At 45.1% G+C, this 144179-nt stretch overlaps 1 protein-coding gene across 1 annotated transcript; it reads right to left on the reverse strand.

Moving 5' to 3' along the window:
* Window positions 1-23176: 23176 nt before the first annotated feature.
* ST8SIA2 (ST8 alpha-N-acetyl-neuraminide alpha-2,8-sialyltransferase 2) lies at window positions 23177-107276 on the reverse strand. The gene is made up of 6 exons (XM_038746949.1): window positions 107152-107276; window positions 70299-70361; window positions 55806-55934; window positions 50869-51126; window positions 41572-41865; window positions 23177-23682 (listed from the first exon to the last, which is right to left on the reverse strand). Exons 1-6 carry the CDS (start codon window positions 107247-107249, stop codon window positions 23397-23399), a joined length of 1128 nt encoding a protein of 375 aa, XP_038602877.1. The 5' UTR covers window positions 107250-107276; the 3' UTR covers window positions 23177-23396.
* Between the last annotated feature and the right edge of the window lie 36903 nt (window positions 107277-144179).

Consider the following 144179-nt stretch of genomic DNA (forward strand, 5'->3'; position numbering starts at 1 on the left):
CCTATATGGGACCTGTTTATCTTGTATCTATTCCAGCACTTAGTACAGTGCTTGACAAACAGTAAGCGATTAACAAATAGCACAGTTATTATTACAAAGAGTGATGAAACAATGAAACACTATAACAACATAAATGACAAGGTCAAATACCCAAAATCAATCAATCAATCAATCGTATTTATTGAGTGCTTACTGTGTGCAGAGCACTGTACTAAGTGCTTGGGAAGTACCAAGTTGGCAACATATAGAGATGGTCCCTATGCAGCAACGGGCTCAGGGGCCCTATTATGGATAGCTGTGCCAGCAGGTGGGGGAACTGGAAAGCAGTTTTGAAGGTCCACAGCAGAAATTCCAGACCCCCTACTTCCTAGCCCACATCTTCCCAGTCTGCTAAGGGAAACTGAGCCCCTGCATTCTCTTAGAGCAACAATTTCCTTCACGGACCTGGGTTCTAATCCCAGCTCCACCACTTGTCTGATATGTCATATATCCCATCTGATATATCCCACCTCTGCCAATTGTCAGCTGTGTGGCTTTGGGCAAGTCACTTAATTTCTCTGTGCCTCAGTTCCCTCATCTATAAAATGGGGATTAAGACTATGAGCCCCACGTGGGACAACCTGATCACCTTATATCCTCCCCAGCGTTTACAACAGTGCTTTGCACATAGTAAGCGCTTAACAAATGCCATCATCATTATTATTATTATATGTGATCTTGGGCATATCACAACTTCTCTGTGCCTCAGTTTCTGTGAAGTGGGGATTAAGACTGCGAGCCCCATGTGGGAAATGGACTGCATCTGACCTGATTATCGTGCATGAATACCAGCACTTAGTACAGTGCTGGGCAAATAGTAAGCACTTGGCCAAGTGGATAGAGCAATGGTTTGGGAGTCAGAAGGACCTAGGTTCTAATTCTTGTTTCACCACTCATCTGCTGTGTAACCTTGGGCAAGTCTTTTCACTTCTCTGGGCCTCAGTTACCTCATCTATAAAATGAGGATTAAGACTTTGAGCCCTATGTGGGACAGGGACTGTGTCTAACCCGATTATTTTGTATCTACCCCTTAGAGCTTACTGCAGTGCCTCGTTTATAGTAAGCACTTAACAAATACTGCTATTATTATTAGTAGTAGCAGTATTATTACTAATACTACTACTAATAAAAAACACATTTTTTAAAAAAAAAAGCCCTGATTCACCTAATATCATCAGTGAACCTCTCTAAATTAATCCTCTACTGAAGGACTCTTGGCTTGTCCACTCTAAGAGGGGATGGGTGTTTGGAAAGGGACTGACCTCCTCAGAAAGCCTAAAGATTCAAAAGAGGGAAGTCATTCCACAAACCCAACTCTACTCTGTAAATCAAGAGTCACGTGGCCTAGTGAATAGTTCAAAGACCTGGGTGTCAGAGGACTAGGGTTCCAATCCCATCTCCATCTCTTACCTTCAGAGTGACTTTAGGCAAGTCTCTGAAGTTTTCTGTGCCTCAGTTTCCTCATCTATAAAATGAGGGGTAATACCTGTTCTTCCACTTTTCTAGACTGTGTATCTTGTGAACAGGGACTGTGTCCAACCTGATTGTATTTTATCTATCTCAGTGCTTAATTCAGTCCTTGGTACACAGTAAACACTTAACAAATAGCAAAATTATTATTATTATTAGGGACAGGCCAACATAAGCAATTCGGAGCAGCTGGCCCAGAGAGAGTATCTGGGGAACGTATGGGAAGAGGGTGGTAATGTCTAAAATTACTGCCTAGTAGGATGTGATATTTGATGCCTTGCCTTCAATTAGTAAACGACACCCTTGGGCCTGCTCAGATATTTGAACCTGGTTGGTCAGAATGATACAAGCTGTAATGGAACATAAAACCTACATGGTGAAGGAGATCTATTACTGGCATTAGGAAGATCTACATTTTAATGCCGTTTATGTTCTGTGGATAGCAAGCCTTTTCAACCTTACTACTGTGACCCCGAGTCAAACCCTCATCAGCTTTCAAGTGAATTACCATAATAGTTTTCTTAATCATTTCTTCAAACCTTCCCCCTCTTCAATCTAATCCCAGCTCTGCCACTGGCCTGCTGTGTGACCTTGGGCAAGTAATTTATTCTCTCCATGTCTTTCCTCATAGGTATAATGGAAATTAAATACCCGTTCTCCCTCCTACATATTCTGTGAGCTCCTTTTGGAACAGGAACTGGGTTCAACTTGATTATGCCATATCTACCCCAGTGCTTAATACAGTGCTTAGCACAGAGTAAGTGCTTAAGGGATACCACAATTATTCTTGTTATTCATAGTATCTCACCACTGACACTATCTTTTTAATATATTCTTTGAAACACATCACTCCTCTTCTCAACAACTCCAATCTGCCAAACCAAATCTCTCCCACTTTCAAAGCCTTCATAAAAGCCACTTGAATCAACCAAAACCTAAACATAAAACCTACATGGTGAAGGAGATCTATTACTGGCATTAGGAAGATCTACATTTTAATGCCGTTTATGTTCTGTGGATAGCAAGCCTTTTCAACCTTACTACTGTGACCCCGAGTCAAACCCTCATCAGCTTTCAAGTGAATTACCATAATAGTTTTCTTAATCATTTCTTCAAACCTTCCCCCTCTTCAATCTAATCCCAGCTCTGCCACTGGCCTGCTGTGTGACCTTGGGCAAGTAATTTATTCTCTCCATGTCTTTCCTCATAGGTATAATGGAAATTAAATACCCGTTCTCCCTCCTACATATTCTGTGAGCTCCTTTTGGAACAGGAACTGGGTTCAACTTGATTATGCCATATCTACCCCAGTGCTTAATACAGTGCTTAGCACAGAGTAAGTGCTTAAGGGATACCACAATTATTCTTGTTATTCATAGTATCTCACCACTGACACTATCTTTTTAATATATTCTTTGAAACACATCACTCCTCTTCTCAACAACTCCAATCTGCCAAACCAAATCTCTCCCACTTTCAAAGCCTTCATAAAAGCCACTTGAATCAACCAATCATTCAGTGATATTCATTAAGCACTTACTGTGTTCAGAGAACTATACTAAGTGCTTAAAAGTGTACAGTATATGTACAGTATAATAGCGTAGGTAGACACAATCCTTCCCTACAAGGACCTTACAGTCCAGAGGGGCAAACAGACATTAAAATAAATTACAGATTTGTACATAGGTGCTACGGGGCTGGGTGAGGGTGAATATCAACATGCGTAAGGGGAACATACCCAAGTAGATAGGTGATGCAGAAGGGAGGGTGAATAGAAGGAGTTAGGGCTTAGTCAAAAAAGGACTCTTGGAAATAGGATTTTGAAGATGGTGAGAGTGGTAGTCTGCCAGATATGTAGGGGGAGGGAATTCCAGGCCAGAGGGAGGATGTGGGCAAGGGGTCAGCAGCTAGACAGATGAGATGGAGGTAGAGTGAGTAGGTTTGTGTTAGAGGAGTGAATTGTCTGGATTACACTGTGGTAGGAGGTCTGTGAGATAAGGTAGGAGGGAAGGAGAGAGAGAGAGCTGATAGTGCTTCAAAGCCAATGGTAAGAAGTTTCTATTGGATGGATGGATGGGCAACTATTTGAGGTTTCTGAGGAGTAGGGAGAAATGAACTGAACAGTTTTTTAGAAAAATGATCCAGGCCATAGAGTAAAGTAAGCACTGGAGTTGGGAGAGATAGGAAGCAGGGAGGTCAGTGAGAAATCTGATGCAGTAATCGAGGCGGGATATAGATGTTTGAATCAACAAGAAAGCAGTTTGTGTGGAGAGGAAGGAGTGGATTCTAGAGATGTGGTAAAGATACAAATGGATGGAATTTGGTTATAGTCTAACGAATAAGCCAGTTGAATTAAAGATAAGATTTGAGGATAACACTAAGGCTTGCGAGGCAGGGAGGATGATGATATTTCCTACAGTTATGGAAAAGTCTGGGGGAGGACAGGATTTGGGTAGGAAGATGAGTAGTATAAGGATATGTACATCTATGCATAAGTTTACATAAGTGCTCCTCTAAGAGGCAACCCATGATATGTCCTTCCAACAGCTACTTTAGTATTCTTGAGAATATGTCTGCTTATTTGGTAATGCATTTCATTTCTTAAGATTTTAATCATTTATATCCTTACTCTTTTAACTGCTGTTTGGCCATTACAGTGCCTGGCACCATAGGAAGTGCTTAACAAATACCATCATCATCATCCTAATCTGCTTGTCTTCCCCATAAGATTGTAAGATCCCCACTATCTAGTCCTGCATCTCCTCTTGCCTCTAGAACACATCCATGTGGATGACCTGCCAACAAGCCCAAATTAGCTTCTTATCTTCCGTCTTAAACCCATTCTTCTTCTCAACTGGCCATGTCCATTGATGATACATACCATTATCCTCTCTGTCACTGAAGCCTACAACCTTGATGTCATCCTTGATTCCTCCCTGTCATTCTGCTCTCATTAATCAGTCGATCAGTAGGTTTTTTTTTTTTTGAGCACCTGTGTGGAGGGCACTGTACTAAGCACTTGTACTAAGCACTGTACAGTACAACAGAGTTGGTAGACATGTTCTCTGCCCACCATGAAATTACAGTCTAGAGAATAGCCAATCTGCTGCAAAACCTCCAAATTTTTTCCCAAAGCATTTCATGTATCAGCTCCTTTCTCCCACCCATACAATCACTACCCTGGTTCAAGACCTCATTATATTGTGATTGGATTATTGTATCGACCTCGTTACTGCCTTCCTTGCCTCCAGCCTTTCCACTCTTCAGTCCATATTCCACATTGCTTCCAGGATCATCTTTCTGAACCAGTATTCCGTACACTTCTACCCTCTCCTCTCCTCAACATTCTCCATTGGTTACCCATCTCCCTCCGAACCAAGCGAAGATTCCTCACCACTGGACTCTCCACCAGCTCTTTTCATCTTATTGGTTACAGTCACACTTGGCTCACACTCTTTACTCCTCCCCAGCCCATTTCCTGACTGTACCCTCCTCACTTCCCACCCCTTGCTAATGTTGCCTTTAGGGCTCAGAACTCCCTTCATCTCATATCCACCAAGCAGTCAATAGTTTTGCTTAACTTCTATTGTATGCAGAGTATTTTATCACCAAGTTCTTAGAAACTTTCCAGTTTATTAGTAATAATAATAATTATGGTATTTGTGAAATGCTTACTATGTGCCAAGCACTGTTCTAAACACTGGGATAGATGCAAGGTTATCAGATTCATTCATTCATTCATTCATTCATTCAATCATATTTAATGAGCGTTTACTGTGTGCAGAGCACTGTACTAAGAGCTTGGGAAGTACAAGATTGTCCCATGTGGAGCTCACAGTCTTAATCCCCGTTTAACAGGTGAGGAACCAAGGCACAGAGAAGTTAAGTGACGTGCCCAAAGTCACATAGCCGACAAGTGGCAGTCGGAATTAGAACCCATGACCTCTGACTCCCAAGCCCATGCTCTTTCCACTAAAGCCACGCTACTTCTCGTGGGATAATTAGTATCCCAGTTCTCATCAACACTTCACCTGCCTCTTGTACTTCTATACTTAGTTTTTTTAATGTCAGGACTTGTGTATATATGCATGTTTGATATGTCTATATCTGCCTCCTCATATGAAATGCAAGGTCCTTGCGGGCAGGGAATGTGTCTTGTGCTTATGTAGTCTCTTCTGGTCATTTATTTATTTTATTCATTCAGTGGTATTTATTGAGCACTTACTGTGTGCTGAGCATGGTACTAAGCACTTGGGAGAGTACATTATAACAATAAACAGACACTCCCTCCCTGCAACAGTTTACAGTTTATAGGGGAGACAGACATTAATCCAAGCACTTAGTACAGTGCACTGATGCTCAGTAAATATTACTGCTTCTACTTGAATTACTAAATACCACCCCCCCACACACACATGCAAATACACGGCTTTATTCAAAAGTCAGACCTATGTGTTCTAATGTAAAAGGCCGTAACACAATCTTGATCCTTTGATTTCCATTTGTTTTTCCCAACCCCTCCCTTTCCCCTCAGTATCAGCCTCAAGACAAGGAGTCTCTTGTAATATTCCTGTTTGGTGACCTTAGTTGGGCCCAGACGTTTTGGATCACCGGCTCTATTGTCCCTCTGCAAACACAAGGATCTGCTGATCATGTCAACTCTGGCAGTGGGAACTTTTGGGACAGCACAAGAGTTCAGTTAATGCCATGCACTGTGCTGGCCTTGGAAAGGGACAGACAGTTGGCCCTGGAGGTTGGGTATTGTGATGCAAGTCAATTAAACAAGAGCAGGCCCTGAATGAAAGAGAATCCCTTGGATTTCTCTACCAGACTAGTTCTTTTTACTAGACAGAACAGTACCAGTCGGCCCCTGGGAATGTTTTCATTTTCCCTGCCATTCTCCCTTTTTCTAAGCTCGTTGTGGGCAGGGAAGGTGTCTGTTTATTGCAATACTGTACTCTCCTAAGTGCTTAGTACAGTGCTCTGCACACAGTAAGCTCTCAATAAATACCACTGAATGAATGCCTTTACCTTTTGCTCCTACATAGAAACCTTGGTTGACCACCACCTTGAGTGATAGTGACTGAATTAGGAAACAGTGCAGCCTAGTGGAAAGAGATACAGCCTGGGGGTCAGAGGATCTGGGCTCTAATCCCAACTCCTCCACTTGAATGCTGTGTGACTTTGAGCAAGTCACTGAACTTCTCTGAGCTTCAGTTACCTCATCTGTAAAATGGGTATTTATCCTCCTCCCTCCAACTTAGACTGTGAGCTCCATGAGGGCTTCTTCTAGACTGTGAGCCCACTGTTGGGTAGGGACCGTCTCTATATGTTGCCAACTTGTACTTCCCAAGCACTTAATACAGTGCTCTGCACACAGTAAGCGCTCAATAAATATGATTGAATGAATGAATGGGGGATAGGGACGGTGTCCAGTCTGATTATCTTGTAACAACTCCAGCACTTAATACATTGCCTGGTACATGGTAAGTGGTAACAAGTACCACTAAAAAAAAGAACTTTTTGCTGTGGACACACACACACACATACAAACACACACACACACACACACACACTAATAGTAATTGTGGTGCTTGTTAAGCACATACTATGTGACAAGCACTGCACTTAAACACTGGGGTAGCTACAAGTCCATGACAGAACTCACAGGCTGTATCAAGTACTGAATCCCCATTTGAGAGTTCTGCGATTTGCCCAAGGCCACACAACAAGCAGGTGGCAAAGTCAGGATCAGAACCCAAGTCCTCTGACTCCCAGGCTGCTGGTCTTTCCACTAGGTCATGCTACTTCTCACATAGCCCTTTGTCCTATTTCCTTTGGCTATGTGACGACACCAGCTCAAATTGGTTGAGTCAAAAAGAAACCAGGGGTGGGGGGGAACAGAAGCAGCAGACAGAGACTGAAACTCACCTTCCTCCCTCTTCATATCTTACAATTAATAATGTTAGTATTTGTTAAGCGCTTACTATGTGCCAAGCACTATTCTAAGTGCTAGGGTCGATACAAGGTAATCAGGTTGTCCCATGTGGGGCTCACAGTCTTCATCCCCATTTTACAGATGACATAACCAAGGCACAGAGAAGTGAAGTGACTTGCCCAAGGTCACACAGCTGGCAAGTGGCAGAGTCTGGATTAGAACCCAAGACCTCTGACTCCCAAGTCAGTGCTGTTGCCACTAAGCCACACTGCTCCACCTCCAAAATCTTATTGAAGGCACATCTCCAAGACACCTTCCCTGAAGGAATCTCATTTCCTCTTCTCCTACTCCCTTCTACATTGCTCTGATTCACTCTCTTTATTTACCCCTCCCTCAGCCCCACAGCACTTATACATTCACCTGTAATTTATTTATGTATATTAATGTCTGTCTCCCCCTTTAGACTGAGCTCGTTGTGGACAAAGAATGTGTCTACCAAGTCTGTTATATTGTACTCTCCCAATTGCTTAGTACAATGTTCTGCACATGGTAAGCGCTCAATAAATATTACTAATAAATTGATTGATTCACTTTGCTCTCTCCATTAACTACTTACCTGCATCAGAAATTCACCAGGCCTAAATCATTCATTGATTCACTGCTAAACAGTTTGGCCTAGTTATCTGTGTCTCTAAAATGGATGACCTGTGAGAATCAGTACATGATAGGCGGTAGAAATACTCTTAAGCCATGCGACCATCCCTGTAGAACACAAGTGACAGTCATAGGTAGCTTGGTTCTCCCAGCAAATCAATCAATCATATTTATTGAGTACTTACTACATGCAGAGCAATGTACTAAGCTCTTGGGAGAGTACAATATAACAGAGTTGGTAGGCATGTTCCCTGCCTACAAGGAGGGTGAGACAATCAATCAATCAATCAATCAATCGTATTTATTGAGCGCTTACTATGTGCAGAGCACTGTACTAAGCGCTTGGGAAGTACAAATTGGCATCACATAGAGACAGTCCCTACCCAACAGTGGGCTCACAGTCTAAAAGGGGGAGACAGAGAACAGAACCAAACATACCAACAAAATAAAATAAGTAGGATAGAAATGTACAAGTAAAATAAATAAATAAATAAATAAATAGAGTAATAAATATGTACAACCATATATACATATATACAGGTGCTGTGGGGAAGGGAAGGAGGTAAGACGGGGGGACATTACAGATATGTACATATGTGCTGTGGGGCTGAGGGCAGGGTAAATAAAGGGTACAAACTCAAGTGCAAGGGTGACAAAGAAGAAGAGGGAGTAGGGGAAATGAGGGCTCAGTTGGGAAAGGCCTCTTGGAGGAGATGTGTTCCTAATCCATGCATGCCTTCTAGAATTAGGTTAGAAAGCACACATCCTCTACCGGAGTCAGGCCTGTCTCTACACCCCAGTACAAGGGTGAGTTTGGAAAAATGAAAGGAGGCCATGAGGGGGAAGAGACATGGCAGGAAGGTGGTGAGTTGCTTTTAAAGACATTTCACTTTGTAAATTCCCACTTTGGAGGCTGGGAAATTCTGGGTTTTAGCCAGAACACCCAGGTGATTTGTGGGGGACAATGAATGTCAATAATGTGAGTAGTAGTGACTCTTGCCTTCTTCCAGATTACATTCTAAGGTAGACATCAAGAGTGTGATGGAAGAAATTGCTATGTTCATGAGAGTGAATGATAGAAAGTTTGCTTGGGAAGAGTGAAGACAATTCGTTGAGAAATAATCCAAAGCAACTGATGAATGAGTAGACTTGATGAGCATATTAACCATATGCCACCCTGCCTGTCAACTTTAAGCGCTACATGGGACAGGGACTGTGTCCAATCCGATTTGCTTGTATCCTCTCCAACACTTAGTACAGTGCCTGGTACATAGTAAGAGCTTAATAAACACCACAATTGCTGTTATTACTATTATTATTATTAAGGTCCCAATACAGGTACAAATAAGGGTTGGGGGGGGGGGGGGGGGGGGGTTGGGCCAAGTGGTCACTGGAAGGCACAAGCCCTTCCATGATTCTGTGATTCAAATGAGTATTTACATTAGGCACAAACTTTAGTCAGACAGTCGATGGAATTTATTCATTCATTCATTCATTCAATCGTATTTATTGAGTGCTTACTGTGTGCAGACCACTAAGCACTTGGGAGAGTACAATATAGCAATATAGCAGGCATATTCCTTACCAAGAATGAGCTTACAGTTTAGAGGGGGAGATCAACATTAATATCTTGATAATTAATGAATGAATATCCTAGCTTTAGGATTCCTACTAGAGAATTGCTCTTTTAGGGGAGCTAAGATTTCAGGGGTTCATTGTTCTTGTGGAACAATGACATCCTGCTCGGGTCATATCCAAAGCACAGAAAGTCATGGGTTTCTGGGCAATGGGAAGCTAACAGCTGGCTTCCTGGAATTGCATTTCTGATCCACAGTAGGTGCCCAGGTCATCATTATTGTTCCATTAGCTGTCTGCCCCTAGTGACCAGGTACAAAACAATTCTCCAGTTCCAGAAGGACCATGGCCACTTTAGCCTAGCACAAGCGCTTTTCCCACTACCAAGCCAACATATGCCCTTGGCAATATCTCAACACCTGTCCTCTTCTCTTTTGCTTAGTGTTCCCAGACTCCAACTGAGCCCCTATACGTAGTTTTCAAATATCAGCTCCTTTGGGCCTTGTTAAAATACTTCATCAATGCCCATCTTTCTCTGCAGGGGTGACCTTTAACTTATCTTTGCCGTCGCTACCTGATTTGGATAACCTCGGAGGAAAGGTTGCCATGGCAATCATATCCCGCTGAACCAATCATATCCCACTGAACCAAATTCTGTTCCTGTATCTTATTAAATGCTCCATCTAAAGGAAATAATAAAGTGGGATTGGAGGGCAAGGGTCACCCACATGTAGCCACAAGAATCCACATTCCTCAAGCTGTATGGCAAAGTGCCTCCCCCACTGCTAATCTCTACTGTTCTTCAGCTTCCTTCAGCAGACCCTTCTCTGCCCTGGCCCACCTCCTCTCTTGGTTGCCCTGGAAAATACTGAAACTATAAAAAAAGAAAAAAAGAGCAAAAATTACAGAATAAAACTCAATAAAATGTCAATCTGCCTTCTTGGAAGGCTTACTTTTACAGCTCAAATCTTACCTACATGAACAAATGTCAAACATGGACGTTAAATGAATATCTCTAGGAAGCTTTAATTGAATAGTTATTCAATGTTGGGATTTTTATGGGTTTTTTTTCCTGGAGACTAAGCATTTCTCATTAAATTTGAAGAGGTCATCCTTTAAGCTACCAACTTAGTATGCCTCACTCCTCTGAGGTCTCCTGAACTCCCAACTACTTGTTAGAGACTTCCACAGCTGTGTTTGGTATTCAGTTCATGGTAAGAGGGATGGGGGACAGTGGCTCACAGCTTTAGCACTGGGAAAACAGCCTCTTGGGCCCAAGGAAAATTTAAATATCATGAAGGCTAAGACTGATATTAGAAGTAATGAGGATACAGATTGACCCTTGACCCCCCAAAAAAAACCAGGTCAAGGAAAAAAGACACCTGAGGCGTTGAAGAAAACTTGACCGCCAAGTTTGTTCAATAGGTCAAGGGGTGGGGACTTTTTGGATACTGCCAAAATCACAGAAACAGGACACAAAGGGGTGAATGGATTGAGAGTGGAGGGCCATTCTTTGGTTGGATTTCCTGTTCCTGTTGCACTGCTTTTATGTTCGTCACAACTAAAACAAGTAACACCCCTAGGTCAGAGGCCAAAGGTCCAAGTCAAAGTGGGTTGAACGAGGCCTCTCAGGGACTGGAATCTAAGGGGAGGGGCTCAGAACCGTTCTGCCTTTTGGGGATTTCTCTGGATTGTTGAGGAGGCAGGGAATAAAACCTCTAAGATGCTTGGAAATTTCTTGTGCTAATCTATCCCCTATGGTTGCCCCAGTGTGCCCTCCAAGATTCACCTGGGGTTCGGGGTGAAGGCAAGGGGAATATTGAAGTCCTCTGGGTCTGACTCACGTTCACCCAAGCTTCCAGGGTGGCAGCAAAAAACAACAAATGATATCCAGGTCTCCTCAGGAGATATTGAAACTTCATCTCTCCCTCCTGTTGCTGTTGTAGGAAAACGTTGCCTCGAGTTGGACTTGATAAATGCTTTCTTAACTTTTTTAAAAATAGTACAGAAGTGACAAAGAATTTCTTGTACTATGTCATTCCTCTTTTCTCAAGAAAATTGTTTCTTTTTCCAATATTCCACATCTCCTCATCCCCAACCCATGCAATCCTTACTCACCAAAGTATATCTTTCTCTGTCCAAGACCACTGCCAAACTTCAGAGTCACTCTTTGTCACTTTGGAAGCAACTTCCTTCTCTCTTCCTCTCTTCAGGTGCTCCAAGAGGGCTGGGAAATCATCGTTTAGACTATAAGCTCTTTGTGGGCAGGGAATGTGTCTGTTATATCATTGTGTTGTACTCTCCCAGTCACTTAGTACAGTGCTCTGCACACAGTAAGTACATAATAAATGCGATTGATTGATTGATTGATCTCTGGGCCACACCTCTAAGAGAAAGAAAAGGTGCCCTTGTATTTTAAAACTCTTAAAAGCAACTCTTCCCTATTCACCAAGGAAACTGAAGGGAAGGAAAGGTTCTGAGTCAAAACAGGACACTGGGGTTTGGAGGTGTGGGAACTATTCATAATAATAATAATAATGGCATTTATTAAGCACTTACTATGTGCAAAGCACTGTTCTAAGTGCTGGGGGGATACAAGGTGATCAGGTTGTACCACGTGGTGCTCACAGTCTTAATCCCCATTTTACAGATGAGGTAACTGAGGCCCCGAGAAGTGAAGTGACTTGCCCAAAGTCACACAGCTGACAAGTGGCGGAGCTGGGATTTGAACCCATGACCTCTGACTCCAAAGCCCGGGCTTTTTCCATTGAGCCATGCTCCTTCTTCATGTGAATGCTCAGATCCTTCCAATTTATTTTTGTCGTTGTTTGGCCCAGCCACTGCTCTTCTGACTCCTTGTTGGCAGTAAAACCATCCCATCTCCCCTCTTCAAAGAATCAGAAGCCTTGATAAGCCTGTCAGCACATTTTCTCCATCTCCTCATTCCCTGCCATCGAAGACATACCGTTCTCCAGTGCTTTGCACATAGTAAGTGCTTAACAAATGCCATTATTATTATTATTATTATCATTATTATTATTATTATTATTAACATGACTATCGTAAGTCTGGGTAGGGACAGTTAATGAAACTGTGATCCTGGTGTGCCAGTACATGGTCCAGAAGCAAACTGCATCTTAGTGGACCTCCTACCAAGGGTGCAGATGGAGAAAGAGAAAAATTTTGGAAGTTTCCATGGGAAATAACGATCCCAAAACAGCTTCTATTCAAGTACTCTGCCCTTTAATTCCTTTCTTAAAGAAGGACAGTTGATGGTTTAAAAAAAAGTGTAGATTTTCAAACAACATTCTAATACACCTTTAATCACAATCTTGAGAATGGTAAACCATAGAGCAAACAGATGCGACCATTTCTGTAACTTGTTTCAAATTAAGCTATAAACAAATCAAAGGCACACTCACATGCACACAAACACACATAGAGACACGCTACCAAAGGCCACACACAGACAGAAATGTTATAAGAAATCTGGTTTCTTGAAAGGATTCAGGCTTCAGCAACCTTGACCTCTACCTTTCCTTGTTCTTCCTAAATGAAAGCAAGTGACTTATTGTACATAATTATGAAAATGACATCTGCCAGTAATAATTAAAATGGTTTTCAGTGCCATCCCGGCCTTAACACAAGCTAAGCCAAGGGCTGGCCAAGAAATCTTTCTCCATTGCTACTCTCCTGCTAGGATCACTACCAGACCAAAAGGTGACTAAGAATCTATGCTTAAGGAATCATGAAAAATAGATCTAAGACAGATTGGAGCAGGTCCAGATGAAATGTGAACCCTCCAGCAAATGATGAGAGACTAATTAGTCTTCATTTGTTACAGGACCTTAATTACGTTCTGTAAATTACTCTCCTGTTCTGACCTGCAAAGGGAGATGGTAAGGAAACCAGGACATATTTTCTGAACATTTATCTGAATCCTCAGGGTTTTGACATTTCTGGTCAGGAACTTTCTTCAGATCAGTTCTGGTTTGGATGTGACTAATGTCATCCAGGTTCTGGCCTGGTTCCAGTCATCCATCTTAGACCAGCTTGAATAGGGGAGGAGATTGAAGTCTTGTTTTGTTTGGGTCAACAAAGATTTTGTCTGACTATTCAGGCTTCTTTCTTGGAAGAAAAATCACTTCCCGTCCAGGGGCTCCGTTGATGGGAGGGCTTTGAGGTTTCTCCTTGCTTCCCAGGAACGAAAAGCCTGCTCTGGTCTGCCCCAGAAACTGCCTGCAAAAGCTTCAAAGCTTCACAGGGGCAATGGACCGTGTAGCTTATTATCTGTGACAATGACGCCATCAGTTTTCTCCCCCTGGAGTCAGCCCTGGAAAAGCAGGACCAGTGGCAAATTTGGCCACCCAATTCACAGTGCAGACCCTTGCTGCTGGCATGTCATCCATGAGGGTTGGCACACTTGAAAGTCACTGCCCTCTCTAAAGAATGGTGGCAAAAAGGCAGAGGCTGAGCACTCCAAAATGGCGGCTCAAAATGGGGCCCAGTGTGACTCTGCACACTCCAGTGTCCCTAAGAGTGCCTGCAGGCCACCTTCCAACATCTCATGGCTAGAGCTTGTCCTTAAGTAGTGGCCTCCCCTCCTTCCCTCCAACAGTGGCTACGACCCTACCTGCAACCCAAGACCTGTGACCCAGACATCTGTGTAGCCCTCCTGTCCCCTCCTTCCCCAGGCTCAGTTTGTCTCTCTGGTACTCCGGGTCATTGGCTATTTCTCCGTCTTCCTAAAACACTGGTTGCCTCTTAATTTCTATGAGATCCTGGCTGCCTCTCTCTTCAATACTCAGATTTCCCAACTTCTAGGAGCATTGACACTCAAGATAAAATGTTGACATCTATGCGCTCCCTTGGGAAAAGTGGCTTTCCTCCTCTTAAGTCTAGTGATACAGGTAGGGGACACAAGAGGCCTGAGTTCTAATCCTGCTTCTGTTACCTGCCGGTTATATGACCTTGGGCAAGTGACTTACTTCTTTGTTCCTCAGTTCTCTCATCTGTTAAAATGGGGATTCAATACCTGATCGTCCCCATGCTTAGACTATGAACCTCATTTGGGACAGGGCGTGACCTAATTATATCTAGCTCAGCACTTAGTAAAGTACATAGTAAATTCTTAACAGATACCATTATTATTCCTTATCATTTTATTATTCCAAAATCAATAGAAGGGTAGCCATTTCTGGCTCTACTAAGATCAAGTTCAGTGCTGGTCTGCTGCCTAAGGCAAAAGTCCTGGTGATTATTCTGTCAGGGGAATTGGGGGCTACCTCTTACGACTTCCTTCCGCTCTCCCCTTCGCTCCCCACCATTCACATCTCTCACTCCCAAACTATTCCATCCTGAATTTATTTTATTTATTTACTTATAGTGATAATAATAATGATGATGGTATTTGTTAAGCGCTTACTATGTGTCAAGCACTCTTCTAAGTGCTGGGGAAGATACAAGCTAATCAGGTTGGACGCAGTCTGTGTCCCACATGGGGCTTATAGCATTAATCCTCATTTTACAGATGAGGTAACTAAGGCCCAGAGAAGTTAAGTGATTTGCCCAAGGTCACACAGCCCACAAATGGTGGAGCCGGGATTAGAACCCAGGTCCTTCTGAGTCCTAGGCCTGTGCTCTTTCCACTAGGCCAAGTTGATGACTGCCTCTCCCTTCTGACTGTAAGCTCACTGTAGGCAGGGAGTATGTCTACTAATTTTTGAACTGTACTCTCCCAAATGCTTAGTTCAGTGCTCTGTAAGCAGTAAGTGTTTATTAAATGTCATTAATTGATTGATTGAGCTTGAGGAGTTTCATCTGGAATCTGGTAATAATTATGATAATAATAATGATACTTGTCAAGCACTTATTGTGTGCCAAGCACTGTACTAAAAACTGGGGTAGGAACAAGTTAATCAGGTTGAACACAGTCCCTGTGCCACATGGGGCACACATTCCTAATCCCCATTTTACAGATGAAGTAACTGAGGCCCAGAGAAGTTAAATGACTAGGCCAAGGTCACAAAGCAGACATGTGACAGAGTAGGGATTAGAACCCAGGCCCTTCTGATTCCCAGGCCCGTTCTCTATCCACTAAGCCACAGTCTCAGAGGGTAAATAGCTCACTATCAAAGTTTAAGGGCACTTTTTATTTTCTACTAACAATAATAATAGTAATAATGAGAAGAAGAGCAACTGTGGTATTTGTTCAGCACTTATTATGTGCCAAACACTTTACTAAGCACTGGGGTAGATCCAAGATAATCAACTCAGACCCAGTCCTTGGTCCAATATGCGCTCAAATAGTGTAACAAAATTTGGCTGGCAAGAGGCTCAGCTAGAAAAAAGACAGAGACTGTCGAATAAGCACTCCAGATGCCCTCTCCCCTCCCCTAATTCGTTATTGTACACCACGCTGACACCTATAAAATTATGCTGGATATAAATGAGTTGTCATTAGGTGCAATTCATTTCAGTGGTTTCAGACAATATTTAAATCATTGGCTTTCTTTTTAGGCTGGAGGCAGACCAATGTTGGCTGCTTCTACTTGCGTTAAGAACTATCCACGGACCGGCCAGCCCCATCTAGCAGATGGCGTTCCATATGCTTCCGCGCTGGCCCCATATGGAATGCAGCTCAGCAATCCAAGAATAGTACAGGCTATTTCCCCACTTCCCCCAGCCACCTCCAACCCAAAGGCTCTTCCCAAAGCAGGAGGAGTTAAGCAAATCTGTCTGGAAAACACAGCAGGACGTCGAATGTCGAGAATCGCAACACATGATCTGTGTTTTCCCAAGTCTGACTCAGAGTTTAAGGCGGAAGTGGATCCCACGCACTTCCCCTATCCTGGGCATCTGCCCTGAAACTCTCTGGGGTGTTCTACTTTTATTTTGTTTAACTGTGACACGCTCAGCCTTTCCCTACCACTAGAACGTGGGTCAGCTTTCACCAGAGGTCAGGAAGTCTCAAGAAGGAAAAATGAGTTTGGCATTCCTGAACTGGGAATTTCACTTGGGTGAATGGGTTAATTTTGGAATGTTGCAGGGTGAAACCAGGTCTATGAGCAGGAGTGAGATTAGCACGAGGGATCAAGGCGGCTCATTCCCTGAGCTCGTTTAAGGTGTCCATCTCAGAAAGATCATCCAATGCAGTTCCAATGGGCTCCGATTTATAGATTAGGGGGCTTGGAGAATGTATGCTGGGATCTTAGCTAGCTATGGTAGAGTCCCTACCCCCAGCTTTACAGGGTCATTATTCCTGGAAGTGGGTGGAGAAAGGAGTCCTGTAAAATCCCGGCCCCTAGGTCCCACCTCTGGGCTGGAATAAACAAGTATGTGGAGTTCAGGAGAGAAGCAAATTGGCAGAGCAATGAAGGCAGATCAGGAGATCAGAAGCAGGGTGGTCCAGTGATAAGACCATGGGCCTGGGAATCAGAGGACCTGGGTTTTAACCCCAGCTCTGCTCATTGCCCAGAGTGTGCCTTGGGTGAGTCATTTCAGCTGGCTTACTGGGGTCTCTCTGGGCAGACAGTAATAAAGACCAAAGGAGCACTGATGAAGAGCAGTGATGGGGGAGGAGATAATGAAGAAGAGGAACAGAGAGGCAGATAGTCTGGGATTGGACAGCAGCCGCTGTCACCATCATTAGGGATGCTATTAAGGACGTGCTTGAAGTAAGACACACGTCTGAGTCCCCATCTGACTGGAATAAATAAACTTCCCATTCAGTTTGGAAGGGGAGCCTTAATTAGGCATGAAGAGATTCATCAAACAGCAGCATCCTGGAGCAGGTTGATGCCAGTGCCATCTGGCTGGATGGCTTCCTGCACCATTAGTAGCAGCAGTAGCAAAGATTTATTAAGATCTGCAGGGAAGCAATGTGGCCTAGAGGAAAGAGTCCAGGCCTGAGAGTAGAGGACCTGGGTTCTAATCCCAGCTTCACCACTCATCTGGTGACCTTGGGTAAGTCACTTAACTTCCCTAATAATAACTGTGGTATTTGTTGAGCACTTCCTATATGACAAACACTGTACTAAGAGCTGACAACCTGACACCTTGACACCTGTCCACATGTTTTGTTTTATTGTCTGTCTCCCCCTTCTAGACTGTGAGCCCATTGTTGAGTAGGGACCGTCTCTATATGTTGCCAACTTGTACTTCCCAAGCACTTAGTACAGTGTTCTGCACACAGTAAATGCTCAATAAATACAACTGAATGAATGGGGTGGATACAAGACAATCAGGTCCCACATGGGGCTAACAGTTCTAAGTAGCAGGGAGAAGAGGTATTGAATCCCCATTCTGTAGATGAGGAAACTGAGGCACAGAGAAGTTAAGTGACTTGTCCAAGGTCACATAGCAGACATGTGGCCAAGTGGGGATTAGAAACCAGGTTCTCTGACTCCCAGGCCTGGGCTCATTCCCCTAGGCTATGCTGCTTCTCAATTGCCTCATATGTAAAATGGGGTAATAAAACAATGAGCCTTATGTGGGGCATGGACTGTGTCCAACCTGAGTAGCTTGTATCTACCCGAGTGCTTAGTACAGTGCCTGGCACATAGTAAGTGTTTAACAAATACCATTAAAAAAAAAAGACCTGGAACTCCATCTCACTCTTTCTGATAAAATCCAAATGTCTTCTGTCTCCACCCAGTTTGTGGAATTTTTCTCTGAAGTCGAGAAGCATATTTCCAGTGGTTTGCGCTCATGCACAGCGTTCTTCTGGACTCTGGTCTACGGATGCAAGTCATCCAGATAATTCAGTCTAAAAATAATACACGTTGGGCTGGATTCTGTATTTCACATTAAATAAAAATCAAGAGAATGGAGACTCAAGTGGACTTTTGAGTCATGTAGATGATGTGCTGGTGTCATTCAGAATAGCCACTAGATCGTAAGTTCCTCCAGGACAGGGATCTTGTCTATCAGCTCTATTGTAGTCTCCCAAGTGCTTAGTACAGGGCTCTGCACAGAGCAAGCACTCAATAAATATGATTGAATGAAAAGCACTCACTAAATGCCAATCAAACAATCATTTAGTATAGCATAGAGCACTATACTAAGTGCTTGGGAGAATACAACAGAATTAGCAGACATGTTCCATGTCCATGGATTGACCCAGTCTCAGAGGGCCAGTGAAGTGGATAATTATTCACAGTATGTCAGGGCCCAGTTTGTGAATCAAGGAAGGACAAATTCCTTAGAACAATCTTCACTGTAAAGCTAATGCATGCACAGATGCGCTTTTTTTTCCCCTTCCACTCTAAGTTTGGCATGTGGCCCAAAAGCTTGGCTCATATTTCCAAGCCTTTACTGGAAAAGGTGGCAGGAAAGGCAGCATTCCAATGGGTGGCCAGGCCTTGAAAGCAGCAACCAGTTTCTCACGTCCACATGCCCCTGTAGAAAGAAGCCTCCATCCCAGATTGAAGTCTTAAAAATTAGATTGAAGTCTTAAAAATTGTTCAAGGTTGAAAGAAGATACACCCTCAACTGGGAAGATTAACAATATTTCTATATCAGAAGTTCTCCCGGGAGGGAATGCTGACCAATGGTTAGAACTTGGCACTGACTACTTAATGGTTTTGGACATACTGTCTTAGAGACTCTGTATGTCCATTAAACTGCTAAACTGGGGTCAGTGCTACCTCTGTTCCCTAGGGGGGAGGTACAGAGAAGTGAAGTGGCTTCCCTGAAATCTCAGAGCAGACAAGTGGTGGAGCTGGCACTAGAACCCAGGTCCTTCTGACTCCCAGGCTTGAGCGCTATCCACTAGGCCATGTTGCTTCCCAGGAGGGGGATTTTAAGTATCTCCAGTCACACCTTGACCAGATTAGCAAGGTAAATTCACTAACTGGGAGGGGTTGGTAGTGAGCTATAGGAAGCAGTTGAGTAAAGAAACACACCTCCTAACTCCTGATGCTACTGACCTCAAGAGCCAGGTGAGCAATAAGGCTGAACAATTTAAGCTGAATGAGTGAATTCCAGTGGGTCTCTTTACATGATCCTTTCCCCCTCCTCCAGATACAACCAATGGAAGGGAAGAGGATCGGAAAGTAGCAGGGTATATCTGGGGAAGGTTCACCATGAACTCTTGGTAATAGGTTGGAACTCTATCACATGGATTTGGCGAGTCACCTGTACCCAGAGTTGAGGTAGGATCTGTCGGACCCTGTGTGGTTCCAAGTGACTGAGTGGACCTCTTCCCTGGAGCAAGGAAAAGTGAGTATCAGGGAGGAAACTCAATTGCTGGGTGATTTGGAAGTTAGCTCCTGGAGACAAGCAGTATCAACTTCCAGAGTCCACCAGCTGCTAAAAGTTGGGGACCGTTCCAACTGCTCGAGTGTATTCCTCCTGAGTGGGAAGTGTTCATGGGGTGGGAGCTAGGTGCTTCTCCTTGTGGAATTAACTACATAAGTATATGCCTCCCGAAAGGAAAGTTCAATTCCCCATGTGGGATAAATCTTGCATGGCCCCTTGTGGGACAGGGACTGTGACCTGATTATCTTGTATCCATCCCAACACTTAGTACAGTGTTTGATGTACAGTAAGCACTAAACCAGTACCACTTAAGAAGATGAAATTGTCCAACAACCCCTGAAGCCATTTGGTAGAACTGATGCTGTATATCTAATCCCAGCTCCATCACAAGTCTGCTGTGTGGCCTTGGGCAAATCACTTAACTTCTCTGGGCCTCATAAAATGGGGATTAAGAGTATGAGCCTCATGTGGGGCAGGGATTGTGTCCAACAAGACTGACTAGTATCTACCTCAGTGCTTAGAACAGTGCTTGGCACATAGTGCTTAACAAGTACTATCATTATTATTATTATCATTATTATTATTATTGTTATTATTATCTGGCAGCCTTGACCAAATCAGGTATTGAGGGTGGAGGGGGCATTATTACTGGGCTTGGTTGGGATGGCAGAAGGGACTCATTAATAGAAAACTCCAGCTGCAATAGTTATAACTAGTAGTTATCTTAAATAGTTATCTTAGTTATCTTAAACTGCTTCCCCCGGATAGAGCCCAGTATGCATTGGTTCTGCAGACCCTGGCCATTCTATCCCCAGTCTGATGGCCTGACTGGTCACTAGGATGGCCATTGATGGTGCCTTTCACAGACTCCAGATAAGAAAATGCATGTGACAATGCACAAGTGACCCTGGGCATGCGGTTTAAGGGGACAATGTCACAGGTGCCATTTCATGGAAGCAAACCCAAATTTGGCTGATTAAGGAGCATTTCTCTGAGAAGGGGTGATGGGATCTCTGAACACCCCCCCCCCCCCCCCCGCCCAACTTCAGAACCATCATGTTGCCCCCAGTTCCCTATGAACCCTCCTGCCATGTTGAAGACATGGAATTTAGCCACTGGAGGGACAGCAGAGGGTGGCTCTGTGTTAACATGATCAAAAACAGACAGAAAAAACTTCTGCTTCTGTTTTGGTCTCGGACAGGGTTAGGCCAGCTGGAAATCAACATAAAGCCTCACAAAGTGAGAGGAAGAGAGTCTTAAAATTGCTGGGTTGGGCATCTGCCTGCTTCAGATACTCCTAAAACCTGAGGTCAGAAACTGACCTTATGGTCTGATGTTTTGTTGTTTTTGAAACCAGTGTAGCCTAGTAGAAAGAGCACAGGCATGAGAGTCAAGAGACCTGACTCCTGTTGTGTGACCTTGGACAAGTCACTTACCTCCTCTGTATTTCAGAGAGTTCATTTGCAAAATAGGAAATAAATACATCTGTTCTTTCTCCTCCTTAGACTATGAGCCCCATGAGGGACAGGGTCTCTGAGTCCAGCCTGATTATCACGCATCAACAGCAGCACTTAATATAGTGCCTGGCACATGGTAAATGCTCCACAAATACCACAATCATAATTATCATGGAAAGTTAAAAATGAAATACTTTTAAAGACAAATGTAGGTTTAAAATGGCAATCATTCCCTTCCCCAAGGATCAACCTTGGCACCAGGCCTCTGCTTTAAGGGGCAGTACCACTCAGCTAGTCATTAATTCAGAAGCAATGTCCTGTCCTGAACCGCCACTGATTAATTAAGACCAGTTTCCTCTGTTTAGAATCAAATCACAGTTCTTTCCTCCACTCCCTTTTCCTTCAAGATAATAACACTCAGCCCCTCAACTAATTTTTAAGTGGATGTGATTAATCAAGGGAGGCCAGCCAAGAGATGTCAAAACCAAGGCCCACAATCCAGTCTACGACTCCACACATGACCTCTGTTTCCCCTTTTCATAGTCACTGGCTCACAGCTCAGATTTCCCTGTGATGCTGTGTCCAGTAATTTGAGTCTTAAATTTGGCTTTATGCTTAAAATTAAAAAAACAACAACAACAAAAAACCCAAAGCAAAATAGAGTATACAGACTCTAATGGGAATAAAAGTCATTTCACCAAATCTCCAAATAATTACAGCTGCCAAGGGGGAGCAATGTCCCTGCTGAGTTAGAAACCCAGATCCCAGTGCCTTGCACTGTTCAGCAGGACAATCAGAAGTGGAAAAGGATGAGAAAGCTCTGACCACCTAATGCACAGCACGAGGAACAGACAAAGAAAGGCCAGTGCTGAGATGTGAGACGAGATATTTCAAATTCTTTCAGCTTTAGGACTATGGGGCTGATGGAGAAATCTGACGGGGATGACCTTGTGACATTTTCAAGAGACAACAGCTATCCTGGTGGTGTCCTTCATGACGTTGGGAGTTTTCAACCCCTTCCCCTCCTTCCAGAACAGGAAGGCCAATTGGCAGAAAATGAGAGGAAACTGAAAAGGAAGCCACGATGGTATGAGATCAGATGGAGTAGGAATTCCTTTCTTCGACTCTCTGTGCCAACCACTAGATCCTGCCTCTCTTCCCAAAGGAATGGATAGACATGGTCAAGGACAAATATCCCACCGTTTGGCATTCTTCTTCCCTAGCTGGGCATGCCCCGACGATCCCAGCCCCTCAGCAAGAGCCCAAACTCCAGGAATCACATTAATCAGAAGATCTCTGGTTTGGACCTGGGCCCTGGGTTCAGGACCACATGCCTTCTCAGTCCCAGCCACAAAAGGCCTGGGTGGTGGCCTGAAAACCAGTGCTATTCCTCCTCATCCTAGGGGGTCCTTCTGATGTTGGAAATGATCAGCTGGCTTCGGATGGGCAGCCGCTAGCTTGCCTCGGGAGAGATCCCATTGGAGAGGAAGAATGAGGTCCTCAGGTAGAGCCCGTCCTTCATTGCTCGGATCCTTGTCCGCCCCAGCTCCGTTGAGCCCAACAACCCACTCTGCCCAGAATGCCAGCCACTTTTACTCTGGGACGGGGCTGCCAGCCTCACGAAAGTTCTCAGATCCCCTCCTTCCATTGGCCCAGGGCAGCTCTGACACTCAGCTTAGCGTGTCGGCCCCGAGACCACCTCGGAGATGATCATAATGCTTTCCAGGTCAAGGAGCTGATTTCTTCTTGAGCTTCGTGCGTCCCTCCCCACCCAAGCCCCCAGCCCAGGGGAGCGTGTCCACCTTCCCTTGTGGATGAACGCCACACAGTTATAATACTCAGGTCAATATATATGTGGGTATATATATTCTGGTCACTGTTTTTACACTTGAACAAAGAAAACCACTAGCTCCTGCTCATCCTATTGTCTTTGGCGTCCGCCCCCTTCTGCCCGTGGTGTAACCTGCAGGAGTGTGAGCCACGGAGAACGCCCAGCCCGCCTTTTACGTGGCCCCATCGCACTCCCCGACGGTCAGTTTCAAAGCTCCCTGCTGATGCAAGGTCTTCAGGGCTTTGAATTCTAGAGGCATTGTGTGGGGGCTGGCTTGCGATGTGTAGCCGTACTTGAGGCTGTCATAGTAGTGGTACTTGACGAGCTTCTGGTTCTGGTCTCGGGGAAAGGGCCAGAAGCCATAGAGGTAGATCCTGTTGCAGAAGCGTGTGGCCAGGGTGTACATCAGTAGACCTGTGGTGGGTCTCTTGATGTGCACTCTATTTGTCAGCCAGTACCTGCAGAGGGAGAATGAAAACAAAAGTTCAGTGAGCACATGACCGATGTTACAGGCCCACAGGGGACTTGGCTTCGTGGAACCAGCTTCCACGCCAGGAATGTGAGCTTGAGGCTGTGGAGGACGTCATACTTCTGGGACACAGACTCTAGGAGATCAAGAGTTCATGAAAATTCCAGTGTGTGTTGGCACAATCCTGAATCTGGAAGTCCTCCATCCATTAATCAATCAATCCATGGTATTTATTGAGTGTTTACTGTGTGCAGAACACTGTACCAAGCATTTGGGCGAGTATACTACATTAGAGTTGGCAGACATAGTCCCTGTCCTCAAGAAGCTTATTCTCAACTGTGAGTAATGACGTGGGTGGGAGACAGATTCTTCAGGGTTGTGGGGAGCCCATTTAGGGAATCTCTCCTCAATCAATCATTCAATGGTATTTGAGTCCTTACTGTGTTCAGAGCACTGTACTAAGTCTTGGGAGAGTACCATACAACAGAGTTAGCAGACACGCTCCCTGCCTATGTGAGCTTACAGTCTAGACATTAATATAAATAATGTATAATGTATAGATATGTACATAAGTGCTCTGGGGTTGAGGGTGGAGCAAATACCAAATGCCCAGAAGTCACAGATCCAAATGCATAGGTGATGCAGAAGGATCCTCCTCTCCTCTTCCTCTTCCTTTTCTCTCATCCAGCTCCTCCCTGCCCCTCCTCCTCCAGAGACTCCTAAAGAACTGTAGACGGAACATCCTCACTTTCCATGAAGAATGCCCCAGTGATTCCCTGTCTCCAGAATTCTGAATGCTCCAATGGCAGCTACATTGGGTTGGCCATTCCCAAGGCAAGCAACATGCTCCAGTTTACTATATGGTGCCTCACTCCCTTCTCACTCCCTGCATCCCAGAGATTGGCCAGCTTCTGAGTGGCTGAGGACTTTGTGCCTGCCACAGTGACCCACCAGCACCTTCAAGATCTGGAATTCCCAGGAAAATTCCAGGAAATCACCAACTAAAGCAGGACAAGTTGGGGTGCACAAGAGGGAGATTCAGAGGAATCAAAGGAAGGAGTGAATCTGGCTGCATTGTAAAGTCACTGCCACGGGGGTGGGTGAAGTAGGGTGTGGAGGAGGAGGGAGACCTGGGCCTGTACCTGGAGAGTTATGGAAGCATAGTGTGTACTTGGGGAAAAGAACACTTGTCCAGGAAGGAGGCTCTTTTGACACCCAGGTCCTTTGCCTCACCCCTCCACCTGGAGTCTGGCATGGGGTGAACTGGGGTCTGCAATACAGATGGACTGAGGCCAGGATTAAAAGAAGCAGGGTCCAGGAGTGGGATAATTGGGATCTGAGCTTCTGTGCCCTAGAGTCCAGGGTAAAATGGGATCCTGGTTTTGGAAAGGCAAAGGTTCTTGGTCTGGAATTAAGTGAGAGCCTGGATTCTGATAGTCTCTGCCACATCAAAAACACACATCCACACACATGCATATGGTTTGCTTTGTAGTATCACTCTCCCGATGTGACTTCTGGACTGAGGTTGGAACTGAGGCAGCCAGACCCACTGTCATTCAAACCATTCAAAAGAAAGGGAAGCAGCATGATCTAATGGAAAGAACATGAGCCTGAGAGTCAGAGGACCTGGATTGTAATCCCACCTCTATCACCCGCTGTGTGACCTTGGGCAAGTCTCTGTGCCACAGTTCCCTCATCTGCAAAATGGTAATTAAATATCTGTTCCCCTTCCAACTTAGATTGTGAGCCTATATGGGACAGAATTATCTTGTATCTGCCCCAGCTCTTAGCACGTAAAGAGGACTTAATAAATGACACAATTATTATTATTGTTCAGAGTCTTCAGTTGTACTGCATATTACAAGAGAGAACCTGCATATTACTCTTTTCGACAGCCATAGCTTTAAAGACAATGCTACCCTTTAGGATAGTGGTACCCATTAAAATGGTAATTCCCTCTAGAACAACAGTTTTTGGGGAAATGCTGATGTCTTCCAACACAGAGAGGGAGAGAGAGAGTGTATACGTGTGTGTGTGTGTGTGTGTGTGTGTGTGTGTGTGCATACCTCTGTGCTCAAGTTGGTGGATGAGGTTATTTCTCTGCTTTCCTTTTTTCCTGACTCCTTTAGCCAAGAACAGACAGTGTGCAGTGGGATGGATTCTGCTCCAAATGGAAAAGACCTCCAGGAAGGGCAGACTCCCTCCATTTGATCTTGTCTTTGTTTTCCAGCTGCTATCTCAGCCTGCAGAGATGGTCATCCCCAATGAGGCTCCAGCTGGGGTGCAGCTGGCTTCCCATCCGATGTGGTTTTCACCTGGGCCTGGCAGGGTTATGACAACAGGAAGGCCATGGAATCCACTATTTCAACCACATCAGCTGAACTGCCTTTCTGGTTCCACCCCAAAATGGGAGGAAAATTCTGTTATTTGCTGTTTGATTTTGCACTGATTGCAAAGGCAATATACACATGGAAATGCTTATTGGTCATCAGCCCCTGAATGTCAGGGAAGCAGGGGTTCAAACCTAAAATACCAGGCAGTTCAGTGGTACCTTTATAACAATAAGAGGGGACTCCATTTAAGGATCTGGAAGTATTTCTGTATGTATCAGGAGCCAGGGCAGTTGGATTCTTTTACCCAACAGGCCAAAGCTACTGTAATCTGCTGCCCCCTTCCCTGAAACAATTCAGTCAGTTTCATTCAGGATAAGCTAGTACCAGAGAAATTTTGGCTAAGACACTAAACATTCTGGGTGGCAGGATAAATTCCCTCCATACTCAAATCATAATAATAGCAGTATTTGGTAAGTGCTTGGGTATATACAATTCATTCAGATCAGTCACAGTCCCTGTCCCCACATGGGGCTCACAGTCTAAGGGGGAAGGAGAACAGGTTTTTAATCCCCATTTTACAAATGAGGAAACAGGCACAGAGAAGTGACTTGCCCAAGGTCACATGGCAAGCAAGTGGCAGAGCTGGGATTAGATCCCAAGTCCTTTGACTCCCAGGTCCAAGCCCTTTCCACCAGGCCACACTAATTTCACCCACCTCAGTATAAAGCACCTGTCCACCAAACACTCACAATACTCACACTCCCAAGAACACATATCTAACTAATTAATTAATTATTGTATTTGTTAAGCACTTATAATGTACCAAGTACTGCTCTAAGCACTGAGGTAGATATGTCAATCAGGTTGGAAACATGGGGCTCACAGTCTTAATCCCCATTTTACAGATGAGGTAATGATAATAATGGCATTTATTAAGCACTTACTATGTGCAAAGCACTGTTCTAAGCGCTGGGAACTGAGGCACAGAGAAATGAAGTGAGTTGCCGAAGGTCACACAGTAAACAAGTGGAGGAGTCAGGATTAGAACCCAGGTCCCTCTGACTCCCACAATTCTTTCTGTACAGATCTATGCACAAATGCACCCACATTAAATTACCCAGGTACACTTACACACACACATGCACATATAGGCACAGACTCACACCTGCATACATGCACACACATAGGATGAACTACTGTGAATGCAGTGAGAGTGATTCTCCCAAGGCCCATGAGGACCAATTTCATTTTTCAGGGAGCTTGCCTGCTCCAGGTTGTTTTGGTCTGGGAAAGACAGGGTGTCTTGGGGGCTGCTGCAACTGTAGAGTACCTCCAAAAGCATCCCTGGCTTACATGGTTGGGTACTGGAGCATGCTCAGTGGCAATTTAGGGAACTCCCAATGTACACACTCTTGTTCTCTGGGACACTGGGAAGCAGCCAAGGTAGGTTAGGGCAGAGCAGTGCTCTGCACACAGTAAGCACTTAATAAATATGAATGAATGAATGTTGAAGCACCCTAATCCCATCTTTCCCATATTTTCCCACTCGACTTCTCCCTGAGAGGCCTGGCCCTTGTCTACCCTAGCTTCCATCTTAAAGGGGTGAATCTGTGAGGATCCCATTCTCATTTCTGGTAAAGTTGTATGTTTTCAACACCTACTGAGTGTAGAGCACTATGATAAGCACTTAATATGGTCGATGGGGTGAAGGAGAGGGGATAGAAGCAGCATGGCTCAATGGAAAGAGCACAGGCTTGGGAGTCAGAGGTCACAAGTTCTAATCCTGTCTCCGCCACTTGTTGGCTGTGTGACTTTGGGCAAGTTGCTTAACTTCTCTGTGCCTCAGTTACCTCATCTGTAAAATGAGGATTAAGATTGTGAACCCCACGTGGGACAGCCTGATCACCTTATATTCCCCCAGTGCTTAGAACAGTGCTTTGCACATAGTAAGCACTTAACAAATACCACCATTATTATTATTATTATGAGCTAGTCTTAGGTAACAGGGGAAGTAAGGGAGGTTTGTGAGTCAAAGTTTAGATGGCACAGAAATAATAATTATAATATTAATGATGATGATGGTGTTTGTTAAGTGCTTACTATGTGCCAAACTGTTCTAAGTGCTGGAGTAGATACAAGGCAGTCATGTTGTCCCACGTGGGGCTCATAGTCTTAATCCTCATTTTAGGGATAAGGTAACTGAGGCACAGAGAAATTAGTGACTTGCCCAAAGTCACACATCTGACAGGTGGAGGAGCTGGAATTAGAACTCATGACCTCTGACTCCCAAGCCTGTGCTCCTTCCACTAAGCCACGCTGTTGGAGAGGTACAATAATAATAATAATTATGGTATTTGTTAAGCACTTACTATGTGCCAAGCACTGTTCTAAGTGCTGGGGTAGATACAAGGTAATCGGGCTGTCCTTTGTGGGGCTCACAGTCTTAATCCCCATTTTACAGATGAGGGAACTGAGGCTCAGAGAAGTTAAGTGACTTGCCCAAAGTCACACAGCTGATAAGTGGTAGAACAAGGATTAGAACCCATGACCTCTGACTCCCAAGCCCGCGGTCTTTCCACTAAGCCATCCTGCTTCTCTAGGGAGGATATAATCAGGACATGGTGTAGTGGATAGAGCACGAGCCTGGGAGTCAAAAGGTCATGGATTCTAATCCTGGCTCTGCCATTTGTCTGCTGTGTGACCTTGAACAAGTCACTTCACTTCTCTGTGCCTCAGTTTCCTCATCTATAAAATGAGGATTAAGACTTTGAGCCCCATGTGGGACATGGACTGTGTCCAACCTGATTAGCTTGTAACTACTACAGTGCTTAGAACAGTGCCTGGCACATAGTAAGTGCTTAACATATACCATTAAAAGAATAGGAAGAGTCAATAAAAGAAATTGAGAAGAATCAGCCCCAGGCCCCATCTCCAAATTTTTGTACCATTTTGAACCATTTCTCAAATTCTTTCACTCTTTCTCCTCGTCCAGTAATCAACTTGGACACACACTCAATCTCATCACCTCTAGTTACTGTACAATTTCTACCCTCAATAACTCTGTAATCCCTCTATCTGACCACAAACTTCTCCCTGCAAATCTGTCCTGTTCCCCCCAACAGAACCCTTCGATCTTTTGATCCCACCCTTCTTCCTTCCCTGACCACTAGTTTCAAATATTTGCTCTCCAAGCACTCAAGAGAGTACAATACAGCAGAGTTGGTAGTTGCCTAAGTACCAAGTCGCCTCTAGACCAAATGACAGATCCAGTCAGAGGGCAAGGCCCCTCCTATCTCATCACTTCCTTCACAAGTAAACAAGAACTCCTGAGCGATGTCTGACAAGGACACAGGGTACAGTTTAATGAGCAGCTTGTAATAGAAGCTGGATGAGTTATGCAGAACAAATCACTCTCTATTTCCTCTTTATCTCTTTGGTTGCTGTGGCCAATTTTGAGAATGTGTCCGTGGCTGGTGCAGATACAGTTTCTCTCCTTGGGATAACAGCTGGAGACTGAAACAAAAAACTAATTAATTTTTCCTCCCTATATGATGTTGGCTGGGTGTAACCAGGCTGTTGTGTTGATGATGCACCTTTAATGTCCCAGGCTCCAAATTTTAATTAGAAGTAAGGTAATCTCAAAGAAGGCAGTAACTATTTTTCAAATTGGCTCCACCCATCACCATTACCATTAAACACAGGGTTTTACAAACATAGACAGCAATAACCGAAGTAAACAGAGTTTCAGAAACGTGTTTCCTCCCTTCTGTCTGGGAACACTGCTTGCTGTGTACAAAGCAGTGGGTAATCCTCTTTGGCAGTAATGTCAGTTTCTGGAGTGCTTCTCTTCAAGAAGGCTAGACTGATCCCCACTAGACTGATCCCCACGTCACAAGTAAGGGGCAAGTGTCGGGAAACTGAGACACAAAGAAGTGCTATCCTAGTCTAGGATCAAGCAGCCGACCAATTACAAAACTGGAAATAGGAAGCTGATAATACTTTATGTCAATCCTGAGTTGTATTCATTGGTTCATCGCAGGGTCAGACTACTTAGGTAAAATCAGGGTGTTTGACCTTCCAAAGTAGTCTTTGGAAGGCCAAATGACTTAGATTAGCACATTTTGGACACATATTCAGGAGGACCAATTCTCTGGAGAAGACATTAATGCTAGGAAAAGTCCAGGGAAAGCGTGAAATAGGCAGACCAGCAGCTAGATGGATAGAAACTGTAACAGCGGTAACAGAAGAACCATTAGTGAGTTTACAGATTATGGCAGAAGACAGGAACTTCTGGAGAAAATATACCCATAGAGTCACTATGAGTCAGAAACGACTCGGCAACACTTGACAATAATAGTGACGAGAGCATGGGTCTGGGAGTCAGATGGATCTGGGTTCTAATCCTGTTCCTCCACCTGTCTGCCGTGTGATCTTGGACAAATCACTTTACTTCCCTGTGCCTCAGTTCTCTCATCTGTAAAATGGAGATTAAGACTGAGAATTCTATGTGGGACAGGGACTGTGTCCAATCCAATTATCTTGTATCTAACCCAGTGCCTGGCACATAGTAAGCACTTAACAAATATTATTATTATTATTATTATTATTATTATTATTATTATTATTATTATTACTTGTGGTCCAAGTAGGCCACTATTGCTTGGCCTGGTGGCTGGGCCCCTGCAGCCCTGCCCTGGCCTGGTTCATCTGGACTCTGGCCCACTAACAAGCCTGGCTCTGCGTTCCTCTGCTGGAGTCTGGCTGACCCCTACTGGCTCCTCTCCATGGCCTGGCTCCTACTTCTCCTGCTGCTCCATGCCCTGGGCCCAGGCATGCAGCCACTTCTCCACTGCAGACTCAGCTGCCACTGAGGGCCACGTTGAGTAGCAGGGAAAGCAGCGGGGCCTAGTGGAAAGTTGGGAGATCTGGGTTATAATCCCACCTCTGCCACTTGCCTGCACTGTGACCTTGGGCAAGTCACTTAACTTCTCTGTGCCTCATTTCCTCACTTGTAAAATAGGGATTCAATACCACTAGACTGTGAGCTCCACGTGGGACAGGGAATGTGTCCACCTTGATTATCAGGTATCAGTGAACTCAGAGTTTTGTCTAAAGTAAGTACTTTACCATAATTATTAGTGTTATTCAACTGTGCTTTTTACTTCCCTGGTGAGTACTACCTTTTGATGTGATGGGCTTATTTACCCAATCCCACTCCTCAGGTTCTAGAGAGCTGATTTTGCTCTCTGACAAAGTTTCCTATGGATGAAAAAGTGGATTCGGATGGATCTAAAGGGTGTGAGGTGAGATCAAGAGGGTAGCAGCGTGGAAGGGGGTGAGAAAAATGAAGGAAGGGGGTGGCAAGGAATGACGATGAGAGGTGGGGAGAGTTGAAGGATGGAGTGAGGAAGTATGATAGAAGGAGAGTGGGATGTTGGGAGAAAGAACAGGAGGCTGAGGAGAAGAAGAGAGTGGCAAGTGGTGGAAAGAACTGGGAATCAGCCTGGACCCCTTGAAGCTGTGCCTCCCCAAGTAGGACCCGCCCCTCTGCATGTTTTCCAGGCCTCTTCCAAGGAGGGAATCGATCCCGGAATCCTGCTGGGCCTTGGCTTGGTGATATCAGGCCACTGAAGGCTGAGTTCCTCTCTCCTCCCAACCCAGCGAGGAGAACCTACAGGATGTGTGGATGTACTAGTGAAAAGAGCAAAGGTCTCGGGGTCAGAGGACCTAGTTTCGAATTCTAACTCTGCCACTTGCCTGCTGGGTGACTTCAGGGAAGTCAGTCAATCAAACAATCAATCAGTGGTATTTACTGAGCACTTTATTGAACGCATGGCACTGAATTAAGCATTTGGGAGAGTAAATACAAATAGAGTTGGTAGACTTGATCCCCACCCCGTGGAGTTTAGAATCTAGAAGTGGGGCTGGGGCAGATTTTAAAATAAATTATGGAGCGGGGAAGCCACAGAGTACAAGGATATAATAATGATGATGGCATTTGTTAAGCGCTTACTATGTGTGAAGCGATATGTACGTTGTGATGTGAGGGATGGGGTATCAAAGTGCTTAGGCAAGTCTCACTCTCCTCATTTGTTATATGGGGATAAAACAACTGTTCTCCCTCCCTCTCAAACTATAAATGCCATGGCGTAGTGGATAGAGCACGAGCCTGGGAGTCAGAAGGTCATGGGTTCTAATCCCAACTCTGCCACTCGTCTGCTGTGTGACCTTGGGTAAATTACTTCACTTTTCTGTGCCTCAGTTCCCTCATCTGTAAAATGGGGATTGAGAATGTGATCCCCACGTGGGACAGGGACTGTGTTCAACCTAACTGTCCTTTATCTACCCCAGTTCTCAATACAGTACTTGGCACAGGAAGTGCTTTACAAATACCGTAATGATAATAATAATAGTGATGATGATAATTGTATTATTGTTATAATTATTAAGAGGCTGCTCCAGGCTCACTCACTCTCCAGCAAGCCCAACCGTCAGCAGCAGCAAAAGTTACAAAGTTAAAAAGTTTAAAACAGAACTGAGACGAGAGCCCAGTGAAGAACGCCTTTCTCCTGAGAGGGGAGCTCGGGTAGGTGTGTCAACAGGACCTACGAGATATTAATAGCTGAGAAAGACAAATCAGGACTTTATATATTTAAGGTTGCTGTCGTTAATAATATACTAACTTATGGCTTTTATTTATGACAGTAAAGTCACAGTTTGGGAAATGCCCATTCTCCTATCTGGCCACCCCATTATCTGCTCGATTGTTCTTAGTTCCCCCAAGGTGTGTGCGCTGTTTGTTGTTGTTGTCTTATGCTGCGAGTTGTGTCTGACCCATAGTGACAGCATAGACACATCTATCCCAGAAAACCCCACTTCCAACTGCAATCAGCCTGGTAATGTATCCGTAGAGTTTTCTTGGTAAAAATATTGAAGTGGTTTACCATTGCCTCCTTCCGGTGCGCTGTTTAGGGATGGATAAAAATTGCTTCTTCAAACACCTTGCCCCCTCCCACCTCATTCCGTTACACTCCTATTACTCCCCAGCCCACACAATTTACTCCTCTATTGCCATCCTACTCACTATACCTCGATCTCATCTATCTCGCCACTGACCTCTCAACCACATCCTGCCTCTGGCCTGGAACGCCCTCCCCTTTCATATCTGACAGACAATCACTCTTCCCTGCTTCAAAGGCTTATCGAAGGCACTTCTCCTCCAAGAGGCCTTTTCTAACTAAGCCCTCATTTCCTTTTCTCCCACTCCCTTCTGATTTACTTCCTTTACTGACTCCCACCCTCAGCCCCTCAGCACTTACGTAACTATCCATAATTTTAAAATTTATATTGATGTCTGTCTCCCCCTTTAGACTGTAAGCTCATTGTGGGCAGGAAATGTATTGTTGTGTTGAACTCTTCCAAATGCTTAGTACGGTGTTCTGCACACAGTAAGTTCTCAGTAAATATGACAAATTAATTGCTTCCTGCAGAGCGGCTCCAGAGTTTCATCATGTAAATAGATGTTGCAGGAGTCTTCTCCTGGCAGCCTGGGAGAATACCCCCATCTCATTTCCGAACATGATAACGAGTGTGTATATGTATATACACACATATATACACACACACACACATATATATATATACACATTATATATATCATAAAACATTCTCTTCGTGATGATGATGATTAAGACTGCTAAAAATCCATTTCGCAGCATTGGGATAATTCCACCCTCCTTTCTGAACAGAGTTTCTCAGAGACTAGGGAAAGCAAGTGGCTATAAGTTAATGAACTCTAGGGTCTCAGGATAGGGTAAGGAGCTGTTTTCTGAATTCAATCCATCAGTGGTATTTATTGGGTGCTTACTGAGTTCAGAGCACTGTAAGAAGCATGAGAGAAGGTACAGTACAATCGAGTTCATAGTTATGATCCTTGGCCTCGAGGATTTTATAATCCAATGGGGGAAGTAGATGTTAAATTACAGAAGAGGGAAGCAGCAGAGTATAAGGGGATGCACCATAAGGCCTGTGGGGCTGGGGGTTGGGTGAGTTTTAGGCTAGGGGTTGGGTGAGTTTTAAAGTGCTTAAGGGGCCCAAGTAGGCAACACAGAAAGGAGGGTGAATAGGGTGGGGAGATAAGGGGATAGTCGAGGAGATCTTCTTGGAGGAGAAATGATTTTAGTAGGATTTTGAAGATGGCAAGGGTGATGGTCTGTTGGGAGTCCCAGGCAGGAGGGAGGGTGTAAGCAAAGAGCGGAAGGCGAGAGAGAGGAGATCGAGGTACAGTGTTGTAGGTTGGTGTTGAGGAGCAAAGTGTATGGACTGTGGGTTGTAGGGGGAGAGGGGCAAGGGTAGTGAGAATCCATTCTGGTTTTACCACCCCTAATTTTCAGAACCGCCATACTGGGTTAAATCCTACTCTCTGAAGGGGCATTGAGAGAAAACAGAGGAGCACCATATGTGCAGTCCACTGTATGTGATAATAATAATTATTATGGTATTTGTTAAGTGTTTACTATGCGCCAGGCACTGATCTAAGTGCTGGGGCAGCTAGAAGATAATAGGGTTGGTCACAGTCCCTGTCCCACATGGGGCTCACAGTCTTAACCCTCGTTTTACAGAGGAGGGAACTGAGGCACAGAGAAGTGAAGTGACTTGCCCAAAGTCACACAGCAGACAAGTGGCAGAGCCGGGATTAGAACCAATGACCTTCTGACTCCCACCACCATACTCTATCCACTAGGCCATGCTGCTTCTCATAATCTCCAGTGGCTACCAGTCAACCTATGCATCAGGCAAAAACTCCTCACTCTCGGCTTCAAGGCTCTCCATCACCTCGCCCCCTCCTGCCTCACCTCCCTTCTTTCCTTCTACAGCCCAGCCCACACCCTCCGCTCCTCTGCCGCTAACCTCCTCACTGTGCCTCGTTCTCTCTTGTCCCGCCATCGACACCCAGCCCACGTCCTCCCCTTAGCCTGGAATGCCCTCCCTCCGCACATCCGCCAAGCTAGCTCTCTTCCTCCCTTCAAAGCCATACTGAGAGCTCACCTCCTCCAGGAGGCCTTCCCAGACTGAGCCCCCTCCTTCCTCTCCCCCTCCCCATCTCCCCTGCCCTACCTCCTTCCCCTCCCCTCAGCATCTGTATATATGTTTGTACAGATGTATTACTTTATTTATTTTACTTGTACATATTTACTATTCTATTTATTTTATTTTGTTAATATGTTTTGTTTTGTTGTCTGTCTCCCCCTTCTAGACTGTGAGCCCATTGTTGGGTAGGGACCGTCTCTATATGTTGTGAACTTGTACTTCCCAAGCGCTTCGTACAGTGCTCTGCACACAGTAAGCGCTCAATAAATATGATTGAATGAATGAACACATTGTAAGCTCGTCCTCTAGACAGTAAGCTCATTGTGGACAGGGAAAGGGTCTGCTGATTGTACTCTCCCAAGTGCTTAGAACAGTGCTCTGCACCCAGTAAGCACTCAATAAATATGAGTGACTGACTGATCACAGGGCTAGGGGCTTGAGTCACTGTTGAGAGATCCTCTAGACTGTAAGCTCGTTGTGGGCAGGGAATGTGTCTATCAACTCTGTTACAGTATACTCTCCCAAGTGTGTAGTACAGTGCTCTGCACACAGTAAGCTCTTAATAAATATGATTGATTGATTGAGCAAGACACCCCAGAGGGGAATTAAAAGGGGCCACCTCCCGCTGAGCCTGGAAGGTTATAGGTTCAAAACAAGCAAGAAGAAAAACTTTCACATAGTGAGCGTCAAGCACGTGTAGGGTATTTGTGCCCAGTGGAAACTGGGCAGGTAGAAAATATCACTAGCTTCAAGAAGGGCTTGATCAAATGATTATGGTACTTATTAAGCTCTTACTATGTGTAAAGCCCTCTACTAAGTGATGGGGTAGATAATAGATAATGAGATTGGACACAGTCCCTGTCCCACACAGGGCTCACAGTCTCTGTAGGAAGGAGACGTATCTAATTCTTATTTTAAAGATGAGGGAACTGAGGCTTAGAAGAGTTAAGTGACTTGCCCAAGGTCACCCAGTAGATAAGCATCTGCATTGCTTCCAATTGGTTGACTGATTTGATTAACTTGCTCAAGGTCACTCAGCAGGTAAGTGGTGGAACTAAGATGAGAACACACATCTCCTGATTTCAAGTCCCTCACTTTTTCCACTAGCAAGGGAATTCAGGTCCCTGGGACTGCTGGCAGAGGGGGTCCCAGCACAGGATCCCGTCCTCTCCCTGTGCTCATTCTCCTGTTTGGCAGCTGATTGGAATCCTTTGCCCTTAACAGGACAGCAGGTCCCTGACTCCTAGCCAGCTGTTCCTGCATCAGGCTGATAAGACGCTGAGGCACATCAAGGACACCTTTGATTAATGCTTATTCAGTGTCCTGGATGAGGCATGTGGATGCGTGAGGGGAGGGGGGTCTTACAAAGCATCAGTTCAACTTCCGGGGCTATTCACTGGCCACTGGGAGCCGTTCAGTGGCCACTGGTTTGCATTGTTCCTAGTCTGCTAGTGGAGGATGATGCTGCAGAGAGACATGGGATTGAGACATGTGATGCCAGAGTTGAGCTTTCCTGGCCAAAGGAGGATTTTTCTAATAATAATAATAATAAAAATAACGATGGCATTTGTTAAGCACTTACTACATGCCAAGCACTGTTCTATGCACTGGGGTAGATATAAGATAATCAGGTGTCCCACGTGGAGCTCAGAGTCTTAATCCCCATTTTACAGATGAGGTAACCAAGGAACAGAGAGATTGTGTCTTGCCCAAGGTCACACAGCAGACAAGTGGCAGAGCCAGGATTAGAACCCACATCCCCTGACTCCCAAGCCCATGCTCTTACCACTAAGCCCTTCTGTGGCTGGAATGGAGTGATGTCAACTCAGACCCAGCTGCTTCTGGCACTGCCACCCTTCCCATCCTCTCACTCCAATCTGGCCTATCTCTGAAGCTTCCACCCCCTTTCCTTCTGATTTCCCCTCCCTGCTTCCAGACATGGTGGATGTTTGGAGCCCTTGTGAGAGAGGTCAGAGACATAGCTCTCCTCAGCACTGAGTGATGCCATCTCCACCCACCCTCCCATCCTCATCCTCCAAGAGGGATTACTGTATCAGCCTCTTTGCTGACCTCCCAGCCTCCTGTCTCTCCCCACGCCAATCCATACTTCACTCTGCTGCCCACATCATTTTTCTGCAAAAAAGTTCATTCATTCATTCATTCATTCATTCAATCGTATTTATTGAGCACCTACTGTGTTCAGAGCACTGTACTAAGCGCTTGGGAAGTACAAGTTGGCAACATATAGAGACGGTCCCTACCCAACAGCAGGCTCACAGTCTAGAAGGGGGAGACAGACAACAAAACAAAACATATTAACAAAACAAAATAGATAGAATAAATATGTACAAATAAAATAGAGTAATAAATACGTACAAACATATATACATATATACAGGTGCTGTGGGGAGGGGAAGGAGGTAAGGTCAGGGGGATGGAGAGGGGGAGGAGGGGGAGAGGAAGGAGGGGGCTCAGTCTGGGAAGGCCTCCTGGAGTTCATGTTCATGTCACATTTCCCCTCTCCTCAAGAAACTCCAGTGGTTGCCCATCCACCTCTGCATCAAACAGAAACTCATCACCATTGGCTTTAAAGTACTCAACCACCTTGCCCCCTCCTAGCTCACCTTGTGAGCTACAACCCAGGCTGCACACTTTGCTCCTCTAATGCTAACCTTCTCACTGTACCTTGTTCTCGTCTATCTTACTGCCGACCTTTCATCCACATCCTGCCTCTGGCCTGAATTCCTTCCCTCTTGGTATCCTCTAGGCAATTGCTCTCCCCCACTTCAAAGCCTTATTGAAGTCACATCTCCACCAAGAGGCTTTCCCTAACTGAGCCCTCTTTTCCTTTTCTTCAACTTCCTTCTGTGTCACCCTGACTTGCTCCTTTTATTCATCTCCCCCCTCCAACCTCACAGCACTTATGTTCATATCCCTAATTTATTTATTTATATTAATATTGTCTCCCCTTCTAGACTGCAAGCTTGTTGCGGGCAGGGAATCTCTGTTATACTCTCCCAAGCGCTTAGTACAATGCTCTGCCCACAGTAAGTGCTCAATGAATACGATTGACTGACTCCACTCCCAGCTGGGGGGATGTATCCCAAGCCCTTGGCATAGGATCTCATCCCTCTGGCAATCCCCCACCCCTGGCCTTTGGTGGGCCCCCGAGGCCTGAGCAGGAGTTGCTGGAGAACCATGTGTCTCAACACGAATATCCCAACTCCTCCGGGTACTGGAGACCTGACTGTCTCACCTCTTGTACAAGCAAACAACCCCCCGGGTACCACCAGCCCCGAGGTGGGCCACAGAAGGAATTCGGATCTGACTCAAACAAAACATCACCCTGCACATGCCCCCTCTCTTCCAGGAGGGAGGACTGGGGAGAGCCAAACGGGCAGTGAGTGAAAAGGTGAGACTGTTGCTTTACTCACTCACTCAGAGTATTTATTGGGTGTTTACTGTGTGCAGAACATTGTTCTAAGTGCTTGAGAGAGCACACTATAGCAATATAACAGACACATTTGCTGCCCACATTGAGCTTACAGTCTAAAGGGGGAGAAAGACACACTCCTTGAGTAACCAGAACTCCCCAAATCCCTCACACTGCTCTTCCATCTCACTTTCTGAAGGCACCCCGTTCTCTGATGGCCGTCCCTGGGTTCAGTCCAGCTCAGGCCCCAAACAATCCATGACTATTCTGGGAGAGTCAGCATTACACCACAGGCGGCGGGTTTTGATCTTCATCGAGGATGACCAAGGTGGCACGACTTGGATTCCCTACCCTACAGACAGCCGGAGACCCTGACCTGGGTTCTCTCCACCATTCCAACCTGCTTTTTCCCTAGAAGATCCTCCCTTTAATGGGGACATGGCCAGGAACCACACTCAGAAACTATGGAGTCATCAAATAACTGCACTTCACATGCTCTTATGCCTATTTTCTTTTCCCCTTAAGTAGTCCCAGGGTGGGAGTGAGATCCAGCAGCTGCTCTTGAACACACTCTTTCCTGCAAACATGAAAGGTAATATCACTGGTTACTACTGTATGTACTCTAGTACTGTGCTCCTATACTACAGTGTAGTCCCTCATTGGTTGCTACTCCCCTTAGACCCTGACTGTCTGTCCAGGGTACACAGCTGAGCCAACCAGTTCAGGCGGAAACAAGAGATCTGAGCCTCCTTTTATTATGGTATTTGTGAAGCACTTACTATGTGCCAGGGACCATACTAAGAGCTGGGGTAGATACAAGCTAATCAGGTTGCACACACTCCATGTCCCGCATGGGGCTCACCATCTTAATTCCCATTTTACAGATGAGGTAACTGAAGCACAGAAAGTGAAGTGACTTGCTCAGGGTCACACAGCATATGAGTGGCAGAGGCAGAATTAGAACCCAGGTTCTCTGACTCCCAGGCCCATAATAGATAGAAAGATAGATAGATAGATCGATAGATAGATGATAGATAGATAGATATAGATAGATAATGTCAATCCACTAGACCACAATGCTTCTCCTTCTTTTCCTCCTGATCTTTTTCCTCTTAAAGAAGGCAGAGAAGCCCCTCTTTTTTCCCTGGAACAGTTCCTGATGTGGGAGGGATTATTAGAAACCTGTTGTTCAAAGGGCTTATTCCAGGGGCTCAGTGCTATTCTGGAGAATCAAATAAGTCAATTGGAGCTGGAAACATCCCAGCAGAGGGGTTACTTAGCCCTGTTTTCCCTGTGGGCTTCCATTCTTCCTCTTTTATCTACCTTGGCCAAGAAGAATGTCTCATTCAGTTGTCGCCTGCCAGGCAGGGTCAGTTAGGCTGTACACAGTTGCAGCCAGGGAAATGCCCATCCCTAGGGCTGTGATGGGTGACTCCATGACAAAGTATGATAAGCGAAGCTGGGAGGCTGGAAGAGGGACAGGATCGGGGGGGGTGGTGGTGGTGTCCAACCTGATTATTTTTCCTCCCAGCGTTTAGTGCAGTGCTTGGCACATTATAAATGCTTAACAAATCCTATTATAATTGATATCATTATTGTTATTATTATTATTATTCCTTCAGAACTTTTTCATTCCTACTCCCAAACTAATAGCTTCCAACAAGGCTGCTCTGAGAGTGCGGGCTGGTTTCCTTGGGATCTAAATTGGGTGTACTCCCCTACGATTATGCGGCTGGAAATGTCAGGAATTTCAGGATAAATTTGGATAGATCCATGAGTGAAGGGTTGACTCCAAGATCCTAGAGGAATAGAGAGGGTAAAGTTAGGGATGCTAGATGGCCCATTCCTAATCAGAGGGCAACACCTTGTCACTGTTCCTTCGAGTATTCAAGGCTCCCTGCAAGTAGCGTCAGGAGTCCTATCCTGGGCTAATAATAATAATTATAGTATGTGTTATCAATAATAATAACGGTATTTGTTAAGCGCTTATGATATGCCAAGCACTGTTCTAAGCACTAGGGTAGATTCAAGATTGTCAGGTTGTCCCACTTGGGGGCTCACAGTCTTAATCCCCATTTTACAGATGAGGTAACTAAGGCACAGAGAAGTTAAGTGACTTGCCGAAGGTCACACAGCAGACAAGTGGTGGAGCTGGGATTAGAACTCCATGTCCTCTGACTCCCAACCGCTAAGCTCTGCTGCTTCTCAAGTTAAGCGCTCACGATGGTTCCAAGCCCCCTCTCAGGAACACACCTGGAGAGTTTCCAGTACTCTACCAGTCTCAGCTTTGGGAGGAAGAGTCAAGCAGAGACATACCCATTCCATTCCTAGCAAGTGGAAGGCAATCTGCTACAAGTCAGAACAAGTCAGAACTCACCTGTGCTGGGCAGCAGCAGCATGGGAAAGAATCAAGGGAAGAGACTCAAGTTTACTGTGCAGAAGAAGGCAATGAGAAACCACTTCTGCATTTTTACCAAGAAAACTCTAGAGATACACCACCAGAATGATTGCAGATGGAGAATGAAGTGTTCTAAGAGAGATGTGACCATGGAGTCACTATGGATAGGAGGTGACTGGACGGCATAAGACAAGATGTTCTGAACACCGTTCGAAGTGCTGGGGTAGATACAAGTTAATCGGGTTGGACACAATCCCTGTCCCACCTGGGGCTCACAGTCTTAATCCCCATTTTACAGATGAGGTAACTGAGGCCCAGAGAAGAGAAGTGACTTGTCCAAGGTCACACAGCAGAAATGTGGTGAAGCCGGGATTAGAACCCAAGTCCTTCTGACTCCCAGGCCCATGCTTTATCCACTTAATAACGCTGGTTCTCTGTCAGGTAAGGCTGGGATAACTTCCTCTCGGCTACCCAATCTGGGAACCCAGAGGCCAGCTAGACTGAATGCCGGTGGTGGGTGGAAAGACTGGGTTCCCCCCACCCACCCATAGGCTGAGGTCCCCGCCAACTCCCCCACCTGGACCAGCCCGGTCCAACCTGACCCGCGCAGCCAGGCAGCCTCACCCACGGACGGCGTGCAGCAGGCGCAGTGAGGGGTAGGCCGTGCGCACATTGATGCGGTGCTTAAGGATGAGGTCATTCACCCAATCCACACGCTCCTTGCCGCCCTTGGCCATGAAGGCGGGGATCCAAAGGATGCTGCCGTTGAGGCTTTGGAGGCGCTGGAGCAGCTTCTCCCTCCAGGTCTCATTGACCAGGTCCTCAAAGGCCCGCTGGATGACAGACGGGTTCATGGTCACCAGGTCCGTCTTCAGCCCCACGTCGCGGGAAAATTCTTGGACAGGGGCCAAGTTGCACCTGGGAAAGGAAATTGAAAGGTCAATTCCATCTGCAAAACAGGAAGGCCTCGTCAAACCCTTTTTTTCCTTTGGGTCCCCTCTCTACCTCCTCTTTCTCTTTCTCACTTGCTCACTTTTTTCTTCCTCTCCTCACAGGCCCATCATAATAATGATGGCATTTATTAAGCACCTACTATGTGCAAAGCACTGTTCTAAGCGCTGGGGAGGTTACAAGGTAATCAGGTTGTCCCATGGGGGGCTCACAGTCTTAATCCCCATTTTATAGGTGAGGTAACTGAGGCCCAGAGAAGTTAAGTGACTTGCTCAAAGTCACCCAGCTGACAATTGGTGGAGCCGGAATTTGAAACCATGATGTCTGACTCCAAAGCCCGTGCTCTTTCCACTGAGCCATGCTGCTTCTCAATCATCTTCATCAGTGGTATTTAGTGAGTGTTTATTACCTACAAAGCACTGCACTAAGTGCTCGAGATACTACACTACAACAAAAGTGACAGACAGTGTCCCTGCCCATAATGAGCTTAAAGTCTAGAGGGGGAAACGGACATTAATATATGTAATTTATAACATATAATTTAAAGATATATACCAGGTCTCCAACTATTGGTCATCAAGCCAATGGCAACAGATGAAGAACCTCTCTCATTATCACAATAGAAATAATAATAATCATGGTATTTGCTAAGGGCTCTCTGTGTGCCAAACACTGTACTGAGCACTGGGGTAGATATAAAGTAATCAGGTCAGACAGCCCTGTCCTTCCTGGGGCTTACAGTCTAAATGAGAGGGAGAACATGTATTTTTGTCTCCATTTTAGAGATGAGGAATCCGAAGCATAGAGAAATTGGGGAGATCATTTGACGGTTTCTTCTGTATATTTGAAAGAGGGTAAAATGCTGTAAGACCCATGTAGAAGAACTGGGATTCAAAATCAAGGCTTCTAACTCCCAGACCCATGCTCCTTCTACTAGGCCATGCTGCTTTGTCATCCAGTCTCATCCAGTTTCAAGGGACTGGGAGCAGGCAGGGAAGTTCTATAGTCCCAAGTGCCTAGTACAGTATCCTACACAAAGAAGGCCCTCAATACTGCTCCAAGGGATTTCACAGAGGTGGGAACTGAGGCACAGAGAAGTGATGTGTCTTGCCCAACGTCACACAGCACATAAATGGCAGACCCCATTCTCTTCTGGGGCCTCTGGAGATGCCAACCAACCCATGTAACTGGCTGGGCTCTGCTCCTCTGTTCTTCCTCCTCCCCTCCCCTCCTCTCTGAGGTCCCTCCTGCCAATCAGAAATGGTTCCTGAATGGGCCTGATTGGCAGTTCCCACTGGAGGCTGGAGACAGCCCTTTATGGAATTTATATTAAAAAAAAATCCCTCAGGCCCAGAAAATCTGTGCCTGAGAACAAAGGAGTGTGTGAGAATGAGAGCTGAACATTCCTGGGATTCTTGGGGGAGGCAGGAATGCTTGGGTGTCTGCTTGGGAGTGGCATGTGCCACTGAATTGCCAGACTGAGGGGTGCCACTGTGGAGCACTCTGGGCTCTTAGCTGTCCCTGCCCGGCACCTCGGGTTCTCCTAAGACTGTGAGCAGGAGTCTGTCCTACACTGCAGGCTGCCGGTAGGTTAGATGGGTTTGCTTCTACTCTCTCTCTTTTTTAATGGCATCTGTTAAGCACTTAACTATGTGCCAGGCACTGTGTAAATTACCAGGGTAGATACAATATAATCAGGTTGGACACAGTCCATACCCCACAAAGGACTTAGAGTCTTAATCCCCATTTTGTGGATTAGGAACTGAGGCCCAGAGCGACTTGCCTAAGGTCACAGAGCAGACAAGTGGCAGATCTGGGATTAGAACCCAGGTCCTTATGACTCCCAGGACCCTGCTCTCATCCACTAGGCCATGCTGCTGCTCTACTCTCCTATTCCAACTATCCAGAACATGTCCAGAACAGAATTTCTCATCTTCCCACCCAAACCCTGTCCTCCCCTTGACTTTTTCATCACTATAGACAGCACCAAGATCCTCCGTGTCTCACAACCCTATAACTTTGACATTATCCTTGACTTGCTGCTCTTATTTAACCCAAATATTCAGTATGTTAAATCAAACCTCGTCGGTTCTACCTCCACAGCATGGATAAAATTGACCTTTCCTCTCCACCCAAACTGTAACCAGGCTGATCCAAGCACATATCCTATCCCTCCTTGACTACTGCCTCAGCCTCCTTGCTGACCTCCCTGTCTCCTCTCTCTCCCTTCTTCTAGTCCATACTTCACTCTATTACCCAGATCATTAGTCTACAAAAACTTCTAGTCCATGTTCCCTACTCCTCAAGACTTCCAGTAGTTGTCCATCCACCTCTTCATCAAACAGAAACTCCTTACTGAAGGCTTTAAAGCACTGAATTCCCTTGCCCCCTCCTCTCTTACCTCACAGATTTCCTCCTACAACCCAGCACATTCACTTCTCTCCTCTTAACATCAACCTACTCACTGAACCTGGATCTCATCTAATTTGCTGCCAATCCCTTGTCCATAAGCACTTAGTACAGTGATCTGCACACAGTAAGCGCTCAATAAATACGACTGACTGAATGAATGAATGTCCTGCCTCTGGCTTGGAACTCCCTCACCCTTCATATCTGACAGATAATCACTCTTATTAAAAGAACATCTCCTCCTAGAGGCCTTCTACAACTAAACCCTCATTTCCCTTACTCCCTCTCCCTTTTGTGTCACCCTTACACTTGGATTTGTACACTTTATTAACCCCACCTTTAGCCCCACAGCACGTATGCACATATTCATAATGTATTTTAATGTCTCTCTTCCCCTCCAGACCGTAAGTTCCCTGAGGACAGGGAATGTGTTTACCAACTCTGTCATACTGAATTCTCCCAAGTGCTTAGTATTGTGCTCTGCATCCTCTAAGCACTCAATAAATGTGATTGATTGATTGATCTATCAGATCCACTGTGTAGGTAGTCTCTTCTATTGAAATAAGCCTCCTGACCTTCCTGCCCAGAACTGTTATAGAGATCAATCAATCATTCATTCATTCAATCATATATACTGAGTGCTTACTGTGTGCAGAGCACTGTACTAAGCACTTGGAAAGTCCAATTCAGCAAAAGAAACAATCCTTGCCCACTCCAGGCTTACAATCTAGAAGCAGGGAGACAGACATCAAAACAAGTAAACAGGAATCTATATAAATAGAATTATAGATATATTCATATATACATATATACATAAGTGTTGTGGGGAGGGGAAGAGGGGGAAGAACAAAGGGAGCGAGTCGAGGTAACGCAGAGGGGAAGGGAAGCTGAGGAAAAGAGGAACTTAGTCTGGGAAGGCCTCTTGGAGAGGCCCTTGGAGGTTCAGTAGGGCCCTGAACAGGGGAAGAGTGGTTGTTTGGCAGATTTGAGGAGGGAGGGCATTCCAGGCCAGAGGTAGGATGTGGGCCAGGGGTCGATGATGAGACAGGTGAGAACGAGGCACAGTGAGAAGGTTAGCACCAGAGAAGCAGAGTGTGTGGGCTGGGGTGTAGAAGAAGACAAGGGAGATGAGGCAAGAAGGGGCAAAGTGATGAAGAGCTTTGAAGCCAACAGTGAGGGGTTTTTGCTTGATACAGAGGTGATAGGCAACCACTGGAGATTTTTGAGGAGAGGGGCGATATGCCCTGAACGTTCCTATACAAAGATAATCTGGGCAGCAGAGTGAAGTATGGACTAAAGTGGGAGAGGCAGGAGTTTTGGAGGTCAGAAAGGAGGCTGATGTAGTAATCCAGTCAGGATATGATGAGTGATTATACTAACGTGGTAGTGATTCAGTTGGAGAGGAAAGGGTGGATCTTGGCAATAATAATAATGATGGCATTTATTAAGCACTTACTTTGTGCAAAGCACTGTTCTAAGCGCAGGGGAGGTTACAAGGTGATCAGGTTGTCCCATGGGGGGCTCACAGTCAATCCCCATTTTACAGATGAGGTAACTGAGGCACAGAGAAGTTAAGTGACTTGCCCAAAGTCACACAGCTGACAATTTTATTTTATTTTGTTAGTATGTTTGGTTTTGTCTCCCCCTTTTATACTGTGAGCCCACTGTTGGGTAGGGACTGTCTCTATATGTTGCCAATTTGTACTTCCCAAGCGCTTAGTACAGTACTCTGCACACAGTAAGCGCTCAATAAATACGATTGATGATGATGATGATAATTAGTGGAGCCTGGATTTGAACCCATGACCACTGACTCCAAAGCCTGTGCTCTTTCCACTGAGCCACACTGCTTCTCAATGTTGTGAAGGTAAGACTGGAAGTATTTGGTGAAGGATTGGATGTGTGGAGTGAATGAGAGAGTGGAGTCAAGGATGACACCAAGGTTTTGAGTGCTTTTTTAAAGGTATTTGTAAAGTGCTGCTAGTGCCAGACACTGTTCAATGCACTGGGGAAGATACAAGATAATCAGGTTGGGCACAGTCCATGTGCCACATGGGGCTCACAGTCTTAATCCCCATTTTACAGATGAGGGAACTGAGCCGTTCCTCTGGGTAGTTAGAGAAGTTACTGCAGGATGGAGAATGTTCTTTGATTGGAAAGGCCATGCCCATTGGAGAGATACTTCGAAGTTAATTTGCAAAGGGTGGTAGTGCGACCACTGGCCTGCCCTGCTCCTGTCTTGGGGCTATCTTCCCCATTCTTCACCCTACACCCACAGAACAGCGCACCCTCTCTATCACCAGAGGGGGCCAGGAGAAGCCTCTCAGAGGACAGCGTTAGCTACGTCTTTTGCCTCTCCCTCTAGCGCAGCACAGCACTCTGCTCGAGGGAAACACTCAGCAAATACCTTTTTGATTGACTGTTCAGATGTGAGGGGCAGAGTGGAGTAGCAATGAGGAACTTTTGGCCTCCCCAGCCTCTATCTGGAGCCACCTGGCCCAAATTCCAGGGCAGCACAGGGGGCTGGTCCTCATCCTCCATGCAGCCACCTCTGGCTTCACTGTAAGCTCACTGTGGGCAAGGAACATGTCTACCAATTCTGGTACAACAGATTGATTGATTGATTGATTGCCACCTTTCCAGGAGAGACTCTGTTCCCTAGGATGGAGGAGGGCTGACCTTCACAGTGGGTTCTCTGCAAGCCAAGAGGGGTAGTGGGGGTCATGTTCCAGTGCTGGATCAGTTCTGGAGGAGTTGGCTTAGAGTGTCAGACAATGGCCAGGGACTGTGGTGGGGAGTGGACCAGCTCATTTCCACATCAGAGGTGGGATGGGCAGGAGAGAGGGAGGCTCTAGCAGGGCCAGTGGCAGGCCTGGGACCCTAAAAGCTGCTCTGGACCACACTGGGAACTTGTTCTGAGCCAGGAACCTCAACCTCAGCTCTAGAAAGCTAGACAGTTGTCCGTAGGGAGGGCAAACAATTTGGAAACCCAAAAGCCCAGACAGCCCAAGTGTGCCAAGGAGAGTCTGATAAATAAGGCAGACCACACTCGGGATCAAAAACCGGACAGCGAAAATTGTCTTGCTTATGAGATTTCTCCCTATTCTCCACCACATTCCCAATATCTCCCCCTGGAATCTTAATTGTCAGCAGACCCTGGGGATGGGGGCCTGGCATTAGAACCAGATCTAGAGGCAGGGAGAAGGGGCAATCTCCCTCATGAAAGGGATTTGCTCTCATAATCTTTTGGGCAGTGGAGGGCAAAGGTCAGTAGCCCATCTGTGGAACCAGAAAGAGGTCAGAGGTAAAAACAAAATGGCAGTCCCACTCTTGTGGGTAGAAGAAGCAGTAAAGGGGCCACCTGGGTAATGCAGCTGTGTATGAGCAGCATTTCTCTTCCCTACCTCCAAAGTTAAAACTGGAGGAACTGCTTCAACCCTGCCCAGTCCACCCAAGTGGTCTGGGGATCCTTGAGGGATGGGGCAAGGGTCCAGAGTCAACCCAGGTCTTCCTGTCTGTTTTTTTCTTATGGCATTTTTAAGCACTTACTATGTGTCAGGTATAGTACTGAGTGCTAAGATAGATACTAGCTAATCAGGTTGCACACAGTCCCTGTCCCACATGAGGCTCACAGTCTTAATCTCCATTTTGCAGATAAGGTTACTGAGGATCAGAGAAGTTAAATGACTTACACAAGGGCACAGAGCGGACAAGTGGCAGAGCTGGGATTAGAATCTAGGTCCTTCTGACTTCCAGACCTGTGCTTTATCCACTAGGCCACACTGCTTCTATTGCTGTGTCAGTGGAGCTGGGCTGCTTGTGAGGCATACAAGCAAATAGGGTTGGACACGGTCCCTGTCCCACATAGGGCCCACAGTCTTAATCCCCATTTTACAGCTGAGGTAACTGAGCCACAGAGAAGTGAAGTGATTTGCCCAAGGTCATGCAGAAGACAAGTGGAGGAGTTGGGATTAGAATTTTGTATTTCCTTAAATTGCTTAAGCAGTGTGTCCTTGTGGAAAGAGTATGAACCTGGAAGTCACAGGATGTGGGTTCTAATCCTGGTTACGCCACTTATCTACTGTGGGACCTTGGACAAGTCACTTAACTTCTGGTCCTAAGTTTCCTCATCTGTAAAATGGACTTTAAATCCTACTCTCTCTACTTAGACTGAGAACTCACATGTGGGATAAGGGAATGTGTTTAAACAAGTTATCTTTTATCTACCCCAGGTCTTAATACAGTGAATGCTTGGTAGATAATAAGCTATTAAGTATCATAATTGTTATTAGTAGTAGCGTGGCTCAGTGGAAAGAGCACGAGCTTTGGAGTCAGAGGTCATGGGTTCAAATCCCGACTCTGCCACATGTCTGCTGTGTGACCTTGGGCAAGTCACTTAACTTCTCTGAGCCTCAGTTACCTCATCTGTAAAATGGGGATTAAGACTGTGAGCCCCATGTGGGACAACTTCATCACCTTGTATCCCCCCCAGCGCTTAGAACAGTGCTTTGCACATAGTAAGCACTTAACAAATGCCATTATTATTATTATTAGTACTGGAAATCTAAGGATGCTTTCACACGAGACGTGAAATATACTTGGAAACCAATTGAACCTTCCTAACACATACCTTTATCTGAAGTAAATTGTACTTCTTTTGAGGGGCAGGCCATATCTTTCATAGCTTGAAACACTTGGCATAGAGTAGGCACTTAACAAATACCATCATTATTATCATTATTATTATTATTTTTATTATTCCAAGGCCTTCTGACTCCTAGGCCTATGCTCTAACCATTAGGCAACTCTGCTTGGCTCTGCTGGTTCCCAGCCACAAGCTCTGTTTACCCAGGGGCGGGAGGGGAGTTATGGACATTCCTGGGTCCCTCAGAGGACTGGCCCTGAAAGCAGCTGACATATTGGACTATGTCCCTGGAAGGCTAGAGAAGCCAGCACTCCCATAAATCACCTTCAGTGCCTAAAATTTCCTTGGCTACCAGATTTTCAAGGGCTTTAAAGATTAAAGAGTGACCATGTCCTTTGAGTTGCTTGTTTTTGTCTGTTTGTTTTGTTTTATGGTACTTGTTGAGCACTTATTACATGTCAAACACTTTTCAGGTCGGACACAGTCCCTGTCCCGCATGGGGCTTACAGTCTTAAGTAGGAGGGAGAACAGGTATTGAATCCCCATTTTACAGTTGAGGAAACTGAGGCTCAGAGAAGTGAACTGACTTGCCCAAGATTACACAGCAAGCAACTGGCAGAGCAATTGGCAGAGCTGGGATTAGAACCCAGGTCCTTCTGACTCCCAGGCCACACTGCATTGGGGTGACTTGACCTACTTTTCCCTCAAGTGCGTGATTGAGGGTGAGATTGTTAGTAGACAGGTTAGACGTATGTGTGTGTGTGTGTGTGCGCGCATGTGTGTGTGCGCACATGTATGTGTGTTCGTGTATATGTGTGTGTGTTTATGTTTTATGTCCCTGCTGCACAGACAATGCCACTTTGCCAGTTGGCAATGTGGCTGAGAGCCTCTCTAGCATTTAATCATATTTATTGAGGGCTTACTGTGTGCAGGTCAAAACTCACTCCTTCCTGTTCTCCCTGGAGGACATGTGTCCCTCTGCATTGTCAGGGCACCACTGATTAATCCATCAATCATAATCATTGAATGTTTACCCTGAGCAGAGCACTGTACTAAAAGTTTGGGAGAGTACAATATAACAGAATTGCTAGACATGTTCCCTGCCCACAGGGATGTGGAGAAAGGAATGAATGCCAGAAAAGGCCATGGTGAGATCCCCTGAGATTGGTATACCCAACTGCAATTACTTCTTTTCCGCCAAAAGCTTGAACTGAAACAGGCCAAGTACCCAGTCAGTTATTTTGCCTTGTTTTTCTGCTACTTATCTAGTATTCAATCAGTCAATCGGATTTATTGAGTGTTTACTGTGTACAAAGCACTGTCCTGAGCACTTCAGAGACTACAATATAATAAGCAGACACATTATCTTCCTACAGTAAGTTTACAGTCTAGAGGGGGAGACAGACATTAATAAAAATAAATAAATTACAGTTATGTACATAAGGGCTGTGGGGCTGAGAGCATTACCTAGTGGATAGCGCATAGGCCTGGGAGTCAGAAGGACCTGGGTTCTAAGCCCGGCTCTGCCACTTCTCTGCTGTGTGACCTTGGGAAAGTCACTTCACTTCTCTGTGCCACCTCATCTGTAAAATGGGGATTAAAATTGGGATGTCAGCCCCATGTAGGACAGGGACTGTGTCCAACCTGATTAGCTTGTATCTACCCCAGTGCTTAGAACAGTGTGTGACACATAGTAAGCGCTTACCAAATATCATTATTATTATTAGTAGTATAAAGGGAGCAAGTCAGGGTGATGCAGAAGGGAGTGGGAGAAGAAGAAAAGAGGGTTTAGTCAGAGAAGGCTAGAACCATCTCATATATCAATATGGTTCTAACCTGGAAAAGTGGGCTGCTCATTAGTGGCAAGAATTTAAGTGTTACCCTTCCCCCATGGAGTAGAGGCTCCCCGATCTTACCTTATAACAAAGCTGTGGGCATCAATCTCCTGCCCGCACCCACTGTTGAGCAGGATGCCTGAGTTGCCAACAATGGCACAGCTGGGGAAGTGCTTATTTTTCAAAGGGGAGGCCCTGGGGAGGAGCTCATACAGGTTCTGAGACACGTTCATGGTGCTGTCTCGGTCGAAGATGTAATGGATGATGTCTCCGGGCTTCAGCGTTCCCTTCAGGACTGAAATGTCCTTTTCTGCATCTAAGAATTTTAAAATTTGCTTTCTGAAAAAAAGAAAAAGACAACCATAACAAAACACTTCAGAGGGGAATAGGTTTGCTGAGAACTCTTTGTTGGCCACAGACCTTCTGCACCAGTTGCTGTGTGGGAACCAAAGTGCACTAGTGGGCAGAGCACGGGCCTGGGAGTCAGAGGACCTTGATTTGAATCCCATTTCTGCTACCTGCCCACTGAGCGACCTTGGACAAGCCACTTCTCTGTGCATCAGTTTCCTCATCTGTATAATGGGGATTCAATACCTGGTCTCCTTTCCATTTAGATTATGAGCCCCACGTGGAACAGGGACTGTGTCAGACTTGATTACCTTGTACCTACCTCAGCATTTAATACAATGCTTAGCACCTAGCGAGTGCTTATCGAATACCACCATTAATATAATTATGATTATGCAGATCTGTCCCCCCTAACCCTCCTCTAAGGGATTCAGGGACCTTAAATAAGAGGATGCCTGGAGCGAAATCAAGTGAAGAAAACTGGGAAGGGAGAGTTCTGTGTATGAATCATACAGCAGTTTCCAATGAGCGGGGCTTTGGAGAGGGCTCTATTCTGTTGGCAGGAATTTTCAGAGCCGATTTCCTTCTCCCAGGACGAGTGAATGACAAAATGATTATTGATTCAATTAGGGGGATGGCTTTCACTTGGAGAAGTCACTGAACTGCTTGCGTGGTTTCAATTAGCCAAGCAGACACATCTTTTCAGGACATCAATTAATGACTGTGAATACAGGGTATTCTAAAAACAGCCAGAGAGCCTTTTGAAAGGATCAAGGCCAAAAGAAGGAAGGAAATGCTTGTCTCAGCCTCTCCTCTGAAGAACAGCTGTAGCAAATTTAACTCAATGACACCAAGTCTATGAAGCCACTAGAACTGATGGCATTAACTAAGAATGAGGAAAATTTGCTTGTGGTATGCAGCTGATTAAATCCCAGACAAGGGTGAATGGGTGGTATTCTTAGTCCCATTCTTCTGATGGGGAGACTGATGCCTGAGGTTGGGTAATTTCTCTAGGGCCGCACAATGAGCCAGGTGCAGAGCTGAGAGTAGGTCCTGATTCTGCCAGCTTCCCAGGGGCCCCAGTACAGGGCTGGCGGGGGACGGAAAGAGAAGGAAAGGATCCATTCTGCCCTTCAGTGAACTGAAACTTGCACCAGCATACAAAGAAAATAGCTTGATCGTTGGCATTTCCTGATGGAAAATAGAATCACCGTTGTTATTTTACTGGGGTTTACCGAGGATTACATAATCTGCAATATCTAACTTCTTTTGGAAATTGCAGAGAACCTTTTAATGACTTAACCTAAAGTATTTAATGGCAAAGAGAACCTCCAGAAAGCCAGAAATAAATGCCTTCATGAGTGACTTAATTTCTAGCTAATTACTAGAAATCACTATCAATTATTAAACATTACTCCAAATTACTCATAGAATCTTTAGTCATGAAAAATCACCATGATTAATGGCCTGGAGTTAAAAGAAATCTTTCTCTTTCTCCTTTTCTTGCTTTTTCCCTCTCTTTGGACAAGGATAAATTAATCTTTCCAGTCTACCAGAAGCCCTCTGGGCCAGGAATGAACAGGAACAAGGCTATTGTCCCTCCCTTCCTTTTCCCCTGTCTGATTTCAGAGCCAAAACCAAACACCCCTGAAAGTTCAAAGGGCATTTCTTCATGTGGGGGAGGGAGGAAGAGGAAGTCCAGAGGAGCTGATGCTGCCAAGGGAAGGTGACATTTCCCTCATAGGTGGATTGGACGATAACCCTCTGCCTCTTCTTAAAGGTATCATCAATGGGTGCCTGTAGCTGACAGGAAATAGAGGGGTTGGGAAGCAAAATCAAGTAATACCTTGGTCAGAGTGGTGGAGAAGGAGGAGGAGAAAGTGGAGGAAGTGGTAGCCCCTTTGGGAGAGACAAAACTCCTTCTCAGATATGGTTTTTCAATTTGCCGACCTCAAAACGACCCCAATTAAAGTTTCAACTCATAACCTGTTCCCATCTGGCTTATCCCCAGGAGTCTCCTGCTCTGAAAGCAGTCTGTCTCCTGAGATCAGATGGTCAGTTCAAGTCAGAAATTCCAAGTGTGGGTCATAGCAGGGAATTTGGTAGTCTCTGTTCATTTTCCATCCCAGCTGTTGGCCACAGTGCTAAGGATGGAGCCCTCTACCAAATCCACCAGGCTGTAAACTAGTGAAACTGCTTGGCCTAGTGGAAAGAACATGGGTCTGGGAGTCAGAAGGACCTGGGTTCTAATCCCAGCTCTGCCATCTGTCTGCTATGTGACCTTGGGGATGTCACTTCACTTCTCTGAGCCTCAGTTGCCTCATCTGCAAAATGGACATTAAGACTGTGACCCCACCCCATGGGACGTGGACTGTGTTCAACCTGATTATCTTTATCTACCCCAGTGCCTGGCACATAGTGAGCACTTAACAAATACCATAAAAAAGGCTTCTTGAGGCCAGGGATTGTGTCTAACAACTCCACTGTATCATACTTTCCCAAGAACTTAGTACAGGGTTCTACACATAGTAAGCACTCAATAGATACCATTGATCCATCTCATTTCCAACTGAACAGCAGATCTTTAATCACCATAGTTTTCAGTGAGGCAGATTTATGTGTTTGCTACGTACTTTAGAATCAGGCAGAGAGGCAGTGTATCAATCAGTGATATATGCTGAGTACTTACTGTGTGCAGAGCATTGTGCTAAGCATGTGAAAGAGTACAGCTTTGGTAGACACATTCCCTGACCACAATGAGCTTAAAGTCTACAGAAGGAGACAGACATTAAAATAAACTAGGGAGAGGGAAAATAGTAGTCGGACATTTACTTAAGTACCACGAGTATGGATGAGTATCAAAATGCTTAAGGGGTATACAGTCAAGTGCATTGTTGATGCACAGGGGAGGGCAGGTAGGGGAAATAAAGAGCTTAACTTTGGAAGTCCTCTTGGAGGAACTGTGATTTTATAAGGGTTTTGAATGTGGGCCGAGTGATAGACTGTCAGTGATGAAGTGGGAGGGAGGTCTAGGCTTAAGTGTAGGATTTCATCTAAAGGTAAGAAAACTTTGGCTCTATTCTCAGGCCGGCAAGACTGCTGCTAGGAGTGCCCTTCTGTGGGACATGAGGGTACTAGTTTGAGCCTGGGTGGTATTATAATAATAATAATCCTTATTAAAATCACATCTCCTCCTAAGGCCTTCCCCAGCTAAGCCCTCATTTCCCTCCCTCCTCCCTCTTCCTTCCGTGTCATCCTTGCATTTGGATTTGTACTCTTTAATAAAGCACTTGATATTCACCCTACCCTCAGTCCTACAACCTGGAACATGTCTGCTAATTCTGTTGTACTGTACTCTCCCAAGTGCTTAGTACAGTGCCCTGCACATAGTAAGATCTCAATAAATAACACCGATTGATTGATATCCACAATGTATTTTAATATGTCTCCTCTTTTAGACTGTAAGCTCCTTGTAGGCAGGGAACAGGTCTACCAACTCTATAATTATTATGTTGTTCTCTCCAAAGTGCTCAGTACCATACTCTACACACATAAAGTACTCAATAAATATGATTGATTGATTGATAACAGCATTTTAAAGTACCTATTATGTGCTAACCTCTGGGGTAGATGTAAGGCTTTGGGATTCATTCATTCAATCATATTTATTGAGTGCTTACTGGGATGAGACAGTTTCTGCTCACACAAGGACTACAACTGATCTTGTCTCCATTTGACTGGGCAGGAAATGTGTCTACTAACTCTGTTGCTTTGGATTCTCCCAAGCACTTACTAATTTCCTCCTCTCGCAACCAATCAATCGTATTTATTTATTGAGCATGAGAGGAGGAAACTGAGACACAGAGAGGTTAAGCGATTTGACTAAGGTCACACTGTAGGACCGTGGCAGAGCTGGCACTCAAACCTATGCACTTTCCACTAGGGGTCTCCTAACTCAGAGCATGTGGAGTTCAAGAACCAGGTGGGCTGCTAAACTTCACTTGTCACAACAATGAAAGCAAGAGGGGCTTGGACAGATTCAGTGGTAGGAGTTTCATAATAGGGGGCTAGAGGGTAAGTTAGGAATTCATTCAGTCGTATTTCATTCAGTTGTATTTACTGAGTGCTTATTGTGTGCTAAGCACTGTACTAAGCACTTGAATGTACATAAGGGAAAAGTTAAGGGGTGTTGAATGGTCCATCCCTCACCATTAGGTTAGATTTACTAAGCATTTAGTATAGTGCTCAGCCCACAGTAAGTGCTCAATAAATACCACTGATTGATTGGGGTCCTAGGGGAAAAATGTCCCAAGCATCTTGCTAACCTGTGGAAGACAGACTACTGGATTGGTGGATCCACTGGTTTGACCCAGTAATGGCCTGGTTTGTATTCCTATTAAGTCACTGGGTTTCTTGGTCCAGGACTTCTGAATCAGCAACAACACAACCTGCTTCCTAAGCTTCTACTCTCCTCTGCCAAACCCCTGCTGGGTCACTAGGCTATCCTCAGATTTTTACTTCCCACTCATCGCTTACAGTGGAAGCCAACCTCAGCAGGAGGCAAATATTTCATTTCTATCTTGACTTCTTTAGATGATTTACAGAGGCAATTTGCCAGCTTGTGTTGAAGAGGACCAAATCTGTCTCGTCCTATACGTAATTACCAATACCTGATCTTCAAAGAGAGTGTCTCATTGTGCTTCCATTTGGATGAGCCTGGCTTAATGTTGTGCTTAATGCTTTCATTACTTCTGTCAACAACAGCTGGAGATGAAGAGCCATTTATTAGGACTTCACGTCTAGCAGAAAAAGAAAGGAGAGAGAGACATGATCCGTTAGCATGCCAATGACATTTCTAATAGTTTTGTTTTTGCTCTGGTCTGAATGCAAAGTTCTTCTGAAAAACAAAATTGTGGTTATTACCTAAGAAGGATTGGAAGTTTGTTTATCCTTTAAAGGGTTCTCTTTCTCTCTCTCTCTCTCCCTCTCTCTCTCTCTCTCTCTCTCTCTCCCTGCCCCCACCCCCCACCTTCCACCTAGCCTTTAGCCTGCTCTTTGAAGAATGCTTCATTACCATTGGTGCTAAGTGTGTGGCCCATTTACAAGTTTGTCCATTGCACACCACTGAACATTGAGTCCATTTTGGGGTCAGGCTATATGAACGTGACCCCCTTCCTCCCACCCCACAAACTAAATTACATGTTTGAGGCAGCAGGGGATGGCTTAAAAACACAAACCCTGAATGTCGGAGTCACCCCAAATGCTATTGGGACGGAAAGCAACGTGGTGCTAAGATTGGGAGTAATCAGTTTTACACCTTGGGAAACTGGGCATTACTATTGACGTTAGAGTTCATAGGACCTGGGAACAGCCCTGAGCCATTAGTTTGGGTGTGTTATTTTCTTCTTTTTGATCTTTCTCAGAAGTATGACATTTGCACAGAGCCAGAGAGAAGGTCTTGGACTTTATAGCCTGGTGATCCACATTATCCATAAGATCAATGAGAAGCAGCATGGCTTAGTGGAAAGAGCATGGGCTTGGGAGTCAGAGAACATGTGTTCTAATCCTAGCTCTGCCACTTGTCTGCTGTGTGAGCTTGGGCAAGCCACTTAACTTTGTGCCTCAGTTACCTCATCTGTAAAATGGGGATTAAGACTGTGAGCCTCACATGGGACAACCTGATTACCTTGTATCTACTCCAGCACTTAGAAGAGTGCTTGGCACATAGTAAGCGCTGAACAGATACCATAATAATAATTATCAATATCCACATGGATATCCCTAACGACTCCTCTGCCGCCTGCCTGCTATCTCTCCTTGACGCTGCCAACCTCTTCCTCCACCCCACCTCACCCACTCACCAACTTGGTCATACCCTCGACCTCATCATCTCCTACCGCTGCACTGTGTCCACCCTCACCAACTCTGTAATCCCTCTCTCTGATCATAATCTTCTTACCTGCCTCCTCACTCACACTCCTTTCCCCTGTAAATCCGTATTACTCCCTCACAGAGATCTCCGTTCTCTGGACCCCACCCATCTTTCGGAGCGCCTCACACCCCACCTCGCCGCCCTCTCCTCCCTACCCAGTCTTGATGATCAGATTACTGCTCTCAACACTACCCTTTCTACTCAGCCAGACTCACTCACTCCTCTTTCCCTTCGCCGCTCTCGCACCACTAACCCACAGCCCTGGATCACTGCCACTGTCCGCCTCCTTCGCTCTTATGCTCGAGCTGCCGAACGCTGCTGGCGAAAGTCTAAACACCATGCCAACCTCGTTCACTTCAAGTTTATCCTTTCCTGCCTTAACTCAGCCCTCTCTTCTGCCAGACAAAACTATTTCTCCTCCCTTATTGACACCCATGCCCATCACCCCCGCCAGCTCTTCCGTACATTCAACTCCCTTCTCAGGCCCCTGGTTCCTCCCCCTCCTCCTTCCCTCACCCCCAACGATCTGGCCTCCTACTTCATTAACAAAATTAAATCCATCAGGTCCGACCTCCCCAAAATCTCTTCCCCCCTTTCTCCAACCCCCCGGCTCTCAACACTCTCTGCTACTCTCCCATCCTTCCCAGCGGTATCCTCAGAGGAGCTCTCCTCCCTCCTCTCAAGTGCTACTCCAGCCACCTGTGCTTCTGACCCCATTCCCTCTCATCTCATGAAATCTCTCGCTCCATCCCTTCTCCCCTCCTTAACTTCCATCTTCAACCACTCACTCTCCACTGGTTCCTTCCCCTCTGCCTTCAAACATGTCCATGTCTCTCCCATCCTAAAAAAACCCTCTCTTGACCCCATCTCACCTGCTAGTTATCACTCCATCTCCCTCCTACCATTCCTTTCCAAACTCCTTGAACGAGTTGTCTACACGCGCTGCCTAGAATTCCTCAACAACAACTCTCTCCTCGACCCCCTCCAGTCTGACTTCCGTCCCCTTCATTCCACGGAAACTGCCCTCTCAAAGGTCACCAATGACCTCCTGCTTGCCAAATCCAATGGCTCATACTCTGTCCTAATCCTCCTTGACCTCTCAGCTGCCTTTGACACTGTGGACCACCCCCTTCTCCTCAGCATGCTATCTGACCTTGGCTTCACAGACTCCGTCCTCTCCTGGTTCTCCTCTTATCTCTCTGGTCGTTCTTTCTCAGTCTCTTTTGCAGGCTCCTCCTCCACCTCCCATCCTCTTGCTGTGGGGGTTCCCCAAGGTTCAGTGCTTGGTCCCCTTCTGTTCTCAATCTACACGCACTCCCTTGGTGACCTCATTCACTCCCACGGCTTCAACTATCATCTCTACGCTGATGACACCCAGATCTACATCTCTGCCCCTGTTCTCTCCCCCTCTCTCCAGGCTCACATCTCCTCCTGCCTTCAGGACATCTCCATCTGGATGTCTGCCCACCACCTAAACCTCAACATGTCGAAGACTGAACTCCTTGTCTTCCCTCCCAAACCTTGTCCTCTCCCTGACTTTCCCATCTCTGTTGACGGCACTACCATCCTTCCCGTCTCACAAGCCCGCAAACTTGGTGTCATCCTCGACTCTGCTCTCTCATTCACCCCTCACATCCAGGCCGTCACCAAAACCTGCCGGTCTCAGCTCCGCAACATTGCCAAGATCCGCCCTTTCCTCTCCTTCCAAACTGCTACCCTGCTCATTCAAGCTCTCATCCTATCCCGTCTGGACTACTGCACTAGCCTTGTCTCTGATCTCCCATCCTCGTGTCTCTCTCCACTTCAATCCATACTTCATGCTGCTGCCCGGATTATCTTTGTCCAGAAACGCTCTGGACATATTACTCCCCTCCTCAAAAACCTCCAATGGCTACCGATCAATCTGCGCATCAAGCAGAAACTCCTCACCCTGGGCTTCAAGGCTGTCCATCACCTCGCCCCCTCCTACCTCACCTCCCTTCTCTCCTTCTACTGCCCAGCCCGCACCCTCCGCTCCTCCACCACTAATCTCCTCACTGTACCTCGCTCTCGCCTGTCCCGCCATCGACCCCCGGCCCACGTCATCCCCCGGGCCTGGAATGCCCTCCCTCTGCCCATCCGCCAAACTAGCTCTCTTCCTCCCTTCAAGGCCCTGCTGAGAGCTCACCTCCTCCAGGAGGCCTTCCCAGACTGAGCCCCTTCTTTCCTCTCCCCCTCGTCCCCCTCTCCATCCTCCCGTCTTACCTCCTTCCCTTCCCCACAGCACCTGTATATATGTATATATGGTTGTACATATTTATTACTCTATTTATCTATTTATTTATTTATTTTACTTGTACATTTCTATCCTACTTATTTTATTTTGTTGGTATGTTTGGTTCTGTTCTCTGTCTCCCCCTTTTAGACTGTGAGCCCACTGTTGGGTGGGGACTGTCTCTATGTGATGCCAATTTGTACTTCCCAAGCGCTTAGTACAGTGCTCTGCACATAGTAAGCGCTCAATAAATACGATTGATTGATTGATTGATTGATTGCCCAGATTATCTTTGTCCAGAAACGCTCTGGGCATATTACTCTCCTCCTCAAAAACCTCCAATGGCTACCAATCAATCTGCGCATCAGGCAGAAACTCCTCACCCTGGGCTTCAAGGCTCTCCATCACCTCGCCCCCTCCTACCTCACCTCCCGTCTCTCCTTCTACAGCCCACCCTGCACCCTCCGCTCCTCCGTCGCTAATCTCCTCACCGTACCTCGTTCTTGCCTGTCCCGCCATTGACCCCCGGCCCACGTCATCCACCGGGCCTGGAATGCCCTCCCTCTGCCCATCCACCAAGCTAGCTCTCTTCCTCCCTTCAAGGCCCTGCTGAGAGCTCACCTCCTCCACGAGGCCTTCCCAGACTGAGCCCCTTCCTTCCTCTCCCCCTCGTCCCCCTCTCCTTCCCCCCCATCTTACCTCATTCCCTTCCCCACAGCACCTGTATATATGTATATATCGTTGTACATATTTATTACTCTATTTATTTATTCATTTATTTTACTTGTACATATCTATCCTATTTATTTTATTTTGTTAGTATGTTTGGTTTTGTTCTCTGTCTCCCCCTTTTAGACTGTGAGCCCACTGTTGGGTAGGGACTGTCTCTATATGTTGCCAATTTGTACTTCCCAAGTGCTTAGTACAGTGCTCTGCACATAGTAAGTGCTCAATAAATACAATTGATGATGATGATGATAATTATTAAGGAAAATCCTGAGAAACACATTTACGGCCATGTTTTGAATGCAGGATATAATTTCCACTCGATGAGGATGGTCTTAGATACAGCATGTGGGTCCCACTATATGACAACTATTCTTCTGTCAGGGAGGAGGAGGATATAATTTTTACACATACTAAAGCCACTTGATTGAAAGCTCGTAGAGGCCAGAGATTATGTCCATGCACTCAACTGTATTTTCCCAAGCTCTAAGTACTGTGTTCTGTACAGTGCAGGGGCTCAATAAATATAATTGATTGACTCAAAATCCTTCCAGAATTTCTTAAAGGACATGTGTATGAGATTAAGTGAGGTCCAAAATATGTAAAATTCACATTACACGGCTGAGATCCAGCTGGGCATTTTCATGGCCTTTTGAGGTTTGAATGGGGAGAAATTGCCTTTCTCCATTCTCGGGTTGTCTTTCAGCCTCTTCACCTCCCCAGTGTCCCTGCTCCTTTGCTGGTGAACCTATTGTTGAGTTGTCTCAGGCCCTGGCTGTATAGGCACTGGAGACATTGGTGGAGCATACAAGTTGTTGCTTAGATTCTGGGCTGGTTCCAAGAGGCACACCTTTCAGATGAAGGGTCTCCCAGATGTAACAGTGGCAGAGTCCTTCAAGAAATAAGAAGGGATCATGACTTTGGATGAGAGCAGTTTGTAGTCATGAAGCACCCTCGAGTCAGAATCGCTGCCTTGGTCCCACGGCTTCAAGATGACATGGGTGGACAAGGCTGATATCTTTAAACCTCAGGCTTTCCTGCCAGGCTGACCGAGATGTCCACTTCCTATTCACAAAGGAACAAGGCTGGAATGTAAGGGAGGTGCCTCTGGTAGCTGGTTTACTGGATACTACAGATAGTATCTATTGAGTGCTTACTGTGTACAGAGCACTGTACTAGGAGAATACAATAAAATGAAGTTGATAGAGATGTTCCCTGCCCATCAGGAGAGGGAGACAGATGTTAAAATAAATTATAGGTACATTCAGAGAAGCAGCATGGCTCAGTGGAAAAAGCACGGGCTTTGGAATCAGAGGTCAGGGGTTCGAATCCCAGCTCTGCCAATTGCCAGCTGTGTGACTTTGGGCAAGTCACTTAACTTCTCTGTGCCTCAGTTCTCTCATCTGTAAAATGGGGATGAAGAGTGTGAGCCCCCGCCCCCCCCCGCATGGGACAAAGTGATCACCTTGTAACCTCCCCAGCGCTTAGAACAGTGCTTTGCACATAGTAAGCACTTAATAAATGCTATCATTATTATTATTATTATTCATAACTGCTGTGAGGTTGAAGTTGGGGTGAATATCAAGTGTTTACAGGGTCCAAGAATCTAGGCAACACAAGAGGGAGAGAGAGAAAGAGTAGGGGAAATGAAGAGTTAGTCAGGGAAGTCCTCCTGAAAATGTGATTTTAGTAAGACTTTAAAGGTGGAGAGAGTAGTGGTCTGTAGTATATGAAAGGGACTGGAGGTAGATCGTGGGCTAGAGGTTGATAAGATCTTAGTATAGTGAGTAGGTTGGTGTTAGAAGAGTGAAGTGTGTGGTCTGGATTCTAATGAGGCAGGGTGGTAATGATAATAAATAATTATTATGGCATTTGTTAAGCACTTATTATGTGCCAGGCACTGTTCTAAGTGCTGGGGTACATACAAGGTACGTGGGTCGGACACAATGCCTCTCCTACATAGGGCTCACAGTCTTTATCCCCATTTTACAAATGAGAGAACTGAGGCACAGAGAAGTTAAGTGCCTTGTCTAAGGTCACACAACAGACAAGCAAACCATCTGGGATTAGAACCCATGACTTTCTGACTCCCAGGCCCATGCTCTATCTACTACATCATGCTGCTTGAGACTGTAGTTATAGTAGAGTGCCTAGAGAACTCTTGGTGATCTAGCGAAAGAGGAAGGAATTGATGGCATGTCAGAAGGCCCAGGCCACGTCAGTTGGGAATGTGATGAACTATTATGGCATGATGCTAGGAACATAAGACCAGAAGCACTGCCCTTCTTGTGTCAGGTCCACCCAGCCCAGAATTCAGTCTCGGGGATGTTTGAAGGACCATCCGATAGTTGCCTTTCTTGACATCATGAACCATTAGGATGATACCTCAGTATATCATACTATCCCGAGCACTTAATACAGTGTTTTGCACATAGTAAGTGCTCAATAAATGTCAGTGATGATGATATAAGATCCCTAAACTTTTGTTCTAGTGATCCATTGCGAGACTTTTGTCCAAGAATTTATCCAAATCATTCTTGAACTTCCTGGATACTTTCAACTTGATGTTAGAAGTTGAAGTATGACCTTCCTGTGGGTAAAAAAAAAAATTGTATGTTCACCACCTGCTGAGTAAAGAAGCATTGATGCTTCCAGACTCTGTTGGCATATGACTTTGACCCAATACCCTTGTCCCAAGAGGGAAATCTTAAAGGAAAAAACAAGTTGACAAATGGTATGCCTTGCTGCGAAGGCAGTCATCTTGGTTTGACCTGTCCATTAGCAGGAAGCTTTGAACAGACTCCTAGGAAGCCATATGAGATTCCCTGGGGAGAGACCATCTTTCTGAAATGACCCGATACAAGAATTTCTGGCCCAAGCTCTTCTACTTGTCAACCTCATTATTTCACCCCAATCTATCCGAAGTCCGAACAGGCACCTCGAACCACTGGGCCGAGAGACAGATGACTGTGGGGGGAAAGAAGAGGACATGAAATTTTTTCAGTCTTGAGAACCAAATGTTTGGATTGGTTGGTCCACTATTAACTGTATTTGCTATTCAAGCAGGTAAATCAATCAATCAATCAATCAATCAATTGTATTTATTGAGAGCTTACTGTGTGCAGAGCACTGTACTAAGCACTTGGGAAGTACAAGTTGGCAACATAAATACCAATCAATACCAATCAATCAGTAAAACTAGAGCCTAATGAATTGGGAGCAACTGTGAGTTGGGAATATGGGAATCACAAGAGGCCAAGAAGCCTCTTTTTGCATGCTCATCTCCAAGGGAGGGAAGGTTAGCGTTATCTAGGTTGTGCTGTGCATGGCAATTTGAGATAGCTTTGCAAGTGTCCTTGAACCAGGCTTCCAAAACTTCTTCTCTGATCTGCATCCAGAACGAGGTTAGGGTGTGATTCTTCAATAAGCACAAGTGCCCCCAGACCTGCAAGTTGGGACAGTGTGGCTTAGTGGAAATAGCACTGGCCTGGGAGTTAGAGGACCTGGGTTCTAATCCTGACATTTTCACTTGCCTGCTGTAAGACCTCTGGCCTCAGTAAAATAAGAAATACCTGTTCTCTCTCCTTACTTGGACTGTGAGTCCTGTTTGGGTCAGGGACTGTGTCCAACTTGAGTGCTTAGTACAGTCATGACATTTAGAAAGCCCTTAATAAATACCATAATTATTATGATTAAGTTTGGTGCAAGGAGAGAAGGCTGCTGTGAATGAGGAATTTTAGCTTCTTCCATATTTACTCAACCCATTTTTCATATAAATGAAGCAGCATGGCCTAGTGGGTGGAGAACAGGCCTGGGAGGCAGAGGTCATGGTCTCTAGTCCCAGTTCTACCACTTGTCTACTGTGTGACCTTGGGCAACTTACTTCATTTCTCCATGCCTCAGTTACCTCATCTGTAAAATGGGGATTGAGACTATGAGTCCCACATGGGACAAGGACTGTGTCCAACCTGATTTGCTTGTATCCACCCCGGTGTTTAGTACAGTGCCTGGTACAAAGTAACACTTAACAGATACCACAATTATTATTATTATTATTAGCTCCTGAGCATCCATGAACTGGCTTTTGTGGAGGTCCTCCAGAAACTCAACCATATGCACAGGAGCATAGTATAGGCATAGACATCTGTCAGCAGAGCAAGATCTCAAGCTGCCATCAGGAGCTATGATGAGGCAATACTAATAATATATAATAATAATAATTATGATATCTGTGAAGCTCTTACTGTGTGCCAAGCACTGTACTAAGCACTGGGATAGATAATAATAATAATAATAATAATGATGGCATTTATTAAGCGCTTACTATGTGCAAAGCACTGTTCTAAGCGCTGGGGATATTACAAGGTGATCAGGTTGTCCCATGGGGGGTTCACAGTCTTAATTCCCATTTAACAGATGAGGGAACTGAGGCACAGAAAAGTTAAGTGACTTGCCCAAAGTCACACAGCTGACAATTGGTGGAGCCGAGATTTGAACCTATGACCTCTGACTCCAAAGATGGTGCTCTTTCCACTGAGCCATGCTGCTTCTCTAATACAAAAATAAAAATACAAAATACAAGATACAAAAATAATCAGGTCCCACATGGGGCTCACAGTCTAAGTAGGAGGGAGAGCTGTGTGACTAATTTATTTATTTTATTTGTACATATTTATTCTATTTATTTTATTTTGTTAATATGTTTTGTTTTGTTCTCTGTCTCCCCCTTCTAGACTGTGAGCCCACTGTTAGGTAGGGACCGTCTCTATATGTTGCCAACTTGTACTTCCCAAGTGCTTAGTACAGTGCTCTGCACACAGTAAGCGCTCAATAAATACGATTGAATGAATGAATGAATGAATGAAAGTCATTTAACTTCTCTGTGCCTCTGTTACCTCATCTGTAAAATGGGGATTAAGACTGTGAGTCCCACGTGGGATAACCTGATTACCTTGTTTCTACTCCAGCCCTTAGAACAGTGGTTGGCACATAGTAAGCGCTTAACAAATACCATCATCATCAACAACAAGTGAAGTGACTTGGCCAAGGTCACATTGCAGGCAAGTGGAGGAGCCAAAATTAGAACTTGGGTGCTCTGACTCCCAGGCCCAGGATCATTCTACCAGGCCTTGCTCAGTTTCCACACCACCATTGTTAAGTGTAGTGGAAAAGGACCTGGACTATTGTTACGGCAAAGTCTGGGGGAGGTACATAGAAAGGGGAGGAGGTATGAGGGCTCGCAGGGCTTGGAATATTTTTTAGAAATTTTTTTAACTAAATTTCATTCAGGCAGTAAAAGATGAGTGCATTTCGGTAGGCAGAAACCCCTGAGGGTGCACAGCTGTGACGAGCTATAGTGGGCACCTGTCCCATACAGATTGTGAAAGCGTGCAAGCAATTCTCTCTCAGGAATCCTGTACAAAACTCAGTAACTCAATAGAGAAGCAGCATGGCCAAGTGAATAGAACATGAGCCTGGGAGTGAGAACGACCTGGATTCAAATCTCTGCTTCACCACTTGTCTGCTGTGTGACCTGGGACAAGTCACTTAGCTTCTCTGAACCTCAGTCACCTCATCTGTAAAATGGTAATTGACTGTAAGCCCCATGTGGGACATGGACTATGTGCAACCTGTTTTATATCTACCCCAGTGCTTGGAAAAGTGCCTGGCACATAGTAAGCACTTTGCATACCATTAAAAAGAAAAAAAAAACCCTCATACTCATGACTACCCGCTGTCAGCATCACCATCTAGAAAGCACTTTACAAATACCATTAAAAAGAAAAAAAACCCCTCATACTCATGACTACCTGCTTACTGTCAGCATCACCATCTAGAAACCAGTACTTTATTTTAATGTCTGCCTTCCCAAGTAGACTGAAAGTTCCTTGTGGATAGGATTGTTTCTACCAACTCTGTTACATTGTACTTTCACAAGAGCTTAGTATAGTGCTCTACACATAGTAAGGTCTCAGTAAGTACCATTGATTGATTGGGAGTGGGAATAGGCTCATGAAACACTTTGATCGAAGTTCTGCTTCTGCTGTAGTGGTAGTGGACTCTGGATTTCTTACCCTCTTTTGCCCACTAATTTGTCCTCTTGGGACAGAAATAGTTGAGATATATAGGCAAGGCTGGCTTCAGATCGTGGAGGTGACTGGCCAGTGATTCTCGGTTTCCTTCGTAGGCTCCTCCTCCCTCTCCCATCCCCTAATTGTAGGGGGTCCCTCAAGGTTCAGTTCTTGGTCCCCTGCTATTCTCCATTTACACTCACTCCCTTGGAGAACTCATTCACTCTCATGGCTTCAACTATCATCTCTATGCGAATGACACCCAAATCTACATCTCCTCCCCTGTTCTCTCTCCCTCCCTCCTGACTCTCATCTTCTTCTGCCTTCAGGATATCGCTAATTAGATGTCCTCCCACCACCTCAAACTCAACATGTTCAAGACAGAGCTCCTTATCTTCCCTCCTAAACCCCGTCCTCTCCAAAACTTTACCATCACTGTAGATGGTACAACCATCCTTCCCATCTCACAAGCCTGTAACCTTGGTGTCATCGCACTCTCATTCAACCCACATACCCAATCCATCACCAAGTCCTGTCAGTCCCACCTTCACAGCATCACCAAGATCCGCACTTTCCTCTCCATCCAAACCGCTACCACATTAATACAATCACTCATCCTAGTCCCTCCTGGATTACTGCATCAGCCTCCTTTCTGACCTCCTAACCTCCTGCCTCTCCCCACTTCAGTCCATACTTCACTCCATTGCCCAGATTATCTTTCTACAGATGCCTTCAGGGCATGTCACCCCTCTCCTCAAAAATCTCCAGGGGTTGTCTATCCACCTCCCTATCAAACAAAAACTCCTCACTATTGGCTTTAAAGTTCACCATCACCTTGCCCCCTCCTACCTCACCTCCTTTCTCTCCTTTCTCTCCTATATTCCCAGCCCACACATAACCTTGGTGTCATCGCACTCTCATTCAACCCACATACCCAATCCATCACCAAGTCCTGTCAGTCCCACCTTCACAGCATCACCAAGATCCACACTTTCCTCTCCATCCAAACTGCTACCACATTAATACAATCACTCATCCTAGTCCCTCCTGAATTACTGCATCAGCCTCCTTTCTGACCTCCCAACCTCCTGCCTCTCCCCACTTCAGTCCATACTTCACTCCATTTCTACAGATGCCTTCAGGGCATGTCACCCCTCTCCTCAAAAATCTCCAGGGGTTGTCTATCCACCTCTGTATCAAACAAAAACTCCTCACTATTGGCTTTAAAGTTCACCATCACCTTGCCCCCTCCTACCTCACCTCCTTTCTCTCCTTTCTCTCCTATATTCCCAGCCCACACATGCTGCCCCTCTGGTGCTAACCTTCTCACTGTGCCTCGATCTCACCTGTCTTGCCACCGACCCCTGGCCCACATCCTACCTCTGGCCTGGAACTCCCTTCCTCCTCAAATCCACCATACAATCACTCATCCCCCCTTCAAAGCCCTACTGAAGGTGCACCTCCTCCAAAAGGCCTTCCCAGACTATGCCCCACTGTTCCTCAGTTCCTCCTCCCTTCCATGTCACCACGACTTGCTCCCTTTGTTCTTCACCCACTCCCCATCCCACAGTACTTATGTACATATGTAAACTTCTATAATTCTATTTATTTATATTGATGCCTGTTTACTTGTATTGATACCTGTCTCCCCCCGCCACCAGACTGTGAGCCTGCTGTGGGCCAGGATTGTTTCTCTTTATTACTGTAGTGTACTTTCCAAGCACTTAGTGCTCTGCATACAATAAGTGCTCAGTAAATATGACTGACTGACTGACTGAATGAATGAATGAATGAATGAATGAATAAGAATAGGAATGTTTCCATCTGTGGGATCAGAGACCTGGGTGGGTAATGCCATGATCCTGGAATAAGCCCAAAGGTCAGAGGGAACCCAGAGAAACACTCTAGATTGTAAGCTCTTTGTGGGCAGGGATCATGTCTATACCATCCCTATCGTATTGTACTGTCCCAAGCACTTAGTACAGTGCTCAGCACACAGTAAGTGCTAAAATAAATACCACTGATTGATTGGAAGTGTAAAATAACATCCACATGACATGCTGTATGTGAACATAGGGCATCATACTGAAGAGTATTGTACAGAACGTTCCATGTGCAACCAGAATGAGGTAATAATGATGGCATTCATTAAGCTCTAACGATGTGCCAGGCCCTGGGCATCTTGCAGAATGGCAGAGGAGGGGGAAATGTCTGAAGTCAGCCCTGGATACAAGTACTATTGTTAAATGTGAGTCTGTTTTGCACTCCCCTGGATTCAAGGCCTGTGAACAGTCATCTCATCTTGTATAAGTGAGGCAGGTTGCTCTGCCTTTGTAGTACGTGTTTGGAAATAAGGTATCTCTTTCTCCCTCTCTCCTTTTTCTGTCTCCCTCTTCCACTTCCACTGAGAAGAGTGTGGGCCTGGGAGGACCTGGGTTCTAAACCCAGGTAGGGGGAGGAGGTGTGTGGGAGGGGAGGCAAGTGAGGAGGTTGTGGTCGGATAGAGGGATTTCAGAGTTGGTGAAGGTAGAGATTTTACAGTGGCTAGAGACGATGAGATCGAGTGTGCGACCACGTTGGTGAGTGGGTGAGGCATGGTAGAGATGGAGGTCAGTGGAGTTGAGGAGGAATCATAATTTACTCATAATTGGCTCTCAATCCAAACTGTTGATACTGACACTGAGGAGTTGAAGTATCCTAGGCATTGCCCAAATTTGGGAATCAAATTCTGGGACTTAGAAGAAAATTCCCATAAATCCTGGTCTTGAGGGCCTACTGGCAATCATACTGGATTAGCCCCTCTGGCATGGAAACTTGAAATGTGAGGACAATGTCACATCCACCACGGCCTCCTTCCTGAGGCCGTCAATGTCATGTCTACCACTACTTCCTGCCCTTGGCCAGTACACTAATCTTTCCAGAGGAGTTAGCTAAATAAAAAGCTATCTTGGTACCTTTTTCAAATACAGAACAAATCAATGATAATAATCATTTCTACTTGAGATCTGTTCTCCTGATGTGTCCCCTGTGCTAGAAATACCTGATCTCTCCTCAGGAATCAGGACAGTGTTTTTAGGATACAGAGTGTAACTCTGTGAGCCAGATAGAATGAGGGTATTTGCTAGGTGTGAGCCTGAAAGAGCTATTGAGAGGTCTGTGGCAGAATAGGCAGGATGTGCTTGTCCTCTTAGGAAGAAAGAGATTTGATAAATACAAGTGCTATTGCTGAACGAGAGTCCTTCCCACACTTCCACGTATTCAGTCTGTAGAGAATAGGTACCTCATTTTAATACGGGAGGAACGTTTTGCTGAGAACATTGCACTGAGTTCAATGTTGATGATAAGGGTTGTTGGAAACTGGGAAAAAACCCAATTGTTCAAACTTGGTTTCTATCTGTGAGCTTAACTTTTTCCCTCCATAACTACAGTCATCACATCTAACATTCATTCATTTATTCAACTGTACTTATTGAGAGCTTACTTTGCAGAACACAGTATTAAGTGCTTGGGAGAGTATGATACAACAATAAGCAGACACATTCCCTGCCCAGAAAGAGCTTTCAGTCTCTTTGTGGTCAAACCCCAACTACTTCAATGCCTTCTCTTAAATGGACACAGCTGCTTCACAGATGGGGGAGGCTGGGCAGAAGTGAAAATTTCAGAGCCGTGTTCTTAGGGCTTGGTTTGATATCTTTAGGCAAATTTCCATTTGGCTAATCCCTTTCTAGTTACCTATGTACAGTTGTGGTTGTATCAACCAAAAAGTCTTTTGGTCCTTCTGTCTTAATACATTTTGTTACATTCACAACAAGGATAATACTCTCTGTCCCAGAATTAGCTGCATTTTTATGGATAGGTTATACAGGTTATAAACAGATAATATAACATTTTGGGAAGCTTTTAGGATAAACACTGCCTACTAAATAAGCAAACTACAGTTATTCTGTCTTTTTAAACAAGCATTCCTACTTTTCTATATTTTCGATTTCTGCAACAGGCAGACTTTCTATTGTCGACATTTGAGGGCTTCAAACAAAAGTGATTAGAGAAATGCAAAGCAGAAGTGAAAAGCAACAGATCTGTTTGCTAAGTAAGAAGGGCACCATCCACCAAAGAAAAGAAGCAGATTAATAGCTGCCTTACAGCAAAAACAAATGAACACAAAATCTAATTTACAAACCTATTTGATTTGCCATGTAAGCTGTTCACAGCTGATCTGATTGCACCTCTGCCTCCAGAATTCCTGCAAGACAAAGGAAATGCATTATTTATAAACCTGGCTCCTCTTTGTAGATCACTGTTCAACAGTCAAGAGAAAACCCCATCTGAAGAGAGGCAGTGCAGAAAGCAGGACTCATTCTCACCTCTCTGCACTACCAATGTCATCTTAGGAAACAGTTTCTCACGCTCTAGGTTGTAGGCATGAATGAGATAATGGGTCAAGCTAACTTCTGTCAGGGAGCCATCATCATCATGATCATCACTGGTATTTACTGAACACTTACTGTGTAAGCAGCACTGCACTAAGTGCTTGGGAGAGGACAATACAACAGAGTTGGTAGACATGTTCCCTGCTCACGAGCTCGCAGTCTAGAGGGGGAGACAGACATTAATATAAATATAAATAAATAATTTATAATAGAAGCAGCATGGCTCAGTGGAAAGAGCCCGGGCTTTGGAGTCAGAGGTCATGGGTAAAAATCCCAGCTCCTCCAAGTGTCAGCTGTGTGATTTTGGGCAAGTCACTTAACTTCTCTGTGCCTCAGTTATCTCACCTGTAAAATGGGGTTGAAGACTGTGAGCCCCCCATGGGACAACCTGATCATCTTGTAACCTCCCCAGCACTTAGAACAGTGCTTTGCACATAGTAAGTGCTTAATAAATGCCATTAAAAAAATAGATATATACATAAGCCCCTTTAATTTTTTAATAGTATTCGTTAAGTCAATACTTATTATGTGGCAAGCACGGAACTAAGCACTGGAGTAAATACAGCATGATCTAGTTGGATAAGTCCCTATCCCACAGTCTTAATCTCCATTTTACAGATAACTGAGGCACAGGGAAATTTAGTGAGTTGTGCAAGGTCATACAGCAAACAAGTGGTAGAGTTGGGATTAGAACCCAGGTCCTCTGACTCCTAGTCGCATGCTCTTTCCACTAGGCCACACTGTTCTCTGTCACTTCCCACAGGATTCTGTCCACTACTCAGTACAAGGCAAGCTTTTATAGCAATTATTAATGAGCTGGAGTGGTTCCAATGCCCAAAGCCTAGCGTTGGAACTCCCCCTAGAGTTCTTTAGCAAACAGGCATAGTTTTGGATGCTTCTCATATACCTTTCCTCCCTAGCTCACAAAGTGGTCCTCCACAGAACACTTTAGTCCAGGACAGCGATAGGCCCATTTTACAAAACGGCCCACCGAGTCTCGGCGAGCACACGTACTTTTCTTCACAGGTATGATGGGGGCATACCTGAGAAAAGAACCTGAAAGGACCAACTTCTGGTCCATGTTAATGATGCTCTTTCCAAAAAATAAAACCAGCTGGAAGATGAAGACAGAAATGTCTTGCCCATGTACTTAGCAGCTTTAATGGAGGCTGAATTGAGTGAGAACAGGTAAGAGGAGCGACTTATACTCCACAATGCCCTATGGGAGATTTAACTCAAGAAGAAATCCAGAAATGGCTTAGTCAGCGAATACTTCTTCCTGGAGGCATGTAGACCCATCTTGACCTAGAGCTTCCATAACATACTTCAGTTGTAAAATCTCCACCAATGGAGTCTACAGGAAAACCAAGATCAATCAATTAATGACATTTATCTAGTGCTTACTGTGTGCAGTTAGAGAAGCAGCGTGGCTCAGTGGAAAGAGCATGGGCTGGGGAGCCAGAGGTTGTGGGTTCTAATCCCAGCTCTGCCACTTGCCAGCTGTGTGACCTTGGGCAAGGCACTTAACTTTTCTGGGCCTCAGTTCCTTCATCTGTAAAATGGGGATGAAGACTGTGAGCCCCACATGGGATAACCTGATTACCTTGTATCTACCCCAGTGCTTAGAACAGAAGAGTGTTTGGCACATAGTAAGTGCTTAGCAAATACCAATATTATTATTATTATTATTACTGTTCCCTGCCTTCAGTGAGCTCACAGTCTACAGGATAGGGACCATTTTCCCTACCATTTTCCCTTGGTCCTTGGGGACCAAGCCGTCACCAAAACCTGCCGGTCTCAGCTCCGCAACATTGCCAAGATCCGCCCTTTCCTCTCCATCCAAACCGCTACCCTGCTAATTCAAGCTCTCATCCTATCCCGTCTGGACTACTGCACTAGCCTTCTCTCTGATCTCCCATCCTCGTGTCTCTCTCCACTTCAATCCATACTTCATGCTGCTGCCCGGATTATCTTTGTCCAGAAACGCTCTGGACATATTACTCCCCTCCTCAAAAACCTCCAATGGCTACCGATCAATCTGCGCATCAGGCAGAAACTCCTCACCCTGGGCTTCAAGGCTCTCCATCACCTCGCCCCCTCCTACCTCACCTCCCTTCTCTCCTTCTACTGCCCAGCCCGCACCCTCCGCTCCTCCACCGCTAATCTCCTCACTGTACCTCGCTCTCGCCTGTCCCGCCATCGACCCCCGGCCCACGTCATCCCCCGGGCCTGGAATGCCCTCCCTCTGCCCATCCGCCAAGCTAGCTCTCTTCCTCCCTTCAAGGCCCTGCTGAGAGCTCACCTCCTCCAGGAGGCCTTCCCAGACTGAGCCCCTTCTTTCCTCTCCCCCTCGTCCCCCTCGCCATCCCCCCGTCTTACCTCCTTCCCTTCCCCACAGCACCTGTATATATGTATATATGGTTGTACATATTTATTACTCTATTTATTTATTTATTTATTTATTTATTTATTTATTTTACTTGTACATTTCTATCCTACTTATTTTATTTTGTTGGTATGTTTGGTTCTGTTCTCTGTCTCCCCCTTTTAGACTGTGAGCCCACTGTTGGGTAGGGACTGTCTCTATGTGATGCCAATTTGTACTTCCCAAGCGCTTAGTACAGTGCTCTGCACATAGTAAGCGCTCAATAAATACGATTGATTGATTGATTGATTGATTGATTGATTTTCTAGGAGCCACATAGTTTTACAATGACTCCAGCTAAACGAAGTTGTCAGGCTCTCCAGAACTAGTGATCGTATGATTTGAGTATGCAGTTGTGTTTGAGCCAACTTTTAGAGGTTAACAAAAGGCAGGCAGGGTGGGGCGGGGGGGTCTTAAAGTCCTAAAGTCTTTTAAAGTGGTTTGGGCACTTTTCTTGAAGGCAGTAGCAATGTGGTTTCTCCAGACAGATGATAGAAACTAGAAATTCACTTCTCAGAGATATGCAGAATGGACCTCCTTGAAGCCACACTCTTGACATGACATCTAAGGGCCCCAGCTGCAACTGCAGAGAAGCTGTTTGTTCATTCACCCATTCATTTGTAATTTTCAAAGGCCTTACTTTTTTTTTAATGGCATTTATTAAGCGCTTACTATGTGGTGTGTAGATGCCTGTCCCACTTGAGAGCATACACTAAGAGAGAAAAATACAGGCCCTGACCTCAAGAAGCTTTCAGTGTAGTGGGGAAGACCAGGTAAGTAATATGTCTACTAACTCTGTTATATTGTATTCTTCTAAGTGCTTGTATAGTGCTCTGCAAGCACTAAGCACCCAATAAATATGATTAATTGACTGGTAGGCAGGAAGCACATACAAATGGTACTAACAGGAGAGAAATCATTAATACAATTGGTAACCACAAAGGTAGCCCAAAAAAGTGAATAGCTAAACCTTAAGCATATTGATACTCATCCCATCCCCAGCCCCATGGCACTTGTTTACATATTTCTCTTTTCTCCCCCTTCCCCTACCTGTAATTTATTTTAAAGTCTGTCTCCCCAACTAGAATGTAAGTTCGTTGTGGGCAGGAATCGTGTCTACCCATTTTATTGTACTGTACTCTCCTTCGAGCCTGGTACAGAGCTCTGCATACAAGAAACACTCAGTAAATATAACTGACTCATATGCTTATTCATTCATTCACTCAGTCATACTGATTGGGCACTTACTGTGTGCAGAACACTGGTCTAAGCACTTGGGAGAGTACAATACAACAATAAACAAACACACACTAAGGGTGGCTAAGGTGTGTGTGTGTGTGTCTGTACTTTGTCCCTAGTTTGAGGATCTGAGCGGAAGGAAATGTGACCTGAGAAAAGGAAGAAAGATGTGATGGAGTGGGAAGGAGAAAGGAAATTCCCAGATTATCTTAATTCCCAGGAGGAAATTTTGCCTGGACTTCAAAAGTCATCAGCAATGTGGAAAGTAAACTAGTCCAGACAAACCCTGTTTTTTTCAGATCAGCCTTTTGGCTCAACTGGCAACCTGGAAGTCTCTTGCTGATGTGAGCTTTCCTAAGAGGTCATATTTACCACCTAATTCTGAACACAGTGTTTCTGAAGCAAGTTGGTTGAACATCCCTATTCAATCGTATTTATTCAATCGTATTTATTCAGCGCTTACTGTGTGCAGAGCACTGTACTAAGTGCTTGGGAAGTACAAGTTGGCAACATATAGAGATGGTCCCTACCCAACAGCGGGCTCACAGTCTTGATCCCCTATGTGCTCTGGGAATCAAACCAAGTTATAGAAAGTCCCTACAGGAAGAATTTAAGGTTTACTCAGTCTGATTGCTAAGATGAGAGAGTCTGGAGACTGAACCCCTGAATTGCTAAGGAAAGGGCCCTTATGTTTTCTTGGCACTGTATGTCCTAAGGCAAATCTTCCAGCCCTGGTTCCTCAGTCTGTGAAATAGGAGATAAATATCATTGCCCAAGGCCTCTGAGATATTTGGTTAATCCAAGTGAACTTGCTAGCACTATTTCTGTTGCATGAGCTAGATTATAAACTCCTTGAGGGCAGAGATCATGCCTACTATGAGAAACAGCATTGCTTATTGGATAGGGCCTGGGCCTGGGAGTCAAAAGGACCACAGTTCTAATCTCATTTCCACCACAGTTCTGTTGTGTGACCTTGGGCAAGTCACTTTTAACTTCTCTCTGCCTGTTACCTTATCTGTAAAATGGGGATAAGAATGTGAGCCCCATGTGGGACAGGGACTGTGTCCAACCTGATTTACTTGTATTTATCCCAGCTCTTAGAACAGTGCTTGGCACCTAGTAAGTGCTTAACAAGTACCATGATTACTATTATCACTATTATTATTATTATTATTACTAACTCTGCAATATCCTCCCAAAACTTTGTACAATGCTCCACACAAAGTAAGGGCTCACTAAATACCACTAATAGACTGGAGACACTGATGTTGACCCCAAGGCAATCCCACAGGAGAAAATGGGCTTTTGAAGATCAGTAACTCTTTGCAGTCCTGAGCAGATGGGAGATTGCTGTAGGACAGAGATTTCTTCCAAAGGCTTAGCTAGAATGCAGGAACTGGGGACCAATGAAGTATGGATCAGCTTCTGCACTTCTTTCATCTAAAACCAGGATTTTTTTTAATTTTATGGTATTTGTTAAGCACTCACTAAGGGCCAGGTACTAAGTGCTGGGGTGAACACAAGCTAATGAATTTGGACACAGTCTATGTCCCACATGGACAGATGAGGTAACTGAAGTACTGGGAAGGTCACTCAGCAGAAAAGTGTCTAGCAGAATTAGAACCTAGGTCCTTCTGACTCCCAGGTCCATGCTCTATCATCTAGGCCAAGCTGCTTCCCAGGTGAGCAATATTGCTATTTTGGTTTGGTTTCAGCAGGGATAAGAGGAACGAGGGGCGGAAGTTATGAGGCAAGAGTTAGGATTTCTTTCTATACCAGCTCATGTAAAATGGCAAGTTAGCATGGGCTATCCCATGAGGGAAGATTGGGAAACAAGAGAAATTCGTTCAATTTTTGATTTCGCCATTTGCCAACGCTCAAAATTGGAGCCTCCAAGGCTTCTTCTACCCAAGCAAATTGATTTTTCTTGCTCTTCCTTTGACCCATCTCCCCTTTACTGGATTTGAATCAGTTATGCAATACAGCCAGTCAGAGAAGAGAAAGCCCTACTTCTTCAGCACACTGTGCAACTCTCTAGACTATTCTCTGTGGCAGCAAAGCCAACAGTGGATGACCCTCTTGTCTTTAGTGACCAGTTAATTTTCCCCAGGAGCCATGTGAAATAATTTCACTATGCTGGTCCCCAGGTTCTGATCGACTCTGCTGTACCGTACCCTCTCCCAAGTGCTTGGTACAGTGCTCTGTACATAGTAAGCACTCAGCAAATACTGCTGATTGACTAACTGATCAGTCAGCTCGGATCAGTCAACTCAGGACTGGGAACCAGGAGATCTGAGTTCTAATCCTGGCTCACCACTTGCTTGCTGGATTACCTTCACTTCGCCTCTCTATCCCTTAGCTTTTTCATCTGTAAAATGGGTATTCAATAAATATCTGTTCTCCACCCCCCGGTTAGACAATGAGCCACATGTGGGTCAGAGACTGTGTCTGATCTGACTGTATTTTACGTAGTCCCTTGCTTAACACAGTGCTTGGCACATAGAAAGCACTTAATAAATATCTCAATCATTTTTACTTTCATTACTCCACTGGCTTTCTCATAGTTACTAGAGAGCTTAATTAGGGCTCATCTCCCCCGTTTGTTCCCCACTGTGGCCTGTTTGGAGTTTACTATTTGTCTTAATATTGAGGAACAATATCACTAGAAGTCAGTAGCCTTCCATGTCTAGAAACATTCCCTGATATTCAGTTACATTTTCCTCTGGTTCAGCCTTTATCCTAGTTAAGCCAGTCCTGGGCTCCTGAGGATAAGCCTTCACCTTCTTCTAGGAAACAGGGCCTAATGTCGAATACATTCTGACTCTGGACCAAAGACTCCCTGGAGCAGAGGCTGCTGGGAACCATCACAGTTTCCTCCCAGTGAGGCTGGCTGTCTCTGCTGTCCACAGAGAAGTGCTTGCTCTCTCTGGGGCCAGAGGAAGAGCAAGATCTGAATCAGGTATTGGATGAAAACCCGGGGGGATCTGGTTCAATAAAGAATTAAGCTTTGGAATTTCCAACCAGGGGCAGCAGATGGGAACAGCTGGATAGAGGTTCTCACAGCTGCCCAGGGACATACCGACTTCTTAAGGCAGCTTCTCAATGACGGCAGAGTCCTGCTGATAAGATGCTTCTTTGATGAGAAGCTGTATCTAAAGTCACTGGTGGGGCACCTAGGGTCAGAATGCGTTTTTGCACCATGTATAGAGAAAAAAAGATAAGCTCCCTGATGATGGGAATCAGGTCTACTAAATAATAATAATGTTGGTATTTGTGCCAAGCACTGTTCTATATGCCAGGGGGATACAAGGTAATCAAGGTTGTCCCAAGTGGGGCTCACAGTCTTAATCCCCATTTTACAGATGAGGGAACTGAGACACAGAGAAGTTAAGTGGCTTCTCCAAAGTCACACAGCTGACAAGTGGCGGAGTCAGGATTAGAACCCATGACCTCTGACTCCCAAGCTCGTGCTCTTTCCACTGAGCCATGCTGCTTGTAAATCTGTTGGACTCTCTCCTAAGTGCTTAGTGCAGTGCTCTGTACACTAAGTAGACTGTCAGTGTGGGCAGGGAATGTCTCTATTTACTGTTATATTGTAATCACCCAGGCACTTAGTACAGTGCTCTGCACACAGAAAGAACTCAGTGACTGACTGACTGCTCAATATGTACCACTGACTGACTAAAATGAAATCCTTGGGCAAATTATTGGTATTTTTTGAGTAGTTACTGTGTGCATAGCACTGTACTAAGTGTTTGAGGCCCACATTTGCCTCAATTTCTTCATTTGTAAAATATGGTAAAGTACCTGTTGTCCCTTCCCCTTAGACTTTGAGCCGTATATGGGACAGAGACTGTGTCTAATCTGATCATATTGTACCTACTCCAGCACTTGGCACAGAGTAAACACTTAACAAATACTACTATTATTATCACTCTTATTCTTATTATTAATACTATTTTTCTTCCCCTATTGACACCCATGCCCATCACCCCTGTCAGCTGTTCTGGACATTTAGCTCCCTCATCAGGCCCCGTTCCTCCCCCTCCTCCATCCCTCACCCCAAAAGATCTGGCCACCTACTTCAATAGTAAAATTAACACCATCAGGTCTGAGCTCCCCAAAGTCACCCCTTCCCCTTCTTCATCCCCCCTGCTCTCAACCCTCTCCTCTGGTTTCCCATCCTTCCCAGCAGCATCTTCAGATGAGATCTCCTCCCTCCTCTCAAGTGTCACCCCATCCACCTGTGCTTCGGACCCCATTTCCTCAGCATGGCTCAATGGAAAGAGCACAGGCTTGGCTGTCAGAGGCCATTCTTCCTGTCTCACAAGCCCGCAACCTTGATGTCATCCCTGACTCCGCTCTCTCATTCACCCCACACATCCAATTTGTCACCAAAACCTGCCGTTCTCACCTCCTCAACATCACCAAGATCTGTCCTTTCCTCTCCATCCAAACCACTGCCTTGCTAATTCAATCTCTCATCCTATCCCAACTGGATTACTGCATCAGCCTCCTTTCTGATCTCCAATTTTCCTGTCTCTCCCCGCTTCAGTCTATACTTCACTCTGCTGCCCAGATTATCTTTCTACAGAAATGCTCTGGGCATGTCACTCACCTCCCCCAAAACCTCCAGTCATTGCCTATCAACCTTCGCATGAAACAAAAACTCCTCACTATTGGCTTCAAAGCTCTCCATCACCTTGCCCTCTCCTACCTCACCTCCCTTCTCTCCTACAGCCCAGCCCACACACTCCACTCCTCTGCTGCTAACCTCCTCACTGTACCTCACTCTTGCCTGTCCTGCCAGTGACCCCTGGCCCAAGTCCTACCTCTGGCTTGTAATGCCCTCTCTCCAAACATCCTCCAGACTAGCTCTCTTCCTCCCTTCAAATCCTACTGAGAGCTCACCTCTTCCAGGAGACCTTTCCAGACTGAGCCCCTCACCTTATCCTCTCCTCCTCCTCCCCTCCCCATTGCCCCCACTCCCTCCCTCTGCTATACCCCCTTCCCATCCCTGCAGCACTTGCATATATTTGTACATATTTATTACTCTATTTATTTTATTAATGATGTGTATATATCTTTAATTCTATTTATTTTGATGGTATTGACACCTGTCTACTTGTTCTGTTTTGCAGTCTGTCTCCCCCTTCTAGGCTGTGAGCCCGGTGTTGGGTAGGGACTGTCTCTATATGTTGCCAAACTGTACTTTCCAAGTGCTTAGTACAGTGCTCTGCACACAGTAAGTACTCAATAAATATGATTGAATGAATGAATGAATGAATATTATTATTAAATAAGGGGATTTGAGATGGCTTTATGCGCCAGGCGGTGTAGAGGGTTGAAAAGAAGGGAAGATGGTTCTCTCCCTCTAGGCTCTCCCTTGCTGTCGTAGAAACACTGGTGGTGATGAGTGCAGGGGCAGTGATTTTTATCTGTAAAATTCCTGGAGAGCAAAAAGCTCCCACACGGTTCAAAGCTGCAGAGACAGAGTGAGCAAGCACATAGAATTTAGTTACTAAGTAATTTCAGCCAAGAATCAATGATTCCACTCTGTGGATTATCTCAGCCCAATTGCTTCTCCTTCCTGCTCCTTTGCGGCCATTTTGCTTTCCTCTCAGTCCCCCTCCATACCGAGAGCAGGGGCAGGGAGCCGAAAAGTCCAGGCAGTTCAATTTGCTCCTTGCCAATAGCTTCGGTCAGAGGTCGCTGGTGGTGGAGGCGGAAACCAATGCCTGCAAATAAGTTTGGGGATTAACTGTGGAATCCAATTATCTACTGTTCTTTCCCCAATCCTCCATTATCATGATTAATCAAGTCTTATTTGGATTTGGACTAAATGTTATTGAAATAGCTACTCGGACTCCATCTCTTAAACTACAGCAAAAATGGAAGGCTCATCAGCCCCTGCAAGGCTCAAGGCAGAATTTCTAAGGCCGTAGATCTGTGCTGAAAGGGAAACCGGGTTTAGTGGAAAAAGCGCAAACTGGGACCTGAGTTCTAATGCAGATTTTACTACTTGCCTGCTGTGTGACCCTGGGCAAGTCACTTAACTTCTCTGTGTTTCAATCTCCTCATCTATAAATTGGACTTTATGCACCTGCTGTTTCTCCCTCTCAGACTGTGAGCACCTGGCTGGATGGGGCCTCTGTCTGACCTGATCTTTCATTCATTCAATCATATTTATTGAGCACTTACTGTGTGCAGACCACTGTACTAAGCGCTTGGAAAGTACAATTCAGCAACGGGCTCACAGACTAGAATGGGGAGAAGGAAAACTAAACAAGCAGGCATCAATAGCATCAAAATAGATAAATAAAATTATAGCTGTACACACGTCATTAATGCAATAAATAGAGTAGTAAATATATTGTGGCACATTTTAAGGGCTTAATAAGTGCCATCATTGTTATTTTGTGTTCCACTGGGAGGTATTTCCCAGGGCTGCTGTTCTGTTAATTCATCATAATTGGGGGTATAAAATTCATTCTCTTGAGCCTTTCTCCTTTCCTTCCCTAAAATTCCCTTGCCACCTTTTAACAAGACCAATAAGGATTGGATTGCTTGAAATCACAAGTTCTCTCCAAAAAGTGTTTTTTAACAGCACAGAACCCAGTATAGAACACTTAAATTAACTTTATTCCACCCCAGCCACACTGAATGAACTGATATTTTTTTCAGCAAAGATATAATTTCCCCGCCTTCCCTCCCAAGACCTGACAGGGATACAGATGGAAGAACAGACCCATGCAGATTGAAACTTCTGACACTGGTTTTCAAAGCTAAATTGCTCTACACCCAAGTGAGAGCTGCAGGGCCTTTTTCCTCTAGACTGTAAGCTCCTTGTGGACAGGGAACATGTCTACCAACTCTATTACACTGTACTCTCCCAAGTGCTTGGTACTTTCATTCATTCATATTGAGTGCTTACTGTGTGAAAAGCACTGTATTAAGCACTTGGGAGAGTACAATATAACAACAGACATGCCTTCCCACAGTAAGCTCACAGTCTAGAAGGGGAGAAGACATTAATATAAATAAAAAAAGATTACAAATATACATATGTGCTGTGGGGATAGGAGGGTGGTTGAATAAAGGAGCAAGCAAGAGTGGCGCAGAAGAGAGTGGGAGAAGAGAGGAAAGCTTAGTCAGGGAAGACTTCTTGGAGGAGATTTGCCTTCAATAAGGCTTTGAAGTGGGGGAGAGCAATTGTCTGTTTGATATGAGGAGGGAGGGCATTCCAGGTCAGAGGTAGGATGAGGGCAAGAGGTGGGTGGTGAGATAGATGAGATTGAAGTACAGTGAGAAGATTAGTAATAGAGGAAGAAAGTGTGTGGGTTGGGTTGTAGTAGGAGAGTAGCAAGGTGAGGAAGGAAGGGGCAAGGTGATTAAGTGTTTTAAAGCCAAGGGTGAGGAGTTTTTGTTTGATGCAAAAGTGGATGGGCAATCAGTGGAGTTGGGGAAACACGGTCTGAACATTTTTGAAAGAAAATGATTCAAACAACAGAATGGAGTATGGACTGGAGTAGGGAGAGACAGGAGGCAGGGAGGTCAATGAGGAGGCTGATAAAATAATCAAGATAAGTGCTTGCATTAATGTGGTAGCAATTTAGACAGAGATGAAGGGGAAGATTTTGGCGATATTGTGAAAGTAGAACTGAAAGGATTTAGCTATGGCTTGAATATGTGAATACTGAATATGCTATGCACACATTAAGCACTCAATAAATACAATTTGATTGATGCTAATCTTCATTATCCTACCCCATGATCATCATAGATAATGTATTCATCATCCACAGGTGCATTGCCTTAGAGTTTACAGAAACAGAACTGAACCTGGATAATTATTTTAATGAGTCAGGATTCAAAACATCTCAAGAACCATGGGATTTTACGAATGGACAATGCTTGAGGCTGTTCTCCTGAAATTAGAGTTAGGCAGTCTGACCCAAAGACCATCTGTTTTTTGATAGAAATACAACTTGGAATAGTGTTCCTGATCTACATTCTTTCTGCTCTCTATTATTGGATTTTCCTTCTAAAAGTACTCAACTGCTGGCTAACAGAGTTGTGACTTTCTTTTTGAGAGGAGAATAGAGGACTCTGCTCTTATGTCTCTGTTTATCCTTTGCAGATTTCTGGGTGTGGACCATGAATTTCAACAGTGCTTATAGGACAATCTTCCTGGCCAGCTAATCTTCCTTCATCAGCAAAGAATAAGAAAAAAAGATGCTAACAGATCCTGGGAAGCTAATTAAGAGTAACAATCAAAAATTCAACATATTTTACTTCATTTTATCTCAATTGATCTGGACTCCCAAATCTTCAAGGCTTAAAAGGCAAGATTAGATATTATTAAACCAGCCAGACAGACATTGATTTGAGAACCCTTCCTAAGGCAGCATGACTTGGTTAAATTGACAACTTCCCCTCCCCCATGTTAATCTGATTGTTATCAGCCTGATCTCTGCAGCCAGAAGCAAACTCACCAGTTTCCAATTCCATCCCCATTCTTTCAGCTTCCTGACTTCCATTTGAATGGTGTTCCGAGGTCAGGAAGGGCATTAGGGACTGAGGCTTTCAGATGCTAGCAACATTAAAATTTTACTCTTGGAAAAGCCTTTCTTTTTCATTCATTCATTCAACTGTATTTATTGAGTGCGTAGGGTGTGCAGAGCACTGTATTAAGTGCTTGGGAGAGTACAATACAACAATGAGCAGACACATTCTCTGCTCCCAAGTCTAGATGGGGGAGACAGACATTAATATAAATAAGTAAATTACAGATATGTACATAAGTGCTGTGGGACTGGGAGGGGGGATGAACAAAGGGAGCAAGTCAGGGTGGTGCAGAAGGAAATGGGAGAAGAGAAAAGGGGGGATTAGTTAGGGAAGGCCTGTCAGAGAAGCTGTGCCTTCAATAACACTTTGAAGGTGGGGAGAGTAGTTGTCGTTTGGATTTGAGGAAGGAGGGCATTCCATGACAAAGGCAGGATATGGGCGAGGGGGTTGGTGGTGACAAAGACGAGACTGAGGCACAGTGAGATGGTTAGCATTAGAAGAGCAAAGTGTGAAAGCTGGGTTGTAGGAGGAGAGTAGCAAGGTGAGGTAGGAAGGGACAAGTTGTTCGCGTGCTTTAAAGCCATTGGTTAGGAGTTTTGGTTTGATGTGGAGGTGGATGGGCAACCATTAGAATTTCTTGAGGAGTGGGGAAACATGTTCTGAGCTTTTTTGTGGAAACATCATCTAGGAAGCAGTGTGAAGTGTGGACTGGCGAGGGGAAAGACAGGAGCCTGAGAGGTCATCAAGAGGTTGATGCAGTAATCCAAGTAGGATGGGTAGAGTGATTGTATTAATGTGGTATCAGTTTGAATGGAGAGGAAAGGGCAGATTTTAGCAATGCTGTGAAAGTGGGACCAACTGGATTTAGTGACAGATTGAATGTATGGGTTGAATGAATAAGAGGAGTCAAGGATAATGCCAAGGTTACAGGCTGGTGAGACAGGAAGGATGGTGGTGCCATCTACAGTGATGGGAAAGTCATGGGGAGGACAGAGTTGGGTGGGAAGATGCGAGACTGCACAGTGGGAGAAAGATCCAGGCTGGAGATGTGGATTTGGGTATCATTCACATAATTGTGGTATTTGTTTGTTATATGCTTACTATGTGCCAGGCACTGTACTAAGCACTGGGGGAGATACAAGCAAATCAGGTTGGACACTGTCCCTGTCCCACCTGGGACTCACATTCTTAATCCCCATTTTACAGGTGAGGTAACTGAGACTCAGAGAAGTTAAGTTGCCCAAGGTCACACATCAGACAAATGGTGCAGCCAAAATTAGAACCCAGGTCCTTCTGACTCCCAGACATGTGCTGTATCCACTAGGCCACATTGCTTCTCTTGGTAGTTAAAGCCAGGTGAGTTAATGAGTTCTTCAAGGAAGTGGGTGTAGATGGAGAATAGAAGGGGACCCAGAAATGAACCTTGAGAGACCCCCTCAAGGGCCCCCTCAAAGTTTGTATGGAATATGACAGGTAGGAGGTGAATTAAGAATGTATAGTTACCACTGATGCAAATTCAGGGAATAAAGGAAATGAAGAGGTGTCAGAGGGTTTTAATATGCACCACTAACTCTCTGAACATTGATTATCCACTGACCAGTTAATGGAACAGAAGCTAGTTCAGATCACTAAAAGGCAAATGTTAAAGATAAACAGGCACAATCAACTTCATTTATCATAACTACAAGGTTGCTTACTGACTGTAGGAAGCACTGTACCATGCCAAATATGTGTCTTATCAGTGTCCTTTGAATTTAAATACTCCACTGATAGGGAAATTCACCTATAACCAATCGATAAATCAAACAATAACTCAGTGGCTTAGTGGAAAGAGCATCAGCCTGGGAGTCACAGGATCAGGGTTTTAATTCTGGTTTTCCAGCTACTTGTGGGCAGGGATCTTCTATGAGACCTTGGGTAAGTCACTTAACTTCCCTGTGCCTCAGTTACCTCATCTGTAAAATGGGGATTAAATCCTCCTCCCTGTGACTTAGACTGTGAGCACCATGTGGGACAGGGACCGTCTCCAACCTCAATTTCTCATACCTACTGTAGGGTTGTGGGTTCTAATCCTGACTCTGCCACTTGTCTGCTCTGTGACCTTGGACAAGTCAAAGCAGCGTGACTCAGTGGAAAGAGCACAGAAGTCAGAGGTTATGGGTCCTAATCCCAGCTCTGTAACTTGTCAGCTGTGTGACTTGGGGCAAGTCACTTAACTTCTCTGTGCCTCAGTTACCTCATCTGTAAAATGAGGATTAAGACTGTGAGCCCCATGTGGGACAACCTGATTACCTTGCATTTCCCCCAGTGCTTAGGACAGTGCTCAGCACATAGTAAGCGCTTACCAAATTCCCTCATTATTATTATTTCACTTCTCTGTGCCTCAGCTTCCTTATCTGCAAAATGGGGATTAAGACTGTGAGCCCCATGAGGGACAAGGACTGTATTCAACCTGTCTTGCTTGTAACTGCCCCAGGGCTTAGTACAGTGCCTGGCACACAGTAAGTGTTTAACAAATACCAGAATTATTATTATTATTACAGTGTTTGGCATATTGTAAGTGCTTAACAAGTACCATAAAAAGTGAGTGCTTATTGTGTGCACTTGGTACTTGGGAAAGTACAATATAGTAAAGCTGGTAGACAAGATCCCTGCCTACAAGGAGCTAACAGTTTACAGGGGGAGGCAGATATTACAATAAATTACAAATTGAGGAAGTAGTAGGCTACAAGAATATTTACATGAGTGCTGAAGGGACTGGGTGAATATTAAAATGCTTAAGGAGTATACAGCAAGTGCATAGTTGATGCAAAGGTGAGGGCAGGTGGGAGAAATGAGGGCTAAATTAGGAAAGGCCTCTTGGAGAAGATGTGATTTTTAGAAATGTTTTGAAGGTGGGGAGAGCAGAGGACTAGAGGGAGGGAGTTCCAGGCTAGAGGGAGAACGTGGGCAAGGTGGAGATGGCAGGATAGGCAAGGTTGAGGTACAGAGAGTGGGATGGCATTAGAGGAGTGGAGCTTCCATCATCATCATCATCATCAATCGTATTTATTGAGCACTTACTGTGTGCAGAGCACTGTACTAAGCGCTTGGGAAGTGCAAGTTGGCAACATATAGAGAAGTTCCTACCCAAGAGTGGGCTCACAGTCTAAAAGACTGTAAGCTCATTATGGGCAGAGAAGCCCCTCTAGACTGTAAGCTCATTATGGGCAGGGAATGTATCTATTCTCTGCCTTCAACACTGTGGACCACCCCCTTCTCCTCAAGGTTATCCAACCTTGGCTTCACAGACTCTGTCCTCTCCTGGTTCTCCTCTTATCTCTCCGGCCATTCATTCTCAGTCTCTTTTGCAGGCTCCTCCCCCCCCCTCCCATTCCCTTACTGTAGGGGTTCCTCGAGGGTCAGTTCTTGGTCCCCTTCTGTTCTCTATCTACACTCACTTCCTTGAACTCATTAGCTCCCACGGCTTCAACTATCATCTCTACCCTGATGACACCCAAATCTACATCTCTGCCCCTACTCTCTTTCCCTCCTCCCCAGGCTCGCATTTCCTCCTGTCTTCAGGACATTTCCATCTGGATTCATTCATTCATTCAATCGTATTTATTGAGCGCTTACTGTGTGCAGAGCACTGTACTAAGCGCTTGGGAAGTACAAGTTGGAATAATAATTGTCGTATTTGTTAAATGGAATCTGGAATCCGGATGTCTGCCCACCATCTAAAACTCAATATGTCCAAGACTGAGCTCAATCAATCAATCAATCAAATTTATTGAGTGCTTACTGTGTGCAGAGCACTGTACTAAGCGCTTGGAAAGTACAAGTTGGCAACATATAGAGACAGTCCCTACCCAACAGTGGGCTCACAGTCTAAAAGGGAGAGACAGAGAACAAAACCAAACATACTAACAAAATAAAATGAATAGAATAGATATGTACAAGTAAAATAAATAAATAGAGTAATAAATATGTACAAGCATATATACATATATACAGGTGCTGTGGGGAAGGGAAGGAGGTAAGATGGGGGGATGGAGAGGGGGACGAGAGGGAGAGGAAAGAAGGGGCTCAGTTTGGGAAGGCCTCCTGGAGGAGGTGAGCTCTCAGTAGGGCCTTGAAGGGAGGAAGAGAGCTAGTTTGGCGGATGGGCAGAGGGAGGGCATTCCGGGCCCGGGGGATGACGTGGGCCGGGGGTCGATGGCGGGACAGTTGAGAATGAGGTATATTGAGTAGATTAGCGGCAGAGGAGCGGAGGGTGCGGGGTGGGCTGTAGAAGGAGAGAAGGGAGGTGAGGTAGGAGGGGGCGAGGTGATGGAGAGCCTTGAAGCCCAGGGTGAGGAGTTTCTGCCTGATGTGCAGATTGATTGGTAGCCACTGAAGATTTTTGAGAAGGGGAGTAACATACCCAGAGCGTTTCTGGACAAAGACAATCCTGGCAGCAGCATGAAGTATGGATTGAAGTGGAGAGAGACACGAGGATGGGAGATCAGAGATAAGGCTGATGCAGTAGTCCAGATGGGATAGGATGAGAGCTTGAACGAGCAGGGTAGCGGTATGGATGGAGAGGAAAGGGCGGATCTTGGAAATGTTGCGGAGCTGAGACCGGCAGGTTTTGGTGACGTCTTGAATGTGAGGGGTGAATGAGATAGTGGAGTCGAGGATGACACCAAGTTTGCGGGCTTGTGAGATGGGAAGGATGGTAGTGCCGTCAACAGAGATGGGAAAGTCAGGGAGAGGGCAGGGTTTGGGAGGGAAGACAAGGAGTTCGGTCTTGGACATGTTGAGTTTTAGGTGGTGGGCAGACATCCAGATGGAGATGTCCTGAAGGCAGGAGGAGATGCGAGCCGGGAGAGGGGGGGAGAGAACAGGGGCAGAGATGTAGAACTGTGTGTCATCAGCGTAGAGATGATAGTTGAAGCCGTGGGAGCGAATGAGGCTACCAAGGGAGTCCGTGTAGATGGAGAACAGAAGGGGACCAAACACTGAACCTTGGGGAACCCCCACAGTAAGGGGATGGGAGGGGGAGGAGGAGCCTGCAAAAGACACTGAGAATGAACGACAGGAGAGATAAGAGGAGAACCAGGAGAAGACGGAGTTTGTGAAGCCAAGGTCAGATAGCGTGTTGAGGAGAAGGGGGTGGTCCACAGTGTCGAAGGCAGCTGAGAGGTCGAGGAAGATTAGGACTGAGTACGAGCCGTTGGATTTGGCAAGCAGGAGGTCATTGGTAACCTTTGAGAGGGCAGTTTCTGTGGAATGTAGGGGACGGAAGCCAAACTGGAGGGGGTCGAGGAGAGAGTTGTTGTTGAGGAATTCGAGGCAGCGCGTGTAGACAACACGTTCAAGGAGTTTGGAAAGGAATGGTAGGAGGGATATGGGGCGATAACTAGAAGCTCCTTATCTTCCCTCCCAAACCCTGCCCTCTCCCTGACTTTCCCATCACTGTTGATGGCACTACCATCCTTCCCATCTCACAAGCCCGCAACCTTGGTGTCATCCTCAACTTTGTTCTCTCGCTCACCCCTCACATCCAATCCATCAACAAAACCTGCCAGTCTCACCTCCGCAACATCGCCAAGATCTGCCCTTTCCTCTCCGTCCAAACCGCTACCCTGCTGGTTCAATCTCTCATCCTATCCTGACTGGATTACTGCATCAGCCTCCACTCTGATCTCCCATCTTCCTGTCTCTCCCCACTTCAATCTATACTTCACGCTGCTGCCCGGATCATCTTTGTGCAGAAACACTCTGGGAATGTTACTCCCCTCCTCAAAAATCTCCAGTGGATACCAATCAACCTACGTATCAGGCAAAAAACTCTCGGCTTCAAAGCTCTCCATCACCTCTCCCCCTCCTACCTCACATCCCTTCTTTCCTTCTACAGCCCAGCCCGTACCCTCCACTCCTCTGCCACTAACCTCATCACTGTGCCTTGTTCTCGCCTGTCCCGCCATCGACCCCTGGCCCACGTCCTCCCCCTGGCCTAGAATGCCCTCCCTCCACACATCCATCAAGCTAGCTCTCTTCCTCCCTTTAAAGGCCTACTGACAGCTCACCTCCTCCAGGAGGCCTTCCCATACTGAGCCCCCTCCTTCCTCTCCCCCTCCTCCCCCTCCCCACAGCACCTGTATATATGTTTGTACATATTTATTACTCTATTTATTTTACTTGTACATATTTACTATTCTATTTATATTATTTTGTTAATATGTTTTGTTTTGTTGTCTGCCTGCCTCTTCTAGACTGTGAGCCCGCTGTTGGGTAGGGACCGTCTCTATATGTTGCCAACTTGTACTTCCCAAGCGCTTAGTACAGTGCTCTGCACACAATAAGTGCTCAATAAATACGATTGAATGAATAAATTTACTATTCTATTTATATTATTTTGTAATATGTTTTGTTTTGTTGTCTGTCTCCCCTTTCTAGACTGTGAGCCCGCTGTTGGGTAGGGACCATCTCTATATGTTGCCAACTTGTACTTCCCAAGTGCTTAGTACAGTGTTCTGCACACAGTAAGCACTCAATAAATACAATTGAATGAATGAATGAATTAATTAATTAATCTATTGTATTTTACTCGCCCAAACCCTTAGTACAGTGTTCTGCGCATAATAAGCAAAAACTCCTCACTCTTGGCTCCAAGGCTCTCCATCACCTCACCCCCTCCTACCTCATCTCCCTTCTCTCCTTCTACAGCCCAGCCCACACCCTCTGCTCCTCTGCTGCTAACCTCCTCACTGTGCCTCGTTCTCTCCTGTCCCACCATCGACCCTGTCGACCCCTGGCCCATGTCCTTCCCCTGGGCAGGAATGACCTCCCTCCACACATCCACCAAACTAGCTCTCTTCCTCCTTTCAAAGCCCTACTGAGGACTCACCTCCTCCAGGAGGCCTTCCCAGACTGAACCCATTTTTTCCTCTCCTTCTCCCCTCTCCATCACTCCCACTCTGCCCTACAGCACTTGTATATATTTGTACACATTTATTACTCTATTTATTTTACTTGTACATATTTACTACTCTATTTTATTAATGATGTGCATATAGCTATAATTCTATTTATTCTGATGGCTTTGACACCTATCTGTATGTTTTATTTTGTAGTCTGTCTCCCCCTTCTAGACTGTGAGCCTGTTGTTGGGTAGGGGCCGTCTCTATATGTTGCCAACTTGTACTTCCCAAGCACTTAGTACAGTGTTCTGCACACAGTAAGCGCTCAATAAATATGATTGAATGAATGAATGAATAAGCACTCAATAAATACAATTGACTGACTGAAGGTGAAGATTGGGTTCTAGCAGATTAGTGAGGTGAAGTGAGAGGGAGCTAGCTGATTGAGTGTTTTAAAGCCAATGGTGAGGAGTTTTGAGTTTCTAGGAAAGTGTGTGAGGCTGAATGCGTGACCCAGAGTCCCTGCCAGATTTTGTGTACAAAAAGGCTATTCCTTGTTGAATCATTAAGTTTAAGGTTTGCAGTGCCTAGAGCTGTTTTCTCTTTTGTCTCCTGGTTTCTCATTCCTTAAAGAGCTTTTGTTCAGAAAGACACCCGCTTCTTGATGAGCTTCTTGATGACAGTGCGCCCTGCTGGCCTAGCCTTAGAAGTTAGCTTCCAATTTGCAGCTGGGATAGGGCAGCGTCTGAAGCTTTGTTTTACTCTGTCCTGGAAACATTTCCTTTGCCCTCCTTACCTTTGAGTCCCCCAATTTTAACTCTTCATGTAACATTTGTTCCAGTATCCTGCTGCCACTCGTTCTTCTCACAAGAGTCCAAAATAACTTTCAAATGACTTACTAAGGCTATCCCACTCAACCTACCAGCCTTTTTTGAGTACTTACTCCTTCAATCAATGACATTTTCAATCAATCAGTGGTATTTATTGAGCACTTACTACATGCAGAGCACTGTTCTGTGCACTTGGGAGAGTACAAAACAACATATCAGCAGACACTTCCCTGCCCATCACATGCTTTCAGTAAAGAGGGGAAGACAGGCAAATAAGTAATTTATAGCATATAATTTAAAGAAATGTACATAAATGCTGTATGTTGAGAGTGCAGTGAATATCAAACCCCGACGGACTTGACTCCAAAAAACCAAGACAATGGGTACATTTCTGTGAACCCTTCAACAGACCCTCAACCATTGCAGTGTCTGGAGGAAATGCTCAGAAAACACGTTTCTTTTCTTTCCCCCTTCTGTTTTCCCTCTCTTTTATTTTTCTGGTCCCTAGATATATTGATTAGCAGACAGGTAACACAGCTAATAAGTTTAATGAGACGGGAGCATCATTTAGAAGGCTCCACAGACTGAGCCCTAAATCTTGGGCCCATTAGTGCTCCAGAAGCTGTGACTGTTGACAGTATGTGTGTGGCTGAAAGGCAGGGAACCCAGGTAACTATCAATTTACCTATCCACTTACTTTTTACCCCAGACACCTTATTCCTTCTCGCCTAATTTATTTGGGTGGCAGTGACATTTACTGGGGAAGAAGGTGTTAATTAATCCTGGGTATCATTGATGCTGAGAGCAGCTGACATGCTCTTTCTTGACATTAGAGATGGAAAAACCTATTAACTTAACAAGTCCGCCTGTCCTTGTCAGGGAGATGCCTCCTGAATCTGCTTCTTCATCTGGTCTTTCTTTGAAATGCTTCCTACAGAGGTAGACCCCAACATTCTCCCCTAGATGCCTGCTTCTCCCAAGGAGGGGTTTGTTATTCCCCCTCAGAGTTCACCTCCATTTTCTAAATTTCATTGCTCTTATCTTAACCCCCTTGTGGGGCACTAGACAATTTGTCTCCTTCCTTGTCATTTGAAGCCTCTGGATAATTTTAGATGTCTCCATTCCCTCCTTTCCCCATTTGATCCATTCTTAAATGCTTGTTTGACACAGATACATATGACCAATTCCTCTCATCTTTCCTGAGAAGATAATCCCTCCAGGATTTGAGTTGCTTTGGGAATGAGGTGCCCAGGATGAGTGTTGAATTCCAGGGTGACCTGAGGAGACTTTGGGGCTGGGGGGAGGGGCAAACAGAGACTTGCTCTGTGACATGGGGTTCCACTCCACTGCCTCCAGGCCTTGCACCCCCTAGATTGCATTGACCACTTTTCTGCCTTATCCTATTATTATCCCCCTGCCCCTCTAGACATTAAGCTCCTTGTGGGTGGGAACGTGATCTGGAAGAAAGTGCACAGGCCTGGGAGTCAGAGGACCTGGGTTCTAATCCTGACTCTGTGATTTGTCTGCCACGTGACTTTGGGCAAGTCACTTCTCTGAGTCCCAGTTACCTCACCTTTAAAATGGGAACTAAATTCTACTCACTACTACTTAGACTGTGAGTCCCATGTGGGACAGGGACTGAGTCCAACCTCATTAACTTACAACTTCACCAGTGCTATGAGCAGTATTTGGCACATAGTAAGTACTTAACAAGTACCATTAAAAAAATTGTTATATTGTATATCTCCCAAGTGCTTAGTACAGTGCTTGCACACAGTAAGCACTCAATAAATACCTGGATTTGCTACAGACTCAGATATAATTTGCCATTCTCTTAAGGTCTCCTGTAAATTCTGCTCCTTTCCAGGTTTCTCCCTGCCAAGGACTTTCTGTGTTCCAAATGATTTCTCCCTGGAGATATTTGCCTGCATGCTTCCTGAGTTGAATTGCCTTTCTTTATTATTTTCCCAGGTTTTTTTTTGTCTCCTTTTACAAGATTCTTCTCCAACTGAACAGGGGACACATTTCTGGTATACTAATTTGGAGAGACAGTAAATAGAAGTCAAGACACCCCTCAACCTAACCCAGAGTTTATATCACCCTCTAGGCATGAATTATGGACCACAAAGGGAGGAGTTTGTGTCTGAAAACTCTAAAGGGGGTACAGGACAAAATGAGAAGCAACACAGCCTAATGGTTAAAGCACAGGCCTGGGAGTCAGAAGGACCTACGCTCTAATCCTGGCTCCACCACTTGTCAGCTGTGTGACTTTGGCCAAATCACTTAAGTTCTCTGTGCCTCAGTTACCTTATCTGTAAAATGGGGATTAACACTGTGAGTTCCATTTGGGACATGGACCGTGTGTAACCTGATTAGCTTGTATCTTCCTCAATGCTAAGTACATTTTCTGGCACATAGTAAACACCTGTTAGTCAGTCAATCATATTTATTGAGCACTTACTGTGTGCAGAGCATACAGAGCACTTACCAAGTGCTTGGGAGAATACAATATAACAATAAAATAAACTTAACAGATACCCTTTTCAAAAAAGTGTCCTTTTAAGAGAAAAATAGATCAAATGGGAATCAGAAGGACAGAGTACCTGCTTTGTTCCTGCACAATATTCTTAAAATCCTCCTATGCCTTCTAGCAGGACAGTGAGTTCTGATGCTTTGCTACATCCTGGTTCACGCACAGAACTAGAGATCTCCAAGCCACTCCAGATGTTTGGAGCCACTACAGACCGGATGTCCAATTGATGCTACACTCAAGGGTCTTATAAGGTTCATATCTCATAATAACTGCGGAATTTGTTAAACACTTATTATGGGCCACTGTCCTAAGTGCTTGGGTAGATAGATAATAATAATAATTATGGTTTTTGTTAAGCACTTCATGTGCCAAGCACTACAATAAGTGCTGGGGTGGCACCACCATCCTTCCTGTCTCTAAAGCCTGTAACCTTGGCATTGCACTTAGTACAGTGCTCTGCACACAGTAAGCACTCAGTAAATACAACTGAATGAATTATCCTTGACCCTTCTCTCATTCAACTCATATATTTAATGGTCACCAAATCCTGTTGGTCCCACCTGCACAACATATCACTAAAATCTGCCCTTCCCTCTTCATCCAAACTGCTACCACGTGAATACAATCATTCACCCTCTCCCCCCTAGATTACTGCATCAGTCTCCTTGCTGACCTCCCAACCTCCTGCCTCTCCCCACACCAGTCCATACTTCACTCTGTTGTCTGGATCATCTCTCTGTAGAAACATTCAGGACATGTCACTCCCCTCCTCAAAAATCTCCAGTGGTTGCCCGTCCACCTCCATATCAAACAAAAACTCCTCACCATTAGCTTTAAAGCATTCCATCACCTTGACCCCTCTTACCTCATCTATCTTCTCTTCTTCAAAGCCCAGCCCTCCCACTTCACTCCTCTGGTGCTAACCTTCTCCCTGTGCCTCAGTCTCGCCTGACTCACCACAGACCCCTGGCCCACACCCTACCTCTGGCCTGGAATGCCCTCCCTCCTCAAATCCTCCAGACAATCACTCTCCCCACCTTCAAAGCTTTATTGAAAGCACATCTCCTTCAACAGGCCTTCCCAGACTAAACCCCACTTTTCCTCATCTCCCACTCCCTTCTGCGCCACCCTGACTTGCTCCCTTTGCTCTTCCCCCTCTCCCTGCCCCACAGCACTTATGTAAATATCTGTAATTTATTTATTATATTGATGCCTGTTTATTTGTATTGATGTCTCTCTCTCCCCTTCTAGACTGTGAGTTCACTGTGGGTAGGGATTGTCCCACTTTATTTCTGCATTGTATTTTCCCAAGCACTTAGTACAGTGCTCTGCACACAGTAAGCACTTAAGAAATATGATTGAACGAATGGAGCTAAGCAAATCGGGTTAGACACAGTCCCTGTCCCACCTGCGGCTCACAGGATCAATCCCATTTTACAAATGAGGTTAACTGAGGCACAGAAAATTCATTCATTTTTTTCAATTGTATTTATTGAGGGCTTACTGTGTGCAGAGCACTGTACTAAGCACTTGGGAAAGTACAATACAACAATAAACAGTAACATTCGCTGCCCACAATGAGCTTACAGTCTGGAAGCAGGGAGACAGGCATCAATACAAATTAATAAAATTACAGATAGGTATGTACATAAGTGATGTGGGGCTGGGAGGGGGAAGAACAAAGGGACCAAGTCAGGGTGACACAGAAGGGAGTGGGAGTTGAGGAAAAGTGGGGCTTAGTCTGGGAAGGCCTCTTGGAGAAGATAATAATAATAATAATGATAGCATTTATTAATCACTTACTATGTGCGAAGCACTGTTCTAAGCGCTGGGGAGGTTACAAGGTGATCAGATTGTCCCATGGGGGGGGGGGGGGTGCTTACAGCCTTAATCCCCATTTTACAGATGAGGTAACTGAGGCACAGAGAAGTTAAGTGATTTGCCCAAAGTCACACAGCTGACAAGTGGCAGAGCTGGAATTTGAACCCATGACCTCTGAGATGTGCCTTCAATAAGGCTTTGAATGCAGGGAGAGTAATTGTCTGTTGCATTTGAGGAGGGAGGGCATTTCAGGCCAGAGGCAGGATATGGACTAGGGGTCAGTGGCAAGACAAACGAAATTGAGGCACAGTGAGAAGATTAGCACTAGAGGAGTGAAGTGTGTGGGTGGGTTGTAGAAGGAGAGAAGCGAGGGGAGGTAAAAGGGGCCAAGGTGATGGAGTTCTTTAAAGCCAATGGTGAGGAGTTTTTGCTTAATACAGAGGTGGATGGGGAACCATTGGAGTTTTTTGAAGGTGGGGGGTGTCATATCCTAAACATTTCTGTAGAAAAATGATCCAGGCAGCAGAGTGAAGTATGGACTGGAATGGGGGAAGACAGGAGGCTGGGAGGTCAGCAAGGAGGCTGATGCAGTAATCCAGGCGAAATGGGATGAGTGTTGCCAGGGTCACACAGCAGATAAATGGTGTGCCAGGGTTAGAACCCATGACCTTCTGACTCCCAGGCCCATGCTCTATCCACTAAGCCATGCTGCTAAAGTGAACCAGATCAGACACATTCTTTATCCCATATGGGGTTCACAATCTCCATCCTCAGTTTCTCTACACACATACAAGTCTGAGGCCCTGGTGAAAGCCAGAGTTGAGACACTGGACCCAAATGAGAGATTGTCTTCATATTTCAACAGGGAATTTCACAGGCACTTTGGGTTTCAATCAGCCCAGCAGCCTGGCTATCAGTCTGAAAACGAAAGGGCAAGAGAAGCTGAAACTGAAGCGACAAGGAAGACACCTTTAACTGTCATTCAGAGGGAAGGAGGTTCTGTTTTCATGGATGCTAATGGCATCATGGTATTTAACTCTCTATGTATCACTTAGGAGAAACGCTGTCCTTGGGATCCTGAAAACAGAACATGCCACCTGGTTCAATGGGTTTGTTACTTTGTCATGTTCAGCTCAACCTCCTGGTCCTTTTTCACTGAATCTCTCAATCTCCTGTGGTCTCTCTCTCTCTCTCCTTCCAATTGCCAAGCTGTCGCTCTAACTCATTTATGGGAAGCAGCTGATAGATATAAGGTTTTGAAGCCACTCGGGTATCTGGTGAACCGGCAGTGGGACCTGGCTCCTCAATCGTTATAATCCTCAGTATTGTTCAAATGAAAGAAATAACACGTTTGCCCTCCTAAGGCTCATGTGGCAACTTGTAAGATTCCCAGCAAATTCCTCTAACAGGTAACTTAGAACAGGCTATGTTTATCAGCTCTTGGAGTGAAATAGTCTGACCTGAATCATCTTCAAAGTCCATCTAAAATCACATCTACTCCAGGAAGTCTTCCCTGACCAATCCTTCATTTTCCTACCCTATTTTCTCCCCTACTGCATCACCTATGCACTTGAATCCTGATCCTCTAGGCAGTTAATTACTCAACTCACAGTTTTTATATACGTATCTTTATACTTGGTTACTTCCACCATGCCTGCAATATATTGTAATGTCTGTCTCCCTTATGATGTTGTAAACTCCTTGAGAGAAGGAATTATATCTACTTACTCTATTGTACTCTCCCAAGTGGTTAGTGCAGTGCTTTGCACAGACTAAGAGCTCAGTAAATACTATTTTTTGAAAGAGCACAGAGTAAGCACTCAATAAATAACATTGATTGATTGATAATGCATTGTACCAGGGACTTGGGAGAGTGTTATGGAATTAATAAACATGATTCCTGTCCTCAAGGAGTTTGCAGTGTAGTGTGGCTTACTGAAAAGAGTAAGGGCCTTGGAGTCCAGAGCCCTTGGGGTCTACTCCTTGCCCTGCCACTTGCCGGCTGCATGACCTTGGGCAAGTCATTTAACTTCTTTGTGCCTCAGTTTTCTCATCTGTAAAAAGGGCATTTGATGCCTGTTCTCCCATCTACTTAGACTGTGAACCTCATGTGGGACAGAAACTATGTCCAAACTGATTATCTTGCATCTACCTCAGTGCTTAGTTTGGAGTAGAACATGCACTTAACAAATACCACAATTATTATTACTAGAGCAGAATTAAATAATGTCCCAAAGTCCTTCAAGGGGAGAAAGCATTGGTATCAGGGTGGATCTGGTGACTGGTAATTTTGGGGGAGACACGCTGGTCTGGACTAAGAGTCGGAAGCCTCCTGGTCTGGATGCAAATCCTGGGTGGACTCACAGTTATTCCTATTGGATGATGAGTTGCAAACCCATCCTCAGAGCGTTTTGGTCACATGACCAAAACCACATGCCAAACACAGTCAGACCTCTCCCACCAACTGTAAATCTCACTTTGTCTCTCCCTTCAAATTGTAAACTCGGTCAATCAATCAATCAATCAATCCTATTTACTGAGCGCTTACTATGTGCAGAGCATTCATTCTTTCATTCATTCAATTGTATTCACTGAGCACTTACTGTGTACAAAGCATCATCATCAATCGTATTTATTGAGCGCTTACTATGTGCAGAGCACTGTACTAAGCGCTTGGGAAGTACAAATTGGCAACATATAGAGACAGTCCCTACCCAACAGTGGGCTCACAGTCTAAAAGGGGGAGACAGAGAACAAAACCAAACATACTAACAAAATAAAATAAATAGAATAGATATGTACAAGTAAAATAAATAAATAAATAGAGTAATAAATATGTACAAACATATATACATATATACAGGTGCTGTGGGGAAGGGAAGGAGGTAAGAAGGGGGGGATGGAGAGGGGGACGAGGGGGAGAGGAAGGAAGGGGCTCAGTCTGGGAAGGCCTCCTGGAGGAGGTGAGCTCTCAATAGGGCCTTGAAGGGAGGAAGAGAGCTAGCTTGGTGGATGGGCAGAGGGAGGGCATTCCAGGCCATACTAAGCACTTGGGAGAGTACAATACAACAGGATTAGAGGACATGTTCCCTGCCCGTAATGTGCTTACAGTCTGGGGGTGGGGTGGGGTGGAGCCAGGCATTAATATGAATAAAAGAAAATATATTAATATTAATATGAATAAAAGACATTAATATGAATATTGTGGGCAGGGAACGTGCCTGCCAACTCTGATGTAATGTACTCCCTCAAGCACATAGTACAGTACTCTGCATATTGTAAACACTCAGTATGTATCACTGACTGGTGACGGTGGTAGTGGTGGAACATTGGCTTTGAGGAAGGTATCAGGTCCTGTCATCTGTGTGAAAACAAGAAAGGGGAAGGAGCAGTATGAATCTGTCAGTCACCAGGTGATGGACTCTCAAAGAGCCATTTAGGTACTTGAGTTAACATTGAAGATCCTTCTTTTATGTCAGGAAGGATGTAAACCCTCAGATTGCATTGCCACCTAACCCGGGGTTTAGTACAGGATTTGGTAAACAGCCATAACTGAACGCATACTGCTTCCACTTAACCATTTATCACTTACCACAACAAAGCACCCTGATGAACGAGCTGGTTTGGGGATTTAGACTCCACACCCAAGGCACAGAAGGAGCTCTGAGCAGATTAGAGAATCAAGCAATCAGTCAACCAATGTATTTACTGAACACTTATTGTGTGAAGTGCTTGGGAGAGTGAAATAGAGCATAGTTGGTAGTTTCCTGACCACCAGGAGCTTATAGATTAGAGGGGGAAACAGATGCGGATATAAATAAATACATTGAAGATATGTATATAAATGCTGTGGGACTGAAGGTGGAATAAAGGGAATAAAGGGTGCAAATCTAAGAGCAAGGTTGATGCAGAAGGGAGTGGGAGAAGAAGAAATGAGAGCTTAGTCAGGATAGGCCTCTTGGAGGAGATGTGTTTTTAAGACAGTTTGAAGGTGGGGAGAGTGATCGTCTGTCAGATGTGAAGTGGGAGGTTGTTCTAGGCCAGAGGCAGGATGTGGGCAAGGGGTTAGTGGCAAGAGAGAAGAGACTGATGTACTGTGAGAAGGCTGGCATTAGAGGAGTGAAGTGTGCAGGCTGGGTTGTAGTAGGAAATCAGGAAATCAGAGGTAAGGTAGAGAAAGCAGATCGAAATTCCCTAGTTTAGACCAATATCGAGTGGCCAAGGAACAGGAGGAACTCTAGGGGGCATTTTCCACACAAGGCTTTGACATTAAACAGTGTGTGTCTATCTTGGAGGGGACCCAGCACTAAGTCTGTGTTGGAGGGTGAGAGTAGAAGGGTGATGTGGAGACCAAATAGCAGCATGGCCCAGTGGAAAAAGCACAGGCCTGAGAGCCAAAGAACGTGGGTTCTAATCCCGGCTCTGCCATTTGTCTACTATAATAATAGTAATGATGGCATTTATTAAGTGCTTACTATGTGCAAAGCACTGTTCTAAGCGCTGGGGAGATTACAAGGTGATCAGGATGTCCCACGGGGGGCTCACAGTCTTAATCCCCATTTTACAGATGAGGTAATTGAGGCCCAGAGAAGTGAAGTGACTTTCCCAAAGTCACACCGCTGACAATTGGTGGAGCCGGAGTTGGAACCTCTGACTCCAAAGCCCGGCGGGCTCTTTGCACTGAGCCATGCTGCTTCTCTTACTTTGTGACTTTGGGCAAGTCACTTAACTTCTCTGTGCCTCAGTGAGCTCATCTGTAAAATGGGGATTAAGACTGTGAGCCCTATGTGGGACAGGGACTGTGTCCAACCCAATTATCTCATATCTACCCCAGCCCTTAGTAAAATTCCTGGCACATAGTAAGGGCTTAACAAATTCCACAATAATTCCTATTATAATGGAGGGACATTTTGATACCTGGTTAACCCTGGGCAGAATGATGAGGAGCTCAAGAATTATTTCCTCATAGCAGGAAACTACTGCTACTCTGTGGTGCTTAACTATTGTCTTTATAACATCTGTTGTGCTTTTCCTCTTATATTCTCCTCCCTCCCCAACTAGATTAGGAGCCCCCTGTGAACTGAATCAATCACTGCCCTTGCCTCTCTCCCCTATGCTTAAGTAGGATGCTCTTTAGGAACCCAATAAATGCCTTCATTAATGAATTCTAAGTTTGCTCAGAGATGCCTTGTCTTCCTAAACTCATCTACCAGCAGAAAGGAAGCTCTTCCAGGGCAGGGGTTGTGACTACTGACTCTGTTGTATTGTATGCTCCCAAGCCCTTAATACGGGGCCCTTCATAGAGTAAGTGCTCAATAAATATCATCAGTTGATTGATCTTAATCTTCTGCCACAATGCATCCAGCAGATTTTGCTCGTCTGTATTTTGATCTCAGCTCTCTCATTGGTGACCCCTTTCCCCTGTTCTGGCCTGGAGCTCCCTCCTGCTTCACATCTGACAGATCACCACCACCCTCCCCATTGTCAAAGCCCTATTAAAGTCATATCCTTCCAAGAGGGCTTCCCTGATTAACCCCTCGGGTGTGGGCGGTGAATGTGTCTGTTATATTGTACTCTCCCACACACTTAGTATGGTGCTCAATAAGCACTCAATAAATACGATTGACTGGCTGAGAGGAGACCTGGGTTCTAATCCTGACTCTGCCATTTGCCTGCTGTGTCACCTTGGGCAAGTTGCTTCACTTCTCTGGGTCTCAGTTTTCATATAAGTGAAAAGGGAAGAAGGAACCCATTTTCCCTCCTTAGACTGTGAATCCCATGTAGGACAGGGCCTGTGTCTGATGTACTTATATTCTATCTCTAATAGATATTCCTTCTATCATAATGAATACCATAGTCATTATTTTTACTTCAGGCAGCATAATGTGCTCCAGCAGGAAAACAGTTAAGGAGTATTTTGCTTTTACAATCCAAAGCTGAATCCGTTCATCTAAAAGAACTCTGCCATCACCATCCAAGGGCAAGGATTCCCTGGCAAGGTTCAGACACCTTGGCAGCACTCTGGCTTAGTCCCCTAGGGGTACCCTGCCCCTTTAAATTTAAGTCTAAACACCATGCCAACCTCGTTCACTTCAAGTTTATCCTTTCCTGCCTTAACTCAGCCCTCTCCTCTGCCAGACAAAACTATTTCTCCTCCCGTATTGACACCCATGCCCATCATCCCCGCCAGCTCTTCTGTACATTCAACTCCCTTCTCAGGCCCCCGGTTCCTCCCCCTCCTCCTTCCCTCTCCCGCAACGATCTGGCCTCCTACTTCATTAACAAAATTAAATCCATCAGGTCCGACCTCCCCAAAGTCACTCCCCCCTTTCTCCAACCCCCCCGGCTCTCAACACTCTCTGCTACTCTCCCATCCTTCCCAGCAGTATCCTCAGAGGAGCTCTCCTCCCTCCTCTCAAGTGCTACTCCAACCACCTGTGTTTCTGACCCCATTCCCCCTCATCTCATGAAATCTCTCGCTCCATCCCTTCTCCCCTCCTTAACTTCCATCTTCAACCGCTCACTTTCCACTAGTTCCTTCCCCTCTTCCTTCAAACATGCCCATGTCTCTCCCATCCTAAAAAAACCCTCTCTTGACCCCACCTCACCTTCTAGTTATCACCCCATATCCCTTCTACCATTCCTTTCCAAACTCCTTGAACGAGTTGTCTACACGCACTGCCTCGAATTCCTCAACACCAACTCTCTCTTCGATACCCTCCAGTCTGGCTTCCGTCCCCTACATTCCATGGAAACTGCCCTCTCAAAGGTCACCAATGACCTCCCGCTTGCCAAATCCAACGGCTCATACTTTATCCTAATCCTCCTCGACCTCTCAGCTGCCTTCGACACTGTGGACCACCCCCTTCTCCTCAACATGCTATCTGACCTTGGCTTCACAGACTCCGTCCTCTCCTGGTTCTCCTCATATCTCTCCAGTTGTTCATTCTCAGTCTCTTTTGCAGGCTCCTCCTCCCCCTCCCATCCCTTCACTGTGGGGGTTCCCCAAGGTTCAGTGCTTGGTCCCCTTCTGTTCTCGATCTACACTCACTTCCTTGGTGACCTCATTCACTCCCATGGCTTCAACTATTATCTCTACGCTGATGACACTCAGATCTACATCTCCGCCCCTTCCCTCTCCCCCTCTCTCCAGGCAAGCATCTCCTCTTTTCTTCAGGACATCTCCATCTGGATGTCAGCCCGCCACCTAAAACTCAACATGTCGAAGACTGAACTCCTTGTCTTCCCTCCCAAACCCTGCCCTCTCCCTGACTTTCCCATCTCCGTTGACGGTACTACCATCCTTCCCGTCTCACAAGCCCGCAACCTTGGTGTCATCCTCGACTCCATTCTCTCATTCACCCCTCACATCCAAGCCGTCACCAAAACATGCCGGTCTCAGCTGCGCAACATTGCCAAGATCTGCCCTTTCCTCTCCATCCAAACCGCTACCCTGCTCGTTCAAGCTCTCATCCTATCCCGTCTGGACTACTGTATCAGCCGTCTCTCTGATCTCCCATCCTCATGTCTCTCCCCACTTCAATCCATACTTCATGCGGCTGCCCGGATTGTCTTTGTCCAGAAACGCTCTGGGCATGTTACTCCCCTCCTCAAAAATCTCCAGTGGCTACCAATCAATCTGCGCATCAGGCAGAAACTCCTCACCCTGGGCTTCAAGGCTCTCCATCACCTCGCCCCCTCCTACCTCACCTCCCTTCTCTCCTTCTACAGCCTACCCCGCACCCTCCGCTCCTCTGCCGCTAATCTCCTCACCATGCCTCGTTCTCGCCTGTCCTGCCATCGACCCCCAGTCCACATCATCCCCCTGGCCTGGAATGCCCTCCCTCTGCCCATCCACCAAGCTAGCTCTCTTCCTCCCTTCAAGGCCCTACTGAGAGCTCAGCTCCTCCAGGAGGCCTTCCCAGACTGAGCCCCTTCCTTCCTCTCCCCCTCTCCATCCCCCCATCTTAACTCCTTCCCTTCCCCACAGCACCTGTATATATGTTTGTACATATTTATTACTCTATTTATTTATTTATTTATTTTACTTGTACATATCTATTCTATTTATTTTATTTTGTTAGTATGTTTGGTTTTGTTCTCTGTATCCCCCTTTTAGACTGTGAGCCCACTGTTGGGTAGGGACTGTCTCTATATGTTGCCAACTTGTACTTCAAAAGTGCTTAGTACAGTGCTCTGCACACAGTAAGCGCTCAATAAATACGATTGATTGATTGATTAAATTCCCAGTTGGTACCTCTGGCCCCCAACAGCTGACAGTCTCCTCGATCCTGGGGCAGAGGAGATGGGCATGTCCTCCCCTTTGATCTTTTTCTGGTTGATCCTAAATACCTCCCCAAACTACTTTCCTCCTTACAAAGGCAAACTTTTTCCCAACTCCAAGAGGGGGGTCAGGATAGGGTGTGGAAAAGGATGAAATTCAGAGGCCAGCTAGGAAGAAAATCTTAATCAACCAATCTAATTAATTGAGCACTTACTGTGTGCAGAGCACTGTATTAATCATTTAGAAGAGCATTTGGTAGGCATGTTCCCTGCCCAAACCTACAGTCTAGAGGGGGAGATGGACAGGCAGGAGGTGGGGGAAATGAGAAAAGAAGGTGGGGAGAAGGAGGAGGGGGGACAAGATATTACTGATGATAATAATAATAATGATATTTAAGCACTTAGTATGTGCAAAGCACTGTTCTAAGCACTGGGGAGGTTACAAGTTGATCAGGTTGTCCCATGGGGGGCTCACAGTTTTAATCCCCATTTTACAGATGAGGTAACTGAGGCACAGAGAAGTTAAGTGACTAGCCTAAAGTCATACAGCTGACAGTTGATGGAGCCAGGATTTGAACCCATGACCTCTGACTCCAAAGCCCAGGCTCTTTCCGCTGAGGCACGCGGCTTCTGATGTTATCTTGTACATTTTTGTTTAGTCTCTTCAAAACATTGCTCCCTCTCAGTTCTCCCATCTGCCCCCTCCCATGGCAATAGGGGAAGAGAAAGAGGATTCTGGGAGAAAGAGAAAGCTGAGCTATTGTAGCTACAAGTCAAGCCACCTGCCTCTGAGAGTTCTTAGTTTTCCCAAAGATTAGACTTGAAAAACAAAGTAGCTTCTTCAGTTGCTGTAAAAAAGGCAGATTGACCCATCACCATCATCATCAATAGTAGCAAGTCATCTTCAACAGTTCTGTGTGTGGAGCACTTTGAGGAATAACTATAGAAGTAAAAGGCATGATCCCTGCTCGAGGTGTTTTCCATCTAGTGGAGAAACCACCAGACACATAAACTGACCAGAAACTGTAGTTAAAAGCAGGGAGGGCGTAGATTGTGTGCAGGGATTGTTGTCTCTATCGCTGTACCGTACTTTCTAAGCACTTAGTGCAGTGCTCTGCACTCAGTAAGCGCTCAATAAATATGATTGAATGAATGAATAAAAACTAAAAACACAAGAAGCAGCATGGTGTAGTGGAGACAGCATAGGCCTGGGAGTTGGAAGACCTGGGTTCTAGTCTCTGATCTGCCAAATGCTTGCTATGTGACTGTGGGCAAGTCAATCAACCAATCAATCGATCATATTTACTGAGTACTTACCGTGTACAGAACACTATACTAAGCACTTGGTTCCCTATCCACAATGAGCTCAGTTACTTAACCTCTCTGTGCCTCAGTTCTCCTTGTTTTCCCTCCTATTTCAACTGTGAGCCCCATGTGGGACAGGGACTGTGTCCAACCTAATTCACTTGTATCTACCCCTGGCACTTAGACTAGTGTTTGATACATAGTAAACAAATGCCATTAAAAAAAGAAGAAAAAAAGGAAAGATTCATTCAATAGTGACCTAGCAGGCAGATAAATCCATGGGTTAAATATATGGACCCCCATGGTCAGCTGGAGAAGGCTTTTGTGCACTACTGTCCTTCTTCTTTCTCCATAGAAAGTAGTCTCCACTAGTGCTCCATGGGCACTGGAGGAGAGGAATGAGGGGAGAGGGCACAGTTAAACAGATAATAGATGGGAGGAGGGAAGTTCTATTAAGACAAGTAGGCAAAGGCTTTGGTGTCATTTCTGCTACTCTGAAACTTAAGGTAAGGATCTCAGGACGGGAGGAAACGGAGCTTCCCTTTCAAGCTCCAGGAGAAACACGTGTGTATGTGTGTGTGTGTGTGTGTGTGTGTGTGTGTGTGCGTGCTGCTTGCATGCATGTGTCCCCCAACTCCCTTCACCTCCACCCTTGCTTTTTTAAAAAATCTCAGCTAACAGGCACGGAAAGAGGATCTTTGTTTCAACGACTCCAAGATTACTCCCTTCTGAACCAATAGTAGCTTCCAAGAGCACCTCTCTCTTTGGCCCCCGGTCCTGCAGGCTGAATTGCACCTGACACCCCCTGATGCCCCTCTACAACCCCAAAAGTCTGTTTCCCCCTCCTGCTTTCTCCCTCTTCAGGGGATTGAGGCACAGCCCCCACCCACCGGCCAGCCTCGGGGTAGGTCGAGGGGAATGAGGAGAGGAAGAGAAAGGGATTGAGGAGTGCCTGGACCCTGGAGAAAATCCCCTCCAGTTGACCTCCTGGGGACCCTCAGTCCACTGACACCACACCTTTCCTCTCCAGAGCCTGGGAGCTCCTAGACAGACCCCAAATGACAAGCTTTCCAGGAATCTGGAAGCTTTCCAGATTGGTCCCTGGACAGATGGGAAGACATAAGGGGGGGGAGGGGGGGCTGGGGAAGGAACTCTGGGCGCTTTGACCCCGAAAGAAAAACATGCAACTCTGTTACATTGTACTCTCCCAAACGCTTAATGCAGTGCAGAGCACAGAGGTGCTCAATGAATAGCGTTCATTGACTGATTGCAAGCTAAAGACAGAATATCCTCTAAACCTCCTTAAGGGTGGGGTCGGCCACGGACCTCGGCAGCTACGTCGGGGGGATTTGGGAGGTTAAGGAATCTTCTTGCCGCCTGGAGCTGCTGCTGGGAGGGGAGAAGGCTGGGTCGAGGAGGCTGAGAATTCAGGGGTCCCGCGGGGCCGGACCCCTTCCCGAAGTTTTCCAAGGGGGTTCTCCAGGGTAGGCGAACCACTCCCAGGCCGGGAGAGGAGGGTGGGGATGGGGAACAACGCGGAGGGAGGAGAGGGAGGAGGAGCTGGAAGGGAATGGATGGAAAAGAGTCCCGGGGGGGGGGGGGGGGGAGGGGGAAAGGGAGGTCCCAAGACTGGTCCCTTTCGGGTGGGCACTGCCCCTTGGGTCCAGGCGGAGTGGCGCGGAGCTCCACAGGGGATTCTTCCCCCATCCCACACCGGGAAGGCCCTGTCTGGGATCTGGATGCAAATCCTCCCCCCCACTTTCTCCCCTCCCTCTGCCCCCACGGTGTGCATCTCTCTTCCCCCCACCTGAGCGGCTGTCCCGGGGTCGTTTCGTCCCCCTACTCACTTTCTCCCCTGCCCCCACTCCCACCCATCCTGGGAAGACCTGAGCTGGAGGAGCGAGGGGGGTCCGGATCCTCCGATTTTCCGGCAAGGACCTGACCCCTTTAAATCGCGGGTTCGCTAGACGGACAGGGTCCCAAGGAGCAGGTCCCCTGGCAATAAGAATCCCAACTGCCACCCCCCGGCACCCAACTCCCACCGGATCTCCTCGTGGGAGCCGTAAAGTGTGCGGGAAACCGGAGTTCCCTTCTCCTCCCCGCCCCCTTTTCCCTTCATCCGGAGGAGCAGGGAGACAAAAGGCGCAGAGTCCGGGGGACCGGGCCGGGCACTCCTGGGTTCCCACCGGCCCCGGCCCCGGATGGGTGGAGGGGAGCGCCTTGCAGGGCGGTGCCCTTGCCCTCCCACCCGCGCTGCCCCCCGGCCCGGCCCGCCCCTTCCCCAGGACCGGCATCCCGAGGCAGGGAGCAGGCGGAGCCCCAAACAAAGAAACTCTCCGGCCACTCCGGCCTCCCCGGGTCCAGCCTCCCCCCCACCCCCACCCCGGCACGCCCCCTCCCCTCTGCTCCTGTCTCCCGCCCCCTCCTCCTGCCCCCACCCCCAACCCCCAGCCCCGCACCCCAGAACCGCCCCCTCCACCAGGGCGGGAAGGGGCAGGATGCTCTCCCCTCCCGGCCGCTCCGGCATCCATCGTCCCCGGCCGCCCCTGGCCAGACCCCCCAACCCTGTCCCCCTGGTCTGGCGCACCCCCCTTTCCAGCACCCCCTTTTCCAGGGGGAGGGGGACAGACAAACAAAGCAGAGGGGAAACCCTGGAGGAGCGCGGAGGGAAAAGACCCTGCGGGTGGGGGGAGGGGGGGTCCTTTTATTTACCCGATCTCTTCTTCGAGCTCGGAAATATCCGCGAAGATGAGGAAGACAATCAGCAGGGTGAGCAGAGCCAACATCCAGCTCTTGAAGTGCAGCTGCATGGTTGAACGCCCGCCTTCGGACCGGGACCGGGATCAGGACAGGGACCAGGACCAGGGACTAGGACAGGAACCAGGACCAGGACAGGGACCAGAACCGCTCAGAGGGAGAAGGCTCCGGAGAGAAAGAAAAGAGAGAAGAGGAGCCAGGCTCCCCTCTCCTCCTCCTTCTCCCTTTCTCCTCTTCCTCCTCTCCTCTGTTTGCTCCCCTCCCGTCCCCGGCCTCAGCCCCAGCCAAGCGCGACCTCCCACCCCCCAACCGCTCCGGCTCTCTCCTCACTTTGACTTGGGAGCCTATCTTCCCCTCGCCCCTTCCCACGGCTCCTTCTTTTCCTTCTTCCTCCCCTGTCAGCAAGCCAGTCCTAGGAGCCCAGCCTGGTCCCCTCCCTCCAGGTGCCCCCTTTGCACACACCCTCTGACCCCGAAGGTTGGAGAGAGGGATGCAGGGCGGGATGCAGGGAGGGATACAGAAGGGGAAAGAGGAAGGCGTTGCTAGGTTTAGCCGGAGAAAGCGATTCCTTAGCCCTTCTCGCCCTCCCTCCTTCCCTCTCTCTCCCTTTCCTCCTCCCCAACCCCTTTCTTTCTCTCTCTTTCTCAGAAAGTTTGACACAAAGACCAACACCTGGGGGCGGGGGGGACAGTCATTAGTGAGGAAGGAGTGGTTTCCAATCCGATGTTTCACCAGTCGACGAATGTGGAGAGGAGGTGGGGGGCGGGGGGAAGCCAGTGGGGAGTGGAAGCCAGACAAGAGATGTTCGAATCTCTCCAACTTCGGCAGAGGCACACAACTGCTTGTGGGTTCAGTGTCAGCAGAGCTGAGCGTTGTATTCTTGCAAGAAAGAGCTCTCCGCCACGGGTCTTGGCAGAGTCCTTCAATCTCAGCCCCTCTTCTTGCCAAACCAATAACCCCGTTATTTCCTGACCCACCCACCAAGACCAAGGTAGGCTATCATCATCATCATCATCAATCGTATTTATTGAGCACTTACTATGTGCAGAACACTGTACTAAGCGCTTAGGAAATACAAATTGGCAACACATAGAGACAGTCCCTACCCAACAGTGGGCTCACAGTCTAAAAGGGGAAGACAGAGAACAAAACCAAACATACCAACAAAACAAAATAAATAGAATAGATATGTACAAGTGAAATAAATAGAGTAATAAATATGTACAAACATATATACATATATACAGGTGCTGTGGGGAAGGGAAGGAGGTAAGATGGGGGGGATGGAAAGGGGGATGAGGGGGAGAGGAAGGAAGGGACTCAGTCTGGGAAGGGCTCCTGGAGGAGGTGAGCTCTCAGCAGGGCCTTGAAGGGAGGAAGAGAGCTAGCTTGGTGGAAATCAACCCACTCACAGGGGCTCAAAATTCCCCTTTCCCCCTCTGCCTCTAGAGTTCAAATACCCCTGCCATGCCCTCCCCCACAACACTTTGCACAAATGAACATAAATTTTGTTCTCATCACAGCCTGGGACAAGCAGGCTTCATTAAATTTTTCTGGTATTCGGGAAATGCGAAATTTAAAAAAACGCACTAATTGCTCAACTCAAAATTCACATTTACAACCATTACAAACCCACTCTTGGCGATAGCATTGTTCAGCTTGGGAAGGGAAGAAAGTGTGGCGATTTTGAAAATAGAGATGCTGTCTTGGTCCTTTACATGAGATCTGCTCTGGACCCATCGGATACTGTCACATACCATATGAACAGGTTCTCAGCCAACCTCACAATATAAGAATCCTTTTATGACATGGTGGGAAGAGAACTCTACCCTACTAAATTCTGTTCACCTCCTGAATCCTTTTATCTTCTGCAAAGGGGTAGGCACCATCCAAAGCATCGATTCTAGAGTGAGGAAGCCGTGAGGGCTGGTTGAGCAGAGATCTGAGCCCACCTATTGGCACCTAGGACACTGGTACCCAACTAATGAGCTCTAGGCATCATAGTATCCCCTAACCCCCTAAACAAAAGTCCTGTGCAGGTAGGTGGCTCAGGATACTCATCATTCAATCACTGATGAGGCCTTATTTAGAGATGCATAACCCCCCCCTTAAATGGAAGAGCAGGCAGAAAAAGTGGCTGTCCCATCAACCTTAAAACTGGCTCACCAAAGGACCATGTCTTTATTCATCCCACCCTCAGCTCTTCGGCACTTGTACACATTACCCATAATTTATTTCTATTAATGTCTGTCTTCCCCTCTAGACTCTAAGCTCCTTATGAGCAGAGAATGGGTCTACCAACTCTGTTATACTGTACTCTCCCAAGCGCTTAGCAATGTGTTTTGTACACAGTAAGTGCTCAGTCAATATTATTGGTTGATTGATCGATGGATCAATTGCAGGGCAAGATTTCAGCTTATTTGTAAGCTGGTTAGGAAGGTGTGCGGATCATGCATTAGCCTTTCCCGTGTTTTTCTTTTCAGCTATATTTTGCATCCATCAATAGGACCTCACCACCAGTAGCTTCATCTCTGAATGCACCAAACAGCAGTTTGTACGTGTATCTATTATTTCTTTCATTAATACTGATGCAACTCTGCTTTGAAAAGAATGTATTTGCTAGTACATTCGATTTTAGGGTACTGAAACATCTCTCCCATCTCTTTGCTTTTCTCTAACCCCCTTTTAGAAACTCTATTTCTTTGTGTCTCTTTGTTGTCTTTATATTTTTCTATCTCTCTAGATCTCTCACTCTGTCCTGTGAAACCTCTTCTTATCTTCTCTCCTTCTTCTTTCCTTTTCACTTCTTAGGAAGGCGGAGCAGGAAAATCATAGTAGTGGTATTTGTTAAGCGCTAACTACACGTCAAACACTGTAGTAAGCTCTGGGGTAGGCGCAGGAAAACCAGGTGAGACATAGTTCCTGTCCCATATGGGCCTCACAGTCTAAATAGAAAGAACAGGTAATGACTCCCCATTTTACAGATGAGTAAATTGAAGCATGGAAAAGTTGAATGACATGCCCAGGGTCACACACAGCTGGCAAGTGGTGAGGTGGAATTAGAACCTCGGTCTCCTGACTTCCAAGCTCTACTAGGTCACCCTTCTTCTCGAGCTTTGTTGTCTGTCTCCCCCTTCTAAACTGTGAGCCCATTGTTGGGTAGGGATTGTCACTATCTGTTGCTGAATTGTACTTGCCAAGTGCTTAGTACAGTGTTCTGCATACAGTAAGAGGTCAGTAAATACGATTGAATGAATGAATGAATGTGCAACTGCCAATCACAGCCTGATAGAAATTTCCCTCCAACCAGCTGCGAGGAGCCCCTTTCTGTTTCCTCCTCCTCCTTGCTAAATCCCTATGGGGTCCTCGTCACAGTTGCTTCCTGGTAAAAATAGTTGGTGCCAATAGAAACCCACTGGACACCACCAGGGATGACCGTTAGATCCAAGCTTTCTCCTTAAAACAGCTCATTAGAATGAGATGCCACAGATCTCTCTATTCCTAGGGGAAGCATTCCATTCATGTTGAGGATGAGGGACTGTTTCTATGATAGCAAGAGCTACACCTGTTTGTACTGAGTGGTGAGAGAGCTTGTGCAAATGTTGCACTGCATAATTCTTCATATTTAAAATGTGCTTCTCATCTGATAGTAGAAAAGACTAGGACTCCTCTAGACTGTAAGCTTGTTATGAGCAGAGGCCATGTCTGCTGATTCTGTTGTAGTGTACTCTCCCAGGTGCTTAGTTCAGTGCTCTGCACATAGTAAGTGCTCAATAATTACAATTGATTGATTGACTCAGGCACTTCAGAGAAGAAAGAAAAAAGATATATAGATCTTTTGCCCCTCTAAGGGCTCTCTCTATCCCTCCCACACTGACTAGAGACTCTAAATGAATTAATCTCCTGCTTTGATTCAGTCTCTCAACCCCATTTTAAGAGCACAGGACAGGAAAAAGAATTGTTTCCTGTTGGGAAGGAACAGTAATTATCCAAAAAAGTGTTTGACCCTACCACCTGGCACCTCCCCATTGTTTCAGAAAATGATGTGGGATGTTAAATACCTCTAAGTGGTTATTCTTATTCCTCTGAGTTGTTTTTATATCTTACTTGAGAGACAGGCTGCTAAAAACTGTCTGTGTGGATGGGGGGGGGCGTGTGGTGGGGATGTAAAGAGAAGAGGTAAGATATCATATTCTGAATACACTAATAGGCTATTATACCTCTTTGCCTCTAGTAGTTCTGAGAATATGCCTCTTCTTGAAATTTGCACTAAAATTGAATGTTCTTGCAAATGCAACTTTTTTCAAAGCAGAATCACGGATATGACGATGAGGGAAAGGAGAGCAAGCCCACACATTTGCATTCCATTTGGAACTTTTGTAAATAGCAAAATTGTGTATTAGCCAAGAACCCCAAGCACTTGCTCTAAAGATTTCTGGGAATAAGAGCAGAGGATCAGGGTGAATTTATAATGCAGGAGCTAGAGAGAAGGATAAATGAGCGAGGGGTGAGGAGGAGGAGGAAGAGAAAGGGGAAAAAGGAAAGGAGAAGGGGCATTATTTCAATTGTTGGCTGAATTTTGAAAATCACCCTTAGTCTAGATAAAAAGCAAAATGAAACCCAACTGCTATATAATGGATTAGATAATGGAGAGAGAGGAAGGTGTTCCCAAGATTTCAGTGCTTTTACTCTCTCGTCCTCAGCTGAATTATTATTGCTGGTCTCTGATTTGGCTCTTCCAGTTTACTCAAGGGTCCAGTCCACTATATGTCCCTGACTAATCTTACCATGATCCCAGAAGGTTACTAGAATTTTCCCATTCTGCATCACATCAGAGCCAGGATAATAATAACAATAATAATAATAATAATAGTATTTGTTACGCGCTTACCATGTGCCAAGCACTGTTGACCAATGACCATGACATCACCCAACTGAACTTTATTTGCCAATACAAATTGAAGCAAATCAGTTCTCAGCTGAAACAACAGGAATAGTTCGAAGAATTGGGTATATCATCCACCCCGACACACTGCTCTCATTATAGAAGGCAGAAAGGAGGCAAGTCTGTGACTTTTATGCTGTTTTCCAAATTCAGAGTTCCTTCAAGGCAATTGGTGCAGTGCTGTGCAGTTCCATAAAGTTTTCTAGAATCAACTTTCAATGGAGAAAAATAAAATGGAAAGCTGGGCACTCTCCTCCATCCTCTTCAACTCCTATACTCAAATCCGCCCACACCAGGAGATGAGGTTCCCAGGGAAGTTGCACAACACATGTGGGAAGAGTCCAGAAAGGCAGCCTGGTCTAGTGGCTAGTTTCCAGGACTGGAAGTCAGAGGACCTGGGCTCTTATCTTGTCGCCACCACAGTGACCTTAGGCAAGTCACTTAACTTCTCTGTGCTCAGTTACCTCATCTGTAAAATGAGGACTCCATTACCTATTCTCCCTCCATCTTGGACTGGGAACACCATGTGGGAGAGGGATCATGCCCAATCTGCTTATAAAGTATCAATCCCACTGCTCAGTACAGTGCTTTGTGCACAGCAAGTGCTTAACAAATACCACAATTTTAAATCACCTTTATGACCTATCCTCCTTTGTTCTTTTATCCTCTTCCTCGAAAGTGCTGTAATTCCAAATATGAAAAAGGCTTCTTTTCCTGTGGTACAAAGTGGAGTGGCTGAAATCCCAGCTGGCCTCTTCCACTGGGCAGCCCACAGAGGAAGGTGACAACAGGAAGCCCGTATATTTGCCCCAGGTGTGTCCAGGTGTCAATTAGAGAAAGATATTAATGGGAAGAATGACTTGGTAGCCAAAGAAATTTCATTTTCTTGCCTCACAGAGAGAATTGACACACCAAGCTGTCACAAATTTTTAGTTTTAAGAAAATTAAAATCCAATTAACCTGTCAACTTGCTGTCATTGTGTGTGAGTTCAGCCAAACAAGGTAACTTCCCTTGATTTCCTTTCTCCCCTTAGCAAAGTACTGAGTGACCCAGTATTACTGCATATATAACTCACCATTGTACGACTGAAATAAAATAAGAATGATTTTTTTGAGGTCGGACCAGTTGTTTGAATGAAGCAACTCTTAAATATCAATATTATGGATACTTTGTGAGCAAAAAGGCCTGGCTAGGTACAGAGAAAACAATTTTACAGCTTTGCTCCCAAGTCATTCAAATCCTCTTCCAAACAAAAGAGGGTGGAAAATGAATGGTGAGAAAAGATGTGTTTGTGGAAATGGACGGTTTATATATTCATGAGTGTACCTAGCAAACTCCTCTTGCCAATTGTGATTTGATGGATGACACTGGAAAAGCTTGATTTTTCTTTTTCTCTCTGATGCTTGATCTCAGGTTTTTGTAATGATGCCTGGACCATAGACGAGCTGTTCAGATCGGCTTGGATAAAAGTAATGGTAATTTACTGAGTATAGTTCAGTACACTCTACTAAGCCTTCTGACCTTGGGCAAATCACTTCTCTGTGCCTCAGTTTCATCATCTTTAAAATGGGGATTAAAAACATGTTCTTCCCTGTGAGCCCCTTGTGGATCAGGGCTATGTATCATCTGATTATACTGTATCTCTCTCAGTGCTTAGTACAGAGTATAGGGTTTAATGAATACCTCGATTATTATTATGGTCATAACTTGAGAAAGTACAAGAAACCCAGAAGTATATTATCACAAAACGTTTTCTATGTCTACAAGGAGCTTATCCTCCAATGGGGGAAACATAAAAGTAATTACAAATAGTGGAATCAGAAAAAAATAGATTGAGTATTCAGTCAAATACACATATGCACCAGTAGAGAGGATGGGTACAAAAATGATAAAACTACTGAGAAATAACTGAGGAGTTGCTATGATCAGGGGTGCTGATCATTAATGGGGGCAGCTGTATATGAACTGGACTTATGCTTGAGGACCAGAAGAAGGGTAGAAGTAGTAATAATAATAATAATTGTGGTTTTTGTTAAGTTTTTGTTAAGCTAAGCACTGGGATAGATTCATGATACAGACTATGCGTTCCAATATGGAACTCAAATTGTAACTATGAGGGAAAATAGGCATCGAATCCCCATATGAGAAAAATGAGGCATGGAGAAGTTAAGTGCCTTGTAAACCATTTTTGAAACAGAGGAGCAATCCAATATCCTTGTGAAGAGAAGTGATGGGAAGAGGAGAAACATAAAAGTAGATAGAACCTTTAATCACCAAAATGTGACAATAGTCCTGTTTGGTGTTAGCCCTTAATAATAATGATGATAATAATAATAATAATAATAATAATAATATCTGGTAAGCAGTTATGATATTCCACGCACTGTACGAAGCACTGGAGTAGATACAATTTCATCAGGCTGGACACACCCACTATTTCACATGAGGTTCACAGTCCAAGTAGGAGGGATTAGGACTTAATCCCCATTTTACTGATGAGATAACTGTGGCACAGGGAAATTAAGTTACTTGGCCAATATCACACAGCAGACAGGTGAGCTGAAGCCCCTTAGTTTCCACAAAGTGTAGAGAGAGAAATAGAGCTTCCCACTCTTTTGGTTTTAATCTCTATGAGTTTTTAAAACCACCAGGTGGCACTATAGCAAACTTTGCCATCTGAATCAATGAATTTGAAAGTTGTGACAGCAATCAGGCAGGACCCAGGTCACAGAAAGGGCATGATAAGAAAGAAAGAAAGAAAAAACCAGAATAAAAAGGGAGATGCTGCCTCTCGAAGGGAGTCTTAGTCTAGTTCTTGCTTATCACCCTGTGCAAACTCCCTGAAACAAATGCATCCATTTCAATCATTGTGAGTGGCAGATGGGGAGATAAAAAAACATTCAGAACCATTCCCAGAAATCTGTAACGCTGATACAGTCATGGAGGAGGATGGACAACCTCCAAGCAGAGTGGAGTAAAATGACAGAGGTGGGAGCTGAAAATCTACATGGATTTGCTTGGGGCAAGAGCATTGCTGAAAGGAAACATCCTGGGTAATATTCTTTGATTGGCCCAAATCTCCACAAGATGAACTTAACATAAAAGAGCAATATAATGATGATGACATAATCAACATTTTTCAGCCCTGACCCATGATTCTCCACCTCAGGGAGGCCCGTCTTTAGCATATCTACTTGGCAGACAGCATTTTCAGAATTTCTCCCCGCCAGCTCTGTCCTCTGCCACCTAACCTTACTGCTGACCTACAGGTCTTGAGGACAAGATCCAGAGTCCAAAGTGGCTATCTGTGTGGGGTAAAGAATTGAGCAACCTATGCAGCTGTCAACTTGACAAACTTACAGGCCAATAAATAAGCACAACTGCAGATGAAATCTCCAGGAAATTATGTCTCATTTACACCAGCGCAACCCAATGCTTTGGAGTCTTCTGCGATGACTTGCCACCACACTACTAGTAGCACACTAGTGGATAGAGCACGGGCATGGGAGTGAGAAGGTCCTGGGTTCCAATTCCCACTCCACCACTTGTCTGCTGTGTGACCTTCAGCAAGTCACTTCACTTATTATGTGTCTCAGTTACCTCATCTGTAAAATGGGGATTAAGACTGAGAGCCCCATGTGGGACAGGAACTGTGTCCAACTTGATTTGCCTGTATTCACCGCAGTGCTTAGTACAGTGCCTGGCACCCAGTAAGCGCTTAGCACATATCATTATTATTATTATTATTATTATTATTAAATCACTCTAATCTTAGCAGTCTTCTGGGTGTGATTCTTTTTGTCATTCAGAAACAATGGATTCATTCAGCTTGTCTTTGTTCTATGCAAACCCACCAGTGTGTAAGAGCTTTCCCTTAGCATTGCTCTTTAATCCTGCGTTCCAGAAACTTAATATTTAGTAGGATCACCAGCTTCTCTTAAAAGAGCGAGAAAAGTAGTAGCAGATAGGTAATTGTGACTTTATGGGTCTGATTTGGTCCCATCACAACAGGCTAGCAGCTTTGAACAGTTGGTTTAGAGAGTTTTACAACATATGAAATACCCAATCCTTCAGCCTTAAACACTTTAAATCCAAGTCAAAATCATCTTCACACTAATCTCTTTCTTCTCTCCTCGAATTTTGTCTAAATATAGCAAGTCCTGTCCCTTTGAGTTATGATACAAACAAAATAAGACTCCAAAATTTGCTAGCCATAGACACACTTAAAATGAAACCTGAGTCTTTGGAAACCAGATTTATATTTAGATTATCAGGTAATATTTGCCCCATTGGAAAAAACAAAAGATGTCAGCACGTAACTAAGGACTCATGGAGTCAGTCCTCAGGGAATGTGGAGATTGAAACTTCTGAGATTCACTGAGAGTGTAAGTGTAGTTCTACATGAATCTCCTACTCATCCATGGATCTACAAATGAGAACTGCTCATTTACAAGATGAAGATTAAGAAACTGAATATCAAGAAAGCTGCTTTGAATAATGCCAGCTGTAGCTGCAATCAATTTATCCTATTATCATCAACTCAGAGCAGAGCATTCTACTAAGCCCTTGGGGAGTACAGTAGGATTACTAAACATGATCCCAGACCTCAAGGAGCTTGGAATTCAGAAGGGGGAGATAGATAAGAAAACAGTTTATGGATAAGGGAAAGGAAGGGAAAGGAAGGAAAAGAGGATATATATATTAGTTATTGCTTAATAAATAGGCTATGCAAGATATGTACATATACTAGTACTCAATCAGTGATATTTATTGAGTGCTTACTGTGTGCAGAGCACTGTACAGAGGCTTAGGAGACTACAAGTGGATAGAGCACAGGCCTGGGAGTCAGAAGAACCTATGCTGAAATCCTGACTCCACCTCTTATCTGCTGTGTGACCTTCGGCGAGTCACTTAACTTTTCTGTGCCTGTTACCTCCTTATCTGTAAAACTGGAATTAAGAGCATGAGCCCCATGTGAATTTTGTTCAATTTAATTAGCTTGTATCTACCCCAGCACTTAGTACAGTGCCTGACACATAGTAAGCACTTAACAAATGCCAAAACAAAACAAAACAGCAGAGTTGGTAGAAACCTTCCCTGCCCACAATGAGTTTAAGCACTGCAGGAGTTTGTGAATACAACAAATATGTCAGTGGTGCAGAAGTGCTGAAGAAGCAGTTATGGAGGGTATTACCTGAGGAGATTAAAAATTAATCAGCAAAGGCCTCCTGGAGATGTTATTTCAATAGGGCTCTGAAGATGGGGAGAGTTGTCATCTGTCATATTTGAAGGGAGAGAGAGTTCCAGGCTGGGGGAAGGGCATGAGCTATAGGTTGGCAATGGGAAAGACAAGAATGAGGCATAGGAAGCAGGTTAATTTATGAGGAATGAAGAGTGTAAGGGTGTAGTGGGAGAAGAGTGGATAGGTAGAAGGGAGAGGGTTGATTGAGATAATAATAATAATGATGGCATTTATTAAGCACCTACTATGTGCAAAGCACTGTTCTAAGCGCTGGGGAGGTTACAAGGTGATCAAGTTGTCCCACAGGGGCTCACAGTCTTAATCCCCATTTTACAGATGAGGTAATTGAGGCACAGAGAAGTTAAATGACTTGCCCAAAGTCACACAGTTGACAACTGGCAGAGCCGGGATTTGAACCCATGACCTCTGACTCCAAAGCCCGTGCTCTTTCCACTGAGCCACGCTGCTTTTCTATGCTTCTTTATAAGATCTCTTTAAGATGGAGATCCTTAAAGCCTATGGACGAGTTTCTGCAAAACGCAGAGAAGAATAGTGACCATTGGAGATTTCTGAGTGTTCAGAAGAGATGTGTGGAAGGAAACTTTAGAAAAATTATTGGGACAGCAGAGTGAAGTATGGATTGGTGATGAGAGAGGCTGGAGGCGGGGAGATCTGATAGAAGGTTGCTGCAGTAATCAAGCCAGGCTATAACAAGGACCTGGACTGATGTTATGTCAGTTTGGATGGAGAGGAGGACTATTTTGGAAATGTTATGAAGGCAGAATTGAAAGAAAGAGAAGAGTCAAGGAACAGTGTTGCCTAATGGAAAGAGCATGAGGGTTGGAGCCAGAGCTCCTGAGTTATAACTCTGCCACTTTTCTGCTGTGTGACCTTGGGCCAGTCACTTCACTTCTGTATGCCTCAGTTTCCTCATCTGTAAAATGGGGATTAAGACTGCAAGTCCCATGTGGAACAAGGCTTGTGTCCAAGCTGATTAGCTTGTATCTGCCCCAGTACTTAATACAGTGCCTGTCATATAGTCAGTGCTTAACAAATACCATTTTTTTTAAGAATAATGTTAAGATTGTGTGCTTTAGAGATGGGAAGGAGGGTGGTGGTGTCAGCTGCGATGAAGTTAGGGAGGGGGAGAATTGGGGAGGGAAGATGAGTTCAGTTTTGAATGTATAGAACATAAGGTAGGCAGGAGGAAAGGTGAGATGGTAGAGCGGGGTGAGAGGAGAGAGTTAGGAGCTAAGGAAGTAGATTTGGGAGTCATTTGCTTAGCACTGGTATGCTCACACATCCTTATGACTTTTATCTTTATACTCTTTTGCTTTGTCTTACCCATAATTTGTTTTAGTATGCTTTCCTCCACTAGATTGTAAACTTCCTAAGGTCAGGGATCATGTCTTCTAACTCTACTGTATTCCAATCATTTAGCACATGGCTTGGCACAATGTGGGGTTCAAGGAAGCAGTGTGGACTTGGGGAAAGACCACAGGCTTGGGAGTCAGAGGACCTGGATTCAAATCCTGTCTCCACTGCTTGTCTGCCCTGTGACCTTGGAGAGCTCACTTCACTTCTCTGTGCCTCAGGTACTTCATCTGTAAAATGGTGATCCCTATGTTGGACAGGGACTGTGCCCAACCTGGTTATCTTGTATCTACCCCCAGCGCTTAGTAGAGTGCCTGGTACATAGTAAGTGCTTAACAAATATCATGTGCTATTATTATTATTAGATGCTTAATACAGTCTATTGAATGACATTGATAAGGATAGTAATTTTGAGTTACAGGAATGGACATTTTCTTAGGGAAGATAGCTTATGAAATTATTTTTATGGCTCTGAACTTATTAAATCACAGTCATAAGCAGTTTATGTGGCCACTGGAACCATGCAGGGTAAACTTGCTGATTCCTATTAAACGTAGGCTGGACTTGAATTATTTAGTTCTCTTTGTTGAGCCCAATCCAAAACAGGCCAGGCTTCGATTATTTGGATGTTTGTTTTATGAAAACACCTGTTCTGATGTAAATCTTTGATTGGTTTGATTTTTAGCTTGCCATTCGAAGGGAAAACAGAATACCAAACTAAGATAATTGCCTCTACGGGAAAACGCAGCTCTTTCAAAAATGCAGCAAACATGTGGTTCCATTAAATCCTGCTAGATTGTAAAATCCTCAAGGGCAGGGATTCTATCTGCTTACTCTATTCTATTCTCCCAAACGCTTAGTACAGTACTCTGCACATAGTAAGTGTGCCATAACTACCACTGATTGCTTCCACTTGACTTCAGCTGTGAACCCCCTGAGGGACAGAGACATGTCCATTCCCACCTGTGTATTCTCAGTGCTTAATACAGTGCTCTGCACACAGCAACTGTTTAATAAATACTATTACTACTGTTTCAGAAAAGCAGCATGATGTAATGGATAGAGCACAGGCCTGGTAGTCAGGTCATGGGTTCTAATCCCAGTTCTACCACCTGTCTGCTGTGTGACCTTGGACAAGTAACTTCACTTCTCTGGACCTCAGTTACCTCAACTGTAAAGTGGGGATTGAGACTGTGAGCCCCATATGAGACAGAGACTGTGTCCAACTCAATTTGCTTGTATCTACCCCAGTGCTAAGTACAGTGCCTGGCACATAGTAAGCGCTTAACAAATACCATTATTATTATTTTAGTTCAGGACACTTTGGGAAATCATGAGAGTCAGCATAGTTGACACCCTGCCCTTTTCCTAGGGTAGACACCCCAGATAAAACAAAGCACTGGAAAACAGAGTCCTTAAAGCCTAGTCAAACAAGAGGAATTGGGTCTAAACCACACAGTAAGAGGAGGCCTGGGGGGCAGAGGGAGGCGGGGTTCAGAGGCACCCATTTCTACTTCTTTCAAGTAGTCTTCACTACTGCCTTCTCCACTCATTCATTCCCAGCCCAACTCTCTCCAGGACTCACTCAGGGAGCAGAGGGAATCATAAGCATAGCAGCTGTGCTGATTGCAGAATCGCAAGTACCTTCCTGCCTCCCTGCCTCCAAATAGTGCTCAGCAGGCCTGTGCTGGAATGCTCTAAACAGTAATTGTACTGTGCTCAAGGAAGGGGAGTCCCTGTGTGGTCTCCCTACCTTTACGTGAGCAGAGACACCTCCGCTACCTGTTTTGGACAGTTGGTTCTGTCTCGGTGCAGGGGGACGAAATGGCCTCCCTAAAGGTCATCAGACTTAAACTTTGGGTTCAGTTTGAGGGAAAAATTCCATATGCTCATCCTTTGGCGTGACAGTTTCATGAGCACTCTTTTGGTCAGGGGTTTAGACAGATTCAGGTGAATGTGCTGGCTGGAAGGTGAAGAGCAAGCTTTACATACTAGGAGTCAACCAACCAATTAATCAAGCAATAGTATGTAGTGTGTGACTGCTACTTGTGGAACAATATATTAAGAGCATGATAGAATACAATAGCAGTAGAAGACTGATCTGGTCCCTTGATTACCACATCAGGCTCCTCACTGACCTCCCTACCTCCTGTCTCTCCTAACTTCAGTCCTTAATTCATTCTGGGGCCCGGATATATTTTCTCAAAAAGTGTTCAGTGCACATCTCTCCACTCCTGAGATCTCCAGTTGTTGCCTATCCATTCCGCATCAAACAGAAACGCTTTACCATTGGTTTTAAATCACTCAGTTTACCCCCTCCTATCTAACCTCACTTGATTTTCTACTATAATTCAGTCCTCATACTTTGCTCCTCTAATCTGGGTGCCTCTATTCACCTGCCTGGGCTTCGACCCGTTGCCCATACCCTCCCTCTAGCTTGGCACTTCCTCTTTATTTACAACAGACCATTATTCTCCCCTTCCCCAGCTTCAAAGCTTTTTTTATGGTATTTGTTAAACATTTAACGGATGTTTACTATGTGAAGTGCACTGCAGCAGCCTGGCCTAGTGGCAAGAACATGGGCTTGGGAGTCAGAGGTCACGGGTTCTAATCCCAGTTCCACCACTTGTCTGCTGTGTGACCTTGGGCAAATCACTTCACTTCTCTGGGCCTCAGTTACCTCATCTGTTAAATGAGGATTAAGACAGTGAGCTCCACATGGGATGAAATTATTACCTTGTATCTACCCCAGCACTTAGAACAGTGCTTGGCACATAGTAAGTGCTTACCAAATACTATAATTATTATTATTACTAAGTGCTCTGGTAGATACAAGCTAATCAGGTTGGACACAGTCCATGTCCCACATGGGCTTATAGTCTTAATCCCCATTTTACAGGTGAGGTAACTGAGGCCCAGAGAAGTGAAGTGACTTGCCCAAGGTCACAAAGCAGACAGTGACAGAGTCATGATTAGAATCCAGATCTTCTGACTCCCAGGCCCATGCTCTTTCCACTAGGCCACAATGCTCCTTCAAGAGGCCTTCCCAGCTAAGCTTTTCTTTTCCCCTACTTTAATAATAATGACATTTATTAAGCACTTACTATGTGCAATGCACTGTTCTTACTGCATTACCTATTCACTTGGATCTGTAGCCTTTAAGTACTTGGTATTTATTCCAACCTAGACCCCACAGCACTTACGCACACACGTTATTTATTTATATTAATAATATTAATGTCTGTCTCTCCCTTTAGACTATAAGCTCTTTGTGGTAACGTGTCTACCAATTCTGCTGTGCTCTACCAAGTGCTTAGTATAGTGCTCTGCACACACTAAGCACTCAACCAATATGATTGATTGACTGATTGATTGATTCCTGACCTCAAGATGCTTACAACTGAACAGGACAAACACAAAGTAATTTACAGTTAGGGTGAAAAACAACAGACAGATGAGTAGGTGAAAAAATAAGTGCTTAAATAGTGAGGTTCACAAAAGGCCTACTGGTAGTTATGAGTGCATCAGTGCTGAGGTGAGAGGTAGTTGGGAGAAGACTATCTAGGAAAAAGAAAAATTGACCAAAAAACTACTCTGAGAAGAGATAAGATTTCAGGGGTGTCTTGAAGATCCCCTTCATTGAAGGTCCCCTTCATTCCACGGAAACTGCGCTCTCAAAGGTCACCAATGACCTCCTGCTTGCCAAATCCAATGGCTCATACTCTGTCCTAATCCTCCTCGACCTCTCAGCTGCCTTTGACACTGTGGACCACCCCCTTCTCCTCAACACGTTATCTGACCTTGGCTTCACAGACTCCGTCCTCTCCTGGTTCTCCTCTTATCTCTCCGGTCGTTCTTTCTCAGTCTCTTTTGCAGGCTCCTCCTCCCCCTCCCATCCTCTTACTGTGGGGGTTCCCCAAGGTTCAGTGCTTGGTCCCCTTCTGTTCTCAATCTACACTCACTCCCTTGGTGACCTCATTCGCTCCCACGGCTTCAACTATCATCTCTACGCTGATGACACCCAGATCTACATCTCTGCCCCTGCTCTCTCCCCCTCCCTCCAGGCTCGCATCTCCTCCTGCCTTCAGGACATCTCCATCTGGATGTCAGCCCGCCACCTAAAGCTCAACATGTCGAAGACTGAGCTCCTTGTCTTCCCTCCCAAACCTTGTCCTCTCCCTGACTTTCCCATCTCTGTTGACGGCACTACCATCCTTCCCGTCTCACAAGCCCGCAAACTTGGTGTCATCCTCGACTCCTCTCTCTCATTCACCCCTCACATCCAAGCCGTCACCAAAACCTGCCGGTCTCAGCTCCGCAACATTGCCAAGATCCGCCCTTTCCTCTCCATCCAAACCGCTACCCTACTAATTCAAGCTCTCATCCTATCCCGTCTGGACTACTGCACTAGCCTTCTCTCTGATCTCGCATCCTCGTGTCTCTCTCCACTTCAATCCATACTTCATGCTGCTGCCCGGATTATCTTTGTCCAGAAACGCTCTGGACATATTACTCCCCTCCTCAAAAACCTCCAATGGCTACCGATCAATCTGCGCATCAGGCAGAAACTCCTCACCCTGGGCTTCAAGGCTCTCCATCACCTCGCCCCCTCCTACCTCACCTCCCTTCTCTCCTTCTACTGCCCAGCCCGCACCCTCCGCTCCTCCACCGCTGATCTCCTCACCGTACCTCGCTCTCGCCTGTCCCGCCATCGACCCCCGGCCCACGTCATCCCCCGGGCCTGGAATGCCCTCCCTCTGCCCATCCGCCAAGCTAGCTCTCTTCCTCCCTTCAAGGCCCTGCTGAGAGCTCACCTCCTCCAGGAGGCCTTCCCAGACTGAGCCCCTTCTTTCCTCTCCCCCTCGTCCCCCTCGCCATCCCCCGTCTTACCTCCTTCCCTTCCCCACAGCACCTGTATATATGTATATATTGTTGTACATATTTATTACTCTATTTATTTATTTATTTATTTATTTTACTTGTACATTTCTATCCTACTTATTTTATTTTGTTGGTATGTTTGGTTCTGTTCTCTGTCTCCCCCTTTTAGACTGTGAGCCCACTGTTGGGTAGGGACTGTCTCTATGTGATGCCAATTTGTACTTCCCAAGCGCTTAGTACAGTGCTCTGCACATAGTAAGCGCTCAAAAAATTCGATTGATTGATTGATTGATTGATTGAAGATGGGAAGAGCTGAAATCTAGAGAATTTGAAGTGGGAGGGAATGCTAGGTAGGTCGAAAGGTGAGAGCAATGTGTTTGTAGCAGTGGTATTCATAATCACTGTGGTATTTATTTAGTGCTTACTATGTGTCAAGCACTGTGATAGACAAAAGATGATCAGCTCAGATATAGTCCTACATAGGGTTCATACTCTAAAGAGGAGAGAGAATAGGTATTTAATCCCCATTTTAGAGATGAGGAAACTGAGACACTGAGAAGTGACATGACTTACCCAAGGTCACACAGCAGGCAATTAACAGAGCCAAGATTAGAACCCAGTTCCTCCAACTCCCAGACCAGTGCTCTTTCCACTAGACCACATTCCTTTTGTTTCTTTTAAACCATTCCCCAGCATGTGGATAGGATCACATAGTAGCTTTGACTTCAAAATGAAAGAAGGATTACATAGCTCTTCATACTATATTAATTGAGAAGGATAAATCCTATATGCAGATCTCTATGCACTGCTTATTAGTTCTCTAGGAGTTAGCTCCTTGTATGCAGGGATTACATCTACTAACTCTGCTGTATTGTATGCTCCCAAGCACTTAGTACAGTGCTCCAGACACAGTAAAGCAGCTGGAAGTAGCATGACCTAGTGGAAAGAACACAGGCCTGGGAGTCAGAGGACCTGGGTTCTGATCCTGACTCAGTGAATTGCTTGCTGTGTGACCTTGGGCAAGTCACTTAACTTTGCTGTATCAACAGTAAAATGGGGATTAAATCCTACCCCCTCCTATTTATACTGTAAGTCCCATGTGGGACAGGGACTATGTCCACCCTGATAAACTTGTATCTACCCCAGCATTCAGAACAGTGCAAGGCACATAGGAAGTGCTTTAAAAAATAAAATAAATACCATTGATTGGAGTGAGAGTGTGTGTGTGTGTGTGTGTGTGTGTGTGTGTGTGTGTGTCTGTGTGTGTCCATGCAGAGTGGCAACTGTTATTGTACTTTCCAAGCGCTTAGTACAATGCTCTGCACACACTAAGGGCTCAATAAATACAACTGAATGAATGCATAAATTGTTTCCCTTTTCATAGCTAGGAAAACCAAGTCATCTATAATTTAAGTGCTTTTTTTATCCTGCCCCCAGTGTGTTCAAACGGATTAAAGTCCTTTCCAATTCAGACCTCATAAGCATCAACAAGTGTTTACTAAATGTCCCCAGGGCACCCAGGATTGAAATAGTCATTAAAAATACCCTTGAGAGAACAGCAACATGTCATTTTTACCCCTTCAAATAATTTACAGCCTAATTAGTTTCTCTCTAATTCTTTCCAACGGAACTAGAGTTGTCCTTCGTATTCAAAGATGATACTACTGATAGGGTATCCATATGTGAGGGAACAGATAATATAATTAAAATAATAATCACTGTGGTATTTGTTAAGCACGTACTATATACCAAGCTCTGTACTAAGTGCTGGGGTAGTTACAAGATAATCAGGTTGAACACAGCCCCTGTCCCATATAGGGGTTTGCAGTAAAAGGGGGAGGGAGAACAAAGTCTAAGAGGGAGGGCATTGAATTTCCATTTTACAGATGAGGAAACTGAAGCACAGAGAAGTGAAGTTCATTGCCAAAGTCCCACAACAGGCAAATGGCACAAATAGAATTAGAATCCACTGATTCCCAGCCCCAGCTCCTTTACCCTGGGCCACAGTGTTTCCCTAAAAACAGATATGTGGCTGACAATCCATTCCATAATGAGTATGGCATTTATTAAATACTTTGTGTGAAGCACTGGAGGAGATAGAAGATTATCAGATTAGACACAGTTTCCATCCCACACAGGGCTCACAGTTCCACGTGGTGCTCATGTGCCAATTGACCTTTGCCACAGTGATGCAAGTCCCATTTTCAATATCAGCGGCTTGGTTTCCCGGAGTTCCTAAAGCCACTGTTCTCCTTAAACCTGTTGCTACCCATTTGCTGCACTTGAGACTGTGTCTTTGAAGGGTTGCTTCTGCCCTATGTTTCTTTCCATCTCATTTTGGTTCTCCAATACCTCACTCCACTGCCACAGCTGAGTCTGTGGGCTCCTGGATACCAAACAAAGCAATCACTCAACTGTACTTCCCAAGATCCTTTGCTGGGATTCTCACAGACAGATTCCCAGACCAGATGACCTATTGATTTTACCCATCAATGGCATTGCTTATGTTCCCATTCCCTTACTGTAGAAAGATTCTTAACTTTATTTGCTTTACAGTAATATGTTTTAAAAATGTGTGGGAAAAAGTTTAAGGATAGTCAGTGTGAGGGAATTAAAGTTCCTTTGCTATTTTCCCTGCCTTTCCTCTGTTCACACTTGTCATTGAAATGCTATTCAAATGGAGTTTGCATTCATTGTCCTTGTTTAATTTAGAAAAAATCTACCCATACCTATCTGCCTCCAAACAGAAACAAAAATGACAGTATCACAGATACAAATAGTGAGTTGAACTGTGGTCTTTGGATTAGTGTATTTGAAAATCTGAGTTCTGTACAACATTCATGCTTCTGCAGTTCAATGTTTATGAAAGACTGTTGTCAAAAAAATGGTTAGAAAACTCTAAACATTGCAGGCATAGCAAGTTGCTGAAAATTATTCTTCCATAGTCCAAAAATATGCTCCTTTTAAAAATATTTATGCTCTGGAATGACTAGACTTTTTTTGTATCAACGTCTAATGGTTGACCAAGTTTGAAGAGTTTTTATTATCATTTTTATTTATTATTGAATTTGTTAAGTGCTATGTGCCAGGCACTGTACTAAGCAATGGGGTAGATAAAGCTAATCAAGTTGGACAGAGTCCCAGCCCTCATGTGGGCATGGGGCTCACAGTCTTAATCACTATTTGACAGATGAGGTAACGGAGGCACAGAAAAGTTAAGTAACTTGCTCATGGTTACTCAGCAAACAAGTGGCAGAGCCGGGATTAGAACACAGTTCCTTCTGACTCCCAGGCCTGTGCTCTATCTACTGGGCCATGCTGCTTACTGAGGGGACTTGCTTGAAGCCCTGTTAAATGGTCACTGGTGTGGGCCAAGGGTAAGAGCAGAATGCAGCATGGGTAGTGGCTCCTGTGGATTGGAGAGCAGAAGTCGAGAGTGGCCAGAGAAACTGGGAGAGAAGAAAGGTAGCAAAATCAAAGAGATATCAGGGGAAAGCAGTGTGGTGAAATGGCAGAGCAGCGGTCTAGAAGCCAGAGGACCTGAATTTGAGTCCTAGCTGTCTTGTTGACCTGCCATGTGACTGTGGGTGACTAACTTAATTTCCCTGTTCCTTAGTTTCTCCATCTGTAAAATGAGGATAATAATCACTACCTTCTTTCCCTACCTCACAGTGTTGTTGTGAGGACTGAAATAAACTAATATGAGAGTGCTTTGGCAATAAAAGTGCTACAGAATACCAAGGTTTTATTACTGAGAAGCAGTGTGTCCTAGTGGAAAAAGCCCAGGCCTGGGAGTCAGAAGGACCTGGGTTCTAATCCCGGCTCTGGCAATTGCTTGCTGTGTGACCTTGGGCAAGTCACTTAACTTTTCTGTGCCTCATTTTCCTTGACTGTAAAATAGGGATTAAAAATCTGTTTTCCCTCCTATTTAGACTGTGAACCTTGTGAGGGACAGGGATTGTGTCAAACCTACTTATACCTAACCCAGTGCTTAGAACAGTGTTTGACACATAGTAAGCACTTAACAAATACCATATAAAAGAACAAAGCTAGGGAAAACTCATGAAAACATAAATCCTTTTGTATCTAAGAAACCACCACTCTCCCCATCTTTGAAATCCTACTAAAATCATATCTCCTCCAGGAACCCTTTATTGACTAAACTCTTAGGTCTGTTCCCTTTAAGCATTTGATATTCACCCTACCTCCAGACCCCCAGCATTTATGTACAGATCCTTATAATCTACCATTTCTCCTCTCTGTAATTAATTATGATGTCTGACTCCTTAACTAGATAGAAAACTCCTTGTGGGCAGAGAACATGTCTACCAGCTCTGTTGGTTTGTGCTCTCCCAAGCACTTAATACAATGGTCTGTACACATTAAGTGCCCAATAAATATCATTGATTGACAAATTGATTGACTGATTAACTATGCCATTACTGGATCAAATTGTGGTCCGTCTGATCCAGGATTGTATCCCTGACAATGACACTAGAATGTTGGGAGGGGTAATGTTAAATTTTCCCTCCTGGACATCCAACAGTCTAATATCTAATACCCTTAACTTTTTCTTTCTAATAAACTAGAGAAGCAGCATGGCCTACTGGAAAGAGCATAGGCCTGAGAGTAAGAAGACCTGGGTTCTAACCCCAGCTCTGCTTACTGCTTGCTGTGTGATCTGGGGCAAGTCACTTAACTTCTCTGTGCCTCAGTTACCTCATCTGTAAAATGGAGATTACATCCTCCCTCCAATTTAGACTGTGAGCCCCATGTGGAACTGTGATTGACCTGATTAACTTGATCTACCTCTTTGAACAGGGCTTAGCACATAGAAAACCCTTAACAAATACCATACCAATAGTAGTTAATAATAATAATAATAAAAGAACTTGGGGGCAAATAAGGAAGAAGTAAATTATGTAATCCCTGTCAACATAATAATAATAATAATAATGGCATTTATTAAGCGCTTACTATATGCAAAGCACTATTCTAAGCACTGGGGAGGTTACAAGGTGATCAGGTTGTCCCACATGGGGCTCACAGTCTTAATCCCCATTTTACAGATGAGGTAACTGAGGCACAGAGAAGTTAAGTGACTTGCCCAAAGTCACACAGCTGACAAGTGGTGGAGCTGGCATTTGAACCCATGAACTCTGATTCCAAAGCCTGTGCTCTTTCCACTGAGCTACACTGCTTCAGCATCATCAGCCGCAGTAATAGTGGCTTTTACTGAACACTTATTGAGGGCAAAGAACAGTACATAGGGTTTGCAAGTCTAACAGAAACAGAATTTTGTTACAGAAAAAACAACACACAATTATAGTCCTAGAGTGCTTTAACACCAATCATAAAGAGTTTCTGCTTGATGCAGAATGAGCAACTACTGGAGGTTCTTGAGGAATGGGAAGATATTGTCTGAAGGTTTTTCAGAAAAATTATCTTGGCAACAGAGTGAAGTATGGACTGGAGTGGGCAGAGATGGGAGACTGGGAGGACAGTGAGGAGACTGATGCAGTAGTCCAAGAGATATACAGTAAAAGCTTAGATCAGCATAGAAGCTATTTGGATAAGAGAGGAAAGGGTGGATTTTAGTGATGTTGTGAAGGTGGAACCAACAAGATTTGGTGACAGATTGAATATGTGGGTTGCATGAGAGAGATGAGTTGAGGACAATGACAAGGTTATGGGCTTGTGTGATAGGGAGAATAGCAGAGTTGTCTGCAGTGATGGGAAAGATGGGGCCATACTGGGTTTGGGGAGGAAGGTAAGAAGTTCTGTTTTGGACATGTTTAGTTTCAAGTGGCTGAAGAACATCCAGGTGAAGATGTCCTGAAGTTAGAAGGAAATGCAAGACTGCAGAGAAAGTGAGAGGTCGAGGCCAGAGATGTAGATTTTGAAATCATCCACATATGGATGATATTTGAAGCCATGGGAGCAAATGAGGACTCCAAGGGAGTAGGTGAAGATAGAGAATAGAAGGGGACCTAGAGCTGAGTCTTGAGGGATCCCCACTGTCAGAGGGTGGGGGGCAGAGGAGGAACCTGTGAAAGAGATTTAGGAGCAGTCAGAGAGAAAGGAGGAGAAATAGAAGAGAATCATGTCAATGAAGTCAAGGTTAGATAATGCTTCAAGGAGAAGGGGGTGATCTACAATGTCAAAGATTGCTGAGAGGTCGAAGAGGATTATAAGATGGAGTAGAGGCCATTGGATTTGGCAAGAAGGTGATCATTGGTGACCTTTGGGAGGGCAGTTTCTCAAGATTGGAGTGGGTCAAGGAGAGAATTGGAGGAGAGGAAGTGAAGGCAATGGGTTTAGATGGCTCTCTTGAGGAGTTTGAAGATGAAAGGTAGGAGGGAGATGTGAGATAACTGGAGGGAGCCTTGGGGTCAAGGGAGGTTTTTTTTTTAGGATAGGGGAGACATAAGCGTGTTTGAAAGCTAAGGGGAAGAAGCCACTGGAAAGTGACTGAAGATTCCAGTCAGGGAGAGAAGAGGGGAAGGGGCAAGAGTTTTGATAAGATGAGATAAGGTGGGGTTGGAGGCCCAGGTGGAGCGGTGGGCTTTGAGAAGGAGCAAGAGATTTCTTCTTGAGATACTGCTGGGAAAAATGGGAGAATTGTTTCTCTCTAGTCCCTCCCTCTTCCTGCCCACTCTTGGTATCAATACATTCTTTCTCCCTCTGTTTCCCCCCATCTTTTTTCTCATTTCCACCTCTCTATCTTTCTCTCTCTCTCTCTTTTTTTCTGCCTCTCATTTTCCCTCTCCTCCCTCTCTATCTTTCAGTTTCCTGCCCCTAAGGCAAAAAAGTCCTAAATCTTTAAAAAGCACATCCTAAACTGTTGATCCTATGTAATCCCACTGTACTGTGAGTCCAGGTCAGTGATAACCAAGTTTTCATCCCTTTTCCTTCTCACCAATTTCACCTCTCACCATCTCACCTAAATGAAAAAAAGTTTTGTGTTCTGTGCACTTCTGTGCTACTGAGGCTGAGCCCTAGCTCTAGTTGAATGCTGCCTGAAATCTTGACCCTACCCTCTCTCAGCAGTAAAGGCTATTTTTGGATAAGTAGCATCAGAAGGCAAATGACCTGAGTCTTTGAGCTGTGTACCTGCCTCCTGGGTTTCACAATCTAGAATTCTTCCTTCCTGGGTAGGGTTACATGTCCTTCCCTTTCATTGCTTCTTCATCATCATTATTATTATCCCCATCGTCATCATCCACAACCTCAATGCCTCTGAGTTCAGAGCATTGAAGAACTTTCAATGCAATGTGAGAGACGGAGGGAGCTCGTATACATGCACATACATCCTCAGATGCTGAAGGAAACTGAGGCATTATTGTCTACAATGGCATGTGCTTAGGGATTGCTAAAGTGTTAGAATTGAGGGGACCAGATGATTATGAAATCTGCCCCACTACTGTTCTTACTGACTGTTGAAAACATTACATTAATTATTTCCTCACTTATTTCCCCAGCTCTTTGCAATCCTGTAATCCTTACTATCACTACTCTATCAGCCTCCTCTCTGATCTCCCTGCCTCCAATCTCTTTCCTCTTCAGTTTATTATACTTCATTTCAATGCCTGGATTAACTTTCAAAAATGTGACTCTGTACATGCCTCTCCACTCCTCAAAACCAGTCCTGGGGGGGATCCCCATTCCTTGCTGCCACAAGAAGAATCCATGTATTACTGGAAAGCAGCGGGAAGCAGCGTGGCTCAGTGGAAAGAGCCCGGGCTTGGGAGTCAGAAGTCATGGGTTCTAATCCCAGCTCCGCCGCTTGTCAGCTATGTGACTTTGGTCAAGTCACTTAACTTCTCTGTGCCTCAGTTACCTCATCTGTAAAATGAGAATTAAGACTGTGAGCCCCACACAGGACAACCAGATCACCTTGTATCCTCCCCAGTGCTTAGAACAGTGCTTTGCACATAGTAAGTGCTTAACAAATGCCATTATTATTATTAAAATTACTGGCTTAAGGGCACCCTGACAAGCTCTCTCCCTCTTTCCTCTCCATTCTTTTCTCCTCTCCCACCCCAGCTTCCATGCTCACCTCCTCAGTTTGTCCAGCTCTTTACCCTTCCACCTCCAACTCCTGGATAATGCTCTTGCCTGGAACTCCCTCCCCCTTGAAATCTGCCATATCTCAGCTATCCCTATCTTCAGAATCCTGAAGTCCCATCCCAATATGTTTTTCTTTTCTCAGGTTACCTCCTCTCCACTCTTACCTCAATACTTTTTATCAATCAAATTTATTGAGCACTTACTGTGTGCAGAGCACTGTACTAAGTGCTTGGGAGAGAACAGTATGACAGAGTTGGCAGACACATTCCCTGACCAAGAAGAGCCAGCTCAGTCCATCTCAGCACCAACAGCCCATAGCATTTTTGTATATACCGAATTATATGTATAAAACTGTACCTTCTTCCTCCTTTCTATAAATTATTTTTGTGTCTGTCTTCCCTGTTAGTAAACTCTTGGGGCAGGGATTGTGTCATCTATCTCTTTTGAAATCTTTCAAGTGTTCACTACAGTGCTCTGGACACAGTAGGTGCTCAACAAATACTATTGACTGATTGATTGAACCCTCCAACCAAACACAATCAATCAGTACACTTTATTGTGCATGCTCTGCATACTGAATAGTATCTTTAGCACTTGTGAGAATACAGTACAGTTGGTAGACCCTATTTCTGCTCACAAGGATACAATCTAAGCAGAGAGCTTTTACAATCTATACTCCACACTGTGGAATCTCAGAATTGATAAAAACTCTCTCCCCACCCCTCCTCATCTCCTTAATTTCCATCTTCAACTCTTCACTCTCCAATGGCTTCTTCCCCTCTGCCTTCAAACATGCCCATGTCTCCCCATCCTAAAAAAAACCCTTCCTTGACCCCACTGCCCCCTCCAGTTATCGCCCCGTCTCCCTCTTACTTTTCCTTTCCAAACTCCTGGAGTGAGTCATCTACACTCGCTGCCTCGAATTCCTCTCCTCCAACTCTGTCCTGAACCCCCTCCAATCTGGCTTCCATCTCCTCCAGTCCACTGAAACTGCCCTCTCAAAGATTACCAGTGACCTCCTTCTTGCCAAATCCAATGGCTCCTACTCTATCCTAATCCTCCTCGACCTCTCAGCTGCCTATGACACTGTCAACCATCCCCTTCTCCTCAACATGTTATCCAAACTTGGCTTCACAGGCTCCATCCTCTCCTGGTTCTCCTCATCTCTCTGGCCATTCATTCTCAGTCTTCTTCATGGGCTCCTCTTCCCCCTCATCCCCTAACTGTAGGGGTTCCTCAAGGGTCAGTTCTTGGTCCCCTTCTGTTCTCCATCTATAGTCACTCCCTTGGTGAACTCATTTGCTCCCACAGCTTCAACTATCATCTCTATGTGGATGATACCCAAATCTACATCTCCTCTCCTGTTCTCTCTCCCTCCCTCCAGGCTCACATCTCCTCCTGCCTTCAGGACATCTCCACCTGGATGTCCTCCTGCCACCTAAAACTCAATATGTCCAAGACTGAGCTCCTTATCTTCCCGCTCAAACCCTGCCCTCTTCCTGACTTTCCCATCACTGTGCATGGCACTACCATTATTCCCATCTCACAAGCCCGCAACCTTGGTGTTATCCTTGACTCTGATCTCTCATTCACCCCTCATATCCAATCTGTCACCAAAACCTGCCGATTTTACCTTCGCAAATCACCAAGATTTGCCCTTACCTCTCCATCCAAACTGCTACCTTGTTAGTACAATCACTCATCGTATCATAGAGAAGCAGCGTGGCTCAGTGGAAAAGAGCATGGGCTTTGGAGTCAGAGGTTATGGGTTCAAATCCCAGCTCCACCAATTGTCAGCTGTGTGACTTTGGGCAAGTTACTTCACTTCTTTGGGCCTCAGTTCCCTCATCTGTAAAATGGAGATGAAGCCTGTGAGCCCCCCGTGGGACAATCTGATCACCTTGTAACCTCCCCAGCGCTTAGAACAGTGCTTTGCACATAGTAAGCGCTTAATAAATGCCATTATAATTATCATTATGAACTGACTGGATCACTGCATCAGCATCCTTTCTGCTCTCCCAACCTCTTGTCTCTCCCCGTTTCAGTCTATACTTCACTCTGCAGCCCAGATTATCTTTCTTCAGAAAAGCTCTGGGCATGTCACTCCCCTCCTCACAAATCTCTAGTGGTTGCCTATCAACCTTCACATGAAGCAAAAACTCCTCACTATTGGCTTCAAAGTTCTCCATCACTTTGCCCCTCCTACCTGCCTCCCTTCTCTCCTTCTACAGCCCAGCCCGCCCACTCTGCTTCTCTACCGCTAACCTCCTCACTGTGCCTTGTTCTCGCCTGTCCCGCCATTGACCCCTGGCCCATGTCCTAACTCTGGTCTGAAATGCCCTCCCTCCTCACACCTGCCAAACTAGCACACTTCCCCCTTCAAAGCCCTACTGAAAGCTCACTTCCTCCAGGAGGTCTTCTCAGATTTAGCCCCCTTTTCCTCTTCTTCCCCTCCCCTCCCCATTTCCCTGACTCACTCCTTTTACTCTATCCCCCCACCCCACAACACTTGTGTGTATACATATATATATATATATACATATTTATAATTATAATTCTATTTATTTTTATTAATGATGTGTATATATCTGTAATTCTATTTTTTACAGTGATGCTACTGATGCCTGTTTACTTGTTTTGATGTCTGTCTCCCCCCTTTTAGACTGTAAGCCTGTTGTGGGTAGGGATTGTCTCTATTTGTTGCTGAATTGTACTTCCCAAGGGCTCTGTACAGTGCTCTGCACACAGTAAGCACTCAATAAATGTGATTGAATCAATCAATCAATTTTGGTGATGACACAGAAGAGGGAGTGTGCTTTGATCCTTGGCCTCACCTTATTCATTTATTCATTCAATCGTATTTATTGAGCACTTATTGTGTGCAAAACACTGAACTAAGCATTTGGAAAGTACAATTTGGCAACAGAGAGACACAATCCCTACCCAACAACAGGCTCACGTCTAGAAACTCTACAGATTCTACTTTTCTGACAGTAGTAAATTGTCAGCAATTGAAGTAGATATAACTTAGAAAAGACATGGGGCCCCCAAATTAGCCCATATTCAATAGACACATCTACCTAGCCTTATCTACTTTCTCTCTCATTGCTGTAGCAACTGCACACAGCTCTGGCATTTAGAAAATGACACTATTCCTGGAAAAAGCTAGGGGAGGACAATATAAACCTGGGAAACCTTTGAGAATGGGATAAATCTTAAGGGAGCAGTAATGTCTTGTGGAAAGATCCCAGAATTGGGAGTCAGGAGACCTGAAGTTCTATTCCATTCCCTTGCCTTCTGTGTGACCTTGGGCTAACAATTAACAGTAAACACTTCTGTACCTCAATTTTCTCCTCTGAATATGGGGATAAAATACCCATTTTCTGTCCCTCTTACAATTTGAGTCCCATGGGGGATAAGCGCTATGTCCGATTTGATGATCCACTCCAACATTTAGCACAATCCTTGGTGCATAATGAGCATTTAATAAATACCATCAGTATTATTTGGGGGGAAAGATTCATCAATATCAAGACATCAACTCATACAATGTTCTCTGGGTTTTAATTCAATCAAGTCACCAGAAAACACTATTATGTATATCTTTTACTTAGCCTGCCAGTCTTTTCCACTCATTATAAAACATTTGCAGCAAATAAGGATCTGTGATATGAATCAGTAAGTTTCCAGGTTGCATGTACCAATCAAAATATATCATGTAGTAAGTTCAATCACTTATGACAAATAAAAAAGAATACAGATGCCACTCGACATAATTGGACATTTTGTTTACATTCCTTAAACCTTACAGTGATGCTAAATTTTGTGAGTTCATATAAGGCCGTTGAAAACAGATTAAGAGAAAACGATTACTTGGGAAATGAACTGAAACTGAAACTCACCCTTACACTGTTTCTGATAATTGCCTTCAGTTAAAGGTAGCTTCTCCTTTAATTGTCACCAAAAGGACATATAAAAATCCTATTCAGAATGTGGGTGGTAGAGCAGAAATGTCCCTCTGCCCATCTCCCCCTCTCTCTGGACATTTCTCTGCTACTAAATCCCTTTTCACACTGATTTCATGGAGATCTCTTCTGAAAGTCAACCCCATCCAGTGGCTTTGGGCATAATCCTTTAAGATGGTGCAAATGTACTTGATTTGTTCTTATGAACAAGACATCCTTTACTCCCATGATTCTCTCTGTCCTAGCTTCCAAAGGGAAGTATGTGTGACTGATCCCCTAATTTCTTTGGTTTCAGGTCTTAATTCTACCCACAGATTTTATTTTTGTACAATTTCTTTATCTGTTGAAAAGGATTGCTTAAGCATTTAATTGCCATGTAATGTGATAACTATAACAAGTTAATTAGTTCTCAATTAAGTTGCTTATACCATACTTTCCAAACGTGTTCTTCACAATTAGGGACACCTAATGAACTCCTAGGCTTCCCTTGATTAGCAAAAGGGCATTTATGTCTCCACTGTATCAGGAAACAATTTGTGACTTGCTATTTAACACAGAGCGGCATCTTTGAGGCTGCAATAACTTTGAGGAATATGGCAAGCAGGCTATGGCTGGCATCTTCCCCCACCCTCCATCAAACTGTTCAGGAATAATATGCCATATTGGCTCACTTGCAGGATTGAATGATCCAATTTCAAAGGCATGTTCTTGGGGAAACGTCTCTGAAAGCATTATGGGAATTTTAGCAGCGAGGGGTATGCAGCTAGTTGATAAGATGGAGTGTTCATTTTAGCCCATTGTTCCCTTAAGATAACGCTTTGCAGAGATTCAGATCAGGAGGCTGACTGAATCTAACCCGCACACGACAGAGGGAATTAAGAGCGAAACCCAGCCTTTGGGGAGAGAAGAGATAGGATGGGGGTTTGCGGGGGGCGGGGGAGGGGAGGAGGGGTGAGAAGGTGAGTGAAAAGAAAGGGTTAAACCTCTGAGATCATTTAGTCCAGTGAGGGTGAACTGCCTCTGAAGAGCTGTTGATCTCTTTCTCATTTCTTTTCTGTCTTGCATTCACCTCTCTCCCTTCAGTACCAGTGATGATTAAAAAGCTACACAGAGGAATCATCAGAATGGGGGGAGGGGGAGGATTCACAAGCTAATTTGCATTTTAATGAATTTTTAATTGAACCAAAATCTGTTGTTTCTGTTTAAAGATGCAGTGCTGACTTTGTGGTCTGCGCTGCTGAGAGCCAAGTGGGATCTTAATGCGATAAAAACAATGATAATGCTAAGCTTAATTAGGTTTGAAAACTTGTCTGAAAAAGCAGTGGAGAATCTAAGAGCAAGCTACCTTTGGAGAGCTCAGGGCTAAAAAGGTGGCTTGAACTGAAAGAAGCTTCTCTGCTGGCAGGCAAGAAGAATGTAGTCCAAATTATCCAGTCACCCATGCTGGTGAGAGAGAAAAGCACATCATCAATCATCATCATCAATCGTATTTATTGAGCGCTTACTGTGTGCAGAGCACTGTACGAAGCGCTTGGGAAGTACAAGTTGGGAACATATAGAGACAGTCCCTACCCAACAGTGGGCTCACAGTCTAAAAGGGGGAGACAGAGAACAAAACCAAACATACTAACAAAATAAAATAAATAGAATAGATATGTACAAGTAAAATAAATAAATAGAGTAACAAATATGTACAAACATGTATACATATATACAGGTGCAGTGGGGAAGGGAAGGAGGTAAGATGGGGGGATGGAGAGGGGGACGAGGGGGAGAGGAAGGAAGGGGCTCAGTCTGGGAAGGCCTCCTGGAGTAGGTGAGCTCTCAGTAGGGCCTTGAAGGGAGGAAGAGAGCTAGTTTGGCGGATGGGCAGAGGGAGGCCATTCCAGGCCCGGGGGATGACGTGGGCCGGGGGTTGATGGCGGGACAGGCGAGAAGGAGGCACGGTGAGGAAATTAGCGGCAGGGGAGCGGAGGGTGTGGGGTGGGCTGTAGAAGGAGAGAAGGGAGGTGAGGTAGGAGGGGGCGAGGTGATGGAGAGCCTTGAAGCCCAGGGTGAGGAGTTTCTGCCTGATGCGCAGATTGATTGGTAGCCACTGGAGATTTTTGAGGAGGGGAGCACATGAAGTTGCTCCAGTTACATAGTAGTAGCTGTAATAGTATTTACTAAATGTTTGCTATGTACTGAGCACTAAGTGCTGGGAAAGAATATATAAGTGGGAATTTAGACCCTGTCCCTATCTCTCAGGGTGGGGGAGCTCACATTCTAAGAGTTTAAGTAGAAGAGAGGAGACTGGAGACAGACACATTAAGGGTGATAAAACAATAAAATACTAAAACAGTCTAAAATACAAATTCCACAAAACAAAAACAAAACTCATAAGGGTGTTGTGCCTAGATGAGAAGAATTTCAGCCTTCTCGTAGCTGAGTCTAAGGTACAGCTGTAGCCACAGTGATCAATTCTCTGGATACCGAAGCAAGGAAAAAGATGAGGTTTCAAGGGGGAAATGGGATCCTGTAAAGTGTTACTGCTCCTTCATAGCGCTGGGGGTAGGCACTCTAAAATAATGGTTAATATAACAGTAATAATAATAACCATCGTGGTATTTGTTAAGTGCTTACAATATGCCAAGAACTATACTGAGCAGTGGGTTAGATAGAAGCAGAGAAGCAGCATGGTGTAGTGGATAGAGCATGGGCCTGGGAGTCAGGAGGTCATGGGTTCTAAGCCAACTCTGCCACTTGTCTGCTGTGTGACCTTGGGCAAGTCACTTAACTTCTCTGTGCCTCAGTTACCTCATCTGCAAAATGGGGATTGAGACTGTGAGCCCCACATGGGACAGGGACTGTACCCAGCCATATTTGTTTGTATCCACCCCAGGACTTAGTACAGTGCCTAACATAGTAAGCACTTAAATACCAGAATTATTATTATTATGAAAGATAATTGGGCCCCACATAGGGTTCATAGTCAAAGTAGGAGGAAGGACAAGCATTGAATCCCCATTTTACAGATGAGGAAACTGAGGTGTAAAGAAGTTAATTTTTTTGCCCAAGGTATTGGTGGAGCCGGAATTAGACCCAGGGCTTAGGACTCCCAGAATCATGTCCCTTTCGCTAGGCCATGCTGCTTCGTTTCATGGCTCTCAAGAGGTCAGGGTCAGAGGCCCTCAAAAATGTTTGACAGCCCTTTTCCACTCTCCATTCCCTCTCCCCCACTGAGGTAAACAGGGGCCAGGCTGGCTGAAAAGCAGACCATCTAGGACATAACTGTTCTGATGCCCGCCAGTCGTAGCTCTCCCCTGGGAGAGATGGTAGCCTGGGAATGTGCCTTTGTGGTAACAAATGCTTCAAGCAGCTTTGAGGGTGCAGGCAATGTGGTCTCCAGCCTTCTGACCTGCTGCTACAGTTGAGTTTGTGGGATGGGAGTGGAGGTCGGAGAGGTGTGTCACGTTGGCATGACATTACAGTAATGGCAGCAGGGATTGATTCTGCCTTGTGGTGAGGGAAAACTGTTCCATTTTGCATTCGAATCAGCACACGTGGTGGTTATAGCCCATGGTGAACTCCTAACTGTGGTACTTGTTAAATGCTTAATATGTGCCAAGCACTGTACTAAACACTGGGGTGGAAACAAGCAAATCAGGTTGGACACCAGTCCCTGCCCCACATGGAGCTCACAGTTTTAATCCCCATTTTACAGATGAGGAGAATGAGGCACAGAGAATTTAAGTGACTTGCCCAGGATCACACAGCAGACAAGTGATGGAGCCAGGTTAGAACCCAGGTCCTTCAACCACCTTTATGTTTTTTGTTTTTTTAACAGGCCCAAAGACTTGGCACATCTGATGTTTTTCAGCTTTCACTCCAGGAGTCCTTGCTCCAAAGGACTGACTGTGGAGGAAGAGATAGCCACCATTCTTCTACTGGTACCCTTCAAAATCTGGGGCCAGGGAAAAAAGGACAGAACTCTTATCTCTGCTGCCTCCACCATCCCTCTGCATCATGTATATCCTGACTAGCTAGTTCCTTAGCATGGTCCATGTTATGCTGCCTGAGAGTGTCTTGCAGGAAGAAGGGAGTCACATGAATAAACCTGTGGTGGCAGGAAGAGTCTGCTGCATCAGTATTTCCTCTTCTGCACTGGGGTTTGGAAACCATTAATGAGAGCTCATGTAAGCAGGACAAAAGTAGTGGAGCTACTTCTTTGGACAACAGGGATTTAGCAGTTAAAAGGAGCTGTAGCCCCTGGCTCTCCCCCATTCCATGTGGAGGAAGAGATATCCTCCATTCTTCTACAGGTACCCTTCAAAATCTGGGGCCAAGGAATAAACAATTTTGGCTCTTAGGTGCTTTAAGATCCCCTCTATACTACACTCATTATGAGGCGGGAACATATCTACCAACTTTGTTACAAGAGCTGTGTTTGCTGTTCTCATTCTACTGCGATGTTGAAACTCCATCATTGCTAGGATAGGTCTTCAATAATCCTGTCAGTATCCTCTCACAATCATTGCACCATATTTGCCTCTTTTTTTCTTTTTCCCCAGTGGTACTTATTGAGGGCATACTGAATGCTGAGCACTATACCAAATGCTTGGGAAAGTACAATAGAGTTGGTATATGCATTCACTGCCCACGAGGAGCTTACAGTCTGCTGTATATATTTATATTTCTCTTAGCCACCTGGCAGCGTCCTTCCGGGAAAGCCAGACATCATGTGCTGGTAGAGAAAGTCGATGGAAAGATCGAAATAGCTTGAATGTTTCACCCCTTTTGATTTATAGCCCTATCTGATGACCAAAAATGATCAGTGTCCTTTTTGGTTTGCTCTGAGGGGAACTGCCACTGAAGAGGTCAAGGATGACCACTTTAAAGAGAGGTGGAATTTACAAATGTTGACTTTCAAATAAATGGAAAGATTTTAAAGCTTCCAAGCAACTGCTTCCTTCTATCTATCAACTCTCTTTTTTTTTTCTACTCCATCCCAGCTGGACTCTACACTCATTCCAAAAAAACCTAATTGTCCTTAACTCTCAAGCCCCCTGTCTCCAAACTATTGCCGATGCCCTTCCTCCTGCATGGAACTCCCATCCTACTCAAATCTCACAAGCCACACCCTTCTTCACCATCAAAGCCCTCCTAAAATGTCATCTCCTCCACCTGAAGAATCTTCACCTTCCGGGTCATCAATCAATTAGTCATTTAATGAGCGCATATACGCAACAACAACATTCCTTTAACATTCCTGTTTACATCTGTTTCTTTATTCACCAGCTATTTATGTAGCTCATTGTTTACTTTTGTTTTTATCACTTGTATCAATCCTCTTTTTTTCATCTGTTGTCTATTTGGCAATTTATGTTTTTGTCTCTCCTTTTAGAATGTAATGCTCTTGAGGAGAGGGGCCATTTCTGCTACTACCAGCTGCTGCTACAAGCATCTGGTCACAAGATAGAGTTGGCATGGGTTCAAAGATGACAATGCTGACAGCTACATTGTATCTGAGGGTGTGGAAGTTCAGTAAAGGCTGTTGATGAGTATGATGAAGTATATTGAAGGAATATAAAAAGATCTCCCATTTCCCTCTCTAGACCTGACAGGATTTCAATCAAAGTCTATTTTGTTGATGCCAATTGTAAACATGCACAGTTCAGGGAAATTAATTTCAACTACCTCTTTATTGTTCCAGCCACTCTGGCCAACATACTCAGAGACACACACTCATTTGTCCTGCTGTTCTTAGTCATTGCTCATTCATGCCAAACCAGAAATATTAAACCACAAGATGCAGGACTTTTTAGTGTTATTTCTACTCTAAACTGGCCAGAGGTCACTCTGAACTTAAATACATTTTTACCAGGACTGAGGGGTGAAAGACTTCCAGTTGCATTAACCTGATTTTTCTGATTCCTTTCCATTTTGAGGTGCTTCCCCTTCACCTACTCTCTGACCTTTCTGTGTTGTCTTTTCACTGTCACAAAATTTGCTCCTCTCTAAAGGCTATGTGGACCACTCAGACCAAAATGAATATTTTGCTTTAAGCATTTTAAGTAGTTTTCACTTGTACTTAAACCCAACGGGGTTTCACTGCAAAGGTTGCAATTTTTAAAATCAAATTGATAAGACATCTGTGGGCTGTAATTGAGTTTTCAATGCCCTGATCGATGGCTGAAATGTAGTAGTGATCTCCAAAGTTGGGAATTTTAAGTGTCAGTGAAGCAATTAATAAAAGCATACATTAAGCACTGACAGAGCACTGACTATTCTTGTCAGTTTCGGTATTCACAACATTTGCTGAGTGCCTACTTGCATGCAAATAATAGTAGTAATAATAATAATGTATGTTAAGTGCTTACTCTGTGTTGCTTGTTGTGGACAAGGAATGCCACTGTTTATTGTTGTATTGTACTTTCCTATGCACTTAGTACAGTGCTCTGCACATAGTAAGTGCTCAGTAAATACGATTGAATGAATGAGTACTGTAGTAAGCATTGGGGTAGATACAAGATAATCAGCTCATATACAATCCTGCTCCTCATTGGGCTCACAGTCTGATTACTGTAATAGGTATTTGGGGAATATATGGAAAAATATAGAGAATAACTGCCCACATCTCTATTGCTCAGAGATAATGACTTCTGTTTAGGAGTAATAAAATTTAGATTCCTTGCTGACCTCCCTGCCTCCTGTATCTCCCTGTTGCAGTCCATACTTCACTGTACATACTGTACATACTTCTCCGGCCCACGTCATCCCCCGGGCCTGGAATGCCCTCCCTCTGCCCATCCGCCAAGCTAGCTCTCTTCCTCCCTTCAAGGCCCTACTGAGAGCTCACCTCCTCCCGGAGGCCTTCCCAGACTGAGCCCCTTCCTTCCTCTCCCCTTCGTCCCCCTCTCCATCCCCCCATCTTACCTCCTTCCCTTCCCCACAGCACCTGTATATATGTATATATGTTTGTACATATTTATTACTCTATTTATTTATTTATTTATTTTACTTGTACATATCTATTCTATTTATTTTATTTTGTTAGTATGTTTGGTTTTGTTCTCTGTCTCCCCCTTTTAGACTGTGAGCCCACTGTTGGGTAGGGACTGTCTCTGTATGTTGCCAACTTGTACTTCCCAAGTGCTTAGTACAGTGCTCTGCACACAGTAAGCGCTCATTAAATACAATTGATTGATTGATTGTACTGCTCAGAACATTTTTTCTACAAAAACATTCAATCTACATTTCGCCACTCCTCGAGAACCTCCAGGGGTTATCCATCCACTTCTGCATCTACAGAAATGCCTTACCATCAGCTTTAAAGAACCTTGCCCCCTCTACAACCCAGCCCACACACTTTGCTTCTCTAATGCCAAATTACTCATTTTTCCTTGATTTCATCTTTTGCATCACCAATATCTCACCCATGTCCTGCATCTGGCCTGAAATTCCCTGCCTCTTCATATCTGACAGACGATCACTCTTCCCACCTTCAAAGCCTAATTAAAAGCACATCTCCTTCAAGAGGTCTTCCCCAACTAATCCCTCATTTCCTCTTCTCCCATTCCCTTCTCTGTTGCCTTTGCACTTGGATTTGGGATGGAGACTGTGAGCACCCTGTGGGACAACCTGATCACCTTGTAACCTCCCCAGTGCTTAGAACAGGGCTTTGCACGTAGTAAGTGCTTAACAAATACCATCATTATTATAATTTTATTATTACCTTGTATCTACCCCAGCACTTAGAACAGTGCTTGGCACATAGTAAGCGCTTAACAAATACCATCATTATTATTATTATTATTATTATTATTATTATTATTATTATTATTATTATTATTTACATCCTTTATTCACCCCTCCCTAAGCCCCACAGCTCTTCTGAACATATCCGTAATGTATTTGTATTAATGTCTGTCTCCCCTTCTACACTGTAAACTCCTTGTGGGAAGAAAACAAGTCTATCAACCCTTTTATATTGTACTCACCCAAGTGCTTACTACAGTGCTCTGGACACAATAAGCACTCAATAAATATGATTGATTGATTGACCAATTGATAAACGCATAGAGTCCCAACGGATGACTGCATCTCATTCCTGTTTCACCTTGGGTTTGGACTTTGAACTGGTTTCATCAGTAAGGGCAGTGATCTCTTTTTCAGGTAAAGCCCAAAGGCCTCCGGCTTCGATTCATTCATTCATATTTATTGAGCACTTACTGTGTTCAAAGCACTGTACTAAGTGCTTGGGAGTGTACAATATAACAGCAAACAGATGCATTCCTGCTCACACTAAGCTCACAGTACTGAGGGGGAGACAAACATTAATAAGAAAAATAAATAAATAGATACATAAATTACAGATATATACAAATATATACATATGTGCTGTGGAGATGGGAAGGAGGATGACTGAAGGAGCAAGTATGAGTGGTGCAGAAGAGTGTAGGAGAAGAGGAGAGGAGTGCTTAGTCAGGAAAGTCTTCTTGGAGGAGATGTGTCTTCAATCCCAGA

The sequence above is a fragment of the Tachyglossus aculeatus genome, chromosome 5 (genome assembly GCF_015852505.1).
Source record: "Tachyglossus aculeatus isolate mTacAcu1 chromosome 5, mTacAcu1.pri, whole genome shotgun sequence".
NCBI lineage: Eukaryota > Metazoa > Chordata > Mammalia > Monotremata > Tachyglossidae > Tachyglossus > Tachyglossus aculeatus.

Coding starts and splice junctions, on each gene's coding strand:
- ST8SIA2 (XM_038746949.1), bottom strand. CDS start 107,249: ATGCAGCTGCACTTCAAGAGCTGGATGTTGGCTCTGCTCACCCTGCTG. Junction 41,866..50,868: donor GCCCACAGCTTTGTTATAAG/GTAAGATCGGGG, acceptor TTCCTTTCCCAG/GTGCAACTTGGCCCCTGTCC. Junction 23,683..41,571: donor CTGCTGCACGCCGTCCGTGG/GTGAGGCTGCCT, acceptor CTCCCTCTGCAG/GTACTGGCTGACAAATAGAG.